The 144,179-nt window shown below is 41.7% G+C and overlaps 4 long non-coding RNA genes and 1 other non-coding gene across 7 annotated transcripts in view; 2 read left to right on the forward strand and 3 right to left on the reverse strand.

The window, feature by feature from the left end:
- Positions 1-20,035: 20,035 nt before the first annotated feature.
- Positions 20,036-21,671, reverse strand: LOC129525881 (uncharacterized). Its single transcript, XR_008670417.2, has 3 exons — positions 21,485-21,671; positions 20,612-20,776; positions 20,036-20,303 (listed from the first exon to the last, which is right to left on the reverse strand). It is a non-coding gene; the product is annotated as an uncharacterized lncRNA (long non-coding RNA).
- An 8,279-nt stretch (positions 21,672-29,950) lies between these two features.
- On the reverse strand, positions 29,951-80,724 carry LOC109029099 (uncharacterized). Of its 3 annotated transcripts, none has more exons than XR_010129273.1 (4): positions 80,604-80,724; positions 80,189-80,259; positions 65,805-65,979; positions 29,951-30,145 (listed from the first exon to the last, which is right to left on the reverse strand). It is a non-coding gene; the product is annotated as an uncharacterized lncRNA (long non-coding RNA). The 3 variants fall into 3 exon arrangements; XR_002008112.3 differs by having other exon boundaries at positions 80,178-80,259; XR_010129274.1 differs by lacking the exon at positions 29,951-30,145 and adding an exon at positions 35,774-36,087 and having other exon boundaries at positions 80,178-80,259.
- A 170-nt stretch (positions 80,725-80,894) lies between these two features.
- Positions 80,895-85,204, forward strand: LOC129525882 (uncharacterized). The gene is made up of 4 exons (XR_008670418.2): positions 80,895-81,127; positions 81,844-81,941; positions 84,711-84,818; positions 85,027-85,204. It is a non-coding gene; the product is annotated as an uncharacterized lncRNA (long non-coding RNA).
- Positions 85,205-118,957: 33,753 nt separating this feature from the next.
- LOC129525883 (uncharacterized) overlaps positions 118,958-144,179 on the forward strand; it is a 31,524-nt gene continuing 6,302 nt past the window's right edge. Inside the window, exons 1-2 of the long non-coding RNA XR_008670419.2 lie at positions 118,958-119,003; positions 122,952-123,085. This is a non-coding gene — a long non-coding RNA (uncharacterized lncRNA). The remainder of the gene's footprint in view (positions 119,004-122,951; positions 123,086-144,179) is intronic.
- Positions 136,972-137,102, reverse strand: LOC115930334 (small nucleolar RNA SNORA38). Its single transcript, XR_004066973.1, has one exon. It is a non-coding gene; the product is annotated as a small nucleolar RNA SNORA38 (small nucleolar RNA).

The following is a 144,179-nucleotide window of genomic DNA, read 5'->3' on the forward strand; positions in this document are numbered from 1 at the left end:
CCCCTTGTCTACTAAAAATACAAAAATTAGCCGGGTGTGGTGGTGCGCACCTGTAGTCCCAGCTACTCGGGAGGCTGAGGCAGGGGAATCGCTTGAACCCGGGAGGTAGAGGTTTCAGTGAGCCGAGATCATGCTGCTGCACTCCAGCAGAGTGAGACTCCGTCTCAAAAATAAATAAATAAATATAAACAAATATAAATAAATAAATAAATAAATAAATAAAATGAAATTTGTGGGAATGATTGGGGCAGAGAGTGGTAAGTGAAACTCCTACTCCCCCCACCACCCCCCAGAAAAGCCCTATTGTTTGTCAGTTTTAATTATCACATGTAAGGATGGATTTATAATCCACTCGTCATAGTGGATTCTGTTCTGTTTTGATTCTCCAATAATGTGCCATAAAACCTGATGCTATTCCCTATTTCTGGGATTACTTTTTTGGGACATGTGTTGAGAAGGTCTTAGTTACTTAGTGAAGGTTTTGGGAATGGTCAAACTGATTTACTGGCCTCTTCCCTTGCAGGGTGAGGGATTATAGTGAGATGGGGCCTGGAGCCTGGAAGATTTCGCAGAGGGAGTGAAAGGACCTGACTATGGAGATGGGTAGCTTTGGGTTGACGGCAGATGGCAGTGGGTAGAGGGTGAATAGAAGTAGAAGAACCTAACCTTTCGGTCAGAAGGGCTTGTATTCGAATATTTCCCTGCTAATTCCCAACTGGGTGACCTTGGATAAGTTGCTCACCCTCTCTGTGCCTCAAGGATCTACAAAATGTTGTAGAGATAAAATGAGATGCTATATTTAGAGCTCTTTGCATAGTGGTTGGCACACACTATCCCAAGATAAGGATTTGGGTGCAAGTAGTGCATTTGGAAGGTGATGCAAGAAGTACCCATGGAGGTGAGTGAAGTTACAAAGGAAAGGGAAAAAAGTCGATACTGGGTTATTATTGGATAAACTAACACTACGGGCAACTGAAGCTCAATCCCATTGCAGACTTCTGGGAAATGTTGTAGAACATCTCTCAGAGTTACCTCACTTATGAGGTACAGAAGCTGGGCTATTTATCCTCCAACTCCCACCTACTATGGGGTAAGTAAGTGCTGCCACTAAGGCATGAACTCCCAGAACTTCCAGCATGTCCTGAGTGAGCAGGGAGGAAGCCCTCAGGTAGAGACCTGCAGCGCAACTCTTCACTCTTGGAACAGTGAGCACCAAGGATATATGGATAGACTGATCTGAGTTCAAAGTCATGTTCTACCACTTACCACTAGCTATGTCTTCTTGAGCAAATCATCTAATCTCCTGTCTACTACAAGTGTAGTACATGGAGGCATGGGTGTTGCCAGGCAGCTGTTAGAAATGCAGGTTTTGGGGCCCCATTCCAGATGTATTAGTTATCTATGGCTGCAAAACAAGTTATCGCAAACCTTAGCAGCTTAATCAACACACAGTTACTATCTTGGCCACAGTGTGTTCCTTTCATTGACATGCAGCGGGGCTGCTGCTTTGTGGTTAAGAACAAGGGAGATTTAAGGCCAGAGGCCTTGGGGAAGAAGGAGAGAGAAATAAAGTTAGCTGAGTGTCTGTCTGTCTTTTTACCAACTCTCCACACCTAGCCTAATGGCCTAATTCTGAGGTCCAATAAAGTCAGCAGCTGTGATGAAAAGTCAAAGCTGTCTGGTTCAAGAAATATGTCAGACGCCAGACCCAAGCAAGGCTTCTTGGGGATAAAGTGAGAGCTTGACTTAAGGAAAATTTCATCTCATCATCTCTGCTTGAGGCCTCAGTGCTGAAGGTTCATGCTGGCCTTTAGAGGATACGGCTGGGGATGGGGGGCGAAAGTCAAAGAGAGAGCACTGAGCGACTGTAAGACCCAGCTTTCTGCTCTCTACCCTCCTCCAGCCAGTGGCTCAGGACCTGTGCCAGCACATGGGGGTGTCATGGAGTAACTGCTCACTACGCTTATGGTGCTATTTTAAACTCCTTAGGTGTATTAAGTAATTTAATTTTTACAACAACCCCATGAAGTAGATATCTGTTATTATCCACATAATACATATGAGGAAACCAAAGTTCAGAATTTTTAAGTAACTTGCCTTGCCCAAGGTCACACAGCTAGGAAGTCACACAGCCAGGAAGTTAATATGACCTCAGTCAGGTATACTCACAGGATGCCAGTTCTGACACATCAGGTTGCACACCTTTAGGCCATCAAGAAGTTGATGATTGCACTTCAGGGAATATCTTAGGTTGGTTTTCATGTCTTTTCCACATGTCTTAGTCGGTTTGTGTTGCTATAAAGAAATACCTGAGGCTGGGTAATTTATGAAGAAAATAGGTTTATTTGGCTCACAGTTCTGCGAGTCTACAAGAAGCATGGCACCAGCATCTGCTTCTGGTGAGGGCTTCAGGCTGCTTCCATTCATGGCGGAAGGGAGCCAGCATGTGCAGATCACATGATGAGGGAGGAAGCAAGAGAGAAAGGGAAGGTGCCAGGCTGTTTGTAACAACCAGCTTTTGGAGAAACTCTTAAGGGAATTAGCAGAGTGAGAACTCATTACTGGGAGGACAGCGCTAAGCTATTCATGAGGATCTGCCCCATAACTCAAGCACCTCCCATCAGGCCAACTTCTAACATTGAGGACCAAATTTTAATATGAGGTTTGGGCGGTCAAATATCCAAACTATGGCACCACAGTTACCTTTGCTTCTTCCAACCATCTTTAGTAAAACACATTTTTATATTCCTACTGATTCATTCACTTATTCAACAAATGTTTATTGAGTGCTTACTATGTGTTGGTCCCATTCAAGGGGCTGGAGATGCACCAGGGAATGTAACAGACAAAATCTCCGTGTTTGGGGCACTCATATGCTTGAGGATGGTGGGAGACAGATAATAGACAGACAAATTAGCTACTATATTAGAAAATGACAAACGTTACAGAAAAAAATGATCAGGGTAAGGGCGATTGGCAGTGTGTGTTGCAATTTTAAATAAGGTTGTCAGGAGGTGAGGGAATGAGCCATATGGCTACCTGGGAAAGAGCAATCCAGTCAGAGGGAACAGCCAGTGCAAAGCAGATGGCCAAAGCATGCTGGGTATGTCCAAGGAGCAGCAAGGAAATTAGTGTGATCAGAACAGAGTAAGCAAGCAGAGGGTGGTGAGAGAGATTATCACAGAGGTAGCTGGGGCTAAACAGGTAGGGCTGTTGCAAAAAACTTTTGCTATTCCTCTGAGTGATATGCAGAATCACTGGAGGGTTTCAAGAAGAGGTGTGACTTAACTTGGGTTATATTTCAAAAGGAACACATAATAAAACAACATTGTTGTATTGAGAATAGGCTATAGAAGGGCAAGGATGGAATCAGGAATACCAGTGGGGAGGCTACTGCAAGAACCCAGGTAAGAGATGATGGGGGGTTAGACCATATGGAATTAGTGAAAAGTGACCAGATTCCAAATACAGAGATGAAGAGTTTCCAACAAGCATGAGTTTGAGATTTGTCTTCTCCACTTTTCACAGCTGTCCAGGCCATGGGGGCTTGTGTAACTGAGATCCTTTGGCACCAAAGGCAGCTACTAAGACCCTTGGCTCCTTCACTGGGCTGCACATATCAAACATGTTGCACCCAGGAGTTATTGCTGGCAACATCTTTAGTCTCTCTGGCAGTGAGATCAGTGGAAGCTTTTATCTTAATTAAGTTACATGGGGCACCGTCATCCATCCGTCTTCTCCAATTAACTTGGGGGAGAATATGAGAATGATGGTGGTAGAGAAGACAGCCCCAAGCTGATAAACATGGATCAAAACAGCCTGACTGGAGTCTCTGAGGAATCATCAGAAAGGAGGATAGGGGAAAAGAGGATTTGTCAAAGATGTTTTGGTGGAGAAAAGAGTTCAGAAGGCTGTCTTCTGGTGGAGGATTGATTTAGGAATCACTCCAGTGGACTGAGCTGTGCTTCCTAAGCTTGCCTTAATGAGAAAACACCATCTGCACTCCCCAGACTTGTGGTCAGAATGCCAGGACCCTGGAATCTACTGATGTCTGCAGCTGGGGTGGCTGCACTGGTTGGTGTGATGTGCAGGTGATGGATGTGGAGGTGATGTGATGGTGTATCATTCTGGATATACATTAAACTCATCAGTAGAGAGCTAGAAGGATGAAGGAAGAAAGGGGAGAAGGAAGAAGGGAGGAAAGGAGGGATGGAAAAAAGGTGGGAGGGAGGAAAGGCAGGAAAGAGGGAAGGAGGGATGGGGTAGGGAGGGAAGGAAAGAAGGAAGGAGAAAGTGAGGGAGAAAGGAGGGAAGGAAGGAAAGAAGAAGGGAAACAGGGGTTGGGCGCAGTGGCTCATGTTTGTAATCTCAGCACTTTGGGGGGCCGAGGTGGGTGGATCACTTGAGCTCAGGAGCTCAAGACCAGCCTGGCCAACATGGCAAAACCCTGTCTCTGCTAAAAATACAAAAATTAGCCAGGTGTGGTGGTGCACACCTGTAATCCCAGCAACTCGGGAGGCTGAGGCGGGAAGATCGCTTGAACCCAGGATTTTGAGGCTGTAGTGAGCCGAGACTGTATGTCTCAAGAAACAAAACAAAAAAAAGAAGAAAGGAAGGAGGGAAGGAAGGAAGAAATTCAGAGTCCTATATGAGATTGCAATCTGTTGGGCAGCCAGGGATAAAACTCCCTGGAAGCAGGGCAGTGGGTTTCTGTCCAAGGTGCTGACTTTTTGGCTCTCTCTCTCTCTCTCTCTCTCTCTCTCTCTCTCTCTCTCTCTCTCTCTCTCCCTCTCTCTCTCTCTCTCTCTCCTCTCTCTCTCTCTCTCTCCTCTCTCTCTCTCTCCTCTCTCTCTCTCTCTCTCTTCCTTGGATGCCCCTTCTTGCTTCCTACATTATTTTTGGGGGGTGGGGGGTGGGAGCAAAGTCTCACTCTGTCACCCAGGCTGGAATGCAGTGGTACCATCTCAGCTCACTGCAACATCTGCCTCCCAGGTTCAAGCAATCCTCCCACCTCAGCCTTCTTAGTTGCTGGGACTACAGGCATGTGCCACCACACCCTGCTAATTTTTGTGTTGTTTGTACAGGCATGGTTTTGTCATGTTGCCTAGGCTGGTCTCGAACTCCTGACCTCAACTGATCTGCCCGCCTTGGCCTCCCAAAGGGATTACAGGCATTAGCCACCATGCCTGGCTCTACGTTCAAATTTTGATAGATATTTATTGAGCACCTATCACCCCTCAACACACTCCAGGTCCTGTGATACACCCTGGCAATTCAACAATGAGTAAAGCTGACAAAAATTCCTGCTTTCTTAAAGCTTATGTTCTAGTGGGTGGAGATATTTAAGAATTGGGGGGCAGGGGATGGGCAGGGAAGGTACATTGTCTATTAGAGGTGAAAAGTTCTTTGGAGAAAAAATAGAGCAGAAAAGAGGAACAAGGAGGGCAAATTTTGATGCATCTGTAAATGGGATTGTCAGCTTAGGCATCACTGAGATGGTGGCTTCTGAACAAACATTTGAGAGGACATGAGCTATTCGGGTTTGCCTATATTTTCGCACCAACCAGTGATATCGTTCACACTTCCCACCAAATCCCTATTCTTTCCCATACCAGTGCTTTTGCTTATGATATATCCTCTTCCTGGTTGCTCTTCTCCCCAGTTGCGATCACTACTGTGTTCAAAGCTGACCCCTTCTTTTAAAAAAACCTTGTATATTAACAAATATCACCTCCCTTAGATTGTCCTTTGACAGGAAGCGATATTAACCCTCACAGCACAATATAGGCATCACTCCCTAGCTCTTTGTATTTTTGACTGTGTTTCTGCATTGTTTAGGTCCTGAGGTTGTCTCCTCTATTTGGAAATTCCTAAAAGGTAGAAACTCTGCCTCGATGGTTAAGATCACGGTGTCTGGAGTCAGACAGACCTGCATCCAAATCCCAGTTTCTCTGCTTGATAGCTGTGAGGTCTTGGACAAGTCACTTTTCTTCTGTGAACTTCGGTTTTCTTATCTGTAATGAAGAGGTCATAATATCACCTGCCTTATGGGGTTGTGGTGATAATTAAACATTAATGAATGCAAGACATTTAGCAAGGTTCCTAGGACATGGTTAGCATTCAGAAAGTTACAGCTGGCATCATAATTACCTTTCTTCCTATCTGCTATGCCTATCCCAGGTCCTGACATACGGTTCTTACCCTATAAAATATGTGAATGAACACATTTCTTTGTAATTCTTTCTCAAAGAGTGGTCTATCAACCATAGGTACAAGAGCCAAGCAAGGGAACTTATTAAAATGCATATCCCTGAGCTCTCTAGCCCATCCCTCCTGAATTTAGAGGGCAGGAGCTCAAGAATCTGAATTTTAAACAGTGTCAGGGTAATTCTTATATGCACTACATTTTTAGAATCACTCAGAGTAAATATAGCGCAGAGATAAAGGACATTGACTCTGTAACTCGACTTTCTGGGCTTTAATTCTGGCTCCACCACAATGAAGCTGTGTAACCTTTGGCAAGGTATTTAACTTAACTCTGCCCCAGCTTTCCCCTCTGAAACATGGGGATGATAATAATAGTAGCCATGATGTAGAGTTTTTTTGATATGTATATATGTGTGTATATATATATTATAATCTACAGTAGATATCTGTATTTTATATATAGTAGATATATATATATTTAGTAAGTATACACATATACACATGATAGCTGATAGCTGTTCTAAGTTATATATCTGGCATACACAATTAGTCTTAGTTATTATATTCTGTTTGTAAGCAACCTCTGTGAATAGTCAGTTCACATGAATTTGACCAGGGGGCTTTTGAGATTGCTTCAGAGGTCTCCTTGCTTGACAGCCTTACTCCACTCTGTGTGCACAGCTGTTCTGAAGACATGAACCTTAGTCAGAGAGAGAATCAACCCAAAATGAGCCTCAAGCACTTGCCCTGCTGCTGCTACTGCTGGTAGGAAAATAGCATCCTCTCTGCTCTTTAAAGAGCTCCTCTGGCAGATGTGCGCACAGCTGTTCCACCTCCTTCCTGCAGGCAGAGAGCAGGCAGATGCTGACAAGAGTTTGAGAAACATTGCCATCACCAACTCACACAAGTATTGCCTGCAATGGCTTCCCTCCCCTTCTCTTTCTGTGTTTCTTCTCAAAGAGGTCATGGGGTGAGAGACATCTCTTAGTTTGAACTACCTCTAGAGGGAGAACTTGAGGTGGGAAATCAAGAGGGGAGAATTTCTAGGAATGATGAAGGAGGTAAAGAGGAGACAATGTGGAAGGGTGGGGGTGGCTAGGATACACAAGGTATGTCGGTTGAGTCTAATTCTGGTAACGATGTCTTGCTGTGTGACCTTGGGAAAGTCACATTACCTCTCAGATTCTTATTTCAAGATGACAAGCACAGGGTAGTAGAGTGAGCAAAAGATTTGGAGCACAATCTATGTAGGCTGGAATCCTGGCTTTACCTATACCAGCTATGTGACCTTGGACAAGGTCTTTTTGCTTCTTTGTACCCTTCATTTTCTCTAGAGAAAGACGGGGTGTGGAAATATTTGTCCTATGTCCTCAACAGGTTTACTGCAAGGATGAAGTGAACCAATGGATGTTCAAACACATCCAAAAGTATGAAATGCTACAGATGAGTGAGGTTTCATCCATTCCGTCTATGGAAACTTGACTCTCATCCCCCCTGAGCCTCTGGCAGTATTGTGTGGGAGCAAAGAATTGAAGACAAGCTGCCAGGAGAGGGGTTGCCTTGTTATGGGTGCTGCCTGCAGAATAATTAGGTTTCAACATGCAGCTCACTCCATTTGCAAACATAGCTCCAGGCATTGGCAGAGGAGAAGGACATGGCTTTCATCCATCACGACAATGCTTTCTTTTAGAAGGAGGTTTGGTGCAATGGTTGAGCACAGGAGGCATAAGATGGACTTATTTCAAATCCCAAGTCTATCACTTATATCTTTGTGACTTTGGGAAAATCACTTCACCTCTCTGAGCCTCAGCTTCCTTTTCATTAAAATGGGATAATTATAACTACCTCACATCATTATTGAGGATTAAAAGGGATAAAGTGTATATAAAGTATTTTGCCCAATGTGTTGTAATTAATAGATTTTCAATGAACAAATGCTAGTTTTTATTCATTTATTTATTTTTTGAGTTTGAGGGAAGGACAGCCTTCTTAGGGTTGACTAGTGATCCTGCAGCCACTGAAGCAGATATTTCATCAGCTAGAAATCTGAAGTGTGTTCAAAAGAGCCCCAGACTTGGGATCACCATGGCTGGAAGTTGAGACCCGTTGGTGCTATGTGATTTTTAGATGTGTCCCTTCCCTTCTCTAATTTTTAATTTTTAATTTTCACAGCTGTAAAATGGGAGTAAGCAGCCTTAATCTGTCTCAGAGGATTGTTATGAGGCTCAGATGTACAAATTCATGAGAAAATGCCTTGTAAATTTGAAAGTGCCATATAACCGAAAAGAGGGTGCTATTGTGTGTGACAGCTACATACCATCTTGCCACCATAGACTTTCTATTCTTTACCATTCTACAGCTTACCATGAGCCAGGCAGACTAGGCCAGATGGAATTTGGCCTCTGAAATCCTGAAGCCTGAAATTCCTCTGTTTCTGGAGCCTGGATCTCTGGAAGTGGAGGACTGCCCTAGCCACAAAGCTCCACCCTCCTCTGATGACATCACACAGAGTAGAACCAATCACTGCAATTTTTTTAAAGTTCCTCCCACTGGCAAATTTATTAATACCCAAATAGCTGAGCCAAGACAGTCCAACTCCTTGAGGACATATTACAAACTGCCACCCACTCTCTGTCCCACCTCCTCATACTCAGGGCCCTATGAGGAAACAGAAAAATGGGAGTTTAGAGAAAATTTAATGAAGGTACTACTCACAGAGGAGCAGGCAAGGTTGGGAGAACCAATGAGAGATGTTGAGGCACCAAGAGACTAGCAATAGTTGGGAAATGTTACCACCCCTAGGCTTAAATATGCAGAGAGGAGTGGGCCTTCAAGAACTTGGTGATAGGTAGAACCAGGGAGGGAACCAGCAGGAGCTGTAGTCGAGAAGGACTTAGCCACAGCTGGCTGGGAGCAGTGGCTCATGCCTGTAATCCCAGCACTTTGGGAGCTGAGACAGGCGGATCACTTGAGGTCAGGAGTTTGAGACCAGCCTGGCCAACACGGTGAAACCCCGTCTCTACTAAAAATACAAAAATTAGGTGGGCATGGTGATCCACACCTGTAGCCCCAGCTACTTGGGAGGCTGAGGCAGGAGAATCTCGAACTTGGGAGGAAGAGGTTGCGGTGAGCCAAGATCACACCACTGCACTCCAGCCTGGGTGACAGAGCGAGACTCTGCTAAAAAAAAAAAAAAAAGAAGGACTTCACCACAGGTGGAGTTGCAGCACTGAGGCTGGGGGAGTGGTGGTAGGGTTGGAGGGAGAAATACTTAGAACTTCCTTCTAGCTTTTTAATCTTTTCTGGTGACATCCTGTTGGTCAAATCCACTGAGAAGCCACAGGAAAAGTGAGCCTGTTGATACCATCTATACAGGCCAGCATGCTAGGACCTGGGGCAGTGCAGAGCATGGCAGAGAGTGGATCTGGTTGGGGGAGTGTCACAAACAGAGAATAACCAGTCCAATCCCAAATGCTCCTCTTCACTTGCTCTGTTGGGCCCCCAGACCCTGCGTGAAAGGTATGTTCTCCACTTTTCTGGAGCCGTTTTCAGAGCAGCATTGTCTTCCTCAGGGACTCTTGAGAGAGCTGACACAAGAAAATTAAAGTTTTGAGAGAGGCCAGGATGTTAAAAGCAAAATGCAGGGAGAGTTGGAGTCTGAATACTTCAGTCATAGGCTGGGCAGTGAGCTCCAGGAAGGCAAGGAGGTCAATAAACACAGTGCCCCACTCTTTCCAGGACTGCTCTTGCTTTCTTCTTTCCTTGCTGCTTGAGGGGCGTTTAATATTCTTGGCTACAGCATAGTGATTAAGAGCACGGCTTTGGAGTCAGACAGACCTGGCTCTTCCACGCCTGACTGTGTAAACTTGGACATGTTTGTTAACCTCTCTGAACATTGGGTCTCTCATCCATAAAATAGGAATAAAGCTACTTCTATTCATAGAGTTGTTGCCAGGGTTGAAGGAGATGCTTAAAACAAAGGATCTGGCCACCTAGTAGACTGTCGGGAAGTGATAGTTGAACTATTACACAGTTACTAGTGCATGACCTTCCCTGGTGGACTTACATGGCTGGGGTGCAGCCCCCTCTCAGCCCCCACCTCAGCATCCTTGCCTCTATCAGATGCATGCTGCTGGCCCTGTGCCCCCAAGAAAGGCTGCTTGTCTGGCTCAGTCTGCAGAGCTCTGGGCAGGGAGGCTGGGAGAATGCAAATGTGCTCTTATCTGAGCAGCTGCAGCTGCTCCCTTCCTAGAGTCCATCCCCAGGAACAAGGGCAGGCTCTGAGCCCCCCAGGATGCCTCAGGCTTCTTCTGGCCCTGCTGAATCTATAATATCAACAATAATATCCAGTAATACCTCAGGCTTTTCCATTTGCAAAGTGCTGTGATTTTCATCCTCCTGTTGTACCCTCCCACTGGTCTTGAATTTTTATCACCTACCATATTCTACAGAAGAGGAAAACCAAGGTCAGAATGGTCAAGAGACTTGCCCAGGGTCACATGGCTAATTGTTGATGGAATGAGGATTAGAACCCATGCAGTCTAACACCAGAATTAAAGTTCATTGTATTAGAGAGGGGGCTTCTGGCTGCAAGTAATAGAAAACCATGATTCAATATATTTAAGAAAGAGTTTCATAAAGTTCATAACAGGTAGTCTGGAGGTCATTTGGTTCTGTGGTTAGTCAACATTTCAATGATGTCATCTGACTTGGATTCCTTCCATCTCTGAGTTCATGGGAATTACCCTCAGGTCAGCTCCTCTCAAGGTTACAAAGTGGCTGCTGTGGTTCCAGCTGTCATATGCAGATACAACATCCAGGGAAGATGAGAAGCCTGCTCTTAATTATGTTGCTTTAAGTGCAAGGAAACACTTCCCAGAAGTCACTGGTCAGAAGCTAGGTCCCATGTCTTTTTCCCAGACCAGTCTCTGGCAAAGGAGTGGAACTTCCTTAGACTATTAGACTTTACATCTGAGACGAGAGAGAGGGGGAAATGAGCCTGATGGGCAATGAATTGTCCTCTGCCTCCATGTTTATAACTACTATACTGTTAATTCTGGGCCTGTGACTCATCCTCTATTTGTGTCTATTATTAGTTGCAAAGTAGACTTCATGATATATAAGATAAATCTGGAGTCAGAATGCTGGAACTGTGGTCTTAGATGTCATTGCTTGGAGTATAACTGGGACAAGAAATTTTCCTTCTGTAGAGGGTGTGAAATGTAGTGGGTATGCACTCTACCTCTGGAGTCAGAAAGTGCTGGTTCCCAATTCCAGCTGTGTGGCCATGAGCAAGTCTTCTCAACGTTCATTCTTCTTCAGTAAAGGGGGCCTAATAATGGCCCACGTCTCTAGACTAGTGAGGATTACAAAGAAAACAATGCAGAAGCACCTAGCATAGTGCCTAGTGCTTAGTAGGTGCGTAATAAAGACTGGCCAGTATTACTCTAGGCGATAAGTTTCCTTATTTTAAGAATTAGGGACTTCATAAAATATCCCTTTGAGTCCACATGGTCTATGAATCCTGTTTGGTCTCAGGGATCCTGGCTTTGCATTCAGCCCTGTGGTCAGCTCACTGCTCCTCTGGAAGAGACGGAACTGTTGATATCCCTTTGTCTCCAGGGAGAACCTTCCCAGGCAGCCATGATGTTCAGCTCCATCTCTCTGTTAAGCTATCCCACAGTCAACGTGCCATGCAAAAAGTCCACCTGACATTTCCTTCCAGGTGGTCAGTGCTATCCAGTGTGGAGGGGCCTAGAGACCATAGCCTTCCTCAGAGATCACCAGGTGTCTGGTGGCATTTTCTTTCCCCTAAAGGGCTGGGGACAGCGAGTGACACCTGGGCATCCACTGAGCCTCCCTGGTAAGTGGCTCATGCAGCTGTTGTCCTGGAGCTGTCACAACAGTGGAAGACTGGGAAGAGTCTGTCATCAGGAGAAGCTTCCAGCATCATGGATCCAGGCTGGAAGTGCCCATGGCATGTCAGCTCAGATGTGATGGACCATGCAGTCAGGAGGCAGAGGTCCAGGCCATAGCCCAACTCTGCCCTTTGGCCTGGGTGATCCTAGGTAAAGCACTTTGTCTCGCAGAACCTCAGTTTCCTCACCTGGAACAGTAGTCAAAAATGTAGATTTTAGATACTGTCTGGGTTGAAATCCCAGCCTCATCACTGGTGTGTGACAATTGGCCTTAGAGTTAACCAATCTGGGCCACATTGTTAAAACACGGGTCCAAATCCAGGATAGTCTCCCCACCTCCCAGTCCTTAATCACATCTACAAAGTCCTTTTGCCAGACAAGGTGACATGTTCAGAGATTCTGGGGATTGGGATGTGGACATCTTTGAGGGGTCATTATTCTGTCTATCGCAATTCTATATGATCCCATTTATATAAAGTTCACGACAGGCTAAATCAATCTAATCAGGAGAGTTATTAGGCCTTGGGGGGAATGTGTGGGGACCCCTGATGTGGGTACTGGTTATACAGGTATGTTTGCCTTGCGAAAAGTCACCAACCTGTAAATTTATGACGTGCACTTTTCTGAGTAACATGTTATAGTTCAATAAAATAATTAAACAGAATCAAGCTGGGACCCAAATGGTACCTACTTGGTCAGGAGGTGATGGGAGTTAAATGTGGTGTGACATGGTAAACTCATTACTATAATAAGGAAAAGAGGGTTATGTCGACTGCATAGCTTGTTCCTTCAGCAAACACTTTTCTGGTGAAAAATATTCCACAAAAAATTAAATAGAATTCATCTTCATCATTTACATGCATTTCATCACCAGAAAATTTTTTTGAGAAAAAAATTCTCTTTTCATTAAAATTGTTTTATTTTATGTGAATGTGTTTATTTGGGAACAGAACGAAGCTGATGAGAAACAGCTGAATGAACATGTGGTTTTTAAAATGTTACATAACGAAAGAGAAGGAAACAGGAACAAAAATTAAATAGGATAATGCATGTGACAGAGAAGTCTAGGTCCCCCAGATACTTAACAACAAAAACATCTATAAATGTTGACACTCATGTAGGGAGGAATTAGGGCCACTTATCAAGTACTTGCTATGTGACAAACATAATGACATATTTCATTTTTAAAATCTTCAACATAATCCTACAAGGGAAGTATTTAATTATGCTGCTTTTATGAGGAAGTACTGGAGGTTTGAAGAAGTGAAATGACTTACCCAAAGTGTTTCAGCTAAAACCTCGTAGTGCTGGTATTTGAACCTAGGTCTGGGTGACCCCACAACCCCTTATCTGCCCTGCTGGTCTGGTCTCCAGTATTCCAACTCTGTGTATGCTACACCAGGCCTCCAACCTGGCTTCCGTTGCAAAGTAGAAACATGGTCATTGGCGTGGGAGGTGATCAAGACCCTAAATTCCTCCCTCCCTCCCCAGCCCAGGCAGAGGTACCGGCTGCTGCTCTGATTTATCAAAGCTCAGGGCATTCCTGCTTGTCCAGCTTGCGAATTCTCAGGGTCTTTCGAGAGCCTTTTGTGAGGATCATCCATATTCTTATCTGGATTCAGCTGGCTGCTCTCCATCCATGAAAAATTTGATATTTGGCTTCCTGTTTGTGCTTGAAAAACAGGGCTGACTCTGGAGCTATATTTTATTTAAGCCAATAAATAAAATTTTAGAGGAGTGAGTTTTGGAGGGGTGGAGGTAGGGTGCTGGAAAAGCCTGCAGGGAAGAAACCTCTTCTGCTTCTACAGCTTTTGGAAAGGAGACAAGAGAGTATGTCCTGTGGTAATCAAGGAAGATAACAATGAGTATGTATTGAGTCTTTCCCGAGTGCCAGCTACGGTTATCTGGAGTGTGGTTTGAGCATCAGGATTTTTTAAAGCAATGAGGAGAAGCCAAGAAGCATACAGAGCCAGCTAAAGGTGTTCAGAGGAAGAAAACCTGAGGATCGAGGGTTGTTGGAGCAGAAGGTAAAAATAGTCTGTGAACAGGCAGTCTCTCTGACCCCTCAAAAAAAAAAAATCCACCCGCCTCGGCCTCCCAAAGTGCTGTGATTACAGGCGTGAGCCACCATGCCCGGCCTCAGGCCAAGTAATTTTTATGGAATAAAGTAGGCTTATCGGATTGCTCAAGCTTCGTTACACAGATGGGCAGAAGAACTGAAGTGGAACCGAAAAGGTTGCACCTGTCCCCATGTGTTCCTTTGTGCGTGGGAGTATGTAGGCATGAGTGAAGGCAGGTAGCATGAACACATGAGTGGCATGTGGATGAACATGTGAGTGGTTGTAGGGACATTGCATGTGTGACTTTATGTGGGAATATCTTAGGTATATGTTTATGTATGTTTGTGTGTGTTGATTCATGTGTATACAGACCATGAAAGTATATCTCCAAGGGCTGGGCGCCGTGGCTCACGTCTGTAATCCCAGCACTTTGGGTGGCCGAGGCGGGCAGATTACGGGGTCAGGAGATCGAGACCATCTTGGCCAACATGGTGGAACCCTGTCTCTGCTAAAACACAAAAAATTAGCTGGGCATGGTGGTGCATGCCTGTAGTCCCAGCTACTTGGGAGGCTGAGGCAGGAGAATTGCTTGAACCCAGGAGGCGGAGGTTTCAGTGAGCTGAGATTGCACCACTGCACTCCAGCCTGGCAATAGAGCAAGACTCCATCTTAAAAAAAAAAAAAAGTAGTGTATCTCTATGTGTCTGTTGAGGATATCTATGGGTGAGTTTATGAGATGAAACTTGTGCACCTATAGGTACATGGAAACAAAAACATATGCATGTGAGAAAGTGTCTGAAGTGTTTGTATTTGTACATATGAATTAGCCACTGCCACAATCATGCTGTGTAACAAACCACCCCAATAATGTCTTACAACAACTAGCACCAATCCTGGGGTTGGAAAACTTTTTCCAAGCCTGGGCAACTTTTTCCATAAAGGGTCAGATGACATAATTTTAGGTTTTGTTGACCATGCGGTGTCTATTGCAACTATTCAACTCTACCCTTGTAAAATGGAAGCAGCCGTAGACAATATATAAATGATGGGCATGGCTGTGCTCTATTAAACCATTATTTACAAAAATAGGAATAGTTTGGATTTGGCCCATAGGCTATAGTTTTCTGATCCCTGGTCTAGTCTCACCACTCCGGGTTTGTATTTTGTGGTTAATCTAGATTGGGCTCATCTGGGTGGCTCTACCTTGGGCTGTGAGTCCAGCTGGGCTGTTGTACACACTGCACATGAAGTTTAGACCTGCTCTGTGTCCATCCTGGGGTCCTGGCTGAAGAGGCATGCTCTATTCCTGGCAGACTATTGGAGACCAAGAGAACAACCCAAAGCTTACAAACATATTTAAACCCTCCTTAGATAACCATTTGCTAATGTTTCATTGGCCAAAGCAACTTATGTGATCAAGTCCACCATCAGTAGGTGGGGAAGTAAAGTAGGGCCATAGTGAGAGGCAATTTTGAATTTTGTGATGACGGGCATGGACATATGATTTTAATGCAAAGAGGGTGTGAAGAATATCTTTCTTTTTTCTTTTTTCTTTTTTTTTATGATGGAGTTTCGCTCTTGTTGCCCAGGCTAGAGTGCGATGGTGCAAGCTCGGCTAACTGCAACCTCCACCTCACGGGTTCAAGTGATTCTCCTGCCTCAGCCTCCCAAGTAGCTGGGATTACAGGTGCCTGTCACCACGCCCAGCTAATTTTGTATTTTTAGTAGAGACAGAGTTTCACCATGTTGGTCAGGCTGGTCTTGAACTCCTGACCTCAGTTGATCCACCTGCCTCGGCCTCCCAAAGTGCTGGGATTATAGCTGTGAGCCACTGCGGCCAGCCAGGAATTTCAAACAATGATTCAAAATACTGCAACATGTATAAAGGCATGTGTGAGACTGTGTGTGGTGGGTTGTATGTTAGAGAATGTTTTGTATGTGTGCGGTTTTTAGGGGATGCATTTGTGGCCACATGTATAAGAGCATATCTGAGGAGGATATTTAGAAGATGCCATGTACCTGGGAGGCTATGTATGTGTGTGCCTCTGGGTGTATATGCATGACTATAAAGATGTCTCTGAATACGTGTGTGTGATATACATGCTGGCATGTGTGTGTGTGTGTGTTGGGGTGCATGTGGGTATATACGCATGGCTATAAAGATGTCCTTGGATGTATATATATGCAGGGTAATGAGTATGCATGTGGGGTATATTTGTTGGGGGGCGTGTGTCAGTGGTGCATATGGGAGCATCGGTACACTTCTCAGGAGTGTGTGTGCATATATTGGTTGGGGGGAGAATGAGGGCAGAGAGTAGGGGTGAGAGACGAGAGATGGCACACACTCCCCTTCCCCTGGCACAGCCTCAAAAATCACTCCAATCTCACAACGTGAGTTCTTTGTAGCTAAGATTAATTTTCTTATTTAGCATTTCTGTGGCACTTTGGATCTGCAAAGTGCTTTACAATCAGTTTTATTAGCTGTGCTTGTGTGTTATATATAGCAGCAACCTCAGCTGCACCCAGACACTGTCTCCAGAGATGTGAACCAAACCAGGCAAACTTTATCCTCTTCCTCAAGCTTAGCCCATTTCCCGAGATAGTGTCAGCTTTTTTGTGTGGGGACAAGAATTAAAGTGGATTGGTGATGGTGGTGATGCTTGGAAGTGCTAATGTGAACCTGCCTTCTAAGTCTTTCCCTTATCCAGTGAGAAATCAGTGATTGTAATGACTGGATTACCTGCTTGCTCAGATCAGGGTTGGTGAATGAGGGGCTATTTGCAAAGCTAGTTTAAAACAACTCCCATTCTTGTGTTAATGCACCTGTTTCTTGTATTTGTCCTGATTTAAACTCTTGCAGTGTGGCTACTGACCTGCCTTAGTGTGAGTTTCCCCCAAAGCAGACTATGCAACAAAGACTTACGCACAAAGAATTCATTAGGGAGGTGATTCTAGGAAGCATAAGCCAATCAAAGGTGTGGTGTTGAGCAGTTGCTGCTGTGGGCAACTGGAGCTTAATTCTGCTGAGAAACCATGCTTCAGAAACATTTCCTTAGAGAACTGAGAAACTGGGGTACTTATCTACCCATTCCCACACCAGACTGGTTAGGGGTTGTCCCCCAGGATGTTAACTCCCCTACACATCTGAGTTGAGACTACTGGAGGCCAAGCAAGCTTCTCTGGAGTTGGAGAAAGTCCTCAGGTGAAGAGGATAGCTGGACACAGTTGTTCAAGGTGGGACGTTTCTGCATGGGGGAATAATCTGCTGCAGCTGCTGGTAAATTCACATGGCCCAAAGGCAGGGGTAGGGATCAACAGTGTCTGCTCTGCCCTCCTGCACCCTAGTGAAATCTTTTCTCAAGGTTGTAAATTCCATGAGTAGGTCCTTGCCTCAATGTCCTCACCCTTTGCAGCAATTGACTGTCCTGGGATTCTGTGCCATCCTGCTTTCTCTGTCTCTCTCTCCAGCTGCTCCTTCTCTATTTCTTTTTTTTTCTTTTCCCCAGATGTGGATATTTCCCAAATATCTCTTTGTTTTTTCCTTGCCCATACTCATGCTCACCAACATCCTATATGATGTGCCATATTGAAAGCTGTAATCATCGCCCCTCTCGCCAGTGCCTAGTCCTGTGTTAGCACTGTCTCATTGAAATATTCATCAGATAATCACTCGAGCAACTCAAGCTCAGCATTTCCAAATCCAACTCACCATCCTTGACCTCCTGCTCAAATCAGCTGCAACCTTGCTTCTCAAGTGTGTTTCAGGGCCAGCCTCATTAGCATCACCTGGGAGCTTGTGGATGCAGAATCACCGGCCCACCACAGACCAAGTGAATCAGGATGTGTGTTTTTAACAAGTCCCTGGATGACTCGTGTGCATATTAATGTTTGATAAGCATTGGTCTACACTATCGATTCTCTTGATTTCTATTAATGGCACCAGGGTTTTTCCAGTTGCTCAGTCTTTCAAACTTTGCAATCCCTTGAATCCTAGGAGTAAGTATCCACTAGCTTTCTCTAACTCAGGATTTTTGTGGGACCTGGGTCTCAGACAACAAGTCATAATAATAATGTAACTGGTATTGATACGTTTCAGTTGAATAAGTCCATGTCAATACCATCACACATACAATTTCACTTCCATAAATATTTATAGAGCTCTTTCTCTGTGGTTGGTTCCATGCTAAGCTGTGATGGTGTAATGTTGAACAAAACTCAGTCTTTACCCTCAAGGAGTTCACAGTTCAGAGGAAGCAGATACAAATAGACACAGAGAGAAAAAGTAAAGAATGCCATGGAAACCAGAGGAACCCTAACGTAGCCCTGCAGGGTCAGAGGAGAGTCTGAAAGGAACGAGAAGGATGGGCAGACCTAACTAGTGAAGGTGAGAAAAAGAAAGGGCTTTGGGCAGAGGAATGGTTTGTGCACACACTGGGCTGGAATTGGGGCAGGGTACATTGGAGGACTCTGCCCTGTTTGTGATGTAGGGGGATATCACCTTACCTCTCCTGCCTCATTTGTCTCAACTTTTAACATGCAAACAGTAGGGTCATTGTGAAAATTCAGTAAAAATCAGGGTCATTGTGAAAATTCAGTAAAAATCAGGACATTTCAGAACTGCAACTACCTGGTCCTCATAAATATTGATTGAATATAAATTGTCAGCAACCACAGCTCGTACCTTAATTATGGAAATAATAATCATGGTAGTGGATTGAATGGTGGCTTCCCCCCTCCCCCAAAAGATGTCCCCATGTCAAATCATCTGAACCAGTGAATGTAATTTTATTTGGAAAAGGGGTCTTTGCAGGTGTAAAGATTTCAAGATGAGACCATCCGGAATTATCTGAGTAGGCACTATATTCAATGTCAAGTGTCCTGATAAGAAAAGGAGAGGACACAGGACAGGAGACAGGCCATGTGAAGATGGAGGCAGAGATTGGAGTGATTCAGCCAAAAGCCAACAAATGCCTGGAGCCACCAGAAGATGAAAGAGCCAAGAAAGGATCCTCCCCTAGAGCCTTTGGAGGGAGTGTGGTCCTGTTGACATGTTGATTTTGGATTTCTCCAGAACTGTGAGAGAGTACATTGGAGTGGTTTGAACCATGAAATTTGTGGTAATTTGTACAGCAGTGGCAAGAAACTGATACACATGGTTATTGATTTTTTCAAATTCTCTACCTGTCAGGTGTGGATTCCTCCTCAATGATGTTTTGAAGTAATGCTATTATGCCCATTTTATGGATAAGGACTATAAGGCTCATGGAGGAGAAGCAACTCTTGCTTGCTCATTCATTCACTGAATATTGACTGGCCTTTTAGCTGACCAGACACTGGGGGACAGAGTCAGGGGTAAAGGTTTGCAGAGGTCTCAGGGCTTGTAAGTTTAGAGGAGGGAGAATGAATAACCATTACTGGGTTATATGAATAACCCATACTGGGTTGAATAGTGCTTCCTCTCCCCAAACTTATTTCTACCTTGGACCTTGGAATGTGACCTTTTCTGTGAAATGGGAGAGTTCCCTGATTCCCCTAGCAGGATGTGCGACAGAGGTGCGGCTTGCCTATTCAGTCACCCCGCAGCTCAGACACCTAGGGGGAGCATGCAGATGGGCAGGTGGAGAGGCTGGGCAAGTGCTTTGGGCTCTTGGCCCCACAGTAGTGTCTACGGGTGGGTGCTTGCAACCCCAGTGTTACAAAGCTCTTTCAGCTTTGCCATCTGCAGATGGCTTGAGTGTTAATCAGCTCAGTGGACCCTCTGCCTTATCAGAAGGGCAGAGGGCCAATGTGACAGCTTTCTGTATCCTGAGCTCTTGCCCAGTGTCTCAGAAGAATCACATCACACAAGGGTTTGAAGGATGAGTGCAAGGTTTTATTGAGTGGTAGAGATGGCTCTTAGTGAGATGGATGGGGAGCATGAAGGGGGATGGAGTGGGAAGGTGATCTTCCCCTGGAGTCGGGCTGCCCAGCCGCTGGACTCTTCTCTGACCGGCCCCAGCCAGACTCCTCTTGGCGTCCAGACATCTCTCCTCTTCTCTCTCTGCCACTTTGTTCTGCCATCCATCTGCTTGCCTCCTTGTCTCCTCGCCTGCTGGTCTGTATTCTGGAGCTTGGGGTTCTGGGTTTATATGGGGGCAGGATAATTGGCGTGGCAGGCCAAAAGGCAACTTTGGGGGCTTGAAAACAGGAATTCCCATTCTCATTTAGGGCCTCAGGTATCCAGGCTTGAGGGTGGGGCCTTTGCTGGGGAACCACCCTCTTCTACCCAGTGTCACCCTGTCTCCTGTCTGTATCATTTGGAAATAACATTACAGATATAATCAAGTTAAGACAGGTCATTCTGGATTAGGGTGAACCCAAATCCAATGACCGGTATCCTTATAAAATGAGGGAAATTAGGACAGAGAGACACGGAGAGAAACCCACATGATCATGGGCAGAGATGAGAGTGATGTGTCCACAGGCCAAGGAATGCCAAGGATGCTGGCAGCCACCAGAAGCTGGAGGAGGCAAGCAAAGATCCTCCCCTGGAGTCTTCAGAGGGAGCGTGGCCTTACACACATCCTGACTGCCAACTTCTAGCCTCTAGAGCTGGGAAACAATGCATACGTGTTGTTTTAAGCCATCCAGTTTGTGGTCGTCTGTTACAGGAGCCCCTGGAAACTTATACGGCATTTAAGAAATTATATGATTGTAGACGTGGAAAGCACAGCTTAGGGGGCTGTGGGAACCTGGGAAAGGGAATGGAGGGGTGGGCAGGGAAGCTACTTCCAGGAAGGCACGCTGGAGCTGAGACTGAGGGTCGGGTAGGAGTTAAGTGTGCAAAGAGGAATGGGAAATCTGAGCCAGAGGGAAGAACAGGTGTGAAGCCTCTGGTTTGAGAAGGACCTCGGTACTGGAGGAGTGGAAGGTCAGCGCGCAGAGGGGAGTAAGGCAGGCAGCGGTGGGGCCACGGCCTGTGCTCCAATCATGACACATTCCCGTGCCCTGCGCTTCTGGTCCCTGGCTTCTCTTCTGGGGGCTGCTGGGTCAGTATGTCTGTGTGTTCTTCACTGGCTAGGTCTGCTCACCCTTTGGGTTCCTTCCAGACTCTCCTCTGACCCCCCACACTGCCTACCACGCGGGGCGTTTGAACACGAATTTGGAGGTCCTTGTTTGTCCTTGAACGCGGCGGGGAGTGGAGGAAGGCGCCGGGAGGAGGCACAAAATCGCTTTGTGCGACAGCGCCCGACAGCTTCTCCGCCCGGAGCCGGCTCCGCCGTGAATGGGCCGCGGACAAAGGCGTCCCCTCCCAAGTACCTGTAATTGGAGCGTCCATGTGCGCGGGCGCTGCTGAAATGCAATGGACAAAAGGGAGAGGAATGGCCGCATCTCCCGGCTGCCCGTTGCTATGGTTTCCGCGGAGCTGGTGAAGGGGAGGGCTGTTACCAGGCAACGGGAGAGGGACCAAGACAAAGGGAGCTCAGGAGAGGGAAAGGTCTGGGGCAGGTGTGAGTACGTGTGCCGTGAGGTGGGGCGGAGACAGAGGAGGATGCGAGAGAGACACCGAGGACAGAGGGAGACAGAGGGGAGAGATAAGAGAGAGACAAAGCAGGGAGAGGCAGAGAGGGGGCGGGGACAGAGAGAAAGAGAGAGAGAGGAGAGAGAGAGAGAGCGAGAGCGAGAGGGCCACATTAAAAAACAGCTAACAGAGGCTCATAGAGACAGACAGGGACACGGAGACATTCATTCACTTACTGTGTGCCAAGCGTGTGTGCCTCTGGAGACAGGGCTATTAGCAAGAGAGACACCATCCCTGACCTAAGAACTCAGAGACCCAGAGAGAAAGAATGATGCTAGAGATACAGCCAGAGGTAGATGCTTCCCTGCCTCCCCTGGGGTGACTGGGGCTCTCTCTTCAGGCCATTGTCTCCTGGAAGCTGGTGACTTCCGGGTAGAGCGTGCTCAAAGCCATCGTACCCTTCTTCCTGACTCAGGGCAGTGTCCACAGGCAGCTCCACTCCCAGGAGGCTGTTGTACAAAGTGACTTCTGGTTGAACAGTGCCCACCCAATCTCTCCCTAGCAGCTCTTATGGCTTGCCAACTATGATGCTTGAATTTCCCGCCATTATAGTGATCGTGGATAAGTTAACTCACTTAGTAATTATATAGCAACAAAATGCAGTTAAGCATGTTGCTCAATTGCTCCTGTATGCTAGGTATTGTCAGCATTCTCACTTTACAAGAGTGGAAACTGAGGTTCTGAGAGATGAAATATTTTACCTGATGTCACACAGTTACTCAGTGGCAAAGCCACTAAGGTCTTCTGATCTCTAGCCTGATGTTCTTCCTTCTGCTTATGTCCCTGTCTGGGCCACGGCTTATTTGTTTACAAGGAACAGAAGCCTACACAAATTAACTCTAGTGAAATGAGGGCTTTATCAGAAAGACACTAAAGAGATTCCTGAGATCCAAGGGCAGGAATCAGAGCTGGTTTTCACAAGAAACTCCACTGGGTACTACAGAGAGCTCAGAAGTCATGGAGACTATTCTTTCTCTCTCTTTCTGAGACCTCCTGGTGGCTCCTCTCCACTTCTGTCTGCACACTGCTCAGTGCCAAAAATGCCCAAATGACCTTCAGGGAAGTCTTTCTTTTCCAGTTTACATTTTCAAGAGACAGCCTGATGGGCTCACTTAGATCAAGTGTACAGTTCTGATCCAATCAATTCTGGCCAAGGGTCAGGCCCCTAGCATACAACATGAGTGGCCAATTGACTTGTGGCCAGTTCTTCAGCAGGGGCTGCCAAAACAGGTGCTGTGGATGGGACAGACATCATGAGTTATCTATGTAAACTCACTCACTTCTATCCTGGGGATACCAAGAGTAACCTTGCCTGCCTTCCAGGGCTGTTGTAAGGAGCTCATACTTATCGAAGGAGTTTGTAAAGTGTTAAGTGCCACAGAAGAGCAAGTAATTACCTAGGTTGAATGGTAGTATCTGGATGACAAAACCATATTGTCCTTCTTCATCTCCTTTGCCAAGATCATGGCCCGAGGCCAATGGGGCAGCATGCAAGAAAGTTGTTATTGACAAGGGAGTGAAGAAAGGAAGAGATCAGAGGATACTTGAGCTAAAGTGTGTACCATGATGAAATGAAAATGACGAGGAGGATGTTATTCCTCCATTCTCTCACTCACCCATTTAATAAGCCCCGTGAGCCTACAATGTGCGAGAAACTATACAAGATAATAAAGATACAGTGGTGAAAAAGACATGGCCTTGTTCTCCAGGGACTCAAAGGGGGTGTGGCACCAGGCACATAACCTGCCAGATACTGTGTATTTTAAGATGTGGTATGAGAGAGATGTAATGGGATCAGAGGAGGTGACTTAACTCAGACAGCAGCACCAAGGAAGGTGTTGTACCAAACACCTGTCAACTTCAACTGAAATGGCACTGTGCCCTGGAGACAGTGAATGAGACCTAGGGTTTACTGGAGGAACTTAAATACAGGGACATTTGATGCTCAAATGATCTCATCTTTGGCTAGTGGGAGACTATTAAAGTTGGTCCTTGAGTTCTCTAGAAATAACCCTAATATATAAACAGCTTTCTCATACTTTGGTATGATAATCCTTTCAGACTTATCTTATACATTTTCTACTCAAAGCCAGAGTCAGCCATTTCTCCAAGGAGCTCTGACCTCTTTGAGTGGGAAAATGGTATTTGAGACCATCATCTGGGTGGTGGGAGTGCTCACTGCTCCTGGGTTAATTATTGGCTCTAGGTCTTTTAAGAGGACAGTTAGAAAATGCATATTTTTTAGGAGAAAACACATCATGAATTTATACTGATATTTCTCATTCAAAATCAGGATACAGTGTTTTTCCTTTGATCATATATCTCTTTTCAACTGAAAACCTTGATTTTTAATGACATGAAATTAGGTACTCATTGCTTTATTTTACAATACAAATATATTTTGGAATTGCAATAACAATATTATTACTAAAAATATCATTGAAAAAAGATTATCAGCTAGGATTTATTCAGTTTCTGGCTTTGTGCCAGGCATGATACATATATCATTTTGCTTAATCCAAAAACAAACCGGGAGGGTGATGAGATTATCATCTCTATTTTACTCCTGAGAAATTTGAGGTTTAAGAGGTCACAAAGTCACAAGTCAGTATGTGATGAAGGCAGCATTTTAATCCCCAACTATCTGACTCCATTACTTTCTACTACTTTGGGTTTTAGTTTTTTTCCTCTCGTCTTTTGGCATTAATGAGGTACCTGCTCTCTAATTGCATGGGCTACCTGGTTATTTAATACTCCAAGGATGACTTGACATTGATTATTTGAAAATGCGTAGCTGAGAAAGAGAGAGAGAAAAAGAGGGAGAGAGAAAAGGAAGCAGTTTACTGGTTCAATGTTATTGCAGGGAATAGAATACTTCTTGAGAAACATGTTGGCTCATACTTTCAAAGTGACAGATTATTGCTTTCAGTTATATTAGCAGATGGATTCTGTTTAAAGGTGTTGAGTATTTCTCCTCTGCTGCCAGATTGTTTTAAGTAGGGGAAGCAAATGGGAGGAGTCCCAAGGGCCTTGGGAAAACATATTATCAGGCACAAGCTTGAACCTACTGGGGAAGTTTTACAGGGGTCACTGGCTCCCCACCTTTGGGTGTTTGCTCAAGCCGTTTTCCCAAAACGAGATATCTTTTCTTTTTTACTCTGCCTGTGCAAATAATATTCAACCTCAGAGACCTAGTTTCTCTTTGAACCTTTCCTTGATCTTCCCAGCCTCTAATACTGCTCCCCTCTCTAAACTGGTTGTACTGGGTTGAATAGTATTCCCCCAAATTCACATCCTCCTGGAAACCTAAGAATGTGACCTTATTTGAAATAGGGTCTTTGGAGATGTAACTGGTTAACATGAAGTCATACTGGATAAGGGTGGGTCCTAAATTCAATTATTGGTCTCCTAATAAGGAGGTGCAAAGACACACAGAAAGAAGACCGCCATTTGAAGACAGAGGTGGAGACTGGAATGATGTAGCCACAAGCCCAGGAATGATAGGATTTGTCAGCAGCCATGAGAAGCTAGAAAGGAGCAAGCCAAGATTCTTCCCTAGAGCCTCTGAGGGAACATGGTCCTGCTGATGTCCTGAGTTCAGACTTCTAGGCCCCAGAACTGAGAAATAATAAATTTCTGTTGTTTCAAGGCAGCAGTTTGTGGTAATGTGTTACAGCAGTCCTCGGAGACTAATACAGCACCTAATTCAGCACTGGAGGAGGAGGACAAGAATAGAAAGTCTGGGGTGAATTTTAAAGGATGATTAGGGTCCTCCTGGACCCTAGTGGCCAATGAAAGGGAATAGGGAAAGGGCTTTCCAGGAAGCAGGGGCTAAGTCCAGGAGCAGAGAAACTGAACATAGTCCACGAGAAGAGAAACAGATCGGGGTAGGCAGGCACCTGCATACAGGGGCAGCATTTCTAGAATGATGCAGGACAGATGTGAGATGAAGCTGGGAAGGTAGGCAGAGGCCAGATTCCTCAGGGTCCCAAAGTCTACATGAGGAACTTCAAGGCTTCATGCAGACACCAGGGAGCCCTTTGAGGCATGTAAGCCAGAAAGAGACACAGCAGTCATCCTGAACATGTCTGGAGGTTGCAGAGGGTGAGCTCAGTGCAGGACTGATTTCTTCTCCACATTGACATTCAGTTTGGTGCCCACAGAAGACATGAAATTTCCTCCTTGGGTGGGGGCCCTGCCTCTGGGTCACCTCCAAGGCAGGCCTCCCATGGAGGTGGTGTTCATGGAGCTGAGTGTTCCTCCAGCTGCTGTCTTGACTGTATCAGACACTGCCTGGAAGACCATCCAGCCGGCAGCCACCGACCTGTATTTAGTCATTTCAGAAGGTTCTGTTTTAAACTTTCTAGCCCGGAAAGCTGAGGAGAGGCCTCCCCTCACTTCTGCCAGTCCCGAGCCTAGGTCCCAGCTGCTCTCTCTGGAGCACAGGGAGATCCACCCTGCCTCCAAGGAAACCAAGGGATTCTTTTTTTTTTTTAAACTCCCCACCCTGCTTTAATTGGCAGTTCCATGACCTCCAGGATGCACCTGGCAAGGTCCTAGGATTCCTTCTGGGGGTTTAGAGGAGGGAGGCAAAGGGGACGGAGGGCTGGCCCAGACTGCTGGCCCCTGGTTTAGCTTTCTGTCCATCAGGTTTAGCCCTAACTTTGCCCCTTCCCCCAATATTTCTTTCTCTAATTCTTGAGTACCTCTCCCCCTACCCATCCCCTCGTCAGCACACCTGCTTAGATATTGGTCAAAGGGAATGAGAGAACCTGGGATTCTCATGGCAGGTGGAGGATGTCTGTTGAATAGACCATATAGCTTCACAGAATACATCCCAGTGGTTAGTGAAGAGGCTCTGGAGTCATTCCCCAGATTGCCACTTTCTAGTTGTGTGACCTTGGCCAAGTAAAACCTCTATGTGCCTCAGTTTTCAACTCTGTCAAATGAAGATAAATACCCACTGCCTGGGGCTGTGGAGATAATTATAGAAGAGAATGCTTGTAGAAGGCTTAACCTAGTGTCTTGCATATCTTAAATGAAATAAATGTGAATTAGCCTTAATAAGTGTGGCTGCATAAAAAAGGATGAGTTCATGTCCTTTGTAAGGACATGGATGAAGCTGGAAACCGTCATTCTGAACAAACTATCACAAGGACAGAAAACCAAACACTGCATGTTCTCACTCGTAGGTGGGAATTGAACAATGAGAACACATGGACACAGGAAGGGGAACATCACACACTGGGGCCTGTCGTGGGGTGGGGGGAGGGGCGAGGGATAGCATTAGGAGATATACCTAATGTAAATGACAAGTTAATTGGTGCAGCACACCAACATGTCACATGTATACATATGTAACAAACCTGCGCATTGTGCACACATACCCTAGAACTTAAAGCATAATAATAAAAAAAACCAAAAATGTGTTTCTCGAAAAGACAGTGTATATAGAAGCACCTTAAAAAACTACAAATCGTCATTTGAATTTGTTTCTATTTTTATTTTCCAAGTTTTATATGATCACAACCTATAAAATAAACATTTCTATTATAATTTTAAAAAAAGTAAGTGTGACTGCTTTTATTTCTGGGAAATATTTGTGGGAACGAAAGGTGGTTGAATGAAACCTGCGCTAAGAGACAACAGACCTAGGCTTGCATTCCCACTTTGCTGCTTACTTGCTTGGTATCCTGGGCTTAGCTAATTTAACTCTGTGAGCCTCCATCTCTTCATCTTTAAAACGGAAACAATTATCCCTAACTCTCAAAGTTGTTTGGCGGAGATGAGATAATATTTATAAACTGCTTTGCACTTAGCAGGGGCTCTGTAACTGCTTGACTCTACCACTTACTTTGTGCAAATGACATTCCCTCTGCTGACTTAGTTTCCCCATCTGGAAAATGGGGACAATAATAGTACTGCCTCATAAGCTTGCTGTGATGATTAAAAAATGTACTTTAAGCAAAGCTCTTAAAATGTGCTGGCATTATTAGATATAATAATTATTGTAGTACTAAAAGTTGATAACCAATATTTATTAAGTATTTAATTTATTAACTACTTACTATATTCCAGGCACTGTGCATTGCAGCCCTATGACTTAGGAGCTCTTATCAGCTCCACTTTACAAAGGCTAAGTTGAGGCTAAGAGAGTAAGATCTCTTGCACAAGGTCACCCTGCCTATAAGTGGCAGAGTTACTGTCGTTATCAATGACTACAGTGGTGCGGATATGTGGGAACAGTGGCCAGAACCCAACACAATTGCCATCTTTGTGGTTCCACGTTCCAAAGGCCCCTAGGGAAAACTGGACTTCGGGTGCAGCCTAGCCAGGGTGATGGATGAACAGTGACAGCTCCTGCCGAAGAGTAAACACATAGAAATATAGGTCAGTTCCGACAGCCAAGCCCCCATCCGCTTGTTTTACCCCAGAGCCAATCTTGTCAACTTGATCTTCTGCCCTGAACTTCAGCTGTCCTCCGGATGTTCTTGTGTTTCATGAATTATGCAGACTTGACAAAATGTGTGCTGCAAAGATTAAAATCTCTGTTCTTTTTATTGGAAGATCTTTCTTTCCTCCACTGAATTTTTTTTCTTCCTCTTGCTCTCATAACATACTTTTAACCATCCTGCAGAGCACCTTCTCTCTTCTTTCTCTTAACGACTCCATTTGTGATTCCATTGCATGGTGCTAGTCTCACTGCAGATTCTTTCTCATTAATGAAATATACTTTACGGAATCCCAAAAGGTGTCCTCGATGAGCTTCTGGGAATTTCCATGAACAAATTTAGCGGATTAGGACTCCCACAGAAAAGCCCTGAATTGTATGTAGCATGTGCTCATATCCATGGTATAAATACCACCATGGTCAATTTCAAGCTACCATATGAAGTCGCTAAATATGAACTTGAGAAGAGATACCCACAGTCAGCTCTCATGAGCTCGTAGGATCTGGCTTCAGACATGACTGGGTTCAATTCTTAAATGCGATGGAGGCAATTATTATTATTGGTCTGAGTATAGGTCCTGACAATGCCACTTACCAGCTGTGGGAATCTGGGCAATTTACTTAACCTCTTGGAGCCCCAGTTTCACCATCTGTATATCAGTCAGGATAGGCTGGGTGTTGCTATAGAAACAGATAACCCTGAATCTCAGTCTTAACATAACAAAACCTTATTTCTCATTCATGTAGTGTGACAAAGGCATATTGGTTTTTTTGGGGGGTGGGGGGGTCTTTGCTCAAAGCTTTTCAGGAAAGTAGGCAAATCGAGGCTTCATGTTGATCTGTTTTCACAATCATTTCCATAGCAGGGAAAAGGTGATATGCTGAATTGCATGCTCTCTTTTAAAGCTTTCACCTGAAAGTGGCATATATCACTTGTACTTACATTTTATTAGCTGAAATGAGCAAATGGCAATACATAAATTCAAGAGGGTGAAGCAGAGTAATCCTAACATGTGCCTGGAAAGAGAACCAGAATTTCTTGGGAAACAGCCTTGATGATTACCCTAAGCTCTTAGATATCATTTTCTCTAGTGGCTTTTAATTTTTTCCATTAAGCAGCTATGGCTGAAAGAGAGCAGAAAATATGGGTGGGCATTACACCTCTAGTCAATCCCCGTTTTTCCACAGAGGCCCTGGAGACAGCCATTTAGAATGCTAGGATCTCAAAGAACATGATTGAAAACCTACAAATCTTGTTCCAACTCTCATTTTTTAGATAAGAACATTGAGAAGGTTATGGGACCTAGCTCAAGTCACACAGTAGATGAAGGTCAGAAATAGGACCAAGACCTAACTCCCAGTCCAGTGCACCTTCCCCTTAGTGACAGTCCACCACCCCAAACATCATCCTTGTTCATGAGGTTCACTGGTACAGCAGGTGGAGCTGGAAAGGTACATACTAGTTATGTAACAATGAAGGGGTTTAAGCCAGAGGAAGGTGCTGGTCATATGTGGGTAGGACATGTACCCAAGAGTCTTTGAAAGGGGAGTCCCCACCAAGCACAAGCTGGAGGCATCAAGAGGAGGGAAGCACTGGGGGGAGTAGAGTGGCTCTGGGGCCACAGCAGGGGGTAAGGAATCATTCAGAGCTGGATTTTGGAGGTGGATGGTGCATCAGTCAGGACTTTATGTTGCAAGTGACATAAAAGTCAATTCACACTTACTTAAACAATCAGGAGAATTTATTGCCTAGGGTAATTGAAAAGTCCAGAGGTGCATCAAGATGCAGTCTGGCTTTATTGTAGCAGCACAATGGATGTCACCAAGAATTCAGGTACTTTGTTTCTTCCCCGGCTCCAGGATCTCCTTTGTGCAGCCATAGGATGGTTGTCAGAGTTCTTCCCACCGTGTTGTCTGAGGGATGAGGGACAGTTCTTTCTAATAGTGCCTGTGGAAAAGAGAGAAAGCTTTTCTTTCCTAAGAACCTCTGCAAACATGTTCCAATAACTCATGGATCTTAAGGCTGGCTACATGTATTTATCCCTAAACCAATCGTGTGCCAGGAGGTGGGCTATACTACTGGGCTGAAGCCAGTCTACCCAAATAATATGGCTGAGAAGAGGGGAGTGCTGGCTTCAGAAAGGATATTTAGGCTACTGTTTGGAAAGGAAACATGGATTTGGGAGACCCCAAACATAAGACTATCCATCACTGCTGAGTGGACAGAGGGGAGAGAAGATGGGGTTTGAGGTGGGAGGAAAGCAGCTTACTCAATAAGAGTGAGTCTGTCCATCAGAACTTCCACTAGGCCTGGTGAGTCCTGGACCCTAGTCTCTATATTATGCCACTGCTTCCCTGTCTGAAATATTGTATGGCCCCTGGCTGCCTTCCAACAGATCTAGATTTTCCATTCGGAGTGCAAGAGCCTTGGAAAAGTAATCTTGGAGTGTGTTAACCATGCCTTTTATTTTCTGTATTTTGATGCTTTGACTTCTGAGGCCTTGCTGACCCTTAGGGACTGCCCTTCCCAGGGTTAGCCAATTATTACAGGTGGTAAACAACTAGGCTACTGAGCATGCTTTTCATCTGCAAACCAACCACCAGAGCCCACACTCCAACCACCTCCTGTATCAGGCTCTCATACTCTGGGATCACTGCTATAATTACCCAAGGCCAGGTACCACACAACCAGGGACAGCCCCTATACGGCAGAGACTGCTGAAATTATTCAAACTAGCCAAAAATAAGCATGCTTACCCTGCTTTGCTTGTTCCTGCCTGTGATACCACAACAAAGTCTTTGGCCCACAGCTTCCCCTCTCTCCCTTGCCTCCTGACCAAGGTTAATGCTTCTCCATGTGCCCCCCACTGCCCAGTGGCACACATCCTCCTCTTGGGAACTGTGAGTAGCAAACTATCTTTTCAATGGCAGTCATCACTTGAGCTATTAGCTTCACACACCTCAAATTTTCTATTCACACACTGTATTTTTTAAGTGAGGATATGAAGATGGCTGGTTTTAACCCCCTACATCTCTTACCTTTGGCTCTTTGTCTCTGGAATCTTCCCTAAATGATACACGGTCTCTGCTCTAGATATACCTTCTCCAACACCTGCAGCAATTGTTTCTGCAGAATGAGGTTGAAGAAAGCAGCAGTTGCCTCCACCTGAGTGGAGGACTAATCTTCACAGACAGGTGAGCCAAATTTCTCTTCCCACTCAGCTCCACTCTCTCTTTCAATATCACCACATTCAGCAGCTAGAATGCATCTCTCCTGAAGCATTTACCTTATTCACCTTCTAATGCATCCTCTCTATAGGCCCCAGTGCTTTGGCAAAACTTCTTAACACTTAGTTGATGTGGCTGCTACATTCTGGAATTTGGGAGCATATTCCTGCGGTTGTTGCCAAGTAAGAGAACGAAGAGGCCGGTTGGAACGAGAAAGGGGATCTGTATTCATCAGGGTCCCAGAAGGAAACAGATGGTACATTCAAAAAAGACAAGAAAAGTTTATGGATCTATTTACAGGGGCAGGGACAGGGGCAGGCTCAAGGAGACAACCAAGGAATGGTAAAGCACCGAGGGGTTGGCATCAGAGGGGAGCTACTAATACACCAGATCTAAAGGGGCCAGGGAAGGAGTGGTGTTTCTGGAACCCTCCACATTACCTGTGATTGTGCAAGGGAGCTCGCCTGACAGGAGCCATGGCCATAGGTAGGCAAACAACCATTGCCAATACTATAACCTGGCAGGGAGGGAGCAGAGGGAAGAAATATCTTCCTCCTCCTTCCCCACCTATTCTCTTGCTGCTGCCTCTCATTGCTCTAACCCAACTGAAAGCTAGAGGACAAGGCTGGACTTTCATGTGGTTTATAGAGATCAGCCTCCTAGGGACAGGGCAGGGCAGAGAAGAGCAGATGGTAGTTCTGAAAGGGCAGATAACCAGTGTAAGGTCTGTGTTCTATGTTGGTTACCCAGAGCACAGCTGAAGAAAGCTTTGGCCAGAGAAGTCAAGGAAGCAAGGAAGTATAGGTGGAGACATATATGAAATCCTCTACTTAGCCAACTGCTTCTTTTTTGGCCACTTTAGGATGGTTAACAAAAGAAAACATGGTGGTATATTACAAGGGGAGTCATGACGGGCATCAAGTAAAGAGTATAGGACTTGGAGTCACAGGACATAATTCATACTAAAGTGTCAATGACTGACAATGCCATTGCTCCACTAAGGAGACACACTAAACCTAGATTAGTGAGACATACTATCCAGAAGGAAATAGGCCAGGTTGATGAAGGATGAAGACAGGGTCTACTGAAAGATAGTAAGGATGAGAGACTGAGAGGAAAAAGGATTCAGAGACAATCTCTTTCCATTTTTCAGTTTGTTCAGAATGCATTTCCACTAGAATTTGCCTCATCAATCCAAAGATGTCACACCTTCATTACCCTGCTTTTAGAGCCATTTTAATGTTTCCATATGGGGAACAAGAGTAGAGATGAGAAGTTACCATGGCCAAGCCAGGAGGAGACTGACTTGGATCCCAAGATATATCACCAGAAATTGTATGTTTGGGTTAAACAAAAAGAATTTTTTTGCAGTAAATTGATAGCCCTTATCTCCCTTGCATAAGCTTGTGCTGGTCTTAAAGGGATGAACTGGGAAGAAGTGAGGTATTCTGTCTTTATCACAATTAGATATTAGAAGTGCAATTCAGAGAACTTCAACTTCAAGACTCAAATCTAAGAGATGAATGGTGGCCTCCAAGATGGCCTCCTGTAATCCTTAATGCATGGCATTTATGACTTTTTGTAGTTTCCTCCTCATTTGAATGAGGGCTACACCACTGGACCATTAGAACTTGTATGACTTCCAAGGATAGGTCATAAGAAAGACTGCAGCCTCTTTCATGGTCTACGGAATTGCTTGCTTTGAAGGAAGCCAGCAGCTATGCTGTGATGATGCTCAAGCACGCCTGTGGAGAGATCCACATAAAGAGGAACTGAGGCCTCCTGCCAGCAGTCAGCACCAGTTTGCCAGTCATATGGATGGACAACCTTGAGAGCAGATCCTCCAGTTCTTGTCAAGCTTCAGATGACTGCAGCCCTGGCTAACATCAACCACATGAGAGATCCCAAAGCAGAACCAAGTTTTTGACCCACAGGAAGAGTGAGTAATAGATGATTATCGTTGCTTTAAACCACCAAGTTTGGGGTGGTGCAGTAAATCACTAATACAAGTGGTAATAATTTTCATGAAAATATATGCTTCCACAGTTTATAATTTTTTTCCCATCCATTTACTTACTTACTCAACATTGAATCACTTGATAAATATTTGCTGAACACCTGCTATGTGCCCAGGAAAGGAAATATAGCTGTGAACTAAACAGGCTACAATTTCTGTTCTTGTTGAGCATACAGTCTCATGTCTCTTGATTAAAGGAACCATAGTGTCATAATTAGGTGCATGAGCTCTGGGGACAGCCTGCCATCAAGTCTTTCCTTGGCCATCAAGTCTTCCTAGCCATATAGCCCTGGACAAGTTGCTTCATCTCAGTTAACCTCATTTTCCTTATCCATAAAATGAGCTTAAGAATAGTAACTACTCCATAGGAGCCTTGTAAGAAATAAATGAGATGATAAAAGCTTTTTCTAGTGCTGGGCACCTAGTAAGTGCTCTGTAAATTGTACCTGCTGTTATGAGTAACCTTACAGCATCTCAGGAAAGTATGTGAGTGTTCTTGGTCCCATTTTACAGATGATGACTCAGCCTCAGAGAGGCCAAGTGACTTTGCTCAAGGTCACAAAGATGAAGGACTTGCATTCCCATCTTCAGACTCTATGACCGAGTGCTCATCTGAAGTTCCACAAGAGACAGTTCCTCTGGGAGAGACCATGATTTGGGCCCCACTTCAGATGTAGGCTGTATCCTTAGCTGACAGTGTATTGCCTTCTCTTGGTACAAAATTATTCCCCTTTATCCTTGAAAAGTTATTTTTAGTAGAACTTTTTTTTCTTAGAATAGTTTTATATTTACAGGAAAATTATGAAGGTATTCCAGAGAGTTCCCATATCTCCCATACTCAGTTTCTCTCATTATTAATAGCTTATATTACTATAGCACATTTCTCACAAATAATGAACCAATACTGATACATTATTATTAACCAAAGTCCACGGGTTATTTAGATTTCTATAGTTTTTGCCTAATGTCTTTTCCTTTCTGGGATACCATTGGATACCACATGGCACTTACTCACCATGTCTCTTTAGTCTCTTCTTGGCTGTGACAATTTCTTAGACTCATCTTGTTTTTGATGGCTTTGAAGGTTTTGAGGAGTACTGGTCAAGAATTTGTAGGATGTCCCTTTGTTGGAATTTGTCTGATATTTTTCTCATGGTTAGGTTTGGGTAATGGGTTTTTGGGAGGAAGAGCACAGAGATAAGGTGCCATTTTATCGTGTCACATCAAGGGTACATACCATCAAAATGGTTTATCGCTGTTGATACTGAACTTGATCACCTGACTGAGGTACTATTTGTCAGGCTTCTCAACTGTAAAGTTACTCTTCCCCCACCCTTTCCATCCTGTATTTTTTTTGGAAGGAAGACACCATGTGTAGCCTACACTTAAAGAGTGGAGATTTGTGCTCGCCCTTCTGTGACAGCAAAGAGTACATAAATTATCAGTTTTAACCTGATTTTCAGGTGGTGGAATTTCCCCATTTCCCCATTATTTTTGAAGCTAAGAAGGGGGATCTGAAGCAGCTAGACCCATACAGTGGAGGACAGGATCTAGTACCAGAGGCTTCGAGCTCTGAGTAGCCCCAATTGGTCTGGAAAATGTGTCCTAGAGGTGGGGGATTCAAAATATCTCATTCAGGAGGGATCAGAATTAATTACTGAGTCAACTGGGCTGATTCATGTTCACAATTAATTATGTCAGAAGTTGACAATTACTCCTGGCAACAGGGTATTGGGGAGGCCTAGGAGACTAAGCAAAGCTCTGAGAAGACATCTTATCTGTTGGGGGAGAACACCTCCCCTAACCTCAAAAGCAAACCCTACAGTGGAGTGATGGGCAAAGCCTTAGACTTGTAGTTTACAAAATAAGAAGTATGAATGGCCTACACTTATATGAAATGCAAATAAAACACATATCCATTTTTGCTTCCCAAAATGGCAAAGGCCAAAAACTATATAATACCTAGTACTGATACAGGTGTAAGAAAATGGATATTCTTATATACTACTGACAAGAGGGCAATTTATAATATAGAAGAGTTAAAAAATATTCACACTCTGAATTAGATACTCAGCTGCTATGAATTTATCCTAGCTTATCATAAATATTGGCAGAGATTAAGCTATAAGGATATTTTCATTATTCTATTATTTATAATGTTGAAAAATCAGAATTAACCTGAATGTTTAGTGACAAGTGATTGGCTAAATACATTTTGTTTTGTCTATGTGATAGAGTTTCATGAAGTTGCAAAAATAGTCCTATAGAAGAGGGTTTCTCAAACTGTGCTGGAGGAGATGTACATGGTCAGTGCCTCACCTATTTCCCCTCCCTCACGATTTCAGCGTATGCTAGCAGGATTCCAACTGCCAGTGCCTGACTTCTTTGCCTGAAGGCTTTCTCTGGCCATTGAACTTTTGTTTGCCTTCCCTGATGAAATGACATCCCTTTCTCCAATATCATTCAACCAATGACTGGCAGGAGCTGATCTGTAACAGTGGTTCTCAACTGAAGGTGAAAGTTTGCCAATGCCTGAAGACATTTTTTGTTGTCATGACTGTAGAGAGGTGGGGATGCTACTGGCATCTAGCAAGTAGAGGTCAGGGATGCTGCTAAACATCTTGTAATGCACCGGACAGCCAGCCCTATAACAAAGAATAACATAGCCCTAAACATCAATAATGCCGAGGTTGAGAAACTCTTGTCTATAAATATTCCAGTTCAGATCCTTTCAAATGGGATAATCCTGAGGTGTGCATTTTACCCTAATTCCCACTGGAATTAATCTCTAGTTGCCCACAGTGATGGCTGGCTTGACAATGCACCTTCCCTCCCCTCACTTCCCTCCGTCATCCACTGCTGTTTCCTGTACCTCTCAAATAAACTACTTGATCTTACATCCTTGCCTCTGGATCTATTTTTGGGATAACCCAAACTTAGCCAGTGGAACCATATACTTGCCAGAGGATTCGATGATACCTTCCTTGGTCAACAAAGTGTCAACAAAGGGAAATACTACATACTCTAGCACCTTTATCTTTTCTTTCTTTTTTTTTTTTAATTCACAATGCACAATTGCACGTTCCTAGGACTCCCAAAGCAGAAGTAATCAAACCTCTTTTTTCCTTTCTCTTCCTTTCTTTTCTTTTTTTCCTCTCTCTTTCTTTTTTTTCTTTCTTGGAAACTTTTGAGGGAATATATCAACATTTTAGCTCTTGAGACCTCATGGAATTAGTGGTAAATTCACCTGAACATATCTTAGAAATTGCTGGTATAAAGGAGTATTTAATAACATAAAAATTTGTTTATACCTTTTCCTCCATTCTTATCTAGTTCTCTGAGATATTTTCATCTTGGTGTCTGCACACCTAGCAGAGCCCTGTTCAGAGCTGGACTGACATGTAGTTAGTGAATGAATGAATGAGCGATGGGCTGCAGTCCTTCTGCTTTCCTCCTCTATCTAGGCCCTCTCAGCTCCACATCTCAGCTCTCCCCAGAAGCCAGGGCACCCTTACCCCTGGGTTTTAGGGCCCCCAGTACAGTTGGGAGAGAGGAATGAATGGAGACCCCACTGCTGAGCTATAAACAAATATGTGTATTGAGCACCTACTGCATGCCAGCCCTGTGCTGAGGACTCAATATGCATCACTTCATTTACTCCTCATGCCAATCCTGTGAAGCAAGTGCTATCAGTTTCATCCCTATTTGGGGGGATGTGAGGCCCAGAGAGGAGAGAGCACCTGCTCAAGGTCACACAGCCATCAGTTACTAGCTACAATTCCAGCACCAACTTGGCTGACTACATAGTCCTTATCCTTAACCACTATTCTATGTTAGCAAGGGGTTGAGGGTAGGGTGAGGGTCTTGGAGAGTGAGACACAGCTTGCTTAATGGAATGAGAGGCAGCATAGTAAAGTAGTTAGATATTTAGACTCCAGAGCCAGGCCGCCTGAACATGCATCCTAACTCTGCTTTCAGCTGAGTGACCCTGTGAAAGTTACCTAACCTATGTCTCAATTTTCTCATCTATAAAATGAAGACAGCAATGACTTTTACCTCCTAAGGTTGTTATGAGGTTTAAATGAAATAATATCTGTAGATGTGTTTAATAAGCACTTTTAAAGCACTGCTTAATAAGCACTGTGTAAGTGTTAAATAAATAATTTATGCATCTCTGTGCGCCAGGCTTTGTCACCAACATTATCTCATTGAAGTAAACAGAATATGGAATATGCAAGGGTGAGCTCTGATATCAAACTGCCTTGGTTTGAATCCTAGCTCTCATAACATACCAGCTATGTGACCTTAGGCAAATTACTGAACCTATTTGGCCTCAGTTTTCCCATCTGTAAAATGGGGGATAATAGGTTCTTCACCTCTCAGGGTAGTAGTGAGAATTAACTGGATTAATAGGCATAGTCAAGTGCTGTGTTAGTTATAAGCATTTATTTTTATTTAACCCATAACAATATATGACGTAGGTACTATTATCACCCCCATTTGCAGAATAGGAAACTGAGGCACAAAGGAATGATGTCACTTGTCCAGGTCACACAATTGGGAGGTGGCAGCATCAGGATTGGAGTTTATACCTGTCTGACTCCAGTAAAACTCCACTTTTGAGGGGTCTGTTCTTTTTTGAGAGGGAGCCACCAGCCCCTCCCCTACAGGCATATGTGGACTCAGAGGGATATCGTTGGCTGAATCTAGGGGATTCTTCTGCAGACCAAGGTCTATGATAACTCAACAAAAGCAAAAAGACAAACAGTCATTGCAATGGAATTGCTGCCTTGCTTAAAGTAAACATCTCAATTAACACAGAAGACGTTTTTGGTTCTGTAGCTGCAGGCAAGTTCATCTTTTGGATCAAATTGTTGACAGCCTGTATAGGAGGCTACACACAAATCAACAGCCATGGTGCCTTTTGGTGCAGATGTGTGCATGTGGTGTGTGCTCCAATGGGGCTGTGCAAGGGGGGAATGGACTAGAGTCAGCTTCAAATATTTCGATGTGACCCTCAGTAAGAAATACATTTTACATCACAACCAATACATCTCCTCAATTTCTCTCTCTCTCTCTCACACACACACATACACACACACAGAGGCATACATATATAATTGCTTGCATTGGGTTATTTTTTCATTTTTTAAAATGCTGGTTCAACCCACTAAATTAGTTTCATGACCTTGTGGCACCATGTTGCAGCCCACAGTTTGGAAAACCTTAGATTAGATTGTGGTTGCCCAAACCATATGTTGGGACACTCAGATATTGCAGGGAAGATGGGAAGATGCCCTTGAAGTGTTGCCATAGGATTAAGGGCAAGTCTATCAACTGGAGTGAGATAGACCCTCGCACTAGATGTTCGTAAAGTTCCACTGCCTTTCAGAAGCCCCTGCCTTCTTGTCTGACCACCTCTCCCACCATCCTCCTTCTCGCTAATTTCATCCAGCTACATTGACCCCTTTGCTTGTTCTTCCTATAACACATCAAACATGTCCACATCTCAAAGCCTTTGCATCCAGCTGCTCCTAATGCTTTGAACCCTTTGCCTCCCAGGTCTTGCTTCCTTGAGGTCTGTCTCTGCAAAGATACCAGCTTATCAGCAAAACTTTCCTGCACTTCTCCTGCAAAATGGCAGCTCTCCATCATTTTTATATATGTGTCTTGCTTTATTGTTCTTCTTAAGTTATCACCACTTAATATATATTTACTCATTGTCTAGCTCTCCCCACTCGAAAGTAAGTTGCATAAAGGCAAAAAATGTGTTTCTTTTCTTGCTGTATCCCAGGGTTTAGAGTAGTGCCTGGTGCATAGCAAGCACTTAGTAAGCTTTTGTCAGATGGCACAGTGCCCACCACACCATAAACACTTTGTAAATATTAGTGGTTATTTTATCTTCTAGGGTCATTTTTATGGCATATATCTCCTAGGAAATCTTTAAAAAAATAACAACTCCATTGAGAAATAATTCATATGCCATACAATTCACCCAAAGTATACAGTTCAATGTTTTTAAATATATTCAGAGATGTGTGAAAACATCACCATAGTCAATTTTAGAGCATTTTTATAACTGCAAAAAGAAACCTTGTACTCTAAAAAGTTTTCAAATCAACAATTAAAAATTGTATATGTTTATCATGTATAACATGTTGTTTCGAAATACATATTTATTGTAGAATGGCTAAATCAAGCTAATTAACATATGTATTACCTCACATATCTATTTTCGTGGTGAAGACATTTACAATCTAATCTCTTAGCAATTTTCAAGAAATTTGAATTTTCAAGAAATCTGTATTTCAGTCAATACATTGTTATTAACTGTAGTCACCATGTTGTACAATAGATCTCTTGAACTTATTCTTCCTAACTGAAATTGTGTACCCACTGGCCAGCATCTGCCCAACCCTCAGCCCAAGCCCAGTCCCTGGGAACCACCATTTTACTGTCTGTTGTGAGTTCAACTTTTTTGGATTCCACATATCTATGAGACTATGTATTTCTATTTGTCTAGTTCTATGCCTGGCTTATTTCACTTGACGTAATGGCCTCCAGTTTTATCAATGCTGTCGCAAATGAGAGAGTTTTTTAAAATGACCAAATAGTATTCCAATGTGTATACATAATGTTTGTACCACATTTTCCTTTTTTTATTATCTTATTTTACTTTAAGTTCTGGGATACAAGTGCAGAACGTGCAGGTTTGTTACATAGGTATACATGTGCCATGGTGGTTTGCTGCACCTATCAACCCATCATCTAGGTTTTAAGCCCCACATGCATTAGGTATTTGTCCTAATGCTCTCCCTCCCCTTGCCCCCCAACCCCCGATAGGCTCCCGTGTGTGATATTCCGTTCCCTATGTCCATGTGTTCTCATTGTTTAACTCTCACTTATGAGTGAGAACATGTGGTGTTTGGTTTTCTGTTCTTGTGTTAGTTTGCTGAGAATGATGGCTTCCAGCTTCATCCATGTCCCTGTAAAAGATATGAACTCATTCTTTTATGGCCGCATAGTATTCCGTGGTGTATATGTGCCACCTTTTCTTTATCCAGTCTATCATTGATGGGCATTTGGGCTGATTCCAAGTCTTTGCTGTTGTAAATAGTGCTGCAATAAACATATATGTGCATGTGTCTTTACAGTAGAATGATTTGTAATCCTTTGGGTATATACCCAGTAACGGGATTGCTAGGTCAAATGGTATTTCTGGTTCTAGATCCTTGAGGAATTGCCACACTGTCTTCCACAATGGTTGAACTAACTTATACTCCTATCAACAGTGTAAAAGCATTACTTCTCCACATCCTCACCAGCATTTGTTGTTTCCTGACTTTTTAATGATTGCCATTCTAACTGGCGTGAGATATGGTTTTGATTTGCATTTCTCGGATGACCAGCGATGATGAGCTTTTATTCATATATTTGTTGGCTGAATAAATGTCTTCTTTTGAGAAGTGTTTGCTCATATCCTTTGCCCACTTTTTGATGAGGTTGTTTGTTTTTTCTTGTAAATTTGTTTAAGTTGTTTGTAGATTCTGGATATTAGCCCTTTGTCAGATGGATAGATTGCAAAACATTTCTCCCATTCTGTAGGTTGCCTGTTCACTCTGATGATAGTTTCTTTTGCTGTGCAGAAGCTCTTTAGTTTAATTAGATCCCGTTTGTCAGTTTTGGCTTTTGTTGCCATTGCTTTTGGTGTTTTAGTCATGAAGTCTTTGCCCTTGCCTATGTCCTCAATGGTATTGTCTAGGTTTTCTTCTAGGGTTTTTATGGTTTTAAGGTTTTTACATTTAAGTCTTTAATCCATCTTGAGTTAATTTTTATATAAGGTGTAAGGAAGGGGTACAGTTTCTGTTTTCTGCATATGGCTAGGCAGTTTTCCCAGCACCATTTATTAAATAAGGAATCCTTTCCCCATTGCTTGTTTTTGTCAGGTTTGTCAAAAATCAAATCAGATGGTTGTAGATGTGTGGTGTTATTTCTGAGGCCTCTGTTCTGTTCCATTGGTCTATATATCTGTTTTGGTACCAGTACCATGCTATTTTGGTTACTGTAGCCTTGCATTATATTTTGAAGTCAGGTAGCATGATGCTTCCAGCTTTGTTCTTTTTGCTTAGGATTGCCTTGGATGTATGGGCTCTTTTTTTGATTCCATATGAAATTTGAAGTAGTTATTTCTAATTCTGTGAAGAAAGTCAGTGGTAGCTTGATGGAAATAGCATTGAATCTATGAATTGTTTTGGGCAGTATGGCCATTTTCATGATGTTGATTCTTCCTATCCATGAGAATGGAATTTTTTTTCCAGTTGTTTGTGTCCTCTGTTATTTTCTTGAGGAGCAGTTTGTAGTTGTCCTTGAAGAGGTCCTTCACATCCCTTGTAAGTTGTATTCCTAGGTATTTTATTCTCTTTGTAGCAATTGTGAGTGGGAGTTCACTCATGATTTGGCTCTCTGCTTGTCTATTATCGGTGTATAGAAATGCTTGTGATTTTTGCAGCTTGATTTTGTATCCTGAGACTTTGCTGAAGTTGCTTATCAGCTTAAGGAGTTTTGGGGCTGTGACAATGGGGCTTTCTAAATATACAGTCATGTCATCTGCAATCAGAGACAATTTGACTTCCTCTCTTCCTATTTGAATATGCTTTATTTCTTTATCTTGCCTGATTGCCCTGGCCAGAACTTCCAATACTATGTGGAATAGGAGTGGGGAGAGAGGGCATCCTTGTCTTGTGCTGGTTTTCAAAGGGAATGCTTCCAGCTTTTGCCCATTCAGTATGATACTAGCTATGGGTTTGTCATAAATAGCTCTTGTTATTTTGAGATATGTTCCATCAATACACCTAGTTTTCTGACCGTTTTTAGCATGAAAGTGTGTTGAATATTATCAAAGGCCTTTTCTGCATCTATTGAGATAATCATGTGGTTTTTGTCATTGGTTTTCTTTATGTGATGAATTACATTTATTGATTTGCTTATGTTGAATCAACCTTGCATCCTAGGGATGAAGCCATCTTGATTGTGGTGGATAAGCTTTTTGATGTGCTGCTGGATTCAGTTTGCCATTATTTTATTGAGGATTTTTGCATTGATGTTCACCAGGGATATTGGCCTGAAATTTTTTGTTGTTGTTGTATCTCTGCCAGGTTTTGGTATCAGGATGATGCTGGCCTCAAAAAATGAGTTAGGGAGGGGTCCCTCTTTTGCTATCATTTTGAATAGTTTCAGAAGGAGTGGTACCATCTCCTCTTTGTACCTCTGGTAGAATTTGGCTATGAATCTGTCTGGTCCTGGGCTTTTTTTAGTTGGTAGGCTATTAATTATTTAATTTCAGAACTTGTTATTGGTCTTAATTTCAGAACTTTTTATTGGTCTATTCAGGGATTTGACTTCTTCCTGGTTTAGTCTTGGGAGGGTGTATGTGTCCAGGTATTTATCCATTTCTTCTAGATTTTCTAGTTTATTTCTGTAAAGGTGTTTATAGTATTCTCTGGTGGTAGTTTGTATTTCTGTGGGATCAGTGGTGATGTCCCCTTTATCATTTTTTATTGTGTTTATTTGATTCTTCTCTTTTTTCTTTATTAGTCTGGCTAGTGGTCTATCTATTTTGTTCATCTTTTCAAAAAACCAGCTCCTAAATTCATTGATTTTTTTGAAGGGTTTTTTGCATCTCTATCTCCTTCTGTTCTGCTCTGATCTTACTTATTTCTTGTATTCTGCTAGGTTTTGAATTTGTTTGCTCTTGCTTCTCTAGTTCCTTTAATTGTGATGTTTGGTTGTCAATTTCAGATCTTTCCCACTTTCTGATGCGGGCATTTAGTGCATAAATTTCCCTCTTAACACTGCGTTAGCTGTGTCCCAGAGATTCTGGTACATTGTCTCTTTTTTCTCATTGGTTTCAAAGAACTTCATTATTTCTGCTTTAATTTCATTATTTACCCAGTAGTCATTCAGGAGAAGGCTGTTTAGTTTTCATGTAGCTGTGCAGTTTCAGTGAGTTTCTTAATCCTGAGTTCTAATTTGATTGCACTGTGGTCTGAGAGACTGTTATGTTTTCCATTCTTTTCCATTTGCTGAGGAGTGTTCTACTTCCAATTATGTGGTCAGTTTTAGAATAAGTGCTATGTGGTGCTGAGAAGAATGTATATTCTGTTGATTAGGGGTGGAGAGTTCTGTAGATGTCTAGCAGGTCCACTTGGTCCAGAGCTGAGTTCAAGTCCTGAATATTCTTGTTAATTTTCTGTCTCATTGATCTGTCTAATAGTGACAGTGGGGTGTTAAAATCTCCCACTATTATTGTGTGGGAGTCTAAGTCTGTTTGTAGGTCTCTAAGAGCTTGTTTTATGAATCTGGATGCTCCTGTATTGGGTGCATATATATTTAGGATAGTTAGCTCTTCTTGTTGCATTGATCCCTTTACCACTGTGTAATGCCCTTCTTTGTCTTTTTTTATCTTTGTTGATTTAAATTCTGTTTTATCAGAGACTAAGATTGCAACCCCTGCTTTTTTTTGCTTTCCATTTGCTTGGTAAATATTTTTCCATCCCTTTATTTTCAGCATATGTGTGTCTTCGCACATGAGATGGGTCTCTTGAATACAGCACACTGAAGGGCCTTGACTCTTTATCCAATTTGCCAGTCTGTGTCTTTTAATTGGGGCATTTAGCCCATTTACATTTAAGATTAATATTGTTATGTGTGAATTTGATCCTGTCATCATGATGCTAGCTGGTTATTTTGCACATTAGTTGATGCAGTTTCTTCACAATGTCATTGGTCTTTATAGTTTGGTGTGTTTTTGCAGTGGCTGGTGCTGGTTTTTCCTTTCCATGTTTAGTGCTTCCTCCAGGAGCTCTTATAAGGCAGGCCTGGTGGTAACAAAACCCCTCAGCATTTGCTTGTCTGTAAAGGATTTTATTTCTCCTTCACTTATAAAGCTTAGTTTGGCTGGACATAAAATTCTGGGTTGAAGATTCTTTTCTTTAAGAATGTTGACTATTGGCCCCCACTCTCTTCTGGCATGTATGGTTTCTGCAGAGAGATCTGCTCTTAGTCTGATGGGCTTCCATTTGTAGGTAACCTGACCTTTCTTTCTGGCTTCCCTTAACATTTTTTCCTTCATTTCAACCTTGGAGAATGTGACGATTATGTATCTTGGGGTTGCCCTTCTTGAGGATTATCTTAGTGGTGTTCTCTGTATTTCCTGAATTTGAATGTTGGGCTGTCTTGCTAGGTTAAGGAAGTTCTCCTGGATAATACCCTGAAGTGTGTTTTCCAATTTGGTCCCCTTCTCACTGTCACTTTCAGGTACACCAATCAATCGGAGGTTTGATCTTTTCACATAGTCCCATATTTCTTGGAGGCTTTGTTCATTCCTTTTCATCTTTTATCTCTAATCTTCAGTCTCTGATATCCTTTCTTCTGCTTGATTGATTCAGCTATGGATACTTGTGTATGCCTCATGAAGTTCTCGTGCTGTGTTTTTAGCTCCATCAGGTCATTTATTCTCTACTCTAAACTGGTTATTCTAGTTAGCAGTTCCTGTAACCTTTTATCAGGGTTCTCAGCTTCCTTGCATTGTGTTAGAACATGCTCCTTTAGCTCAGAGGAGTTTGTTATTACCCACCTTCTGAAGCCTACTTCTGTCAATTCACCAAACTCCTTCTCTGTCCAGTTTTGTGCCCTTGCTGGAGAGGAGTTGCAATCATTTGGAGGAGTAGAGGCATTCTGGTATTTTGAATTTTCAGTATTTTTGTGCTGATTTTCCCTCATCTTCATGGATTTATCTACCTTTGATCTTTGAGGCTGATGACCTTTGGATGGGGTTTTTGTGCGGAGGTCTTTTTTGTTGATGTTGTTGCTGTTGCTTTCTGTTTGTTAGTTTTTCTTCTAACAGTCAGGTCCCTCTTCTGCAGGTCTGCTGCAGTTTGCTAGAGGTCCACTCCAGACCCTGTTTGCCTGGGTATCACCAGCAGAGGCTGCAGAACAGCAAAGATTGCTGCCTGCTCCTTCTCTGGAAGCTTTGTCTCAGAGGGGCATCAGCCTGATGCAAGCTGGAGCTCTCCTGTATGAGGCATCTGTTGACCCCTGCTGGAAGGTGTCTCCCAGTCAGGAGGCACAGGGGTTAGGGACCCACTTGAGGAGGCACTCTGTCCCTTAGCAGAGCTTGAGCGCTGTGCTGGGAGAATCCTGCTTATCTCCAGCACTCTTCAGAGCTGGAAGGCAGGAAAGTTCAAGTCCATTGAAGCTGTGCCCACAGCCGCCTCTTCCCCCAGGTGCTCTGTCCCAGGGAGCTGGGAGTTTTATCTATAAGCCCCTGGCTGGGGCTGCTGCTTTTCTTTCAGAGATGCCCTGCCAAGTGAGGAGGAATCTAGAGAGGCAGTCTGGCCACAGCTGCTTTACTGTGCTGTGGTGAATTCCACCCAGTCCAAACTTCCTGTCCTCCTTAGCACTGTCAGGGGATAACCACCTACTCAAGTCTCAGTAATGGCAGATGCCCCTCCCCCCACCAAGCTTGATCATCCCAGGTCAAATTCAGACCTCTGTGCTGGCAGTGAGAATTTCAAGCAAGTGGTTCTTAGCTTGCTGGTGTCCGTGGGAATGGGACCCACTGAGCAAGACAACTTGACTCCCTGGCTTCAGCCCCCTTTCCAGGGGAGTGAATGATTCTGTCTCGCTGGGGTTCCAGGCACCACTGGGATATGAAAACAACAACAAAAACAACAACAAACTCCCACAGCACACCGAGGTGCCTGCCCAAACAGCTGCCCAGTTTTGTGCTTGAAATCCAGGGCCCTGGTGGTGTAGGCACACGAGGGAATCTCCTGGTCTACAGATTGCAAAAACCACAGGGAAAGTGCAGTATCAGGGCCGGATAGCACAGTCCCTCACGGCTTCCCTTGGCTGGGGGAGAGAGGTCCGCAGCTCCTTGCACTTCCCAGGTGAGGAAATGTCCCACCCTGCTTCTGCTCACCCTCTGTGGGTTGCACCCGCTGTCTAACCAGTGCCAATGAGATGAGCTGGGTACCTCAGTCAGAAATGCGGAAATCTCCCACCTTCTGCCTTTGTCTCACTGGGAGCTGCAGACCAGAGCTCTTCCTATTCGACCATCTTGCCAGGTCTGTACCACGTTTTCTTTATCCATTCATCCATCAGTGGGCACTTAAGTTGGTTCTATTTCTTGGCTATGTGAATAATGCTGCAATGAACATGAAAATGCAGATATCTCTTTGATATACTGATTTCATTTCCCTTGGAAATAGACCCTGTAATAGGACTACTGGATCATATGGTAGTTCTATTTTTAATTTTTTTGAGGAACCTCCATACTGTTTTCCATAATGGCTATGCTAATTTACGTTCCAGGGTTCCCATTTCTCCAAATTCTCTTCTACACTTATCTTCTGTCTTTTTGATATAGCCATTCTAACAGTTGTGAAGTAATACCTGATTCTAGTCTTAATTTGCATTTTGCTGATAATTAGTAATTCTGAGCATTTTTCATCACCCTTTGGCCATTTGTATGTCTTCTTTTGAGAAATGTCTCTTCAGATCCTTTGAATTTCTAATTGGGTTATTTGTTTTGTTACTATTGTGTTGTTTGAGTTCCTTATATATTTTGGATATTACCCTCTTATCAGATGTATAATTTGCAAATATTTTCTCTCATTCCACAGGTTAACTCTTCATTCTGTTGATTGTTTCCTTGGTTGTGCAGAAGCTTTTTAGTTTGATATACTCCCGTTCTTCTAGTTTTTGCTTTTGTTGCCTGTGCTTTTGCGTTCATATACAAAAAATTATTCCCCAGACCAATGTCATGGAACTTTCACCCTGTTTTCTTCTAGTAGTTTTAGAGAGAAATTTCATACTCTTCAGTTATCACCTTCCCAAACCTCCACCTCCCCATCAATAAGCAACTGCAAATCTACTTTTTGTCTCTATAGATTTGACTATTCTGATAGTTTTAAATGGAATCATATAATATGTGTTTTTTTGTGTCTGACTTCTTTCACTTAGCACAATCTTTTCAAGGTTTACCCATGTTATAGCATGTATCAGAACTGTATTTCTTTTTACAATCAAATAATATTCCATTGTATGGATATATAATACTATATTTTGTTTATTTATCCATCAGTTGATGAGTATTTGAGTTGTTTCCACTTTCTGGCTATTATGAATAATGCTTTCATAAAGATTCCTGTACAGATTTTTGCGTGAACATATGTTTTTGTTTCTCCTGGGTAGATCTGTAGGGTGGAATTGCTGGATCATATGATATCTCTATGTTTAACAATTTGAAGAATTACCCGACTGTTTTCTAAAGTGGCTGTGCCATTTTACATTCCATCAGCAGGGTTTGGGGGATTCAATTTCTTCACATCTTTGTCAATATTGTTATCTCCACCTTTTTTTATTCCAGCCAATCCTAGTAGGTGTAAAGTGGGTACTTCACTGTGGTTTTCATTTACATTTCCCTGATGACTAATGATGCTGAGCGTATTTTTATGTGCTTATTTGTATACCTTCTTTAGATAAATGTCTATTTTCCCTTGCCCAATCTCTAATTGGGTTATTTGTTTTTTATGAGTTGTAAGAGTTCCTTACACTCTTTAGATAAAAGTCCTTTATTGGATATATGATTTGCAAATATTTTCTCACATTTTGTGCTTTGCTTTTTCACTTCCTGGAATCACCCTTTGAAGCATAAAAGTTTACAATTTGAAGTCTAATTTATAGTTTTCTTTTGTTACTTGTGCTTTTAGTGTCATATCTAAGAATCCATGCCAAATCCAAGGTCGTGAAGATTTATTTCTCTGTTTGCTTCTAAGAGTTTTACAGTTTTAACTCTTACGTTTAGGTCTTTGATCTACGTTGAGTTAATTTTTGTGTATGGTTGAGGTAGCTCACATTTCATTATTTTGCATGTGGCTACCCAGTTGTTCAAACACTATTTGTTCAAAAGACTATTCTTTCCTCATTCAATGGCCTTGGCCCTTTTCTTGAAAATCAGTTTACTATAGACACATGGTTTATTACTGAACTCTCCATTCTAATCTATCTTTTTCTATGTGTTCATCCTTATGCCAGGACCGCATTGTCTTGATAGTTGTTCCTTTGTGGTAAAATTTAAAATCAGGAAGTATAAATTCTCCAACTCTGTTCTTCTTTATCAAAATTATTTTGGCTATCATGGGTCCTTTGCAATTCCATATGAGTTTTAGAATCAGTTTGCCAATTTCCACAGAAAACGTCAGTTGGGATTCTGACAGGGATGCATTAAATCTATAGTTCAATTTTCAGAGTATTACCATCTTAACAATACTAAGTCATCTGGTCAATGAACATGCGATGTTTTTCTATTTATTTACATCTTCTTTAATTTTTTTCAACAATATTTTGTAGCCTCCAGAGAATGTTTTATACTTTTGTTAAATATGTTCCTATATATTTTATTCTTTTGGTGTCTATTGTAAATGAAATTTTCTGAATTTTATGGTCAGATTGTTCATTGAAAGTGCAGGGAAATACAATTGATTTCTATATATTAATCTTGTATCCTTGAATAAACTGAACTTGCTTATTTTTTCTAATAGCTTTTAGTGGATTTCTTAGGATTTTCTATATGCAAGACCATGCAAATTGCAAAAAGACAGTTTACTTCTTGTTTTCCAATCTGGATATATTTTATTTCTTTTTCTTGCCTAATTGCTTTGGTTGGAAATTTAGTATGATGTTGAAGAGAAGAAGTGAGAGCAGACATCCTTTTTGTATTCCTGATCTTAAAGGAAAACATTTAGTCTTTCACCATTAAGTATTATGTTGGCTGTGAGGTATTTTATAGGTGTCTTTTATCAGGTTGAGGAAGTTTCTTTCTAGTCTTTGTTTGTTGTGTGTTTTTATAATGGAGAGTTTTGGATTTTATCCAATGCTTTACCTGCATCTATTAAGATGATTATGTGGTTTTTGTTGTTTATTCTACTGATACGGTGTATTACATTAATTGATTTTCAGATGTTAGATTAACCTTTCCCTTGTACTCCTAAGATAAATAATATCCCAATTGGGTATGGTGTATAACTTCCTTATATGTTGCTAGATTTGATTTGCTAATTTTTTTGGAGGATTTTTGCGTCCATATTCATAAGGGATATTGGTCTTTAGTTTTCTTTTCTTTGTCTAGTTTTGGTATCAAAGAATGGGTTGCGAAGTGTTCCTTCCCCTTCTATATTCTTTAAGTGTTTGACAAAATTGACCCACAAAGCCATTTGAGCTTTGGATTTTCTTTCAGAGTAGTTTCTTGATCACTAATTCAATCTCATGACTTGTTATAGGTCTATTCAGATTGCTTGTTTCTTCTTGAGTCTGTTTAGGTAGTTCGTGGCTTTACAGGCATGTGTCTATTTCATCTCATTATCTAATTTATTGGCATAAAATGGTTCACGATGTTCCTTTATAATTCCTTTTTATTTTTGTAAGGTCAGTAGTAATTTCTCCTCTTCATTTCTGATTTTAGTAATTTGAGGCTCCTCTCTTTTTGTCTTTTGCAAATTAGCTAAAGGTGTGTCAGTTTTGTTGATCTGCACAAAGAATCAGCTTTCGGTTTCATTGATTTTGTGTATTCTTTTCCTATTCTCTGTTTCATCAATTTTCCTTTAAACTTTATTATTTTGTTCTTCTCTTTGCTTTTGGTTTAGTTTGTTCTTCTTTCCAGTGCCTTAAGGCAGAAATTTATGTTATTCGTGATATCTTTCTTCTTTTTAATATAGACATTTATAGCTGTAAATTTCCTTCCAAGCACTGCTTTAGCAGCATTACATAAATTTTGGTATATTGTTTTGACAGTTTGATTCATCTCAAAGTATTTTCTATTTTTCCTTTTGATATCTTTTTTGACCCATTGGTTATTTAGGAATAGGTTATTTAATTTCAATATATGCTTAAATTTTCCACATTTTTTATTCATTCCTAATTTTATTTCATTGTAGCTAGATAATATACTTTGTATTATTTCTATCCTTTTAAATTTGTTGAGGTTTGTTTTATGGCACAGCATATGGTCTATCATGGAGAATGTTCCATATGCACTTGAGACAAATGTATATTCTGAGTTTAGGGGTGGAGTGTTCAATAGTGCCTGTTTTAATATGTTTATAATGTTGCTCAAGTCTTCTGTTTGTTGGTATTCTGCCTAGTTTTTTTATCCATTATTAAAAGCAACTTATTAAAGTCTATAACCGTTTTTGTTGATTTGTCTGTTTCTTTCCTCATTTCTGTCAGTTTTGTTTCACATATTTTGGTGTTCTGTTGTTTGATACATATATAGTTGTTATATCTTCTTGATGGATCAACCCTTTTATCATTATAAAAATTCTCCTTTATCTCCAGTGACATGTTTTGTTTTAAAGTCTGTTTTGTTTGATGTTAGTATAGACACTCTAGTTTTCTTGTGATTTTTATTTGCATGATACATCTTTCCCATTTTTTTACTTTCAATTAATTTGTATCTTTGATTCTAAAGTATGTCTCCTAAAGATAACATATAGTTGGATCTTGTTTTCCATCTAGTTTCATAGTCTCTGTCTATTGATTGGACTTCTTAATCTATTTACATTTAATGTTATTGTTGATATAATTGAATTTATGTCTGTCATTTTACTGTTTGTATTCTAAATATTTCATGTCTTTTGTTTCTCCCCTCTTTTACTGCTTTCTTTTGCATCAAGTGAATATTTTCTAATGTAGCATTTTAATTTATTTAACGATTTTTTTTCTTTCCAACTTTTATTTTAAGTTCAGGGGTTACATATGTAGGTTTGTTACATGGGTAAATTATATGTTGTGGGGGTTAGGTGTACAGATTATTTCATCACTCAGGTACAATAAGCACACTATCCAATAGGTAGTTTTTTGGTCTGCACCCTTTTCCCATCCTCCACCCTCAAGTAGGCCCCAGTATCCATTCTTCCCTTTTTTGTGTTCATGTGTACTCGATGATTAGCTCCAATTTATACATGAAAACATGTGGTGTCTAGTTTTCTGTCCCTGTGTGAATTTACCTAAGATAATGGTCTACAGCTCCATCCATGTTGCTGCAAAGGACATGATTTCATTCTTTTTCATGGCTGCATGATATTCCATGGTGTATATGTACCACATTTTCTTTATGCAGTCCACTGTTGATGGACATTTAGGTTGATTCCAGGTCTTTACTATTGTGAACAGTGCTGTGGGCTGGGTGTGGTGGCTCACGCCTATAATCCCAGCACTTTGGGAGGCCAAGGAGGGTGAATCACCTGAGGTCAGGAGTTTGAGACCAACCTGGCCAACATGGCGAAACCCCGTCTTTACTAAAAAAATAAAAATTGGCTGGGCATGGTGGTGCATGCCTGTAATCTCAGCTACTTGGGAGGCTGAGGCAGAAGAATTGCTTGAACCCAGGAGGTGGAGTTTGGAGTGAGCTGAGATTGTGCCACTGTACTCCAGCCTGGGTGTCAGAGGGAGACTCCACCTCAAAAAAAAAAATAGTGCTGTGATTAATATATATGTGCGTGTGTTTTTATGGTAGAATAATTTATATTCTTTTGGGTATGTATCCAGAATGGGATTGCTGGATAAAATGGTAGTTCCATTTTTAAGTTCTTTGAGAAATCTACAAACTGCTTTCCACATGGCTGAATTAATTTACATTCCCACCAGCAGTGTGGAAGCATTTTCTTCTCTCCACAACCTTACCAGCATCTGTTATTTTTTGACTTTTTAGTAATAGCCATTCTGACTGGTGTAAGATGGTATCTCGTAGTGGTTTTGATTTGCATTTCTCTAATGATTAGGATGTTGAGCATTTTTTCATATGTTTGTTGGCCACATGTATGTCTTTTTTTGAGGAGCATATATTCATGTTTTTGCCTATTTTTAAATGGATTTGTTTGTTTTTTGCTTGTTAATTTGTTTAAGTTTCTTTGAGATTCTGCATATTAGACCTATGTCAGATGCACAGATTGCAAATATTTTCTTTCATCCTGTAGGTTGTCTGTTTACTCTGTTTATAGTTTATTTTGCTGTGCAGAAGTTCTTTAGTGTAGTTAGGTCCCACTTGTCAATTTTTTTTTCAATTGCTTTTGGAGTCTTTATCATGAAATCTTTGCCAGGGTCTATGTCCAGAATGATATTTACTAGGTTTTCTTCTAGGGTTTTTATAGTTTTAGGTTTCACATTTAAGTATTTAATCTACCTTGAGTTGATTTTTGTATATAGTGAAAGGAAGGGGTCCAGTTTAAATCTTCTGCATATGGCTAGCCAGGTAACCCACACCATTTATTGAATAAGAAATCCTTTCCCCATTGCTTGTTACTGTTGACTTTGCTGAAGATCAGATGGTTATAGGTGTGTGGCTTTATTTCTGGGTTCTTTATTCTGTTCCATTGGTCTATGTGTCAGTTTCTGTAGCAGTACCATGCTGTTTTGGTTATTGTAGCATTATAGTATAGTTTGAAGTCAGGTATTGTGATGCCTCTGGTTTTGTTCTTTTTGCCTAGGATTGCTTTGGCTATTCAAGCTCTTTTTTGGTGTCATATGAATTTTATAATAGTTTTTCCTAATTCTGTGAAAAATGTCATTGGTAGTTTGATAGGAATAACATTGAAGCTGTAATTGCTTTGGAAAGTATAGCCATTTTAACAATATTGATTCTTCCTATCCATGAGCATGGAATGTTTTCCCATTTGTTTGTGTCATCTCTGATTTCTTTCAGCAGTGTTTTGTAATTCTCATTGTAGAGATGATTCACCTCCATGATTAGCTGTACTACACTTAGGTATTGTGTGTGTGTGTGTGTGTGTGTGCTTGTGTGTGTTGCAACTGTGAATGAGATTACAATCTTGATTTGCTCTCAGCTTGGAAGTTGTTGGTGTGTAGGAATACTACTAATTTTTATACATTGCTTTTGTTTTTTTTCATCCCCTTAAGCATTTATCCTTTCTGTTAGAAACCATCCAATTAAACTCTTTAAGTTATTTTAAATGGTAAAATTAAGTTATTATTGGCTATAGTCACCCTGTTGTGCTATCAAATAGTAGGTCTTATTCATTCTATTTTTTTTGAATCCATTAATCATCCCTACATCTCCACCTCCCTGAGCCCCACTACCCTTCCCAGCCTGTGGTAATCATCCTTCTACTCTCTATGTCTATGAGTTCAGTTGGTTTGATTTTTAGGTCCCACAAATAAATGTGAACATGCAATTTGTCCTTCTGTGTCTGGCTTATTTCACTTAACATAACAATCTCCAGTTCCACCCATGTTGTTGCAAATGACTGGATCTCACTCTTTTTTTATGCCTCAATAATACCCCATTGTGTATATATACCACATTGTCTTTATCCATTTATCTGTTGTTGAACACTTAGATTGCTTCCAAATCGTAGCTACTGTAAACAGCACTTCAACAAACATGGGAGTGCAGATATCTTTTCGATATATGGATTTCCTCTCTTTTGGGTATATACCTAGCAGTGATATTGCTGGATCATATGGTAGCACAATTTTTAGTTTTTTGAGGAACTTTTAAACTGTTCCCCATAGTTGTACTAATTTACATTCCCATCAAAAGTGTAAAAGGGTTCCCTTCTCTCCATATTCTTGCTGGCATTTGTTATTGCCTGTTTTTTGGATATGAGTCATTTTAACTGGGGTGAGATGGTATCTCATTGTAGTTTTGATTTGCATTTCTCTGATGATCAATGATGTTGAGCACCTTTTCATATGCCTGTTTGCCATTTGTATGTCTTGTTTAAAAAATGTCTATTCAAATATTGTGCCCGTGTTTTGATCAGAGTATTATATTTTTTCTTATAAAGTTGTTTGAGCTCCTTATATAGTCTGATTATGAATCCCTTGTCAGATGTGTAGTTTGCAAATATTTTCTCCCATTCTGTGGGTTGTCTCTTCACTTTGTTTATTGTATTCTTTGCTTGCAGAAGCTTTTTAACTTGATGTGATGCCATTTTTCCATTTTTGCTTTGGTTGTCTGTGCTTGTGGGGTATTGCTCATGAAATTTTTACCCAACCCAATGTCCTGGAGATTTTCCCCAATGTTTTCTTCTAGTAGTTTCATAGTTTGAGGTCTTGGATTTAAGTCTTTAATTCCTTTTTATTTGATTTTTATGTGGCAAGAGATAGGGGTCTAGTTTCATTCTTCTGCATGTGGATATCCAGTTTTCCCAGCACCATTTATTGGAAAGACTGTCTTTTCCCCAGTGTATGTTCTTGGCACCTTTGTTGAAAGTGAGCTTGCTTGTGAATTTGTTTCTGGTTTCTCTATTCTGTTCCATCAGTCTATGTGTCTGTTTTTATGCCAATATCGTGCTGTTTTGTTTACTATAGCTCTGTAGTATAATTTGAAGTTAGGTAATGTGATTCCTTCAGTTTTGTTATTTTTGTTTAGGATAGCTTTTACTATTCTGGTGCCATATAAATTTTAGGATTGTTTTCTCTATTTCTGTGAAGTACTTCTTCCTCCTCTATTTTTTGGAATAGTTTGAGTAGGTTTGGCATTAATTGTTCTTGAAATGTTTGGTAGAATTCAGCAGTGAAGCCATCAGGTCCCAGGCTTTTCTTTTGTGGGAGATTTTTATTATGGCTTCAATCTCATTACTTGTTATTGGTGTGTTCTGGTTTTGGATTTCTTCCTGGTTCAATCTTGAGAGGTTGTATGTGTCTAGGAGTTTGTCCTTCTAGATTTTTCAATTTATTGGCATATAGTTTCTCATAGTAGCTACTAGTGATCCTTTGAATTTCTGCAGTATCAATTGTAATGCCTCCTTTTTATTTATGATTTTATTTATTTGCATCTTCTCTCTTTTTTCTTAGTCTGGCTAAAGGTTTGTCAATTTTGTTTAACTTTTCAAAAAACCAAGTGTACATTGATTTTGTATCCTGAAACCTTGGCAAAGTTGTTTATCAGATCTAGGAGCTTTTGGACAGAGGCTATAGGGTTTTCTAGGTATAAAATCATATAGTCTTTGAAGAGAGATAGTTTGCCTTCCTCTCTTTCTATTTGGATGCCTTTTGTTTCTTTCTTTTGCCTGATTGCTCTGGCTAGGACTTCCAATATTATGTTGAATAGGAGTGGCAAGAATAAGTATCTTTGTCTTGTTCCAGTTCTTAAGGGGAATGCTTCCAGCATTGGCCTGTTCAATATGATGTTTGCTGTGGGTTTTTCATAGATGGCTTCATTTTTTGAAGTACGTTCCCTCACTGCCTCATTTGTTGAGAGTTTTTAACATGAAGGGATATTGAATTTCATCAAAAGCCTTTTCTGTCCAGGTGTAGTGCCTTATGCCTATAATCTCAGCACTTTTGGAGACCGAGGCTAGCATATTGCTTGAGCCCAGGAGTCCCAAACCAGCCTGGGCAACATGGCAAAGCACCATCTCTACCAAAAAAGCAAAAAAAAAAAAAAAAACTACAAACAACAAACAAAAATTAACTGGATGTGGTGGCACATACCTGTAGTCTGAGCTACTCGGGAGGCTGACATGGGAAGATGGTTTGAGCCTGGGAGGCAGAGGTTGCAGTGAGCTGAGATCATGCCACTACACTCCAGGCTGGGCAACAGAGAGAGGCCCTGTCTCAGAAAAATAAATATTAATAAGTAAAAGGATTTTCTGTTTCTATTGAGAAGATCATGTGAGTTTTTTCTTGTTGTTCTGTTTGTGTGATGAATCATATTTATTGATTTGTGTATGTTGAGCCAACCTTGCATCCCAGGAATAAAACCTACTTGATCATGGTGGATTAGCGTGTTCATGTGCTGCTGGAGATTCAGTTTGCTAGTATTTTGTTGGGAGTTTTTGCAGCTATGTTCGACAGGGATATTGGCATGAAGATTTTTTGTTTTGTCTCTGCCAGGTTTTGGTATTAGAAGGATGCTGGCCTCATAGAATGAGTTAGGGAGGAGTCCTTCCTTCTCAATTTTTGAGATAGTTTTGGTAGGACTGGTATCAGTCCTTCTTTGTATGTCTGTGAATTTGTCTGGTCCAAGGCTTTTATTCACTGGTAGGCTTTTTAGTACTCATTCAGTTTTTTGAACTCATTTTTGGTGTGTTCAGGGATTCAATTTCTTCCTCTTTCAATCTTGGGATGTTGGATATTTCCAGGAACGTATTCACTTCTGGGTTTTCTAGTTTGTGTGCATAGAGGTGTTCATAATAGTTTCTGAGGGGTGTTCGTATTTCTGAGGGGCCAGTGGTAATGTCCACTTTGTTATTTCTGATTGTGTTTATTTGGATCTTCTCTCTTTTTTTCTTCATTAGTATAGCTAGAGTCTATCAATCTTATTTGTGTCCTTTTACTTTTCAAAGGAAGTTCCAATTTTACTATTCTGCCGTCTTTATGGAGAGAACTTACTGCCATGGCTTTGTATGTGTTTTCTTTCACATTTGTATACATAGTGAGTCCTTTTACAGGTGGACTCCAGTGACGTCCCATTTCCTTTAATAAGGGTGGCGAGTCCTTCTCATTTGGGAAACCACTATTACCTTTGTGAACTGGTTGGGGTTCTGAGTCCTGCATGTTTTCTGACCAAGACACAGGTGTTATTGTCATCAATTCTCAGCTACCTGGTGGATAACCACTTTCACAGAAAGGGATTGAAATTGTGACTGAAATGACATTTCAGTATTTTGGTATTTATTTTATATGGCAGTGAAGTACTTGCATTTTATTTTTTTAAATGTGAGGTAGAGTTGCCATTATCTTTACTATTTTATTTTCTTAACTTTTATTTTAAGTTCAGGGATACAAAAGCAGGTTTGTTACATAGGTAAACTTGTATCATGAGGGTTTGTTGTAAAGATTATTTTATTACCCAGGTATTAAGCCTAGTACCCATTAGTTATTTCTCCTGATCGTCTTCCTCCTCCCACTCTTCACCCTCCAAAAGACCCCATTGTGTGTTATTCCCCTCTATGTGATGAAGGATAACATAATTGAAGTGTGCAAGTCTTAAACCTACAATCACCTCCCAGATGAAGTTATAGAACATTTGCAGTATCCTAAGAGACCCCTTCATACTTCTTCCCAGCTAATGTTCCACCTCCAGAGGTGATCAGTTCTTCTGACTTCTAACACTATAGATTCATTTTGCCTGTTTTTGAACTTCACACAAAATCCTGAAGCAACAGTTCATCTCTTTTTATCGCTGTATAGTTTTTTATTGTATGGATGTTCCACAGTTTATTTATGCATTCTTCCATTGGTGGACACCTGGGTTGTTTCCAGTTTTTTGCTATTATAAACAAAGCATGCACACAAGTCTTTGTGTGAACATATGTTTTCATTTCTCTTGGGTAATGTATCAGTCCATTTGCACACTACTAATAGAGACATTCTGAGAATGGGTAATTTATAAAGGAAAGAGGTTTAATTGACTCACAGTTCCACATGGCTGGGAGGCCTCACAATCATGGCAGAAGGCAAATGAGGAGCAAAGTCATGTCTTACATGGCGGCAGGCAAGAGAGCTTGTGTGGGTGAACTCCCATTTATAAAACCATCAGATCTCAACAGACTTCTCACTACCCTGAGAACAATGTGGGGGAAACCGCCCCCATGATTCAATGATCTCCATCTATTGGGAGGCTGAGACAGGTGGATCACCTGAGGTCAGGGGTTCGAGACCAGCCTGGCCAACATGGTGAAACCCTGTCTCTACTAAAAATACAAAAAAAAAAAAAATAGCCCAGCATGGTGGCAGGTGCCTGTAATCCCAGCTACTTGAGAGGCTGAGGCAGGAGAATTGCTTGAACCTGGGAGGCAGAGGTTGCAGTGAGCTGAGATGGCATCATTGTACTCCAGCCTGGGCAACAAGAGCGAAACTCTATCTCAAAAAACAAACAAACAAACAAACAAACAAACAAACAAACAATTATCTCCACTTAGCCCTGCCTTTGACATGTGGGGATTACTATAATTCAAGATGAGATTTGGATGGGGACACAGCCAAATCATATCAGAAAACCTAGGAATGAGTTTCTTTGGGTTATAGGGTCGATATATGTTCAATTTTATAAGATACTTCCAGACTTTTTTTCTCAAAATGGTTGTACACTTTATATCCCCATTTGGAATGACTGAGTACTTGGCTGCTTCACATCCTAGCCAATATTATGTTGTCTGGTTTTTAGTATGCCATTTTGATGGACACATAGTGCTTTCTCATTGTGATTTTAATTTGTATTTCCCTGATGACTAATGTCATTGGGTACATTTCCATGTGCTAACTGATTATTTGTATATCTTTTTTTGCGGGGTGTCTGTTCAAGATTTTTGACCATTTTAATTGGATTATTTTTTATTATTGAGTTATAGGACTTTCTTTTATATTCTGGATACAAGTACTTTATTTTAGACACATTTATGGTGACTATTTTCTCTCAATTAGTGGCTTCCCTACTGATTTTCTTAATGGTATCTTTTTAATGAGCTGCAGCTTTAAATTTTTATGACATCCAATTTATGAATTAAAAAAAATATGGTTAATGCTGTGAGACAATAAATTTTTGTTGTTTTTATTGCCCAGTATGTGGTACTTCGTTATAACTACCCTTGAAAACGCATACATTGGTCATTTGCTCTTTTGTAAAATTTTAAAATCAGCTTGTCAATCTCTTCTGTCTGGGATATTGATTTGAATTCCATTCAATCTGAGGAGGATGGGCATCTTAAAAATATTGGGTCTTCTGATTCATGAACATGGTATATTATTCCATTTATTCAAGTCTTCTTTAATTTCTCTCAGCATCCTTTTTTAGTTTTCAGTATACAGGTCTTGCACATTGTAAATTAAATTTATTTCTAATTATTATATCAGCAAAGATATATCAGCAAAGATATTTTTCTGCAAAGATAGATATAATTAGAAATAAATTTAATTTAAAATGTGCAAGACCTGTATATTTATATGCTTTAATAAATTCTATTGTTTTCTTTGTTTTCCAGTTGTTTGTTGCTTATAGAAATAAAATTTATGTTTATTATATATTGGCATGGATCTTGTGACCTTGATAAATTCATTTATTATAGTAGATTTTTTTGGATTAATTCATTAGGATTTTCTACACATAAAAGCGTGTTGTCTGTCATGGTTGACATTTGTTTAAAATAATTTGCAGTAGGATATAGCAGACTCCCTCTATGACCTTGGTCAGACATCTAATCTCACTGAACTTTGGGGGACCTCACTTACAAAGGGAAGTTATTATATAGACTCGTCTTTGAGGTTCCTTTTTAGATCTAAAATGTAGGGACCGGGCTCTACCATTTGCTTATACTGTACCCCTGGGCAAAATACTATACCTTTCTGAGCCTCAGCTTTCTCATTTGTAAAGTGGGCATAATCATAGTAGAATATCTGTGTCATAAAGTAGTTATGAGTCTTATGCTTCCACACATAAAGACAGCTTGGGCTAGGGAAGTTTTGTAAAGGCCAGTGCAGGCACGTGGGGACATGGGGACACCATCATCAAGTGTACCCTGAGATGTGTGTATGTGTGTGCATATGAGTGTTTATGTGGCTTCCCTAAATCCCCCAGCTTCAAACAATGGTTCTCAAAATGAAGTATTCCTTGGAATCCCCAAAGGAGCTTGTAAAAATATAGTTTCTTGGGCTCCACACCCATAGGTCTGACTCATAGCCCTAGAAGGACCCAAGAACCTTCATCTTTAACACTCTCAAGTCATTTTAATACACTGAGTTCCATGTGACTTACAGTTCCACATGGCTGGGGAGGCCTCAGAATCATAGCAGGAGGCAAAAAGCACTTCTTACATGGCGGCAGCAAGAGAAAATGAAGATGCAAAAGTGGAAACCCCTGATCAAACCATCAGATCTGGAGAGATTTATTCACTATCACAAGAACAGTATGGGAGAAACTGCCCCCATGATTCAAATTTTCTCCCACCAGGTCCCTCACACAACATGTGGGAATTATGGGAGTACAATTGAAGATGAGATTTGGGTGGAGACACAGAGCCAAACCATATCATCAGGTAAATATGTAAGCCTCCACTCCTTATGTTTTTCTCTCTCATTCTGTATATCTCTTGTTTTGTGTCTTTGTGTTTCTGTCACTCTCTGTGTTGGTCCCTTTTTTTGTCTGTCTTTCATGTGCACACGTATTCTCTGTCTCTCTCGTCTGTCTCTGTATACTTGTGTCATCTCTCTGGTTGATGTCTCTGAAATGCTGCCTCTCTACCTCTCTCTCATTTCTTCTTTTTCTCAAGTTGTTCTTGTGTGCTGCGGTCTCTGCCCTGTCTCTCTTGGCCTGACTCTGGCATCTCTTGCCTTTCTCTGGTCTTGCCCTGCTGTGCATCTCTCTGTGCATCTGAGCCTGTGTGTTTGTGATGCACAAGTCTCTGTTATTCTCTACCTTCAGTCCTTTTCTTTTTCTCTCTTGTAAATCCCCACCCCTCTTCCACCCAGCCCTGCAGCTCTGCAGTTTTTCTTGTGAAATACAAGAAGAGTCTCCTGTGGAGAAGCCTGAAATACCAGGTCAGACCCCCAGACTCCTGTAGACCTCAGAATGTTTAGCTCTAATCAAGAGCCCCCATTGGAGTCTGACCCACTCTCCTTTAGGGCTTATCTGGGGCCCTCAGCGTCCTGTGCTGCCAGAGATAAGGTGCCTTTGGTGGCAGAGATGACTTGGGCATGACCCTCAGCAGACTAGATAAAAAGCACAGGCTCCGAGATCCTGGAGAGACCCCATCCCCCAGGTGGAAAACTGACCTTTCTATCATTGACCCTAAGCATCTCAGAGTGCACTCTGGGGGTTTATGACCCATTTAAATAGTCCTTAGAAAGATTAGACTAATTTCTTTCTTTGAGCTAACATTGTTAATTCATATTAATTAAATACTTGATTTACTCAATATTTATTGAACACACTATGAACCAGATTCTGTTCTGAGAATGTAGCAGTGAAGATTTTAAAATGCAATATTATAAATCTCAACACTCATACTATTGTGCCATGCATTGAGCACCTACTGTGTTCTAGGAGCTTAATGTATAGAAGAAGCTTTATACCAGAATTCCTTGTGGGGAGAGAACTGCCCCTTTACTGTAAAATACTTTAATTATCTGCATGTAATCATTTTAGTGATTAATTAATTACAGCTATTAATACAGTGGACAGTTAACTCCTAATATTCAGGGGTGATATTTAAATGTTTAATAAATGGTAACCTACTGCCATTGACCAATGAAAGCATTTGCTCCACTTCTCAGTTCTATTCCAATTATTTGAATAAACATCAAATTTGTCATTCATTTATTCACTCATGAAATCATTCAGTTATTCTTTCTTCCAGCATATTGTTAAGGGACTCCTGGGTAACCGCACTGTGTTAGGAACCGGGGATGTAATTAAAAGGACATCATAAGGAACTCAGAGGAGGGAGATAGAGAAAGATACTGACTGAGTTCATGGAACATGACAAAGGAAAGGTTCAGGAGTGCATACCTGGGTGTTTAACTTAGAAGAATCAGGGAAGGCTTTCTGGAGGAAGGGACATTAATGCTGAGACCTAAGAGATGAACAGGGGATAATTCGATGAGGCCTGTATCTTGCCAGTTTTGAATATTCCATAGGATAGAGCCTGAACATAGTAGGGATTCACTAAATCAATAAATGAATAAAACATGATGATTCTGAAAGCAATTCTCTGGTTGAATGGTAATTGACTAGGGAAGCTATAATGGAGATGTATTATCTTTTTCAGAAACAGTACTATTAGCATGTCCTTTGTCAATGCCTGCACCCAGCACCTGACCAAGAATCAAATGCCTTTTTCTCCACTCAAAATTCACGGTGATGTCAAAGCTTTCAGCAAATTATTCTCCTACTTACTAGCCCCAGACCAAGGGGACAAATAAGAGCCCAGGAAAATAGGCCTAGGAGGCAAAAATAGGTGAGAGAGAACATTAAGTCCTACGTTTTCAAACTCATGCTTGTTGGAGGCCATGCTGATTTGTGTTCCTAGAACTTCTGTTCTTTTAGAAAAACACAAGTCTGAATTTTCATGTGAAATTTTCTAATTTTTATGTTGGAATCTAATTTTTTTTAAAAAATATTACACATAGCAAACCAGGTATCTATGGCTGTATTTGGCTGTTATTCCAGATTTAGAAGTTATTTCCTACAAATGAGGAATGAAAGGGACTTTTACATTTACTATGCAGCCATGTTGTTTTGAACATTGTACTACATGTTCTATGCATCTTCATCATAAATATTCATTACGTGAAAATTCCTGTTATCTTATTTAATTATTGCAACAACCACATGGGACAGTTATCATAATGTCTGTTGAGGAAGATTACCAAGTTAAGTCTGCAGGGACTCAATATTAACCATAAGGAACTTAGTATTCAAACAGAATTAGAAGTAAAATAAGAAGAGGAGAATGGTTTTGAATTAGAGACCTGGTATTATAAGACTCTCAGTGGAAAGAGCCTTGAATAACCAGATAATTGTCTAGAAACCATCCTTTTGTTGGTTGGGCATCTTTTTAATTGCTTTAAATACCACTGCTCTTTTCTGCAACTTTCTTGCCTAGAGAGTTTTAACATCCTGGGATAGGAACTTGTCTCCCCTGTTATGTAAAATGAATGTAACTCATAAAGTGATTCACTATTAATTAATGTCGTGTCTGTGGTATTTCAGATCCACCTGGCTGAGCAACACTACTGTACTGTCAGTTTCTGTTCTCCTGATGTTTCTGAAGTAGTTAAATCATTTGATTTAATTGTCTATAGGAGTTGCGTTTTAGAAAAGACAGTCAAAAAACAGTTTCCTTAACCGTGGACTTCTGTCATTTTTGCCACTGAAGTGAGCATCCTATAACACTAGCATATCAAGAATTCCTGTATCAGTGAGGATTTCACCAGATGGGCTCTGAGGCCCCTCGGAGTGTCTCCAAGTGGAATTTAGCTAAGTTGTGGATCTGCAGATCATCACTGTGGAGATGTTGTCTGTTCTAAGATCCGAACCCCATGAACAATCTGATAAAAGGGTTTAACTATTAATATCTCAGAGATATTGGACAGTCAGAAACTGACCTCCCTCGTTGCTTAGCAGAATGAATCTCAAATGCCGGTGTGCATTAAACCATCAGGTTGCTTTTTAGATTGCAGATTCCTGATCCTGGTACCTAGAGTCTGATTCACTGGGAGTGTTTGTTACAGTAAAAAGCTAAGCAAGAGGCCCAATAATAACATGGCTTAGAAAACAAAGAAGTTATTTCTTCTGCAAGCACAGCAATCCAAAGTGAGGTTTCCTTATTGGTGGAATCTGTTTCATGTGATGTGGCAGAATAAGGAGGGCCACATATTATTTGACAATCCTCTCATTGAGAAATGAGGTTGCTGTCTGCTCCCCTTGAATCTGGGCAGGCTCTGTGACTGCTTTAACCAAGAGAATGTTGTAGAAGTGACACTGTGCCAGTTCCTGGGCCCAGGATTTAAGAAACGGTAGGCTTCCACTTCTTTGATCATGTAATATTCACTCTTAGAACTCAGCAGCCATGCTGTGTGGAAGCCCAACACCCTGTGCAGAGGCACATGTGGAGAAGAGGTGGAGTTCCTAGCTGTCAGCCCTAGATGAGCTCAGTTTGCCAACTACGTGCAAGGGCTTAATTACCTCAGAGGCATTGGGCAGCCAGAAACTGACCTCCTTGTTACTTACCAGAGTTACCTTGGAAGTGGATCCTCCTGCCCCAGTTAAGCCTTCCCTCCTGGTGCCATCCTCATCAATCTCTGCCCAAATTGTACATTCACAGGTCCAATAAATGACTGTTATTTAAAGTGACTGAGATGTAGGGTGGTTTGTTAGGCAGCTGTTGATAACTAAACCACATAGGCATTCAAAGACCCAGGTTTCTTTCCTCTTGAGGCACCACCCCCATTGTCAACAAACATTTCTTAGTCAAGGTTAGTTATCATTTACTTAGTCAAGGTTAGGTTACAACCATATTCAGATTCTAGGCAATGGGAGAGCGTAGAGAGGCCATGCATATTTCTTATCCAGCTTGCTGAGGCCTGCCACGCATTACTTCTATTCACATTTCATTAGTGAGAACTTGTCACATGGCTGCATTCAATCACAAAGAGGACAGGGAAATGCAATCTCTAGATATGCAGCCATTTTCCAGCCACAAAGAGAGAAGGGGAGAATGGGTGCTGCTGGAAGTCTAGCTGTCACCATCATACTGAGTCTGGAGCAAAGAACAGAGATCTGCCTTTGGCAACCCCCCCAGGAGATTTTGATATAGGTGATCCTAGCATAGCTGTGAAAAGTATGAGTTTTGAAGTCAATCAGATCTGAGCTTAAAACTAAATTCTATTATTTACCAGCTGGGTGGCACCTGAGAGTTTTAAGTTTCTTTGTATATATAAAAATGCAGAAAATAGTAATTCCTACCTCAGGAGGTAGTTGTGCTGATTTGATAATGGCCTGCATGAAAAGTGCTAGCATAGACTTGGCACAAAACAAGATATAAAAATAAGAAATAAAAATAAAAACGAGAAAAAGAAAAAAGAAAGGTTGTATTGTCAACTGAATAAAGCGTTCCATTCTATCTTTTAAAACCACCAATGTATTCAGTCATTATACTTAAAATATTCCTCTTCACCCTCGTATCAACTCTAGTCTTATTCCCAATTTACAGATGAGAAAACTGAGATTCAGAGAAGTTAAGGAAGTAGACCAAAAACGTCATTGGTAAGTGCTGGTGTCAAAATGTGAGCCAAGATCATTTCTGGTGGTGTTTGATTACAGATGCTGTATTAAAAATAAGTGAAGAGAAGTAAAAGGATGTTTTGGGGGCAAAGAAATCACATATCCGGACTTTGCTGTACACAGGGGAATCTGGGAGTGTTGCCATGAGATGTGTGGAATGGGGAAAAACTGAAGGCAGAAGTAGCAGCTTAGGAATAGGGTGAGGAGGTTCTGAACATGGATAATTAAAGTAAAGGCTAAGTGAATATCTGTCTTCCTGCTGCAGTTATTTACCTACACAGAGGCAAACCTAGAAATAGCAGTTCCATTCCTCACTCAAGAAGGCCCTGCCAAACTGACCACCCAGTGCTTTCACTCATGGGGGATATGACTGAAAATGTTTTTAGCATTGGTTCCAGAAACTAGAGACAGTTTTTGTGTGCCTCAGTTTCCCTATTTGGAAAACGGAAATTCAATGCCAGTGATGGCTATTTCACAGAGATTCAGTAAGAAAATGCATGGAAATAGACTTTTTAAAGTTACAGTCGTCAACCCAATGTTAAGGTTTTACTGTACCTTGAGCAACATGCAACAGCAGAAAGCACTCGTGTAAACTTCAACTTCATGATTGATTCTTTGTATCTTAATTTTGTAAATTTAAAATTTCAGATATTAAAGAATGAGGTAGTGGAGGGAGATTTTCTTGTGTTGTTGTTTCCATGGTGACCAACTTGCAGGCAATAACTGCTAGCTGAAATAAAGATAAGAAAAAGATGGCAAAGTGACTGGATATGGTGGCTCATGCCTGTAATCCCAGCACTTTGGGAGGCCAAGGTGGAAGGAGTTTGTAAACAGGAATTCAAGACCAGCTGGGGCAACATAGGGAGACCCTGTCTCAATAAAACATAAAAAATTAGCCCTGTGTGATGGTGCATGCCCGTGGTCCCAGCTCCTTGGGAGGCTGAGGTGGGAGGATCACTTCACCTCAGGAGGTTGAGACTGCAGTGAGCTGGGATCATGCCACTGCACTCCAATCAGAGTGACAGAACAAGACCCTGTCTCTAAAATAAAAAATGGCAAAGTGCTTTGCACAGTGCCCAGATCATAGTAAACAATCACCACCTCTATTAAAGCAGCATAGACATAGAGGCTTGTCATGAAGAGTATCATGAGAAATTCTCTTCTGCTCTGGAATGTTTCAGCCTGAATATTTTGAGATTTAAAACGTTTCTAAAGCAGGGAAACTTTACGGGATAAGACTTGGACAAGGAGTCTGATTTGTGGATTTCCCCTTATTCTGAGCCAACTGCACCATGCAGCTTCACCTATCCCAGTTTCTCTGTGTCTTGTTTAAGAAACCTTTGCCTACCTCAAGCTCAAGATATTCTTCTATATTGCCTCTAGAAGTTTTATCATGTTTCCATTCACATGGAGATCTACAATCCACCTGGCATTGATTTTTGTGTATAATATGAAGTAGAGACCAAGATTCAAATTTGTCCATGTGGATGGCCAATTGACCCAGAACCTTTCATTGAGAAAGCTATTGTTTCTCCATCACTCTCCAATGGCACCTTTCTTATAAATCAAGTGTCCCTGGGCTGGGCACAGTGGCTCATGCCTGTAATCCCAGCACCTTGGGAGGCCAAGGTAGGAGGATTATTTGAGGCCAGGGGTTCGAGACCAGTCTAGGCAACATAGGGAGACCCCCGTCTCTACAGAAAATTAAAGAATTAGCTGGGCTTGGTGGTGTCTACCTGTAGTCCCAGCTACTTGGGAGGCTGAGGCAGGAGCATCACTTGAGGCTGGGAGGTCAAGGCTACAGTGAGCCATGATCACACCACTGCACTCTAGCCTGGGCAACAGAGCAAGACCCTGCCTCAAAATAAAATAAAATAAAATAAAGTGTCTCTATGTGTGAGGGGTATGATTCTGAGCTCTTTATGCTGTTCCACTGGTCTATTTTTTTTTCCTGTATCAAAGCATGCTCCTTTAATTCCTCTGGCTTTATTATAACTCCTGATATCCAGTCATGAAAATCATCTGACTTTGTTCTTCTTTGTGATAATCTTGGCTTTTGATTTTCCACACATATTTCAGAATCACCTTGTAAATTTCCACCAAAACAAAAACTTGCTGGGGTTTTCATTCTGATTACAGTGTCTATATCAGTTTGGGGAGGATTGATGTCCTCACAGTATTGATTTTTTTTCACAGTAACCCTGTGCAGTAGGTTCTGTTGTTATCCCACTTGACAAATATGTTCCTCCTGTGTAGCTGGGGCACAGGAATGTGAATGAATCCTGTGATCTACCAAGGAAGAAGAGTGGGCATGGTTTGCCCCTCCTGGAAGATATATTTTATCATTGACTTTGTTTAGAATTACTGGCTCATGACAGTAATATAAAGCACACTGATTGTAGTCAGTATGATTATATTGCTTTTAAATAATTTTCTTTTTCTTTTCTTTCTTTTTTTTTTTTTTGAGACAAGGTCCCATTCTGTCACTCAGGCTGAAGTGCAGTGGCACGATCATGGCTCACTGCTGCCTTGACCTCCTAGGCTCAGGTGATCCTACTGCCTCAGCCTCCTGAGTAGCTGGGAACCACAGCTGTGCACCACCATGCCTGGCTAATTTTTTAAGCATGTGTAGGGATGGAGTCTCCTTATGTTGCCCAAGCTGGTCTTGAACTCCTGGGCTCAAGCAATCGTCCCACCTCAGCCTCCCCAAACTCTGGGATTACAGGCGTGAGCCACTGTGGCCAGCCCTTTTAAATTTTCTACTAATCATGCACCTGTCACTCTGTGCAGCTGGGGCAGGCCAGTCCCACTGCCCTTAATGTGCCCCCAACCTAATCTCACCAATTTGATTAACCAATGAAAGACATCAATCTGGAAGTGAGAAACACAGGTAGGTAAATATAAGTGATGTCTTTTTTTCGGATGAACATGGTGGAAGACACACTCAGCTTTTCACGGGGAGCAATGGCAGGGGAGTTGTGATATAAATGAGCCATAAATGGCCTCTGTATATTAACCCTAAGTTGGCCTCTGTATATTGGCCCTTGGTTGTTTATTTTTTCACTGTAGGCTGAGACCTATTAGGTAAAAAGCCCAAGAAACGAAATTCAAATTTTTGCACATCCAATTGTTTTAAAAATAGCCCGAACAGATTTCCCGTCATTTAGAGCCTATGCTGGAAAACCTCAGCTCTTAGCCATTGATAAGAAAGGGCCTTGTAATTATGAGGCCCCAGGCCACTGCTGCCCTTTGGAGCTCTCTGACTCAGAGACCACTGTGCTGATGAGCCCCAGCATCTAGACAAATAACCTACTGTCTGATCCCCTTTCTTTGAGGAGTCCCCTTGCCCTCCTCTCCTCTGCATGGTCTCCTGCTGTAAGGACTTCACCTGTCATGCAGCCACTTTCAAGCACTGCTCAGTAATGCTTGTGGTGTATTAGTGCCTCTGCTGGTCATATCCTTTTCCTTGATCAGCTTTGAAATGGAAACCCCTAACAGAGGTGGTGTTTAAAACAGTTAAACTGAGGTGTCTGTAGCATAGCGGTAGCAGTTGTCCTTGCTGAAGTGTCGCAGGTTAGATTTATTCCTGACAATACAGCAGTCCCTCTTAATCCTCAAGGGATATGTTCCAAGACCCCCAGTGGATTCCTGAAACCACAGATAGTACTGTACCTGATTGCCATCCACTGGAAGACCTTTCTGTTCATGTCTTCCACCTACAAATGTAATGCATTTTCCTTCTTAACTAAGCACTTATCACGCACTGTAGCCATGACTTTTGCAGTCTAAGATACAATAGCAAAACTCGCATGAATTTCTTTTTCCTTTTTCACAATTTCACGGATAGAAGATTCGTTCTTACTGTAGATCTTAGCAACTTCAGCATATGATTTTTTTTCTTCTGTCATTAAGTCGAGAACTTTCACCTTTTTTACATTAAGGAAGCATTTTGGCATATCCAAATTGCTAGCATCACCGCTCTTGTGCTTTGGGGCCATTATTAAGTAAAATAAAGGTTACTTGAACACAAGCACTGCAATACTGTGACAGTCGATCTGATGACCTAGATGGCTACTAAGTGACTGACAGGTGGGGATGCTGGACAAAGGGAGGATTCCTGTGCAGGGTGGGACAGAATGAGATGGCTGGAGATTTCATCACACTATTCCATGCCTCCCCAATCCAGTTCATTTGTTGCCATCTTTCTCTACTGCATGCCAACCCAGACTTCCAACATACCAAATTTTGCCCAGCTCACACACGTCAGACACTTCCTTGTCCAGAGCCAAGGATTAGAGAAATAGCAATTAGGATTCTGTCATTGAGCTGGAGTATAATGAATGGTGTCTCCCTTTGTAGTGGCCCCCCTTTAGGAATGACTCCACGTGTCCAGGAGCCCTTGAGCTCCCCCGTCCATTTGGCCAGTGTTCAATGACATCATGCAGAAGGAACCAGCATGCTGCTGGCTAAAGGACCCCAGTAAGTCATGCTGTGGATGTGAGAAATCAGCTAGGCCTTCCCGGAAAGGCATCCTCATCCAAGTTACCATTAGTAATGCTGCTATTTGCAATCATAATAAAAATAAAAGTAATAGGAAAATCGCATAGAGGCAATTCTGCTGCCTACTGGATTTTTAATTTTCTTGAGGATGCCAGAGGCAATCTTGGGCCCATTATGTCTAAATGAGGCACATTATAAAAGGCTTGCAAAGTCCAAACTGCTTTTACAGTCATTAATTAGCCAGACTTGTAAATAGGCGCATAAGATTAAGCTTGGGTATGGTCTCTGGTCTCTAGAATGGGGCTGTAGTATGCAGGGAAGTCAAATATCAGTTTTTCAGTCATTATCTGCCCTTCTTTCTTATCTCAGTTCTAATCAGATGTTGCCTTTTTGGGGGGTTGAAAGAGGGAGATGCTACATAACCAAACACCTGATGAGAATGCTCTGAACTTCCCTGCAAGGCTGTGGGCAGTGTGAGCACAGGGACTGATGGTGTCATCTTAGTTCCTATACACACAGCATCTTATACTCAGCAGGTGTATCAGCCAGCATTTCTGGCAAGTGAAAGGAATTTCACTCTGGCTTTCTTCACCTAAAAGAAAACATACAAGAAGGATTTGGGGGTGCATGAAATGAATGAATGAGATACTGAAGAATCAGGCTTGCAAGAGAATAAGCACCAGGAATTCCAGCAAATGTCCAGCAGCAGGAATGGTGTGGTTCATGACTTTAACCATCTTCAGGCACTTGCTCAAGATTCTGAGCCTATATATATACATATATATATGTATGTATACATACATATATATGTATGTATACATACATATATATGTATATATACATACATATATATGTATATATACATACATATATACATATATGTGTATATATATGTGTATATATATACGTATATATGTATATATGTATATATGTATATATGTGTGTGTATATATATGTGTGTATATATGTATATATGTATACATATGTATATATATGTGTATATATACATATATATGTGTATATATACATATATATGTGTGTATATATGTATATATGTATACATATATATGTGTATATATGTGTATATATACATATATATGTGTATATATGTGTATATATACATATATATGTGTATATATGTGTATATATACATATATATGTGTATATATGTGTATATATACATATATATGTGTATATATGTGTATATATACATATATATGTGTATATATGTGTATATATACATATATATGTGTATATATGTGTATACGTATACATATGTGTATATATGTGTATACGTATACATATGTGTATATATGTGTATACGTATACATATGTGTATATATGTGTATACGTATACATATGTGTATATATGTGTATACGTATACATATGTGTATATATGTGTATACGTATACATATGTGTATATATGTGTATACGTATACATATGTGTATATATGTGTATACGTATACATATGTGTATATATGTGTATACGTATACATGTGTATATATGTGTATACGTATACATGTATATATGTGTATACGTATACATGTATATATGTGTATATATATACATATGTATATATATATGTGTATATATATACATATATGTGTATATATATATATAGGCTCAGAATCTTGAATGTATATATATGTGTGTATATGTGTGTGTATATATATATATATATATATATATATATATATATATCTCCTAACCACCAAGACCTCAGAATGTGACCTTCTTTGAAAATAGGAGTTTTGCAGTAGTAATTAGTTGTGGTGAAGTCATATGTATGGCAGGTGTCCTCATAAGAAGACAGCCATGGGGAGGCACAGAGATACAGGGTGAATGCCAACTGAAGAGAGAGGCAGAGACTAGAGTGATGCATTTGCAAGCTAAGGATTGCTGGAAGCTACCAAAATCTAGGAGAGACGCATGGAACAGATTCTCCCTTAGAAACTTTGGGAGTAACCAGTCCTGCCATTCCCTTGATCTCAGACGGCTTGACTCCAGAACAGGGAGACAATTTCCGTTGTTTGAAGAAACCCAGTTTGTGGTACTTTGTTATAGGAGCCCTAGGAAAGTAGTAGAGATGATCTGAAGGCTTGAACCTGAGCAACTACAAGGTTATGGTTGCCATTGATTAAGGTAAGGAACACTAGATAAGGTTCTCCATAGAGAGGGCACATGGCAATTGTATGCATATGTGATTCTGGGTTTACCAGACAGATTAAGTTTATTCCTATAGAACAGGGTTTCTCAGTCATGGTACTAACTATATTTGAAGCCAGATAATTATTTGTTATGCAGGTCTGTCCTATGCATTGTAGGATGTGTTTGCAGCATCCCTGGCTTCTGCTATACAGATACTACTAACACCAGCCACCCTACCCAAGTCATTACAATAAAAAAAGTCTTCAGTCATTGATATGCTTTAGGAGGTGTTTTAGTCCACTTGGGCTGCCGTAACAAAATAACCTTAGATTAGGTAATTTATAAACAGCAGAAATTTATTGCTCACAGTTTGGGAGGCTGGGAAGTCCAAGATCAAGGCACCAGCAGATTTAGTGTCTGGTGCGCATGCTCTCTCTCTCTCTCTCTCTCTCTTTGAGACAGGGTCCTGCTCTATTGCCCAGGCTGATGTGCAGTAGCATGATCATGGTTCACTGCAGCCTTGACCTCCCAGGCTCAAGCAATCCTCCCACCTCAGCTTCCTGAACAGCTGGGACTACAGGTGTGTGACACCATGCCTGGCTAATTTTTAAATCTTTGTGCAGAGACAGGGTCTTCCTCTCTTGCCTAGGCTGGTCCTGAACTCCTGGGCTCAAGCGATCCTCCAGCCTCTGCCTCCCAAACTGCTGGCATTACAGGTGGGCTTTCTCTCTCCTTCAAAGATGGCATTTCCCTCTGGTAGAAGAAGCAAGCAAGCTCCCTCAAACTTCTTTTATAAGGACACAAATTACATTTATAAGGGCAGAGCCCTCATAGCCTAATCACATCCCAAAGACCCCACCTCTTAATACCACCACATTGGGGATTAGGTTCAACATATGAATTTGAGGGGAGGGTGCACAAACATTCATATCATAGCAGGGGACAAAATTGTCCTTGGTTAAGAACCATTGTATAGAAAAACTCCTGGAGCTAGGCTGGGCTTGGTGGCTCATGCCTGTAATCCTAGCATTTTGGGAGGCCAAGGTGGGCAGACTGCCAGAGCTCAGGAGTTCGAGAACAACCTGTGCAACATGGTGAAACCCCGTCTCTACTAAAAATACAAAAAGTTAGTTGGGCTTGGTGGCACTCACCAGTAGTCCCAGCTTGGGGGGCTGAGGTAGGAGAATCGCTTGAGCCCAGGAGGCGGAGGTTGCAGTGAGCCAAGACACGCCACTGCACTCCAGTTTGGGTGACAGAGCGAGACTCTGACTCCAAAAAAAAAAAAAAGGAAAGAAAGAAGAAGGAAGGAAGGAAACAGAGAGAGAGAAAGAAAGAAACAAAAAGAAAGAAAGAAAGAAAAGAAAGAGAAGGAAGAGAAAGAAAGAAAGAGAAAGAAAGAAAGAAAGAAAGAAAGAAAGAAAGAAAGAAAGAAAGAAACTCCCAGAGCCTAAATATGCTAAAACTTGAATCTTTATTCGTCTATGGATTCCTCAACTTATTTATTGCTTCACTGAAAGTTCTCATGAGAGCCTCCTTTCGGTTTGAGCCAATTAATACCATCTGGTCATATTCATTTAATTGTTTATCATGTATTTCCATTCTAGAATATAACTCCACGAGGGCAAGGATTTTGCTTGTCTTGTTCCCAAATGTATCTGTCTCAAAAAAAAAAAAAAAAAAAGAGATTGACTAGAACAATATTGGTGGAAAAGGTTCTGAACTGTAGAATGCTGCACATATGGAAGCCACTAGACATTTCCTGCCTGGCCCATTTAGGTGTCTCTGCAAGTAATTCAGAAAGGCTCTTTTGAACCAATTTTTAAAAATCATTTTTGAGTTACACATGGCTATATTCTTCTTTTTTTAAAAAAAATTAAAACATTATAAATAAAGATAAGAACTCTTTTAACCACCCCCTTAATCTTTATTCCTTTTCCATCTCTTTCCTCTGGAATGTATCCTTCCACACCTTTCTCTGTGTTGCAAAAAGTGTCCATAGAAAATATGTAGGGCTGGGTACAGTGGCTCACACCTATAATCCCAGAACTTTGGGAGGCCAAGGGGAAGAATCACTTGAGGCCTGGAGTTTGAGAGCAGGCTGGGCAACATAGTGAGACCCCATCTCTACTTTTAAAAATCACAAATCATAAATAAAGAAAGAAAATATATAGCATTATTTCACCTGTGTTTTTGTATATACAAACATAAATCATATCACACTGTATGTATCATATTGCAACTTGCTTTTTTTAATTCAAAGGGGAAAAGTATGTTGTTAAAATCCTTGAAAAGTAGTATGGCTTTTGGAGCTAGATGGCCTGGTTTTGAATGTCCTGTGTACTCATGTGACCTTGGGCACATTATTTAACATCTTGGTGCCTCAATTGTTCTGTGAGCATAATTTGGGAACCTCCTCAATAACTGTTGTAAGGATTAAGCTGTTTATTGTGGGTAGGCATTTAGGAGAGTTTCTGGAACATCCCTGCCCCTGGACAAGTGTGCATGGATATTATTATCTATCTGACAGAGGACGTGGTCCCTTTGCTGCTACAAAGTATTTCACAGTGTGGTTATTTCCCCATAGATGGATATTAGATCATTTCCCGTGTTTTGGCTATTACAAGCAACTCAGTGTTGAAAATCTTTGTATAGCTCTCATCGTGCACATCCATCTGCATTTTTCTCTAGGATAGATGCCAGGGAAAGAAATCTCTGGATCCTAGGGCACATGCATTTTTTAGTTTTAATAAATATTGCCAAACAGTCCCCCAAAGGGGTTGAACCAAGGTACACCCCTATCTGTAGAGTGTGAGGATCAAATTCTTACCAGGTTGAATCTGTGTTTTTGGATAAACCTAACCCCTCTCATGTTCATTAAGCCACATCTATTTTCAGAGCTCAGTCGACATCTCTGGCTGCTCCCTCTTCATTTTTCCAGCTTTGTGTCCTCAAGCAGCTCCTTGCTATTGTTTTCCTTCCTGACTCTTGTTTAATGCGGCCAAGTGCTTTTGGAATCCTGGGTAATAATGGCAGACAACGTGCAGTGGGTATGGGAAATTGGAGGTGCTGAATATAGCGTTTGTAAGGAGACTTTGGCATGATTTCAGCCTGAAATGGAGCACTTTGCACTCAACCTAAATTGCCTCAATTGCACCTGGCATGCTGGGTGGAGGTGGCACAACTCATACAGTCTGAATATTTCTCCGGAACAGGATGGGCTGTCTTCCCCAGCCTTCGAAGCAGGACACCAACTTACCACGGAGATAGGACTTAAACCTAGCTTTGGACTTGAAACAGCACTTTCCTTTTAAACCCTACAGATGTCAGCAAAAGACCTTTTGTTGGTAACCTCGGGGGGTGGTAATTCCTTAATATAAAGGAAAGAAAAATTTGGTAATTTAGGGCCTCAACTGACTATCCTAAAATCCACTTCATTTATTCATTATTGTTTTGGGAGAAGTGTAAGATTTGCAAAACAGAACAGAAAAGATTCTCCAAAAAATTCCAAATAAGCACCTTAGCAGCTCCCTGGGAGAAGATGAATTTAAAGCGATCATATATTTTTATTTTTTCACCCAAAGTTTACCCCACAGCAACCTTTCGTCATGATGATTGTGTTTAGTCAACTATCAGCTGAGGTGACTGTTTTGTTCTATTTGCTCTCCCTGCCTGGAAAAAAAAAGGGCTTTGAAATAAATTTCTGGAATAGTGCTTGGCATTCAAATGCTAATGAGATAGTGAGGCAAAGCGTTGGACGCTAAATATTTACATTAAAATGGAAATATGCAATCGATTTTTCCAATAGGGTCTTCTATTCACTGTTAAAATATACTTTATGAGACTAAAAACAAAACAACCACAAAAAAATCACCCTCTGTAAGTAATACCGGCTGAGGCAGCAACTTCTTGGTGAGCTGCAGCCCCGACCAGGTATAGAGATAATTGTTTCCAATACTGCATCAGTACACACCATTGTCCTTGTTATAATAAAAAGAAAAGGAGATTCATTTCTTAGCTAGGCATGGGATTATTATCACTGTAGGTACCTTCTTTCTTTCTTTCTTTGAGACGGAATCTCACTCTGTCACTGAAGCTGGAGTGCAGTGGCGCAATCTGGGCTCACTGCAACCTCTGTCTCTAGGGTTCAAGCAATTCTCCTGCCTCAGCCTCCATAGTAGCTGAGAGTACAGGCATATGCCACCACGCCTGGCTAATTTTTGTATTTTTAGTAGAGACAGGGTTTCACCATATTGGCGAGGCTGGTCTCAAACTTCTGACCTCATGATCTACTCACCTTGGCCAAAGTGCTGGGATTACAGGTATGAGCCACCGCACCAGCCATTGTAGGTACTTTTTTAATGGTGGTGATTACTGAGTAAAATAATATCTTCTTTTTAGATGCCTCTCTCCAACCCCCCACCCCCAAAAAGTTGATCTTTCGAAATGATAATGTTGAAATTCTTTTAGTCTATTTGTTTGACCATTCTAGATGGTTCGAGAAAAAGTGGATTAAAGACTAGTGTTTTGGAGTTTGAGAGATGTAAATTGGAACTGAAGCTCTGCCATTTCCTGGCTGTGAAGCTTAGGGTTTCTTTGAGCCTTGGTCGTCACATCTGAAAAATGCTGCTCAGGCTGAAAGAAGAGCTGGGTTACCAGAAAATATGGAAAAGAAAGCCCACTTTAGATAAAAATTCAAAATATCTTCCTATTATGGGCACAAGATATCAATAATAAAATGAACTAATGTTTATCTTGTGTTCATTATATGCCAGTCAGTGTTTAAAAGCTATTTGCATTAACAAATGTAATTCTTCTAATAACTTTATTAAGTAGATACTATTATTAGGTAGGTACTTATATCAGTTTTAAATATAGCGGTTAACTTATTCAAACAAACATTTACTGAATGTGTTTGCATTTCTCAGCAAAATAGGATTAGTTGATTTATTCATTAAAATATATATTAAGTACCTACTGTGTACCAGGCACATATAATTCTGGGGATATATTGGTGAGCAAAATTAAGAGTCTTTGCTCTTAGAGAAATTAGCATCTTGCCTACAACCATACCACCCTGAACGTGCCCGATCTCATCTAATCTTGGAAGCTAAGCAGGGTCGGGCCTGGTTAATACTTGGATGGGAGAAATTAGGGTCTGGGTAAAAAGGTAGATTGTATTCAGCTTCTCTAAAAAATGATGAATTGTTATAAAGTGAACAATATGTGAAGGATACAGGGACTTGCTCCTGTAAGAGAAGCTAACAAAGACATCTGTTGTAGACTGGGAAAGTGACTTGGGTGCTGAGATCTAAAGGAGATGCCAGAATTGATTAAGTGAGGAACAGAGCATGGGTGGGTGTGTTCCAGGCAGTGGGAGCAGTCCTTGCATAGGCCCCAGAGTGGGAGGAACATGGCTTGTGAGAGAGAGCCCCCCTTTAACCCATTTCCATCTCTCTTTCCCATCCTGGAAAGTGAAGAGGATCGGGGCATTTTTCCAGCACTTTAATTAAGAGGGCTACTGCGCTGTTGAGTGGTAAAGAGGAAAAGGTGTGTTATAAGATGTGGAATCATGACCATAACTCAGTTTTGTTCGAAAACGTTTTTCCAGGGCTCTTGCCAATGTCTCCTTGCTTCCCTAGAAGCTGAGAGACCCAAGTCAAGGTAAAGAGAGGAAGGAACCTCTGTGAATGAAGCCTAAAGAACCAATATGGCAGCTCAATATGCCACGAGCTACAGGGAAAGCCTTGAGGGGAGCTGTTGTCTCAGCATCATGGAACAGGTGCGTAACACAGTACATGAATGATGGAGACAGCACCATGTAATTGCCTGACAGATGTGCTGGGATCTTATTACACCATGTTAGACTTGGGCAGGAGCATCTCAAAATTGCAATTCCTCCCATGGGTGGGGAGTGTGTGTGCACACACCAGCGACTGAAAGTATGCCAAGTGTTCTAAGCCTCCTGAAACAAACTGGAATAGAAGTGTGAAATTTTGTAACTGTGATGGTTAATGATACTCTGCTTCTCAGCAGAGCCAGAAATATTCTTGTTAAAATGCCCTGTGTTCTACCAACAAAAGCGGCAATGTGTGTTGAATGTTTCCAGCCTCAAGGGCCTTCCTCAGCTCTGTGTGTATGTGTGTGTGTGCATGCACGTGTGCCCACACATGCATGCATGAGGGTAAACACTAGACATAGAGATGGGGAAATGTATCTAATTTGGAAAATATCTCAGAAATTGCCACTGTAGCCTGTAAAATTGAGAAATAAACATGAAATTCTTGTATTTTCCCCAATAATTACTACAAGGACAGTCTCTGTTATACTTCCCACCCTCATCTGGCCTTCTTGCTCCCTGGTAAGTCAATTAGATCCCATAACTTTTCAATCTCCATGGGCTATTAAAATAGCCTAGTTACTGGGCCATGTTTTTCTATTTTTTATTATATTAAAATATAACAAAATTTATCATCTTAACTATTTTTAAGTGTATAGTTCTGTGGGATTAAGCACCTATTGTTGTCCAACCATCACTACCATCCGTCTCAAGAACCCTATTCATCATGCAAAACTGACTCTGTGCTCATTAAATAACTCCCTACTCCCTTTCTCCCTAAATCCCTGGTAACCGTCGTTCTACTTTCTGTCTTTGTGAATTTGACTACTCTCGGCACTTCATAAGTATGTGAAATCATGAAGTATTTGTCTTTTTGTGACTGGCTTATTTCACTCAGCATAATGTCCTCAAGGCTCATCCATATTGTGGCATGTGTCAGAATTTCTTTCTTTTCTTTTTTCTTTTTCTTTTTTTGAGACAGAAGTCTTGCTCTTTTGCCCATGCTCAAGTGCAATGGTGTGATCACAACTCACTGCAGTCTCAACCTCCTGAGCTCAAGTGATCCTCCTGCCACAGCTTCCCAAGTAGGTGGGACCATAGACACACGCCACCATGCCTGGCTATTTTTAAAATTTTTTTGCAGACATGGGGTCTCGCCATATTACCTACGTTGGTTTTGAATTCCTGGCTCCAGCAATCCCCCTGCCTCAGCCTCCCAAAGTGCTGGGATTATAGGCATGAGCCACGACACCTGATTCCTTCTTTGTTTAAGGCTAAATAATAGTCAAACATATATATATACACATATATATATACACACATATATATATATATATATATTTCACATTATGCTTATCCATTCATCCATTGATGGACTCTTGGGTTGCTTCCACATATTAGCTGTTGTGAATAATGCTGCTGTGAATATGGGTGTACAAACATCTTGAGATCCTTCTTTCAGTTCTTTTGGGAATATGCCCAGAAGTGGGATTGTGGATTATATGATAACTCTTTATTTTTTAGGAACTACCATACTGTTTTCCACAGTGGCTGCACCATTTTATATTCCCACCAACCACGCACAAGGGTCCCAATTTTACAATCCAGTCGATTTTTAAACTTCGATTTTATACTCACTTCCAAGTTCCCCCTTTCAGTTCTCCAGCATTGGCTGGGCTGGCGAGGTTGGTCTGGCCTGCCCTCTTCCTGCCTCCCACACACTTTCCTGCTTCTTTTCCGCTATGTTAAAGTGGGAAGGAGGAAGGGGAGAAGAGGGCGTTTCCTCATGACATTGTCGTTGGTGAACTGATCATTTTCCTGTCTGTTGTCTCCACACGGGAGCATCTCCATGCTAGGAGTTAGGGCTGCTTCTTTCTGTTGGTCATTTCCACAGATCTGGCTTCATTGTCCATAAACTCAGTGTGGTAGGTGGAGACCCCAACAGACTTTCCTGGTAATGAATTCAATCTTTACAAAATGTTATTGCTTTTCTTCCTACTGGGCCTCAAGAGCTATATATTTATGTTAATTTCTTGTCTAAGGATTTCTATATCATGTGGGGAGTATAAAAATCAGACCCACACGCCATGATATGTGCATGCTTGGGGTTCCAGTTTCTTATAGGAGACTTTTTTCTGCATTGTAGTAATGCCCTAAGCTGTATTCCTTTGAGACTTTTTTTTTTTTTAAGAGACAAGGTCTCGCTCTGTTGCCCAGGCTGGAGTACAGTGGTGCAATCATAGCTCACTGTATCTTCAAACTCCTGGGCTCAAGTGATCCTCCCATCTAAGCCCCCTGAGTAACTAGGACAACAGGCATGCACCACCATGCCCAGCTAATTTTATTTTCTGTAGAGATGGGGTCTCACTATGTTGCCCAGGCTGGGAGTTTTTTTTTTTTTTAAGCTGCAATGTTTCCCAGCGTGTGTCTGACAGCTTACCTTCAGCCTACCTTAAGTGCTTGCTTCTCCTTCTCTGTGTAGGAGCTCTCTTGGGTTTCATAGGAGCTTTTCTGGCTGACTTCTGTACAGTGTGGAAACACAAGGGAAGTTAATACCCTCAGAGCAACCCTCGACATTTGGGGGATGAGAGTTGATGGATAAATGTGCCATCCCCCATCTGAGGTGGAATGATTCCTAAGTGAGTTCTACACAGTCTCCCAGAGGTCCCCAGCAGGACTGAACCTCAATTGCCCACGACAGTGACTTGCTTATTATGAACCCATTACTGATTTTTTTTTCTCTTTTCCTCTCTTTCTTCACCCATTTCCTCACTATGCTTCCTGAGATCACCTCCTGAATAAACTAACTGAATCGAAATCTTTGTTTCAGAGTCTGCTTTGGGGGAACCCATACTAAAAGACCCACCGAGAGCCCAGACTCATCTGTGCTAGTGGGAAACCTTTCTGCTTCTGTTCCCTTTGAGAGACCTCACTTTATTCAACAGTCTCACATTCAGCTCCCCTCTTTGCAGAGCCCCAAATCCATGTCCCTTGTTGCCATAGTGACATTAGAACTCCAGCCCTCAGCCGCTCGGAGCTTGTGTTCTGTGTCTGAACTCCCCCAGGTTGCCCTGGTCTCAGCTGGAGTTCACTTTTAGTTCTTTTTGTTTTACTTTTGACCCTTTGGGGTGTTCTTTTGTTTGAGCCTGGCTCTCCATTACTTAATTATTTCTAATTAGCATTTTTGTGGCATTGAGGTTGCCTATGCCCGTCAATGGGTCATGTTCCCAGGAGTCTATGTCTTTCAATCAGCAGCGTGGTTGGATGATTCTACTCACTGGAGTTACATCGGTGAAAGACCAGAAGGCCTTGCCCTCAGGGGGCTTACATTCTAGTATGAGGAGATGCAGTATAAACAATAAATAGATACACATGGAATATATAAGTCAGGTGATGATCTGTGTCATGGAGAAAAATAAAAGAATAAAGGAGGATGGAGGAGGAAGGGGAGGAGGGGCTAGAGGACTGATACTTTACATAGGGCAGCTGGGGAGTCCTCACTTATAAAGTGGGATTTGAGCAGAGACCTGATAGAAAAAGAAGAAGGAATGCTGTTGCTCTCTGGAGGAAGAGCATTCCAGGCAGAGGCAGTCGCAGGTACGGAGGCTCTAAGGCAGGAATATGCTTGGCATGTTCCAGGGGCAACAGGGAGGTGGAAGTGGCTGGATTGGAATGAGGGAAGGGGAGTATGGAGGAGAAAGACAGAAGGTAGCTGGGTCAGAAGGTGGCAAGGACAGAAGGTAGCTGGGTCAGAAGGTGTCAAGGACAGAAGGTAGCTGGGTCAGATCATGCAGGGACATGTTGGCCATAGGAGGGATTTGGTTTATATCATGAATAAGATTGAGGGGGTCATGAGTAGAGAAGTGATGGGATCTGACTTCAACCCAGCAATTTTGCTACTGGGTATTTATCCAAAGGAAAAGAAATCATTACATAAACAAGACACTTGCACTCATATGTTTATCACAGCAGTATTCACAATAGCAAAGTCACAGAATCAACCTAAGTGTCTATCAATGGATGCTTGGATAAACAAAATGTGGTACATATACACAATGGAGATACTATGTAACCATAAAAAAATAATGAAATCATATCTTTTGCAGCAACACGGATGGAGCTGGAGGCCATTATTCTAAGAGCAATAACTCAGAAACAGAAAATCAAGTACCGCATGTTCTCACTTATAAGTGGAACCTAAACAGTGAGTACACACAGATATATAGATTGAAAGAATAGACACCGGGGACTCCAAAATGGGGAAGGATGGTGAGGATTTAAAACACTACCTATTGCATATAGTGTTCACTGTTTGAATGATGAGTACACTAAAAACCCAAACCTCACCATTAAACAATATATTTATGTAACAAACCATCACAAGTGCCCCCTAAATCTAAAATAAAAATAAAATATTGAGCCCAGGGGCTCAAGACCACCCTGGGAAACCAACATAGAAAGACTCCCCCATCTCTAAAAAAAAATTAAAAAATTAGTCAGGTGTGGTGGCAGGTGTCTGTAGTCCTAACTTCTCAGGAGGCTGAAGTGGGAGGATTGCTTGAGCCCAGGAGTTTGAGGCTGCAGTGAGCTATGGTTATGCCATTGCACTTTCGGCTGGACAACAGAGTGAGACCCAAAATAAATAAAATAAAAGTCAAAGGGGGAAAATAAATAGAATGTAGGGAAGCAAGGGTAGACCAGGAGACTGCTTAGAAGCCTGTTGCTTTAACCTGAGTGAGGGGGCACAGTGGCTTCGATCTGGGTAGCAACACCAGATTCTGGGAATATTTTGAAATGTGAGTTGCTGATGGATAAGATGTGGGAGATAATGAAAAGAGAGGCATTGAGGATAACTCCAGGGTTTTTGGCCTGAGCAATTGATTGGATAGAGTTGCCATTTGCTGAGATAAGAAAGACTAGGGAGGGATGGGTTTGGTAAGAGTATCAGGAGTTCAGTATTGGATATGTTAAGTCCATCATGTTACAGGACATACAGATGAAGACGTTGAGTAAGCAATGGATTATGAGACTATGGGGCTCAAGGCAGAGGCCATGTAGCTCACGGTCTAGTGGGAAATACTGGTAAATAAATGGGCAAATTGTTCCAAAACAATGTGTAAGTGTGACTATAGTGTGAGTGTAATGGGCTATGGAAACACACAGAAGGGACATGGACTTGTGCTGTTGGGAAATGCCATTGGAACAAGTGATATTTAAGCTGCAACCTTGAAGCCAAATTAGAATAAGGGGAGAACATATTTTAGTCCAAGAAAGCAGTCTGTGCAAAGGCCCTGGGTTAAGGGGAAACATGTTGCCATTTTGGAACTAAAGACAGTTGAGTTTCACTCAAAGACAGTGGTCAGGGAAGGATGGAGAAAGAAGCATCACATGGTCACGTCTTGGAGGCCACAGTAAGGAGTTTAGATGATTTCATGAGCACACAAGGATATCACTGAAAAGTTTTAAGCAGGGCGCTGATGTGGTCAGATTTAACAGATGCTTCTCCTCTAGAGAGCCTTCCCCAGGAGTGTTTTGAGCCAAGTCCTGTGAGCTTACCTCCCTTGGGCCATCCCAGGCCTGCCTTCTTGTCCATCTCCATTAGCTCCACTCCCAACCTCATCAGGCTTGTCACATCTAAGTAGGTCAGGTTAGGCAGAGATGGTTCCTGGGGACTTTATCTTCCAGTGGTCAGGCCCAGACGCAGGGGATAGTAATCTGCATGGACAGCCTGGCTGCCTACACTGAACTGGGGGCACCACAGGGAAAGGCAGCCTTGACTGCTTTCCAGGGCAACTCAAACAGAATAGATTTCTCTTCCTTGTGATCCATGAGTTTCCTAAAGAAGCCTCAGCCTTTGGCAGGTAAGACTGCTAAAATCTAAGGCTCGAGTTTGTTGGTTTTGCCCTGGACAGCTCTTTCTCTCTATCACTAGATCATGCTAAACACTGCAGCATGGGGCATTTGAAATGCATGTGTATGTTATTCCTGCAAAGATCCTCAGAAAATCCCCCTGTGGTTTTTGGAAGTAGGATAAATCTGGATGAGGCAGATTAGGAGAAATGAACTCAGCCCATAAAGACCTGAGTTCTGTTGATCTGTCATTTACTGTGTGGTCTGGGGCATAGTAATTGTCATATCTAAGCTTTAGTTTCTTCACCTTTTAAAGGAATGGGTTAAATTTGACAACTCAGGTGAAATGTACAAATCCCTCAAAATATACAACTTAAAATTAACAGAAAAAGAAATAGAAAATCTACATAGCCCTGCATTTAAGATATTGGATTATCCTATTAAAACCTCTCCCTGCCTTTCCTCCCCTACAACTACAGGCACATTTCATCAAATATTTAAGAACAAAATAATGCCAATATCACATAAACTCCTTTATAAAATAAAGGAGAGAATTGTTTTCAACTCATTTCATTAGGCCAACATAACTCCAATAAGAAGCCTAATGAGGATATTAATTTTTTTTTTTTTTTTTTTGAGATGGAGTCTCTGTCACCCAGGCTGGAGTGCAGTGGCGCGATCTCAGCTCATTGTAAGCTCCGCCTCCCGGGTTCACGCCATTCTCCTACCTCAGCCTCCAGAGTAGCTGGGACTACAGGTGCCCGCCACCACACCCAGCTAATTTTTTGTGTTTTTAGTAAAGACAGAGTTTCACCATGTTAGCCAGGATGGTCTTGATCTCCTGACCTCATGATTCACCTACCTTAGCCTCCCAAAGTGCTGGGATTACAGGCATGAGCCACTGTGCCCTGCCAAGGATATTAATTTTTTTAAAAAAAGAAACTAATAGACCAAGATCTCTCACAAACACACAAAAAATTTCTTAACAAAATATTATCAAATAGAATTTAGCAATATATAAAAATGATCAATGAGATTAGAGCAGTAGGTAATTGCCTTTCACTCTCCCATATCAAACCCTTGACAGACATCACTAATCAATTGCTTTGGTTTTTTATTCCAGCTGAATCATTCTCCGCCTAACTCTCCAGGCAGCTACTACCAATCAATTAAAGTTGGCATGTGAGAGGATATCTGTTCAACATCATTGAACCAAGTAGACCCTACCAATGTAAGGCTGAGACACTATAATTCTATTATCCTATTATGATTTTGAGTTTATTTTACAGGCAAGCATTTCCTTCGGTGTGGGATGATTTACTCCAGACCAGACGTGGAAAGACCAAGAATCAGTTGTTTTGCACAATTTATATGAAGGAAGAAGCCATAAAATATTAAATGCCTATCAGGACCATAACCTTGTCTGTTCTCATTTACAGTTGTATCACCAGCCCCCAAGGATAAAGTCTGACACACAGACATCCAAGACTGTGGAATAAATGAGTGAATTCTGAGGGAAGCAGACAAGTGGTTCTATCTTCATAGAGTTGTTACGGTTACTGGCATTGAGTCAAGGAAAACCAGCCACAAATGATGAAACCAGGGATTAGGGTCCAACTCAAAGGCTTCCATGTGAGGTTTGGGCATCTATATCCTGATTATTCTTATATTAATAACTTCAGCCTTGTCTCTCCTCTGAATTGCAGACACATATATCCAGCTGCCTTCTTGATATTTTCACCAGGCTGCCTCAATCACTTCTTAAGCTGGTATTTTATTATAGATTACATTGCCTTCCTACTCCCGTGCCCCTAAACCCGGTCCTTTTCCATTATTTTCTGTCTCACTGAAACTCACAACCATCCATCCATTTATACATCCATTATCCATCAGACTATCTTCTAAATTTCTGAATTTATCCATTCAGAACGTAATTAGTTCTCAGATATATTCACTTTTCTCTGTCTTCCCTAGGAGCGCACTCCTCTGAGCTCCCATCCTCCCTTCTCTGAAAGACTGAAAGTCTGCTGATAGACCTCCCTGCATCTGTTCTATCCTACTCCACACCATTTTCCACACTGCAGCTTAAGTGATCTGTTTGAAATACAAAGTACGTCATTTCCTCAGTGCTGAAAACCTGTTGGTGGCTTCTCATTGCTCATAAGAGAAACACAAAACTCTCCAGACTGGTCTACAAAGCCCTGGGTGATCTGGTCCCTGCTGTCTTCTTAAGCTGCATCACATACTACTTACCCTTTACTTTCTGTGTGTTTATCCCACGGGACTTTTCAGACCATCTGACACAGCATACTCCTTCCCACTTCTCTGCCCAGAACTCTCTTCCCCTTCCTCTTTATCTAGTTAATTCCTACATACGCTTCAGAATTCTTATCACTTCCTTGAGAAAGACTTTCCTAACCTTCCACCTTCCCCCTTTTCCCCACAGGCTATTATAAAATCTGTTCCATTCTCCCATTTATTTTAATTTATAATGAAACACTCAGTTATGTAATTACTTGATTAATTGATTAATGTCTGTCTCTCCAAGTAGAATATAAACTCCATTTGAACCGGAATCGTGTTTATTTTAGCTCCTATTGTATCCCCAGGGCCTAGCACAGTGTCTGGCATTCAACAGACATTCAATAAATCATTGATTAATAATGAGAAAAATGAATGAATGAATGAATGGAGGAACCCAGTTACTTCTTATGGTAGGTTAGGGTTTCTCAATCTCGCACTGTTGACTTTTGGGGTGAGATAATTCTTTGTTGTGGGGGACTTTCCTGTGCATCGTACAATGTTTAGCAGCATTCTTTGACTCTACCAGAGATGCGTCACCCCGATGCAACAGCAAATAATGCCTCTAGACATTCTCAAATATTTCCTGGGGGACAAAATTGAGAATTGCTGTGATAAGTTACATTCAAGATATTTGCTTGACATGTTGGGCTCTATATTTTTTTGTTGTCCTGTGCATTATAGAATGTTTAGCAGCATCTCTGACCTCTACCTACTAGATGCCAGAGCCCTTCTCTAGTTGATAGACTCATCTGTCAATGATAGATTCATCTATCAACTAGTGCTACTTCCTGGTGTCCCTCCCTGGGTAATAAATATACTTCCTGCCCTGCTGATGTCATTACTTGGTAACACAAGTTGCTTTGGCCAATGGAGTTTCCATAGATATTAATTTCATGCCTAGAGAAGGAATTTTAAGAGCTAACAGTGATTCTACTACTGCTCCTCTTCTTCTGACTCATGACTGAGAATGGGACTGTCCTTCATTCAGTTCTGGAATAATGAAGATATGGATATAAGACAGAGCTGAACTCCGACTCCAGGAAAACTTGCAGATGACATGTACACAGGCAACAAATAAATATCTGTGGTTGTAACCCATGGACATTTTGGAGTTGTTTGTGACCACAGCATAACTTAGTGAAAGTGGTCAACAAAGACTCATTATTGGATGGTAATTGATCCAGTTGTATTCTGTTTTTTAAGGACATATGAATGGCAAAAGAATGAGGGGAAAAAGGACCAACTAGGTTCAGACTTCGAGATATTTATTCAAGTTCTTCCTGGGGCTTTTGGAGCTTTGGACCCACCATAATTGTGGAGATAATTTGATCTCATTTCTCACATTTATATGTATCTTTTCAATAATCCCTATTATCAAACCTGAGAGTGCTCCCTTTTTTTGCAACCCCAAAGAGCACATTAAAGCAAGAATGTGAACACTATATGGGTAGAGAGAGAATCTGATTTATCCACTGAGGTATCACCAGCATTAGCACACTGTCAACCAGAATAGGTAGTCACTAAATGTTTATTGAGTAATTGAATCCTCATGGAGAGATTCCCATGTGCTCTTTCTCCCTTGTAGTTAGGCTATGGCCAGTGACCCACTAGCATAAGCAACACTTCTGGTCTGAGAAAGTCAAGAGAGGGGGTGAGTTCTCCATTCTCTATCTCTTCCACATGCATGGCAGGAAGTGAAGAACTTTGAGATAGCAGAGTGTAGATGGAAGCATCTAGGATCCCTGTGAACCATTACAGGAGAACTGTCAAGGATAGCTGATGGCGCCTATTTGCATTCTCATGAGTGAGAAATAAACTTTTGTTGTCCTAACCTAGTGGTTCTCAACTGGGAATGATTTTGCCCCCCTTCCCCACCAGGGTACATTTGGCAATGTCTGAAGACATTTTGGTTGTCATGACTAGGGAGATGCTATTGACATCTAGTGGGTAGAGGCAGAAATGCTGCTAAAAATCCTACAATGCACAGGATAACACAGGGCTGTCTAGCCCCAAAATATCAATAACACTGAAGTTGAGAAACCCTCTGCTAAAGCACAGAAATTAGGGGGATTTACTGTTACTGCAGCATAGCAGACCCTTTCCTCACTAAAATAATGAATAATTGAAATATATTACACACCTTAACTTCTCTGACTAGCAGGATATCTGTATTTTCTCCATAGAGCTGGAACCTTCACAAAGGCAATAAAGAAATTATAAATGAATTGAATAAACCAGATGACTCCATGAGGAGCCAATGCATTTTCTAAGTGAAAACAGGTAAGTACAAGAAACTGTAAAGCCCAAATGGTGAGAATTAATGCCATATAACTGTTAAGAGTAGAGGTTGTCATATTATGGCTCATAGGCCAAATCAGGTCCTGCCCCCCAACATCTGTTTGTATAAATGAAGTTTTATTGGAACACAGCCCTGCACATAGTCTGTGGCTGCTCTTGCACTAAAAGAACAGAGGTGAGTAGTTTCAAAAGAGACAATATGGCCTGCAAAGCCTGAAATACTTATTGTCTCACCCTTTACGGAAAGTTTGCCAACTCCTGTTAAGAGCATAGGTTTGAGTCCCGCCTCCAACACTGACTAGTTTTGTAACCATGAGAAAGTCATGTCACCTCTCTGAGCTTTAATTTTCTCATCAGTCAAATGAAGAGAGTAATAGGACCTCCCTCATATGATTGTTTAAGGACTTCATAAGTTCAAATGCTTTGCCTGGCACATAAAATATGCTTAATAAATGATAGATACTATTAATAAGTTAGTACAATAAATGACATATAATAATAATAATAAAACAAAGCCACCATGTTTGCCTCAGGTGGAAGTAGATACTTCCCAGAGGCCTGGCAGTATGTTTTCTTCCTCCATCACAGACACTCCAGCAGCCTGTAAGGAAACGTGTTTATCTTGAATGCACCTGGCAGAGACGACATGGATGGGGCTGAGCTGGTGGAAAGACCCCATTTCTCAAACCCAGCTTTCTACGTGAAATTATTCAAAAGGAAACCTTATCAAGCAGCCTTCCAGCCCAGTGTCATCCATCTTCCAGAGGTAATTCAATAGCCCTTGGTAGCAGATGATTTATGGGGTGGGTGGCCGCAGGGAGGTTACTCTTTGTATTACAGGCTGTTTTTTTAATCAATGGCCAGCAACCCACTGGCTGGGGCCAGAAGCAACAGGCTCTTTGTTTAATCCTGTTAACCTAGGCCTTGGCTGCAGCCAGCCCCAGGCCAGCAGAGGGATGCTGGCCAGTTGGACAGAGAAAAGACTTTGATCATTCTGAGTTGAGTCTAGCTGTTAAAATAGGACTGCTTTATCTTAATGGTAGTAGAGTTCTGTCTCTTATATAAAGCTGCTTTAAGCCCTCAAACCTCCTTTGATCAGTGCTACAGTCCTGTGAGGAAGAGATTGTCTTCTTCACTTTACAGATGAGAAGCTAATGCTGAAAGGTTGTTACTTGTCTCATGCCTATATTAAGAACACCAAGTGTCAATGTCCTTTATGAGGAAGCCTAGAGTGTGAGCTGTCTCTAATGTACTGGTCTTAGCTTTTGTCTCATTACTGAACATACCAAGGCAACCTCCACGAGGCAGGATCTTGCTCTCTCATTTATAGCTTTATTTGCAACATCTAGCATTGAGTCTGGCACATAGTAGGTGCTTAATAAATATGTTTAAAGAATAAATGGTGCCCAGATCTTTGCATATGTTGCTTTTGATTCCTGAAACACTCTTCCCATCCTGTTACTTAACTAACTACCAGTTATTTCACAGCTTAGATACCATCTTGGGTCAGTCAGTGTCTAATCTGGAAAATAGGAATTATGCCAGTTAATTTAACTGAGAGCATTTAATATAGGGAATTGGTTAAATGCCTATTGGAAGATGGAAAGATAAAGAGGGAACACTAAGACAATCAATAGTAATTGTGGTGGATTTGTTATCCACTTCTGCATAACAAATCACCCCAAAACTAGCAGTTTAAAACAACAAACATTCATTATCTCATATTTTCTGTTGGTCAGGAATCTGGGCATGGCTTCAGTGGATCCTCTGCCTCAGAATATCCCACAAGACAACAATTGAGGGATCAGCGGGGGCTGTCGTCTCATCTGAAGTCTCAACTAGGGAAGAAGCTGCTTCCAAGCTCATTCAAGTGATCGATGGCAGAATTTGGTTCCTCATGGGCTGTTGGACTGAAGACTTTAGTTTATCACAGTATGCTGGCTGCAGTCCCCACTCAGTTCCTTGCCATAAGGGCCTCTCCATAGAGCAGCTTGGCAACAGAGCAGCTGGCTTCATCAGAGTGAGTAAGCAAAAGAGAAAATCTGTGATGGAGGCCACAGTTTTATTATTTAATCTCAGAAGTAACATCCCATTACTTGTGCTATGAGAAGTGAGTCAGTAAGTCCATCCTCCTTTCCAGGGGATGGGATTGATGGCAGTGGCAGCCTGTTTGGAGCAGCCACGGCTGAGACACCAGCTGCAGCGGGGGAGATGTGGCTGGGGCTGTGTGCTTCATGGAGCTGGCAGGAGCCAGGAACCAGCAGGAGCTCCATCCCCTTCCGAGTTGGCAGGGTGAGAGCCCCGTGCTCCTGGACGCAGCTGCAGTCTCCCAGCCATGGCTGCAGACCCGGGCATCCCTGTGCTCTCTGGGACTCAGGAAGCCCCTCTGCCCCTGTAGGCTCAGAAATGCCTGCTTCTGCTCCCTGGCCTCTCCCAGCTCCTGATGCCCACTCTGGGGTGGAGCAAAGTAGTGGCCAAGCCTGGGTGCTGTCACAACCCAGCCAGGTGTGCACATGCCTGGGGTGGTGCTGACACATCAGCCCCCTGCTGCCTCAGGCCCTTCCAGACTTTGGGTGCCGAGGAGTGCAGGAGGGAGATAGTGAGGTAGGTGGGGGGTGTTGAGGACTGCAGGCACCCCTCAGCATGGACAGCCTGGGTGCTGTGGATAGCAAGTTGATGGTGGCAGGAGGCAGACAGGCTCCTGGGTGGGAAGGGGCAGATTCCTAGTGAAAGCCTCCCTTCAAGCCAGGGACGGCCTGAAACCTGGGGGCGGGGCTGCCAGTTCCGGGTGGAGTCCACGGCTGCGAGTGAAATCTTATGGTGATTCTTCTGGGTTGCCCATGGCCGCCCATGGACCAATCAACACGCACTTCCTCCCTTCTGAGCCCATAAAACAACCCCCTCCCCCAGCCAGGTTCACACAGATGTCGGGACTTACCAGCTGTGGGAAGGAGCTGCCCACTTTGGATCTCCTCACTGCTGGACACTCATCGGGGAAGACCTGCCTGCAGAAAGGAGCTACCCACTTAAAGTCTCCTGAGAGCTATTTTGTCACTCAGTGAAGTTCCCCTCTACCTTGCTTACCCTCCAGTTGTCCTTGTACTTCATTCTTCCTGGATGTGGAACAAGAACTCCAGACCCACCAAATGGTGGGATTGAAAGAGCTGTAACACAAACAGGGCTGAAACACGCCCCCTGCTCACCCCATTGTGGGCGGTGAGAAGGAGAGAAAAGCTGGGGCCCTTTGGGGAGCCCAGACCTAGAGGCTCTGTGAGCCAGGGCTGTGACACTGTCTTTGGGACTCTGCAGATTCTGGCATCTCCAAGCTTCTGGACACCACCACACCCCCCAGTGCCCACAGTGGAAGCCATACGTGGTATGCCTTGTCCAGCCACAGCCTCACACAGAGCTGTCTCCTGTGCCAATGCCTGGAGCTACACCAATGCCTGGAGCTACCTGCCCTGCCACAGCTGGCATGCCTGGGTGTACGCAGTGGCCAGACCCTGTGTTCACTCACCCCTCGCAGTTCCACATCTGGTTCACCCTTGGCAGGCATGGGATCCAGGCTGGTAGTGTGAGCTGAGCTCAGCCTGCTGGGCCGAGTGGGCAGGACAAGCCCAGCAGGCCTGAGCAAAACTCGGGCAAAGATGCCACCAGCCACAAAGGTTTTTGGCTGGAAAAGTGACACTGCAAGGATCCTGTGACAGTATTACCCAATGGCATGAATATCAGGGGACACGTGTCACTGAGGACCATCTCAGAGGATGCCCCTCACAGGCAGAAAGAAACTAATAAATCCCACAGGGCTGGAAGAACAAAGAGGAAAGATTGTGGTTTTAGAAACTAGATGTTCGGAGAAGGGTTCCCATGGGGCTGAGACTGACTCTGAGGAGGTGGCCCTGGCCAGCTAATACTGGTAAATCTGACAGGGTACAATGAGGTTGTTTCCCGGAGTATAAGGAAAAAACACCTGAAAACAGGGCATGATGGCTGTTTCTGCAGCCATCTGGCACTGATAGGAACAGGATGCAGACTTCTGCTTCCATTATGGGTTGAATTGCATCCCTCCAAATTCAAATGGTGAAGCCCTAACCCACAGTATCTAAGAATGAGATATCATTGGAAATAGGGCCATTGCAGATGTAATTAGTTAAGATAAAGTGGATTCAGGTGGATTCTAGTCCAATACAACTAATGTCCTTATAAAAAAGTGGAGATTGGGACACAAACACGCAGACAGAGAGAAGTTAGTGGGAATAGGAAGGCCAGAAGGTGTTTCTACAAGCCAAGGAATACCAAAGATTGACAGCAAACCACCAGGAGCTAGGGGAGAGGCATGGAACAGATTCTCTCTCACAGACGTAGGAAGGAGCCAACCCTGCTGACACCTTCATCTTGGACTTCAAGCCTCCAGAACTCTAAGATGGTAAATTTCTGTTGTTTAATCCACCCAGTTTGTGATACTTTGTTATGGCAGCCCTAGCAAACTAATACAGCCTCCTCCGTCCTTGAAGTCATCTCTGGAGCCATTCGTCTTAGAGAATCTACCAGGGAGGCAGGCAAGGCAGGATGTCGTTGCAGCCCAGCATCACCACACAGATCAGAGGGTGGGTGGAATCTGAGTGTTGGTAGCGATAGCTGACACTCACCTCTTTTGGGGAAGCCTTTAGTGACCTCCTGCTTCATTCAGTCTCCAACATGTACCCTTGGTCCCCAGCACCACCTTCTGTAAGGGCACTTGCTACTTTCTTGTACTAACTGATTGTATCTTTCCCTGGACTATAAACTTCATGAGGACAGGCACTCTGTTCTTTTTTCCGCACTGTATCTCTCGCATCAAGCATGGTTTCTGGAACACAGTGGGTGGTTAGTAAATATTTGCTGAATGAATGAAGGATGGTAGAAGTAGAGAAAAGGATGCCTGAAGCAGGAAGTTTGGGTGAAATAGATTGGGACACTATCATTTTATATACATAACCTCATTTAATGCTCATAATAATTCTGCAATGCAAGTACTTTTATTCCTATTTTGCTTATGAGGAAATTAGAGATCAAAGAGATAAAATAACTTGCCCAAGACTACATAATAGCTGGCAAGAGGCAGAGCTAGGGCTTGAACCTCCTTTCTATTATCCAGCTCTCCTCCTAAATTTTAAAGCCATCATGTATTGAGGATTTATGATATGCCAGGAACTGGGTGAGATGCTGTCTGCATATCCCTATCTATGTCCATATTTGTATTGGCTACATTATCATTTAATCCTCATTTCATACAGTAAGCAATGCTGATTAAGAGCTAGAAACTAAAAAGAATATTCCAGTTAAGTCCAATTCCACCGTGCAGCCATTCAGCTCAAAATCAACCAATGTCCCTCCACTAAGAGTGGATTAATAGATTGTTGATACATCTAATGATTTGTTTAATTGATGGCTTCTGCCATTATTAGGGGAGAGTTTAAAGGGGTTTTTATGAGTTTAAGACCCACATCAATTAGCCTTGGAAACAAGAGTGTAAACACAAATGTTATTTGTCCTGTTGCCAAGGAAAATAAGCACCTATACTTGTAGCCAAAGCTTTAAGAATTTAGTCAGCAAATATTTGAGCATGTATTATGTGTTTGGCGCTGCTCTCACAGCTGTGTGGGATATAAAAGTATAAGATGCACTTCCTGTCCCCAGGGACCTTGCAATGTAGTTAAGGATGAGAGATATGCACACATGGAATGTTAATTAACAAAGCAAGGCCATCTAGGGTAAATAGCAAATTAATGGAATGAACAATAGGAAAATGGTGCTTAGGGAATTCAGAGGAGGGAGTGTTGATGGTGATAGTAATAAAGAAATTTAGTATCATTTTATTGAGCATTTATTGTATCCCAGACACATGGCATTAAGTGCTCTATGTGTATTACCATTTTACAGCTGAGGAAACTGAGGCTTAGGGAAGTTGAATGACATGCACAAGGTCACACAGCCAGTGGGTGATGACAGGAGAGTGATCTTGGGGTATCTCACACAAGAAGGAGCTCTTAATTTCTTGACATTCTTTATATTTAAAAAATTATTTTTAATTTTTGTGGGTACATAGTAGGTGTATATATTTATGGGGTACATGAGATGCTTTGATACAGGCATACAATGTGTAATAATCACATCATGGAAAATGGGGTGTCCATCCCTTCAAGCATTTATCCTTTGTGTTACAAACAATCCAAGTATACTCTTTTATTTATTTATTTATTTTTTTTTTTGAGACGAAGTCTCGCTCTGTGGCCCAGGCGGGAGTGCAGTGGCGCGATCTCGGCTCACTGCAAGCTCCGCCTCCCGGGTTCACGCCATTCTCCTGCCTCAGCCTCCCGAGTAGCTGGGACTACAGGCGCCCGCCATCACGCCCGGCTAATTTTTTTGTATTTTTAGTAGAGACGGGGTTTCACCGTGTTAGCCAGGATGGTCTCGATCTCCTGACCTCGTGATCCGCCCGCCTCGGCCTCCCAAAGTGCTGGGATTACAAGCGTGAGCCACTACTCTTTTATTTTTAAATGTACAATTAAGTTATTGTTGACTATAGTCACTCTGTTGTGCTATCAAATAGTAGATCTTATTCATTCTTTCTAACTATTTTTTTTTTTTTTTGAGATGGAGTTTTTCTCTTGTTGCCCAGGCTGGAGTGCAGTGGCACAAGCTTGACTCACTGCAACCTCTGCCTCCCAGGTTCAAGTGATTCTCCTGCCTCAGCCTCCTGAGTAGCTGGGATTACAGGCATGTACCACCACACCTGGCTAATTTTTTATTTTTAGTAGAGGTGGGGTTTCACCGTGTTGGTCAGGCTGGTCTTGAACTCCTGACCTCGTGATCCACCCACCTCGGCCTCCCAACATGCTGGGGTTACAGGCGTGAGCCACCACACCCGACCCTCTATTTTTTTGTACCCATTAACCATTCATTCTATTAATACATTTTGAGAATGGGTTGTATTCTGTATGTCCACAGGCAGCAGTGACTGTGTAGGGAGGCTGGGGAAGCTCATGTAAATCTTCTTAGAGTTGATGAAATTTAAACTGGGTTTTGAAGCATGAATAAGAGTACAATAGTTGGAGAAGGAGAGAAGCCATTCCATGCAGAAGGAACAGTGTATGTAAAGCATGTAGGCTTCTTCCTTATATTTTTTCCTTCTTCCTTTAGCTATATCCACCACACCCCTGTCCTTTCTTTCTTTTCTTTTTTTTTTTAAGTCATCCTCACTCTCTTATGTCCCTTCCTCCAGGAAGGGTTTGGATATTTACCTTTTTACTTTGCTGGCACTAGCCTTTTTGAGGGGGAGAGAGAACCCTCTGTGATTTCCAGAGTAGACCCTGATCTCATCAATTATTTTAAGCACTTGGAAGAGAAGTATGTATGATCCCTCCTCCCACAACACATACCTATTAAAAATGCTAGGAACATGTTGTTGAGTGAACAATCCTTGGGAGAACTAAAGTGCTTATTGCCAATTTTAAAAAAAGGCATTCTGAGAGAAAACTAAAGCAGATGGAAATAAATTGAATTTTCTGCCCTAGGAGATCTTGAGCTGTGAAACCCACATAATTGACCACTGGTTTTCAGAGGGGGTGGGTGGATATGAGAAGTAAGAAGGCAGGGGGAAAGAAGAGGAGCTCACAGGAGCTCAGAAGAGCATTTGCAAGGGAGGAAAGAATCGTTTTGCAGAATGAAGAGTGCAATCCCATAGGACATCCAGGTTCTTTCCCAGAGGCCACAGGAAACTTGTTAGGCATACCAGACATGATAACCGCTTAGAGCTTCTGTTTTTTTTCATCTTTGTAATGGGGTAATAGCACTGAACCCGTGAGAAAATACAAGATGAGTTGTATAAAGAGTTGTTTGGCACATAGTTGAAGTTCAAAAATATTATCTATTATTAACAATAACATTGGGTTAGAGAGTAGAGTGCAAGGTTGAGATTTTAGGTTAGGTTCTGTAGAATAAGAATATGAGATTGAGATTCTCATGAATGTAATATGTTGAGGTAAGACCCTTAGAAGAAAAGGAGAAGGGGAGGAAAAGAAGCAGGAGTGATCAGGGGAAGGAGCCAAGCAAGGGTATGGCCTCAGTTGGAAACTATGGCCTGGTCCCACAGGGAGCTCTGGAGCATGAATTGTGCAGAATTGATCCCATGGTAAAGCAAGGGGATGAGCCTTTTAAAACTCCAGGTCGGTCAGTTATTGGATGCAGGATGTCTTGAGGGAAGTTGTGTACCTAAAATGAGCTTTCTGGGTGAGACAGTTCCTGTTTGGCTGACAGCAACTTTCCTCTAGGGCAGATGTCAGCCTTGCAGCCAATACTCGCAACATCTAGGGTATGGACGTCTTGGGCTAGTAAAGTGGATCAGAGTTGGGTACGCCAAAAATTGTCAGGGTGAAGAATGATGAATGGGAACTCAACAAAGTGAGCATATCACTTCTGTTCTTATGTAGTGTGAGGATGAACATCTTGATGCAGAGATTAAGGGAACACTCATGCTGATATCACCCAGGAGATTTCCAGCTAAGTCCTCATAAGGATCTCAAGAACTTCCAGCTTCCCATCAGGACCTATCTTATAGTATGCTGCTGTTTAAAGATGAACACTGTTAAAGATGAACACTTCTGATCTGTGACTTTTGAAATTCAATTGACTCCTCAGGGGCAGAAATGATGTCTTATCTTTCTTTGCATCACACATGTTGCCAAGCATGGTGACTTTTATGGACAGTTGGTGCTCAGCAAGTGTTGGCTGATTGAAGATCATCTTCCCCAGGTATTCTCAGGAATCCCAAGCTGTTGATTTTCTGGAGTAAATAGAGAAAACACTTTCAGTTATGAATGTCTAGGCTTCTTGGTTTGGCATTTGAGGTCCTCCCCTTTCACTTCACCCTCATGGTCTGGCCTCCAGGGTTATTTCCGATGACCCTCTCGCCCACCTTTACAAGCCTTATGTTAATGTTCGATGCTTTCAACCTTTTTATCATACTGTAGTATCATCATTTACTGTATTCCATACATATGGTATTCAGTGCTTTATGTGCATTACCATTTTACAGATGAGGAAACTGAGGCTTAGAGAAGTTAAGTGACTTGCACAAGGTCACACGGCCAGTGAGTGATGAAGGGAGAATTTGATCTTGGGTAATTTCACACAAGAAGGAGCTTTTAACTTCTTGCCATTCTCTATATTTTTTTAAAAAAATATTTTTAATTTTTGTGAGTACATAGTAGGTGTATACATCATACCTAGTTGTTCAGGCTAAAATCCTAGGAATGATTTTTGATTCCTGTCTTTCTCTGATTACGTCAAATACACTGGCAAGTCTGGTTTATTTTACTTTCAAGTATGCCCGAATCTGCCCACTTTCTGTCCTTTTCTTTGCTATCATCCCAGCCTGTCTTTCCCCTATCCCTCACCCAGATTACAAGAACCTCCTCAGTGGTGTCCCTGGTCCAAATCTTGCTCAGAAAAGCAGGTTGTGTTGAGTACAGTGCCTGGCATATAGTGGGTTCTCAATGAATTCTTGCTGAATGAATGGATAGGGAATGAGCATAAGGATCTCTTTTTGACATTAAAAAAAACATGGATTTTTAAAATAGCAGGTATCTGAATAAATTTTGTTCAAGGAGCCATTTGTTGACTAAATATATCTACGCATTCAGTAACGCTTTCAAAGGGATGGACATACAGACATTGACACTGGGGATGAGACATTAACAGATACCTTGCAATACCTCTACAGCCCTCTAGGAGGCGGTGGCTCACCGGTTAGATACCACTGCTCTGGTTAAACAAGGTCTTTGCTATTCCTGCAGCATGATTCATTCTGGGATTCTCTTGCCATCCTTGTGCCTTTGTTCTGGCTGTGTCCTCCACCTGGAATGCCCTTTCGAATTCACCTCAAACGCAATGTATACAAAGCTCATCCATCTTTAAAGTCTCAACCCAAATGTCAACTCTTTTGAAGCCTTTTCTGATTTCACCCAAGTGAGAAGACATATTGCCCTCCTTGCTAAGCCTCCATAGAGCTTTATCTATACTGCCTTTATTTATAGCTGTGGCTGTCTGACTTGGAAATTTCATGATTTTTTTTAAAGAAGATGTCTGACATTGATTCGGCAACTTTGGATTTTGCTAAAAAGCCTTTGAAACAAACAGATCTTGTCACCACCCTCATTTTATAAAAGAAATTTCATTCTTTATCTTTTATTTTATTTTTTAATATTTATTTTTTAAAGATTTTTTTTAAAAATAGAGATGGGGGTCTCACTGTATTGCCCAAGATGGTCTCAAACTCCTAGGCTCAAGTGATCCTTCCACCTCAGCCTTGCAGAGTGCTGGTATTACAGGCATGAGCAACTGCACCCAGCCAAGAAACTTATTTAAACATGAGAGAAAGGGAAGGAAGTGCATGATTTCAAAATAAAGAATTATTTTAACAAACGAATTTAGTTCTATGAAAAATTATTACAAGGGTGGTTCTTATTTTTCTCTTGTTTCTGAGTCCTAGTAAAGAATTCATCACAGCAAAGCCCTGGTCCAGAGAGGGAAATATGAAAAATTCGTCATCTAATTCTTCAGGTCCTTACTCCATTACCACTTCTAGCCTGAGCTTCTGAAGTGTCTGAATCACCACCATCTCCCCAACAAATCCTGTCTCATGGTGAATGGTGTAAGACTATTTGATAGAGGACAGTGCAGGGCAGAGACCCTGCTCTTTCTTTCGAATAGTTTTGGTCCCCCATCCTTTGGTCTCTGTACCATTGATGATTAAAGAAAGCCCTTAGAGTAGGCTTACCCTTTTCTGGAAGGTGAGGGCATTGTAGAGCCCCTTGCATTTTTGTGCCACTTACTTAGCACTAAAGGTAATCATTAAGCCTTCCAGGAAGACATTTTCTGTCCAATGTGGGGGAAAGAGGCTATGATATTCTTGATTTTTTATGTTGTAGTAGGCTCAGTAAATACTTTTCAAGTCTCTATGGCTCAACCTTGCACTCTGATGTTAGCTCTTCCTTTTGGTCCTGAGAGTTTTCTTTGCTGAACATGAGCCTTGCCATGGTTGGCATTATGTTGCAGAATACAGCTGTTCCTTTAAACAATGGCAAGATGCAGTGGAGACTAAAGGTGGCTGAGTTCTGGGTCCCTTCCAGCCATGGGAGAGTTCTTGTGGCTCATCCGGAGCTGCTTTTGATGACTGCTCTTTTTAGAGCCCCTGGGAGAACTTGACCAAAATAAACAGCATATTCTTGGGTCAAGGTGCTAATCACAGACACCCTAGGAATTTAGGGGACAGAGATGTCTCAGGAGGCTGAATGCCTAGTTCTCAGACCCTCTGTCTGAGGGATAATGAATTCTCATTTGATCATCTGCTGTGTAAATCACCAACGATGGGGAGTTAATCATGCATATGAAATGAATCCCTTCTCTGAGTTAATGAGCACAGAGCTCAGAGCAGCATCTGTTTACTCCCTCTACTTTCACATCTCTGGCAGTTTGAACAATTAATTGTACCCAATAATCTCCCTTTGTTTTCAAGCATTAGGGAAAAAACCCTGTTCTCCCGAAAACACATCTTTCTACTGAGCAATGGGTAGGGAAAGCTTCTGCTCAGTGTCTTTACACACTTAAAAGTGTTCTAAGAATCAGAGGCTGTGTGTTTGGCTTGTGTGTGTGTGTGAGGGAGAGAGAGAGAGAGAAGAGACAGAGGAGAGAGGAAAAGAAAATCAAGAAGAAAGAAAAATTTTCATGTTTATTTTTATGAGTATTGCATGATTCACACAATGTGCCAAGTTGCCAAGGGCTTCACTTGTGGGATCGTGTCTCATCACCACAGTTACAGATAGAGGTATTATTATTTACCTTTTATAGAGGAGAGTGCTGAGGTTCAGAGGGGTAAAGTCACTTGCTCAAGCCACTGGGCTAGGAAATGGGTGGGGAGGGATTGGAGCGCAGGCTGCTCCGACTCTAAGGCTTAGAGCCTTAGTTAGCCCTTATACTCTACTAACCCTTTCCTTGCAGTGTAGACCTCACTCACCTTCAAGTCCCTGTCCTAATGCCTCTTCTCTGATCCCTCTAGGACAGCCCACAGGCAGAGGCTCTGAGCTTGCCACTTAGCAGCATTGGGCAAGTCATTTCACTTCCCTGAGCTTCAATTTCCTCATTTTTCTACTGGGAACAACCCCAGTGCCTTTGTAGATGTGGTTGTGAGGATTAAATGAGATAGTACAGAGAGAGGGGTAGAGGAGGAGAGAGAGAGAGAGAGAGAGAGAGAGAACACAGAATCCTCTATTAGTAATACTCTTATTACTGTTCTTTATGAAGCACTTACTATATCCCAGGCACTGTGTTAAGTATTTTATATACAGTATGCATCTCTAAGTCTGACAACCTCCCTGGCAAGTAGATATTAATCAATCAATAACCAGTCAATCATTCAGCAAATATTTACTGAGTATCTTCTATTTTAGGGCATGTCTTGGTGCTAGGGCTAGAGTCTAGTTGGGATGGTAGACAATAAATAAAATGATATAATTAAATGCTGGTGAAAGTTAAACAGGGGAAGTACATGTGCTGTAAGAGCACCTAGTAAAGGGAGGGGGACCTGACCTATGTTGGGGGAAGGGTTATCAGAGATGTCTGTTTGGATAAAATGACGTTTCAGCTGAGCCTAGAGGATTGAGTAGAAGAAAGTCAAACCAAAGAAAAAGGTAGGGAAGAACATTCTGAGCAGAGACAAGGTATGTTATGCTTATTTAACCAGGATATTTCCTATTTTAATCCAAAGATGTAACCAAATGTGGGTGACATTAGGGTCTGTGGCACGCTGTTGGAGCTGAGGGAAGGGAATCGTTTGAGGCAAGAATATGTCCTATTCAGATCACCTGGACTATTTCCATGCACATGACTATGAGGTCATCAGTTGATTTTTTGCAGTGAATATTCTGCTCTCGGTAACCTTAGAAAATCAAAATTAGAAGGAAACTTGGATGTCATCTGGGGATCAGAGAGTGCACAGAGATTGCACCTAATGTGGCAGCTGTTGTCAACTGGTAGCATCTGTGATATGGTTTGGCTGTGTCCCCACCCAAATCTCATCTTGAAGTGTGGCTTCCATAATCCCCATGTGTCGTGGGAGCCACCCGGTGGCAGGTAATTGAATCATGAGGGTGGGGTTTTCCCATGCTGTTCACATGATAGTAAGACTCATGACATCTGATGGTTTTATAAAGGGGAGTCCCCTTGCACATGCCCTCTTGCCTGCTACCATGTAAGATGTAGCTTTGCTCCTCATTTGCCTTCCGCCATGATTGTGAGGCCTCCCCAGCCATGTTGAACTGTTAACCAAACTCTTTCCTTTATAAATTACCCAGTCTTGGGTATGTTTTTATTCGCAGCATGAGAACAGACTAATACAGTCTGGCTACACTTACCTGTTGGGAAGAGGCCCTATTGGTAGCAAAGAGTGGTGAGATTGATTAGTGACGACTGTTTTGGGCATGAAATCAGAGATTGGTGGCAGGTATCAGAAAAAGCTCTTTGGCATCCAGAGGTCCTTTTAGAGAGAAAACCATCTTTGTCTTGGATATATTTTTACAGGTTGTTTTAGGTGTTAAAGACAGGGCCTGATGGACATAAGCTATAACAAAATAGCAAAACAAAATAAGAGGTCAATTGTTCTGCCAAATGAACAAGAATTCAAGATCATGGATGAGCAGGAGAGGCAGAAAAGAGAAAGGAAGTGTAGGAGAAAAGAGGCTGAGCTACATGCTGGGTAGTGGAGCTTCAAAGAGAATGGAAGAGAACACGGGAAATTCCTTATGGTAGAGCAGACAAAGATTTCAAAAGTCAGAATACCTCATTTCCAATTTGTTGATCAAAACTGACAATTCTAGTCTTTCATACTTGCTGACACTTGTGTTGGTGGCATTTGGGGAAATAAAGGAATGGGAGCAGTGTTCAGTATGAGATGACATAATAAGGGAAAAGAAGAGAGCATGTAAGGTGCTGAAGTGTTGATCCACAAAAGGAACCAACTCAGCAAAACAGAGAATCCAGGCTGGATGTGGTGGCTCATGCCTGTAATTCCAGCAATTTGGGAAGCTGAAGTGAGAGCTTCAGTGGAGCCCAGGAATTTAAGAACAGCCTGGGCAACATAGTGAGACCTGTCTCTTCGGAAAAAAAAAATGGCTATGCACAGTGGCACACACCTATGGTTCCAGCTAATTGGGAGGCTGAGGTGAGAGGATCGCTTGAACCTGAGAAGTCAAGGATCATGCCACTGTACCCCAGTGTGGGCAACAGAGACAGACCCTGTCTTAAAGAGAGAGAGGAGAGAGAGAGAGAGAGAGAGAAAATCTGGATATAAAGAAATACAAGCTCCACCTTCACCCTTAAGTTTCCCTGGACCAGTTTGGAAAAGAACCTGTCTTCTGCTGCATGTGGGATGAGGGTCTGGGCTAATTTCTTTTGAATTTTAAAAAATAGGATACTACAAGGTGATGTATGTAAGATAGATACCTACCTGCTTCCCTGTTCCCTGCTATCCTCCTAATTTTACAGATGGGGAAACTGAGGCCCATACATCAGGAAGGAACCTAATGGAGGTTTCATCTGGTGACTGCCCAATGAGCCTTTTTCTGTGAGACTGTGGTAGGAGATATTAGGCAAGGTTAATGAGCCAACCCTTCCTGTCTGCCGTCATCCTTGGTCTGCAGCACTCAGCTCCATTTGGGCGAAATATCACAGACTCTCAGATGCACTTTTATTTTTAAAGGGAGAATTGTCAAAACTTAAATGAAGGCTGTTTAGTCATATGCATGCTTCTGTGTGTTGGCATATTTGGGCAGGTTACAGGGTATAGTTGGGAATCTGGGTATGACTGGAAGGGAAAGGGAAAGGAAGGGGGTTTCATGGTCCAATTGCTTGCTTTTAGTTTTTGCTGTATCCTTCCTCCCCAGAGGGGTCATTTCAGTAGAATGCCCTGAAACATTAAGTCTTGCATGTAAACAGTGGGTGGTCACTTAGTAATGGGAATCTAGGGGAGCCCAAAGGGCAGCCTGATGAAAAACTGGTTCTTCCATTTTCCTCCCTACAGTGCCTAACATTTCCACCATGAGGTACCCCCTTGGGATGAAACATTGCTATGCAAATGTCTTTGCTAAGAAGGGAGCAAACTCTGTAATATCTACCAATGCTCTGTAAGGATTCATTATTGATAAGCCCTCAAAATGTACTGCTGTTTCTGTTTTCAAAATATTTGCATGTAGACATTGTTATTTGAGCCTCATCACATTTCTATGTCAAGAACAAAGAATGTCCCCATTTTTCAGAGGAATAAACTGAGTCTTGGTCCTAGAAGATAGTGGCGTGTCTGGGAGCAACCTAAAGAGCAGAGGTGAGAATCCAGGTCTCAGCATATAAACTGTCAGAGTATTAGATGATTAGTGTTTTTACCTTCAAACAGGATTACATTAAAATGTTTCGCAGTTAGATTTTGGTTGTGCGAGTGGTAAATTTTCGTTGTAGAAAAATTAGAAAATGAAGAAAAGCCAACAAAGAAACAAAACTTTAGCCATCATCCTACAAAGATTGTCTTATTTTCATTTTGGGGTATAACCTTCTTGTCTTCTTTTCCGTAGCATTATGACTTTTTTTTTTTACAAAAATGGAATAAGAATATATAGAATTCCATGATGTGAATGTATCGTTACTTACTTGACAAGCCATATGGTGGCAAGCATTTACTGAGCTTATTTGTTGAAAAGCAAAATGCCAGGACAGTGATGGATATATGAATGGATAAAGCATGGTTCTTATAATCCAGATTAACATGCTGCTGAGCTAGGCAGAGGCAGACAATTCTCATTTGTTCAAAACTAGATTGAATATCTGCTGTGTTCCAGGCACTGTCCAAGGCATCAGGGATGCGTCTGAGATCAGTATAGAAAAGGTCTTATGAGGCTCTTTTATTGTTGGATGGAGACGGATGATAAGGAAATAAATGCAAGAGTAGATGGGTGTGTGTTTATAAATATGATGAGTTGGTAATAGATTGTATGAAGGAAGATAAGATGGGTTCAGGAGTTCAGGAGAGAGAATGAGGAATGACAAGACATTATTTTATTTTGTTTTGCTTTTGTTATTTTTAATTGATGCATAACAATTGTACACATTTAAGAGGGAAAATGTGATATTTCCATACATGGATGCAATGTGTAATGATCAAATCAGGATAATTAGCATATCCATCACCTCAAACATTTATCATTTCTTTGTGTGGAAACCATTTAAAATCCACTCTTCTAGCTGTTTGAAAATATACAATAAATTGTGCTTCATGATAGTCACCTTGTAGTACTGTAGAACACTAGAACTTATTTCTCCTACTAGTTGTACTTTTGTTTCCCTTAACTAACCTTAGCTATCCCCCCTCCTCCCATCCTTCCCCACCTCTAATAAAGACTATTCTATTCTCTAATTCTGTGAGATCTGTTTTGCAGCTTCCACATATGAGTGAGAATATGAGGTATTTATTTTTCTGTGCTTGGCTTATTTCACTTAACATAATGTCCTTTGAGCTCATCCATGCTTCTGTGAATGATAGAATTGTGTTCGTTTTATGCCTAAATAGTATTCCACTGTGTATATAAACCACATTTTCTTCATCTGTTGATGGACACCTAGGTAGATTCTATTATCTTGACTATTGTGAATACTGCTGCAATAGATAGGGGAGTCCAGATATCCCTTTGACATACTGATTTCCTTTCCTTTGGGCATATACCCAGAAGTGGGACTGCTAGGTCATGTGGTAGTTCTATTTTTAGTTTTTTGAGGAATGTCCATACTGTTCTCCATAGTGCCTGTACTAATTTACATTCCTACCAACAGTATATGAGTTCCCCTTTCTCTGTATCCTTTGAGTGAAGAATGAACCAGCAGCAAGTTCAAAGGAGGTGGGAAGGAGGTTGGTGCTGGGGAGCACCATAGGAGGAGAAGAGTGGAGGAGAGTTAGGTTTGCTTGTAGATACGTTAGGAATACCCAAAAGCATTGTGAGCAGAAAGAATGTTAGTGTGGTTGAAGAGGTAGCCTGGGACAAGGTTGTTTAGGACCTTGAAGGCCACAGTAAAATGGCTAAATGGTGGAGGGATGGTGAGCTTTAAGAGAGGCTTAAGCAGATGAGTGATATGAGCTTATGTCAATTTTCAAAGGTTCATTTTGGCCTCTGTAGAGACAGTGAACATGGTGAAAGGCAGTAAGAAAAGCCAGAAGACCAATTTGGAGGGTGCTGAAATTATCCAGGAGGGAGACAATGGTGGCTTGGACCAGGGCAGTAATGAAGGGGATGATGTGGGTTCCAGTTCAGAATATATGGTGAAGGTTGAACTCTCAGGACTTCGCAAAGAATTAGCTCTGGGAGTGAAAGATGGAAAATGATCAAGGATGATTGAGACTGGGTGATTAGTGGTCCCACAACTAAGGTGGAGAGGACCATGGGAGGAGAAGAATGGATGAGAGTTAGAGGTTTGGTTGTAGATAGGTTAAAATCATTGTTAGACTGCCAAGGGGAGATCCTAATCACTCAGATATACAAGCCTGGAAGTAAGGGGACAAGTTGCAATTAAAAATGTAAATTTCAGGCCAGACATGGTGGTTCATGCTTGTAATCCCAGCGCTTTGGGAGGCTAAAGTGGGAAAATGGCTTGAGGTTAGGAGTTTGAGACCAGCCTGGCCAACATAGCAAGACCCTGTCTTTAAAAAAAAATTTAAAGTAGCTGGGCATGTTCCACACACCTGTAGTCCTAGCTACTTGGAAGCCTGAGGCGGGAGGATCTCTTGAGTCCAGGAATATGAGTCTGAAGTAAGCTATGATTACATCACTGCACTCCATCCTGGGCCATAGATTAAGACCCTATCTCTACAAAACAATAAAATAAAATATAAATCTCAGAGTCATCAGTGTATAGAGGCTCTTGAAAGCTATGGGACTGGATGGGAAAATGACTCTTTGGTGTGAGGTTGGGAGAAGGGAGGCTTGAGTTTCAATGGGGTTGGGGGATAGTAAGAATATGAAGACTACCTTCACTTAATTTGTGGTTGTGCTGAAGACGGGCTGGTTCTATATGCTTGATGATAATGGGATTGATCTTGAGGAGAAAGTGGTCCCAATTTTGCCTCTAGAGAAAGATAGAGGTGAGGAGCACTGAGCATTGAACAGAAGGTTATAAGACCCTGAGAACAAGACAGAGGGAAAGGCAGGAAATTAAGATAAAAAGGAGGCCAGGTCAGGAAGAAGAGAGGAAGAAGAAGGACTAGGTTATATTCAAGTTGGCAAAAATGAGCCCAGGGAGGCTTGTCTCTGCAAATAGGCTGTGGCTTTAGGTTAATCACTGACACCTAGGGAGCCAGTCATGCTGGTTGGCACAGATGCTGACACAGTCCTTTCACATCTTCCAACAGAGTCAGGCTTTCCATTCCCTCCCTCCTTTGTCCATTAGTTGGCATGGATTTTGGCGCATCCTGTGAATACAGTCATTGCATCTTGCATTATTCACCTGCTGAGGTACTACCCATTATTTTATATCTATGGATTTTAAAAAATGCTTCTGAGAACTTGATGCAAGTTTGTGTGTAAACAGCAAGCTCTAGGAGACCCCAAATTGATTCCTCCTCCCTCCCACCTTTGTTTGTTTCTCCCTCCCACCCTTCTTCCTCCATCCTTGTATACATACATGCATGCATCCATCCATCCACTATCCAGTTCTCAATCTTTTTAGCCAATCAATAACTCTTATTAAGCTCTTGTGTTTTGACAGGTTTTGGGCTAGGTGTCAAAGACATAAAGAAAATAAGATACAGCTACTCTAAAGAAAATAGGAAGGACAAGATTGCTGTGATCTGCTCTAGACGGGTAGTGATGTCTTACTTGTAATTCCCCAAAGCAAGTCAGTCCACATACTAGTTACATTGTAATTACTTGAAGACCTTTTAAAAATACATATTCCTGCACCCACCCCAGAATCAAAATCTTCCAGGGAGTTGATTTTGAAAAGGTCCCCAGGCCATTCTAATGCTTGGTCAGGTCTGGGAATTCAGCTGACTGAGGTTCAAGTGGGTTCTGAGTCTCAGTTGCCTCTGATGAAGAATGGGTATGATTTATAATTGTTCCACCACCTTGTGGCATTGTTAGAAGTAAATGAGGTTGCGTTAGAGAAAACTCTTAGCACAGGAATGCTTCCTAGTGGGTCTTCTGGACATATGTGTGGAGGCTAAGGCCTCCTCAAGACTCAAAGAACCAGCAGCATCAGCACCACCTGGTTAGAAATGCAGAATCCCGGCCCCACCCAGGAAGAACCAAATCAGAATCTCCCTGGTGATTCACATTTACGTCTGAGTTGGCTGGTAGAAAGGGTGAGCGGCTAGTCCAGCTTGTCACCGAGGCAGTCACACCTGGGAGCAGATCATCTCTATTAAGGAACACTAATGAAACATAAAAATGATTTCCTCGGTTGTAATTGTGGGATGGTGCTCTGGAGTTTAACTCTGGGCTGCTCTGTTTGTGGGTTATTGAAGTGCCCATTGCACAGCATGGTGTGTCATTCCTGGAAGGCAGAGGCAATAGACAGGCATGGGAGCTCTGGATAATTCCATCTCCCTGGCTGAAGTGGTCCTCTCCTCTCTATTTGAAGAGTCACACCCACCCCTCCCCACCAGGGCAGGCTGCTCCTCTGAAGACACTGTGAGTGTCACAGGGCACAGAGCAATGTCTTCTCCCCAGAATTGAAGCTAGATTCAGGGGAGTTCATGTCTCTTAACACTTCTTGAACTTGAATGTGCACATGAACCATCTGAATTATCTAGGGATCATCTGAAAACACAGATTGGGATTCTGCACGTTTGGGGCAGGACCTGAGACATGTGCGTTTCTAATACACTCCCAGGCGATGCTGACACTTCAGATCCATGGACCACACTTTCATGAGGAAGACACCAGCACTACTCAGTAGCCTTCAAAGAATGCCAACTTTTCCTCCCACCCACAATGAATTAAATCAGAATTTCTGGAGGTAGAACCTGCACATGAGTTGGCTTCAGAAGCTCCACAGGTGATTCAGATATGTAGTGAGGATTGAGAACTGCTGATTTAAGAAAACTCTTTTTCTTTTCTTTTCTTTTCTTTCCCTTCCCTTCCCTTCTCCTTCCTTCCTTTCTTCCTTCCTTCCTTTCTTTCTTTCCTTCTTTCTTTCTTCCTTTCTTTCTTCCTTCTTCCTTCCTTCCTACCCTCCCTCCATCCCTCCCTTCCTTTCTTCCTCCCTCCCTTCCTTCCTTCCTTCTTCCTTCTCTCCCTCCCTTTTTTCCTTTTTCCTTCCCTCTTTTTTTCTCTCTTTCCTCCTTTTCTTCCTTCACATTTTTTGGAAACATTGTGATCCAGAGCAGACAGGTGAATTGAGAAAGAGCTGTCTGCTCCAATTAAAGGAATGATCATGGAGAGACTATTGATAGGAATACTCTCCTTCAAGAGAATCTCTCGGTTAAGGAAGTCTTTCCAGGAGTCTAGTTTGAATCCTGCATGCTGCAACTCAATTATGTCATACTTTTATTTCTTCTCCCATTTATGGGAATTCGAATTCTCCTGTTGTTCATGTCTAAAGAGACACAGCCTGCGCACAAAGCCCTTGGCATTACCCACTTCTATCTCCTACATTCCCAAAGCTTGCTGGGATGACATGCAGTGAAAGTTTGAGGAGAAGGGAGAATGCATCTGCAAGACTTGGCACTCTGGGTCCCAAGACACAGAAGCCTAATTCAAAGATAATTAGGCCCCCAAAATGATTTATATTTGTTCATACAACTGAAACATTGGCCATTCCAGCTGGATCCCTTGGGTCAAATGACATCCTCTGTAGCCTCCTCTCTCTGTTCCTCTCTGTCTCCTCCCATCCTTTCCCCTTCCCCTGTCTCAGCTCTTAGTTACTGCATGTTGGTTTCATTCTCAGGTAGGCTCTCCCTTTGTGATAACAAGAAGATAACCAGCAGCTCCAGGCTCATATCCTATTCTTTTAGAAAACCTGCAGTGGCTCAGGCCTATAATCCCAGCACTTTGGGAGGCCAAGGCGGATGGATCACCTGAGGTCAGGAGTTCAGGACCAGCCTGGCCAACATGGCGAAACTCCATTTCTACTAAAAAATACAAAAATTAGGCAGGCGTGGTGGCGGAAGCCTATAATCCCAGCTACTCGAGAGGCTGAGGCAAGGAGAATTGTTTAAACCCGGGAGGCCAAGGTTGCAGTGAGCCAAGACCGCACCACTGCACTACAAGCTGGGCAACAGTGAGACTGTGTCTCAAAAAGAGAAAAGAAGGAAAGAAAACCCAAAGAACAAAATGGAGGTATTTCCCTTTCCTGGCATTTCCCGCAAATTCAAAGGATAGAGTCTTGTTTGTTGTGATTGGTTCATAATCCTATCATTCAGTCCATCAATAAGACCAGGGTGATGTGAACACCTGATTGGCCAGTTCGGGGCTATCCTATCTACAGATATGGAGCCAGCCCCACCCACCCAAACCAGAAGGAGTCCTGGATGCTGAGCAGACCCTGCAAGATGCCCTGTGCAGCCTCCTAAATGCTCATAACCCACAGTCCTGGGGCAATCAGGCCTTGCCCAGCCCAGCATGTCATTCCTCTAGGGCCCTTCATAAACTCTTCTTCAGTGTTTATTGTGTGAGGAGTTTTCTGATAACTTTGCTCTCTGGAGAACACAGCAGAGAGACTCATTTCCAGCAGGTATGGAATTGAAAAGATGGTAGGAAGGGGAGCAGAGCACACAAACATATGGAGAGGTTTTTCCTTCCTGTCCTCGTGACCCCACATTTAATTTCAAAATAGACTTCTATTCACCCTCTGGGAGAGTGGCCAAGGGCGCGGGATGGAGGCTGGAGAGCACAACTCCTGGCTAATTTTCCTCCCAGGATTCCAGAATGGAATCAGCTCTTCAGTTTTGAAAAGTGCAGTCTTATCCATGGACATGAGATGATTAAAGTACTATAGGGGTGGGAGGAGGCCCTCTGCTGTTTTTGAAAGGTTGTAAACTCAGATCACGTCAGTTCCCACTTCAAACCTTCCAGCAGCTTCTCACCTGTCTTAGGGTCAAATCTAAACTCCTGACACATGCGGACCTGGCCCTGCGTCCACTCCATTCTGAATTTGTGACACATTGATCAAAATGCTGATTTTGTGATACACTGGTCAAAATACTGCAGCCCCACCTGCCCGCCTTCTGTTCCTTGGTGCATCTCTGCCTCTTGTCTTAGGGGCTTCACATGTGCTATTCCCCTCCTTGGAGCTCTTTCTTCCCTTCTCACCTGGATTCTCACCGCAGCCTCGTTCTCTTCCTTGTTCACTTCTAAACTTTTAATTAAAATGCTGCATCTGGTGATAACCTCACCTGGTCACCCACCTTCAGTCTGAATTAGGCTGACCAGCATAACTCCCTGATTTTCCCTTTTCTAGCTCCCACGTAATTTGACCTTAAACATTTCTTGCACTGTCTATGACACTTCCATTGTTCTGTTTGACTCTAGGCTCCATGAGTATGGGAACCTTGTCTGGTTTTGTTCATCAGTATGTCTCTTGGTCTTAGTTTGACCCTGCCACATAGTAGGTGCTCTGCAAGTAGTTGCTGAATGAATGAATGAATGAATGAGTCTCATGATGTTCCCTGTGTCTCTCAAATTTGTCTACACATAAAATTCAATTGGGGGGTCTTGTTAAAAATACAGCTTTCCTGAGCTGCATGCAGCAGCTCACTCCTGTAATCGCAGCACTTTTGGAAGCTGAGGCAGGAGGATGGTTTCAGCCCACGAGTTCGAGATCAGCCTGGGCAACAAAGCGAGACCTTGTCTCTTTAAAAAAAATTGCAGACTTCCTAAACCCTTCTCTTGGATCTTCAGATGCAAAATATCAGTGGATCCTGGGAAAACCACTAGGTACTTTTAAAAAGGTTTGCCAGGGTTAGAAATAAACAGGGCGCCCAGAGAGGACCAGGGGCAAAGATAATTTTTTGTTTTAATTTAGTTTTCAATGAATCAGAGGAGTGAAAGAAAACATGAGCAAACAGTATTAAAAATTTAGCAATGGAAGGAGAGAGAGAAATGTTTGTTTGTAAGAATGCTAAGTCATGGTTGTCCTGAACATCATAAGCAGAACCCTAGCTAAGTAGATAGGGTTCAATTTGAGTTAGTTTGTGTGCTGCTTGCAGTGTGTGCTTGTTTCTATCTTGATGACAATTGGGTGATTTCTATACACAGAGAGCTAGGAAGTCCAATAATATTCTTTTGCTGGCTCTATCGCATTTCTGATAGAACCTCCCACTTCCATGCCCAGACACTGCACCCATAGTGTGATATACCTACCTTCCCTGCTGGTTAGAATATTTTCAGCTCCTTTCCCCACCCTCTGACAGAATGGATTCAAGGAATTCAAACACACTGTAGCTTCCTTTTGTTCTGTGAACACAGGTAATTAAAAGCCCACCAGCTTTCTATGCTGGCAGTAGCATGGATTAGCTTATTATTTCTTGACATGTTCTATTAGCAACTCACTCCTGAAAAAGAAACAAATAAACAAACAAATCACCCTTCATCTTAACTGATACACTTCTACCTTCTTGAGGTCAGGAAGTGTTTCTTCCATTTTTCAGATATCACCTTCATTAGAACTTTGCACACATTTACCATGGCTTGTCATTAATTAATACTAAGGATATGTGTTATTATTATTATGATACTTCATAGCATTTTTATGTCACTTTGCAGTTTGCCAACACATTTCTGTATTATTTTATGTAATTTTGCAAGAGACTCATAATTAGAAACCCTTTGGGTATACTTTAAACATACACATTCGTAAGACCTACTCCAGAAAGCCTATACGAATGGAATCTGAATGTTTAGCACTCTCCCGGGTGATTTTTAGGATTAGCCAGAAAGGGGCCCACCAGTGTGATGGCTAGGTATCTGGGCTTGGGAATCAGCCTGAGCTGGGATTGTATCCTGGCCTCTCTAGGACCGTATACACATTACTACAGCTCGCCAAGCCCTAGAGTTGGCCCATCTGTAAAATGGGGCTGATGAGACCAATATCAGGGGGATTAAATGAGAGCACATGGGTATGGAATGTGCTCAGTAAGCAGCGCCATCTGCAATAATGTATTTCTTTCTTCTAGTGGCATGAAATAGCAGCTAAGGACCTACATTTGGGGTTCAAACCCTGTCTCTTCCATTTATAACCTAAATTACTACTGAGTCTCAGTCTCCTCATCTGTAAAATGGGGATAATGGACATATTTACCTCAAAGAATTGTTTTGAGGATTAAACTAATTGATTACGAAAAGTGGCACTTTAGAACAAAATCTGGCACACCCTGAACTCTGTATCAGGGCTAGGTATGGCAATTTTTACATCCATTTTATGGAAGAGGATGCATATACCTGCTAGGAGGGGAAATAAGACTGCAAAGCCTGTCTTCTCTGCCCAAATGCTGGGCTCTTCCCAATTGACAAAGCTAACTGTTGATGCTAACCTTTCCTAAGACTCAAAAGCAGGACAATGAATGCTCATCTCTGTTTTTTCCCTTGTGTGGAGAGAAAGGATCAAGTCTTTACCACACTCCATTGCCAGCTCTCCTTCCCTCCTGCAGCCCTTCTTTGTTTTCCTATCCCAGAGCCAGGCCTCATCACCACTTTTCAGAAATGCCATCTTACCGGGGCACCACCCTCAGAGGCCCTAAAAGACAGAGTGATTTGGGATTCTCATCTCATCTCCATTTGTCTGCTAGAGTCTGGGCAGACACCAGAACACAGTCATCTAATTAGAAGTCTCGTCTCCTCTGGGGCTCGGGGCTACTGGTGCATGGCTCCCACATTTCCCAGGCAGGGATGGGATGCCTCATCAGCTAGGCTAGCAGTGGAGGCTTCCCCACAAAGGCCTGAGAGGCAAGAGTGTTTCCCAAACCCTGGATTAGGAAGTCAGGAGCCTGGGTATTGCAGACACAGGACCAGGGTTTACATGGATGTGGCTGCTGAGAAGGACATCACCCTGTCTCTCTGAGCCTCACTGTCTTTATCTGTATGGTAGAATTATCATTGTACCTACCTCCCAGGCTTGTTGGGCTTATGTATATAAAGTCATGACCTCAAGATCCCCTGACCTCTACCCCATTCCTTTAATGTCCCCCTGGCTTTTTCTCCTCCCTTTCTAAACTCTTTATTGGTATGGTTAGAGAGGAAGAATATAGCAGTGATTGAGAACATGCACATTGGAGTGACCTGCTTAACTATATATTTGGTCCCTGACTTTTTCAGTTATGATATCTTGAGCACATCACTTCACCTCATTGAAGCCCAATTTCCTCATCTATAAATTGGAGATGATCATCCTGGACCCTCCTTGTATGATTGTTGTGATTGTAAAGTGGGGCATATAGTAAGTGCTCAATAATTATCCTCTGTCATTATCATGAAGCAAATATGGGGATGCACTCTTACTTCTCATTTACTATGTGGATGATAGAGCAATGTTCTCTTCCAGGAACCTCATCATCTATGTGCTTTGACAACCTCAGGACTCAGCTTGCGGGGGCCCTCCTCTGCAAAGCTTTTCCTGAGAGTTGTCCTCCTCCTAACCTGTGTTCAGCTTTCCTTTCAGCCCTCTGAGCTTCCTCCATCATAGGGCTTTGCATATGGCATTCTTTATGTCTGTCTTCTGTGTTGGACTTGGATTTCTTTGGGACAGGGCTCATGCATTAATACCTGTGTTTTTGGTACTTTGGGCAGCACCTCGGACAGCACCTTGCATCTATTTGGAACTTTGTTGAAAGGATAAAGACACTAAGAGCTTAAAGCAGTGCTTCTCAAAGCAATTTGACCATGCAAAATACATTTTACACAGCAAAACTGGTGATGCGTGTGTGCACACACACACACACGGTGGGAGATAAATGCTTATATCGGTTTGATATTTGTTTCACATTTCATTACACCCAATGCACTCTGATAATTCCTCCCTTCTCCCCTCCCTTCCTCTTCTCATCTATTTCATTTTTAAATGTCTGGGATCTACTAAATTCATTTCAGAACTAACTGTTCTGAGTTGAGAAGCAGTGTCTTGTAATGCTAAGAGCATGAACCATTGGAAAAAGTTAGGCCAGGGTTCAGATTCCAAAACCATAGCTTACCAATTATGTATCCTAAGAACATCACTTTAACTCTATAAACCTCAATTTATTTATCTGTGAAATGGAGCTAATAATTGTACCTGCTTCCTAGGTTTCTTGTGAGAAGTTAATGAGATAATAGGAATAAAGCAGTAAGCATAGAGCTTGGTATGTATTGAGTCTTTAACAAATGGTTGTCGTTATCAGAATCATTCATGGAAGTCTTGTATGACTTTACTCTTTTCCCTCACGACCTTCCCAAGTCTCGGTATTCTCTTAATCTTTGTCCTCAGTCTCATTCACTTCCCCATAGGCCACTGACAATGATCTCACCACTCTCAGAAGCATAAGAATGAGCCATGGATTCACAGTGGTGTAGCCTGAGGAGGTGATTTGAGGGAAGACAGCAGAAATCTCATCACTGACCCATGGGGTGAAGGAAATACCCAGTGGTATGGAATCTGCCCTTTCCCTGATTCCTCCTGATGCTAGTGGGAAGTATTTAAAGATCTCAATTAACTGCCACATCTAATTTAATCCCTCCTCCAGTGACTCGATGGAGCCCAAAGACTTTTCTCCCCAGCTCTTCTCCCTCCCCCTCAGCAATTTCAAGGTCCAGGACCCTGGCCAGCATGAGAGGAGAGTGTGGAAACTAAGACATAAATCAAACTTACATCAGGAATACAGTCACCTATCACCAGGACCTCAGGATGCCTGGTCATCCCTCCAAGAACCATGAGCACTGTTAGAGAAAAGTCACAAAAACAATTCAACATTATTCCAATTCTTGCTTGCCATCCTGCATTTCTTGGCCTGGAGATTCCCTTACCCTCAAAGTCAATGCTTCTGGAGTAAGCAGAGCAGTACGAAATGGCTAAGGGCCCCTCTTGGAGGCTGGACCTATATCACAACAGTATATGCATGTGATACCTCCTAGTATGGTGCTTAGGAGTCAGGCAGATCTGGTTCTAACACAAACTCTGCCACCAACCAGCTGTGTGCCCTTGGTCCAGTAAGTTAACTTCTCTGTTTCTCCATTTCCCCTTTGGAATTTTAACAATATCAAAATACTACCTATTAGATTATACAACAAAATAAAATAATGCACTTTAAACATCTGGTATCTTTGATTCCTCAGTAAATTTCAGAGTCATCCTTATTATTGCTGTTACTGTTGTTGTTTTAATTAACAATAATTGCAAATAAGCACTTTAGCTTCTGAATTTAATGCTAGAATATTTTTTAACATGAAGAATTCTTGAGCTCCACTCTCATCATCTCCTTTTGACCCGGGAGAACCCAGTTGTTCCTGTGGACTTGCAATCTTGTTATTTCCTAGGCAAGGGCACTAGATGCACTGACATTTGCTTGAACTTAAGCCTGCAAGGAAGGAAGAAGCAGTTCTTTCCTTCTGAATACCAGATAGTTTCTAACTGCTGCTGAATAGGGGTAGAATATAAATAGCGGGTCAGAGAAAAAATACCCTCGTTTCTTTTTTTTCTTCTTCTTCTCTGGCCTCAAATCTTTCTCTCATCTCCCAGAAATGACTGATTTCACTGCTATCCTGCCACCTACCTTGCACTGTGAGTTCCTTAAGGCCAGATGTGATCACTTCTTACTCTATTTCAATGTCCAGATCAGTGTGTAGCACTTAACAGAAGCTACATATATTGGGGGCTGAATCTGTGACCCCTGCTTATCTGGCCTTTGCTTTCTCTCCTCCATCACTTCCCCCAACTCAGACACATTTTTATTTAACTAATTAGTTTAAAGAGCAGAAATTTAGCAAGCTGTATCAGCTATTTCTCCCCCTCGCTGATGCTGAATTTTAGTAAATTCAGAGATGTTTCCCTCATAACTTTGAAGGAAAGAATCTCATTCTCTGATCTTGGTTAGCAATGAAAGAACCAGAGGTCAGAAGACACAGCATAAAGAATCAGAGCAATTTGAGCACCCATGTAACTACCACTCTGGACAAAAAAGAAGACATTGCCAAGACCTCAGAAGCTCCCCATATTTCCCTCCTCCCTCCTTCCTTTTCCCTGGAGACAACTACTATCTTGCCTTTAACTGAAATCACTTTATTGTTTTCCCTTAGAGTCTAACTACCTGTGTTTGCATCATTAAAAATAGTTTAATTTTCCTATTTTTGAACTTTATATGATAGAATTGTAATCTGTATATTATTGTTTTCTTCTTTCACTTGTTATGTTTGAAAGATTCACCCATGTTGTTGCATATAGTTCTAGTCTATTCATGTTTATTGCTGTGTAAGTCATTGTATGAATATACACAATGCATTTATCTATTCTGTTGATGGGCAGTGTCATAATTTCTTTACATGTTGTGGTACTGTGAAATATATATTTGGTCTTTGTTCTGGTTTCCCTTTCTTGGCATACAACTCCTAAAATCATTGCAATCTTCAAAGAGATGAGTGCCTTTTTGTTATGCTAATAGATTGACTGGTGGGGATGGGAGGTGCTCGCAGAGAAGACCAAGGCAGGATTAGAGGGTTAGGACTTTTCAGCCCCACTCCCTAACCTCTGGAAAGGGGAGAGGGGCTGATCGCCAATGGGCAGGGATTTAATCAATCGTGTCTACGTGAAGAAGCTTCCATAAAAAACCAAAAGGAGAGGACTTAGAGAGCTTCCAGAGAGATTAACAAAGGTTTCCAGAAGCTAGAATGCCTGGAGAGGGCATGGGAGTTCCATGCCCCTTCATACACACCTTGCTCCTATGCATCTCTTCTATCTGGCTGTTCATCTGTATCCTTTGTAATATCCTTTATAATAAACCAGTAAACATAAGTAAATGTTTTCCTTAGTTCTGTGAGCCGTCTTAGCAAATTAATTGAACCCAAGGGAGAGGGTCACGGAAACTCTGATTTACAGCTGATTGGTCAGAAGCATAGGTAGCAACCTAGTACTTGAAATTGGCATCTGAAGTTGGGGGCAGTCTTGTGGAACTGAGCCCTCAACCTATGGCATCAGATGCTATCTCCAGGTAGATAGTGTCAGAATTGAATTAGAAGACATCCAGCTGGTGTCCCTTGTAGAACTGATTACTTACTTGATGTGTAAGGATAAAAACCCACATATCTGGTATCAGAAGTATTATACTGATTATGTGGTGAGAGTACAGTAAGAGAAAACAGAGTTTGTGTTTTCTTACATTATAACATGTTAAGGTTGTTTGTGACATTTTCTATTATTGATAATGATGGCATGGATATCTTTACAGACATCCCTAACTATTCAAATAGGACAGACTTCTAGATGCAGAATTTTTGATCAAAGACTATGGCCACTTTTTAAACTTCCTCCAGAATGGTTGTACCAATTTGCACTTCCACCAGCAAAGTACATTTCTGTCTGTGTCCTCACACTATTGCCAATGTCAGTTTATTTGCATTTGTTTTAATTATGCCAATTTGACAGGAAAAGGATGTTGTCTCAAGATTGTAGAAATTTTCATTTGAGTGCTAGTGAGTCTGGGCACCTCCCTTCTTTACATTTATTGGCCATTTGTATTTGTTCATTTGTGTATTGCCTTTTTATATCTTTTTGCTGTTGACATACTTGATGTGTGTGCCTTTTAATAACAGTTCACCTTAGTGCCTGGCTATGGTGAAGCATCAGTTAGTGATGTTGGAGCGTTTGGGAAGTACAGGGTGGATGGAGGAGAAGGACGGGACTTCTCAGAGGCTCATAGATCTCAAGTGGATCTGCCAGGTGGATAGTGATTTGGAAGCTTATTGTTCAGAAACCAAAGAGGAGAGTTGTGCATTCAGCCCCATGCTGGGGCGAAAACAATGCTTCCTGGACCAGAGGCCATTTGAGAACAAGTGATCCTGCTCTGATTGAATCTGCCTTCTACCTCTTTTGTGCCCAAGAAGTCTCTTTATGATGATGACTGCCTGGGTTTCAGGAGTGTGAGGGGGATGTGGATAAAGGGAGAGAATACATGAAGCTTGGCCTGAAGCTTAGGATTTGAATTGCCAGCATCCAAAACTGAATGTATACCTCCTTTTGTTCTCTCTGCCCTTATTCTTTCTTTGACAGATATCAATAGAATGCTCACGGTGTGCCAGGCAATGTGCTGGATGTTCGAGGTGTTTCATTCTAGCTGGCTGTGTCCCCCACTTCAGTAATTGTCAACTCCATCTTCCCAGTTGTTAAACTAAGAAGTTGAGAGTTATCCATGACTCTGCTCTTTCTGCAATATGTTACGGCCTATGCACCAGCAAATTCTTTCAGCACTGCCTTCAAAATATATCAAGAATATGAAAAATAACCCAAATGTCCATCAAAAGGTAAATGGATAAACAAATGTATTACCTCCATACAATGGAACACTACTCGGGAATAAAAAGGAACAAATGATTGGTACATGAACAACATGAGTGAATCTCAAAATAATTGTGCTTAGGGAAAAAGCCAGACATGAAAGAGTATTGAATGATGCTATTTATAGAAAATTCTAGAACTTAATCTATAGTGACAGAAAGCACATCGTGGGTTGCCTGGCAATGGGCAGAGACAGGCAGGATTTCAAAGTGGCACAGGAGACGTTTGGGAGGTAGGTATGTTCATTACCTGGATTGTGGTAGTTTCTCAGGTATACACATATATCAAATCTTATCAAGTTGTATTCTCAAGTATGTACAGTTTATGAATATGCCAATTCTACCTAGGCAAAGCCATTAAGAAACTTACCCAGAATCTGACCTGTTCTCACCATCCCTGCTGCTGCTGCTTCATCCAAACTACCACCACCACTCACCTGGTTAACCCATGCTCTTCCAGCACTCTCCCTTGCTTCCCCATGCTGCCTTCTCCTCCTCCTCCTCCTCCTCTTCCTCCTCCTCCTCCTCTTTCCCCTCCTCCTCCTCCTTTTAGACAGAGTCTTACTCTGTCGCCCAGGCTGGAATGCAGTGGTGCAATCTTGGCTCACTGCAACTTCTGCCTTCTGGGTTCAAGCAATTCTCATGCCTCAGCCTCCCAAGTAGCTGGGACTACAAGCGTGCACCACCACGCCTGCTAATTTTTGTATTTTTAGTAGAGATGGGGTTTCACCATGTTGCCCAGGCTGATCTTGAGCTCCTGACCTCAAGTGACTTGCTCACCTCCGCCTCCCAAAGTGCTGGGATTACAGGTGTGAGCCACCGCGCCAGGTCCCCCATGCTGTCTTCTTAACAGAGTCCACAGTGATGCTTTCAAAAGCAAGGTGACGTCACATCATGCCTCTGTTCAGAACCATCCAATGGCCTCCATGTCTTCCCATCACACCAAGGGCACTTAACTGACACACTGTGAGTGTATTGCCTGTCCTGCCACCATGGTGACATAAGCTCCATGAAAGCAGGTCCATTTTTCTTTTCTTTTTCTTTCTTTCTTTCCTTCTTTCTTTCTTTCTTTTTTTCTTCCTTCCTTCTTTCTTTCTTTCTTTCTTTCTTTTTTTCTTTCTTTCTTTCTTTCTTTTCAATGGAGTCTTGCTCTGTCACAAGTCTGGAGTGCAGTGGCATGATCTTGGCTCACTGCAACCTCCACCTCCCGGGTTCAAGCGATTCTCCTGCCTCAGCCTCCCGAGTAACTAGGGCTACAGGTGTGCACCACCATGCCCAGCTAAGTTTTTTTTTTTTTGTATTTTTAGTAGGAACAGGGTTTCACTATGTTGGCCAGGATGGTCTCAATCTCTTGACCTTGTGATCTGCCCGCCTTGGCCTCCCAAAGTGCTGGGATTACAGGCGTGAGCCACCGCACCTGGCCAGATCCATTTTTCTTCAGTGAAATAGATAATGAGTACAATAGCAAATTTGAAGAGTTCCCAGACTATTGGCGGAGACATATGTAAATACAGTTTAAAAATAGGGCAATAATTTCTATAATAAAGAACTCCCAATGAAAGCACCTAAACCATCTTAGGGTGAAGTCAAGCATGGTTTCTCGGAGGAAGCAGCATCTAAGTGGAGGCCTGAGAGATACATAGGATGCCACGAGGAAGAAGACAGTTTTTGCCTTCATGGAATGGCATATATCACACCATGTGATAAATGCTTTAGTGGGGAAAGCAAGGGGGCTGAGGAGCAGAGAAGTGGGGGCTTGACCCAGCCTGGGGAGGGTCTGGTAACACTGACAAAGTTTCTTATAATGAATCACTTCCTTGCTGGGATGCGTCCACATCCTTTCACTCAGTCTCCACAATTCCACATTTGGGAGACTGTTGCCTGGATACAGACTGTGGCCTCAGGAACCAAGGAATTGAACCCAGATTTGGGAGATGCCCAGCCGTCACATTTCCCTGTTGCTTGCTTCCTTTTTATTTAAATTCTACTGTACTAATTTCTATCAAGTATAGTTGTTCTCCACCCTCATTTTGTATCAGAATTGCTGGGAACTTAAAAAAAAAAAACATAATTGTGTTCCACCTAGACTGATAGAATCTAAATCTCTAAAGGAGTAGCTTAAACATGAGTATCTTTTAAAAACTCACTGTTTTAAAAAATACCCATGTTTTTAAACTGTTAAAAACAGCTTTTTAAACTGTTTTTAAAACATACCCATGTTTAGGCTACTCCTGTAGCCTATCTACTTTAAAACAGCTAGCTACTAGCTAGCACTAGTAGCCTAAATGTAGGTTTAGGGTGGGTGGGTTTTTTTGTTTTGTTTTGTTTTGTTTTGTTTTGTTTGTTTGTTTCAACTCACTGTGCAGTGAGTTTAAAAAATTCACTGTGGGCTGGGTGCAGTGGTTTACAACTAATCCCAGCACTCTGGGAGGCTGAAACAGGAGGATTGCTTGAGCCCAGGAGTTCAAGACCATCCTAGACAACATAGTGAGACCCCATATCTACAAAAAATAAGAAAAAATTAGCCAGGACTGGTGATGCATGCCTGTAGTCCCAGATACTTGGGAGGCCAAGGTGAGAGGATTGCTTGAGCCCAGGAAATTGAGGCTGCAGTGAGCTGATTTTGCTACTGCAGTCTGGCCTGGGTGACAGTGCAAGATCTGTCTCAAAAAAATAAAATAATAATAATTGTGCACCTGAGAACCACAGATGTTATTCAAGGGTCAGGGGCAGTTGTCTTACTTGGAGTCCAGTCATTCACTTATTCCTTCATTTCATTCCTGCCTCCGGGCCTTTGCACTTAACCTTTCCCTCTACCTGGAATATTCTTCCTTTGGTTTTCTGCACATCTCTGTGCTTCTCATTCTTTGAGTCTCAGTTCAAATGCAGAGGCCCTCACTGACTATCTTCCTTCTCCATCTAAAACACTTTCTCTCTACTCTCCCCACCCTGGAGAATTTCTCCCTATCACGTCACTTGATTTATTTCCTTCACAGCACTTATCATAACTTGAAATGACCTTATTTACTGCTGTATCTCTAACACTAAAGAAATGAACCATTTCAGTAAAGAGTGAAGAGATCTGATACACATAAAGAAAGCACTTAGTGCAGTGCCCTTTACATGGTAAGGATTAGAAGATGGTTGCAATGTTTATGAATGAATTAATAAATGATTATTATGAATGAAGCAATATACAGGCCTATGATGAAAAAGATTAGCTCTCTGACATATAGAAAATGCTGTGAGATACTGAGCCACTACCTCATTTTTATTAATCAGTTAGATGCTAAACTCTCTGAAGGCAGGGACTGTGTCTTGTTCATTATGATACGACCAGAACTTAACAGAGTGCCCGGCATAACAAGATGTTCTGATTTAGAAACTGCTGGGTTACAAATAACAGAATCTCACTCAAGCTAGTACAAGCAGGAAAAAAAAACGTATTTATCAGAAGAATAAAAGAGTCTCAGGGAACCCAACAATAGGAAGGGGAAGTGGGCCAATTATGGCACTTGAACCAAAAACCAAAAAGTGACCAGGAACCTAGCAGTTTTCTTGTGTCTCTCCAAAGCTGTGTGATCTTCGTTTCTTTCTGTTTGCAAACTGGTTTTCTCCCCTCCATGGGCACATGGTTGTTCCCAGCCCAGGCTTTACAAACCCCACCTGCTTCAAATGTCCTACAGAGATTGAATAGTTTGCGTTCCGAATTCTCAGGGAAGAGAAAATCTGATTGACTTTAGCTCCTGCCAATCATTCACTCCCAGGCCAATCAACTAGAGCCAGGGGGTGGGAAGAATGGATAGGATCATGTTGCCTGCTGCCTATCTAGCAGAGACTGGAAATATCTCTTTGAAAAAATGGAGTCTTAGTTCAGATTTTCCCCTGAAGGCAGAGCTTGAGAGAAGAGCTTGCATGCAGGTGTACTGGTTGGGAAGAGTTGCCAGGGAACAGGGGAAGGTGGCTTGGAAGATTGAAATAGGGAAAGCCAGTCTAAAGGTGTGTTACTGAGCTAAGATGTGGGCAACTAGGGCTGAAATTCAATAGGGCCCCTCTGAGAACTGTGTAAAATGCATCTCAATGGCCTCCTGAGAATGGGTGAGGGGCGAATTTATCCACCAGCTCCTGTCCTCCTTTGGTCAAGGGTTGCCCTAAGGGTGTTAACTCCATCACATTTCCAGTTTTGCATATGCACCAGCAAGGCTCTTGGATCAAGCCCTACAGCAGAAAGCAAGCAGTATGTGGTGCCGTGGAAGCAAGATGCTAAGAAAATACACCTGCGAACAGTGATGTAGCAATGGCTGGAGCGAGACAGGTGGGCCAAGAAGATATGAGGTAGAGCATATGAATTGTCTAGCACAGGAGGAATGAGCAGGTTGTCTATGAGAGCATAAGGGTGGGTGAAAATGATTCTTATCTCCAGTGTCTGCTCAATGAATGTTTTCTGAATAAGTGAATGAAAAAGATAGAAAGGTTCTTGGAGGAAGCAAGATTTTAAGACTCCCTTCAGTGTATGAAGACTGAAGGCCTGTACATGGAGGGCATGTAAATAATAATGATTTGTTCGCAAGTATTTTTGTACCAAGGACTATTAATTTTATTGATAAGTCTGTGATGTAGTTTGGACGGTAGATGATATTACCCCCCATTTGGGGATGAAGAACAGACCTAGCCAGGCTGAGCATTTATTCTAGGTGCCTGATGTCTGCATCGAAGCAAAGTTCAAGTTTTCGTCGGCTTTGCCCTCCTGTAAATTATGTGGCTGCAGCAAGACTACAAGCTTATCTGAAGTACTAACTTCACCTCCATTTTCATACTCCCTCCTCTGTTGTAATTCAGCACAGTGAATACAGAGGCTGTTAAGATCTAAAGTAGTTTCTAATTTTGTTTCATTATGACTATGAATGCAACTCTCAGGACCCATCCCTACGGTCTTAACTAAACTTAGTCTTTCAAGCTATGAAAAGGTGAGATAAAGATCTGAATGGAGACTCCAGTGGAGGTGGAGGGCTGGGCTGACTCAGCCCCGATAAACCTGCAGTCGAGAAATCAATAGAACCTTTTGGATGCTGCCATTATCCAACAAGGAAAAAAATTTCAAAAATAAATTGTGGCATGGAGTAAGATCAGATGAAGCAGATAGCAGGTTTTGCTGACTGTAGGGGCTGTGTTCGGGATGGCACAGGAAGGAGAGAATTAGCGATTTAATGAACTCAGTTCTCTCCCTGCTTTTGCTATGCAAGTGTTTTCTCACTGATTGAAAAAAAGACTGAGGCCAAAGGTGAGCCAACAAATCCCAGTTTCTGCTTGAACTTCACCCCAAAGCTGACCCTCCCCTGAAATCTAGGATCAGCTTAGACTTGCAGCCTAGACCAAGAGGACTTGCAGAGCGGTTAACCCCTGTAGCCTTGAAGTCATGGATTTGAGTCAGGCTTCACCACACTGTATGCCATTGAGCAAGTTATTTCACCTGTGTATGAGCCTCAGTTTCCTGATCTCGATCGGGCTGCACGCGGACTGGGGCTGGAGGAGAGCCATTGCACAAGCGAAATGTTAGGATGTTATGAGAAGAGGAGGAGATGAAGGCTGAGCAAGAACAAGCTGCAAGGGTATGCCAGGCACAGATTTGACTCTTCCTGTCTCGACTCCAGGATTTTGGGAACCCTCAAAAATGCCTCCACTGAGGTGGTCTGTGGTTAAAGTTCATATATTGATTGGTGCAGTTTTTCAATGGTAATAACTGCAGTTACTTTTGCACCAACCTAATGAGTTCATTTAAAACCTTCTTGAAGGTGCTGATTGCAGGGTGTTGCTGATTAGCAGGAGGCAGATTGGGTGCAGAGAACAACTGCAGGATAAGACAAGGATTCCCCTAAGGAGGACTCACCTGCCCCTCGGCTCCTCTGGGCTCTGCTCCCTGCCTAGTCTCAGGGCCAGGTGTTTCTTCTACTTGCCGCAGGTGACCTCTCTGGACTTTATTTCTTGCCTGCCTACACTATTGTTACCTGCGAGACCTATCTGTCTTTTTTTTTTTTTTTTTTTTTTGAGACAGAATCTCCCTCTGTCGACCAAGCTGGAGTGCAGTGGCGCAATCTTGACTCACTGCAACCTCCGCCTCCCGGGTTCAAGTGATTCTTCTGCCTCAGCCTCATGAGTAGCTGGGACTACAGGCGCGCACCCCAACGCCAGGCTAATGTTTTTGTATTTTTAGTAGAGATGGAGTTTCACCATATTGGCCAGGCTGGTCTCGCTCCTGACCTCATGATCTGCCCACCTTGGTCTCCCAAAGTGCTGGGATTACAGGTGTGAGCCACTGTGCCCGGCCTGCCTGATTTCTCTTAATCCTGGCCCCTCCCTTCTGGTTAGCTCAGTATTGCTAATAATGATACTTTAAGTGTTGATTAGGATATGACTACCCCCAAAGCAACACCAAAAGCCTCATACAAGCTGAGGATCCGGTCTAAGATGTGCTCCCTCTGATCTCCCCACAAAGCTCTTGTGGGTGGGTGTGGCTGGTTTTCAGGCACAGGATCCTGAATGGGATCAGCCTGTGAATACAGCTACTTCCTCTCCCTGTCCCATGACTTCACCCAGCATTCTTCTACCAATCAGTGGCCTCCAGACTTCAGTCCACTCCAGAAACCTTAAAAAACTTTAACCTCAAATTCCTCGAGGAGATGGATTTGAGATTTCAGTGACCCTTTAATTAAACCTCTTTCTATTCTGCAGCCTGGTGTCTTGTCTTGACTTGCTGGGCACGTCGGGCAATGAACCTATTACAGTTACAGGGGTGTTAACCCCCTGCACTTCCAGGGTTTCCCCTGCCTAAGGCTGAACAGGTTCTTGCAGCTTTAGAAAAAGCATTGAGGCAGAGAAGCAGAGAGGTTCTGGGCTCTGGAAAGATACTTTAGGTGGGATGATGTCAGCGTGCCACAGTCAGTGGAGAGCTGAGGGGATGTGACTTGGGCACCAGAAGCATCTGTTACCTCAGCAAAGCTGCTGTGTGCAAGATCAAGACTTGCAGATGTTACTGGGTCAGGAGGAAACAAATGAAATGGCATTACCTACAGGTATTTAAAAGTCAAAATAGGCCGGGCGTGGTGGCTCACGCCTGTAATCTCAGCACTTTGGGAAGCGGAGGTGGGTGGATCACTTGAGTTCAGGACCAGCCTGGCCAACATGGAGAAATCCCGTCTCTACTAAAAACACAAAAATTAGCCGAGCATGGTGGCACATGCCTATAGTCCCAGCTATTCAGGAGGCTGAGGCAGGAGAATTGCTTGAACCTGGGAGGCAGAGGTTGCAGTAAGCTGAGATTTCGCCACTGCACTCCAGCCTGGGCACAGAGCGAGACTCCTATCTCAAAAAAATAATAAATAAACAAATGTCAAAATGAATAAAAGTTCTAGAACTTTCTAATCTTAAAAACCTATTATGGTAACACACACGCATGCTCACACACAAGAGACTTCCCAGTTCTCTCTACTGCCTCTTCACCTCCCGAATTACTTTCTTCCACTGTTCGGAAAAGAAAACATTTCTGCAGCCCGTGCCCTGAGGAGGTGGGTGCTTCTCAGGATTTCCAAGCAGCCCTTACTGGCAACCCAAGTGTATTAGGCAATTCTTGCGTTGCTATAAAGCACTACCTGAGACTGCGTAATTTATAAAGAGAAGAGGTTTAGGCTGGGCATGGTGGCTCATGCCTATAATCCCAGCACCTTGGGAGGCCGAGACAGGCGGATCACCTGAGGTCAGGAGTTCGAGACCAGCCTGGCCAACATGGTGAAACCCCGTCTCTACCAAAATTCAAAAATTAGCTAGATGTGGTGGCGGGAGCCTATAATCCCAGCTACTTAGGCGGCTGTGGCAGGAGAATCGCTTGAACCCGGGAGGCAGAGGTTGCAGTGAGCCAAGATTGTGCCACTGCTGCACTCCAACCTGGGCGACAGGGCAAGACTCTGTCTCAATAAAAAAAGAAAGAAAGAAAAGAAAAGATGTTTAATTGGCTCATGGTTCTGTAGGCTTTACAAGGAGCATCATACGAGCATCTCCTGGTTTCCAGTGAAGCCTCAGGGAGCTTTCATCCATGACAGAAGGTGAAGGAAGAACAGACACATCACATGGCAAAAGCAGGAACGACAGAGAGAGAGAGTGGCAGGGGGAGAGGTGCCACATACTTTTAAATCACCAGATCTCGTGAGAACTCACGACCACGAAGACAGCACCAAGCCATGAAGAATTCGCCTCCATGACCCAGACACCTCCCACCAGGACCCACCTACAGCAATGGAGATGACAATTCAACATGAGGTTTGGGCAGGGACAAATATCCAAACTATATCACCAAGCGTTTAAAAAAAATTAAAAACTTGTGTACACATGTTAAAAACACAGAACCTCAGCATCTCAGGGGCAAGACCAATTAGCAAGGGGTTGTTGTATATCCATTCAAAGGGAAGTGTCAGAGGTCTGATAGTTTGGACCCTGCCTATTTAAGGCCTGTGTTGGGTTGTCATCCACTCAACCGCATTTTCTCATCCCCATTTCCTCACCCTGTGGCCTTCATGCTTTGTTTCCCACTCCAGGTTCTGTTCTGATCTTGGCTTGGAACCCTGATGCCTGTCTGTTCTGGCATTGTCCTGCATGCTAGGCATGTCAGAGACAAGAAAGATGGTGAGAGGGACAGCCTCTTAGGTGCACAGAGGTCCCATTTTCTAAACGGATATTCATTTGGATAGCGAAATGAAGCTCTGAGTTTGACTTGATACTCTGAGCTTCCCTCCTAGATAGGAGCATCAGTGATAACTCCCCATGTGATCAATGAAAACGCCGAGGCCCTGAGCGGGGAAAAAAGACTCAGCCCAAATCCCAGCAAAGCATTCATGGCCAGGCACATAGTAGGCACTCAGTAGTCACTTGATTATTGTGAGAGGCCGTTTATTATTATAGCTGAGAGCTCAGGGTTTGGGGTTGGATAGATTGGTGTCATGCCCTAACTCTGCCTTTTCAGTAGCTAAGTGCTATTGAGCAGATGACTTAGCTCTCTAAGACTTAGTATTCCTGACTATAAAATGAGAATAATAACAGCACTTGTGGGTTGTTGAGAAAATTCTGCAAGATTGTGAGCTCTGCAGAATGTTTGACAGATAGTAGAAGTTACGTGATGATGATGATGATGATGATGATGATGATGAAGAATTAACCAGTCCTGAGCACCTGGGTAGTTAGATCATTCCTCAGCCATCTGACCTCTGAGAGTTTAGCAACCTCCCCATCTACCTTGCAGGTGAGCAGAGGCAGAGGGCTCCCAATGCTGTTTTTCTGGCTTGCCGATAATTGTTTCTCATACAAGCCAGTGTTTTATTGATTCACTATTGATTTTTGCATGGGGCCAGGGAAATTCTTGGTTCATAAAGACAAAGGCAGCATTTTCCAGCCCAGGGGTCCCTGGTGGGTGTCAGGGGCAATCACTTCCTGACTTGAATGGCTGACGTCTGCCTTGCTTGGGACAAATTCTTAATCAGAATCAGCCCTTCCCAATGGCCCCCTGTCTCTCTTGTGTCCCTTTATTGCTTCCATCAACCCTTCCCCCACTATCCCCCTGCTGGCTCCTTTTGACCTTTAATAAGCACTGCTTTTGTGCAGAGCTGGTGGTGAGTTATTGCCATGTGAGCAGCTCCCCAGGGCAGGCCACCCCCCAGCCCCTGGCCTCACTGCAGCTTGTAAGGGAAAATTACATTTTGATCTACATTCCCCATTTCCATTCTCTGTCACCTGGCTTTGGAGACAAAAGGAAGAAAATAATGTTTTCTTGTCGCCTTTCTCTGTCTTCCTCCTGGGTGATGCCTGTGCACACTTTCCTCTCCTCCCCCAGCTCTTTCTTCTTTCTGTTCAGTTGGGGAGAGAAAATGACCTTGTCGGGGATCTTCACCTACATCATCCACCCCTGGAAACCTGGGTTATCAAAAAAGCCCCAGCAGTCGGGGCAAGATAACCCCTGAAAGTTGGAGATGGGCCTTGAGAAGAATAAAAAAAGCCATTTATCTTCAAGCCTTCCGTGACTTCTCGAGACCAGGCAAGGCTCTCCTATTAGATTGTTCTCACCACACCATGCACCTCTTCTTTCTCCTTCGCTTTTTTCTACATAATACAAAATTCACTTTTTAAACCATTTTAAAGTATACCATTCAGTGGTTTATTGTATATTCACAATGCTCTGCAACCATCACTGCTATCCAATTCCAGAACATTCTCATCACCCCAAAAAGAGATCCTGTACTCATTAAGCAGTCACTCCCCATTCGCTCTCCCCAGCCTCTGGCAAGCACTAATCTACTTTCTATCTCTATGGATTTGGTTATTTTGGACATTTCATATAAATGGAATTACATAATATGTGGCCTTTTGTGACTGGCATTTTTTACTTAGCAAAATATTTTCACAGTTAATCCATGTTGTGGCATGTGTCAGCACCTCATTCTTTTTTATGGCTGAATAATATTCCATTGTATGGAAATACCACATTTTGTTTATCCATTCATCCACTGATGAACATTTGGAGCATTTCCACTTTTTAGCTATTATAAATAATACGGCTATGAACATTTGTGTACAAACTTCTGTTTGAACATATGTTTCCAATTCTCTTAGGTATATAGCTTAGGAATGGAATTTCTGTGTCATATGGTAGTTCTTTGTTTGACTTCTTGAGTACCAGGGTTCTAATTTTTCCACATCTTCACCAACAGTTGATAATTTCCTCTTTTTTTGATTGTAGCCATCCTAGTGGGTGGGAAGTGATATCTCTGTGGTTTTCATTTGCATTTGCCTAATAACTAATGATGTTAAGCATCTTTCCATGTGCTTGGTGCCATTTATATATCTTCTTTGGAGAAATGTCTATTCAGTTCTTTCTCCCGCTTTAAAATTGGGTTGTTTGGTTTTCTGTTGTTGTTTCTGTTGAGTTATAGGACTTGTATATTCTAGATACTGTATTCTTATCAGATACGTGATTTGCAAATATTTTATGCAATTCTGTGGATTGCCTTTTCGTTTTTTTTTTTTTTTTTTTTTTTGAGACAGGGTCTCACTCTGTCACTCAGGCTGGAGTGCAGAGGCATGATCTTGGCTCACTGCAGCCTCCGCCTCGTGGGCTCAAGCAATCCTCCTGCCTCAGCCTCCCAAAGTGCTGGGACTACAGGTGTGAACTACTGTGCCCAGCCACCCATTTTCACTTTTTTAATACCATCCTTTGATGCATGAAAGTGTTTAATTTTGATGAAGTTCAGTTTACTTATTTTCTCTCTTGTTGCTTGTGTTTTTGTTTTCATACATATGAAAGTGTTGCCTAATCCAAGGTTATGAAGATTTACACTTATGGTTCCTTGTAAGAGTTTTATGAGTTAACTTTTACATTTAGGTCTCTGATCATTTTTGAGTTGATTTTTGTATTCGTCTTAGGTAGGGTTCTAACTTCATTCTTTTGCATGTGGCATACGGTTGTCTTAGCACCGTATGCTGAAAAGATTGTTCTTTCTTCCATAGAATGGTATTAGTACCCTTGTTGAAAATCAGTTGATGATAAACACGTGGGTTTATTTCTGGGCTTCCAATTCTGCTCCTTTGATCTATGTGTCGATCATTTCCAGTGTCACACTGCTTATTGTAGCTTTGCAGTCAATTTTGAAATTGGGAAATGAACATCCTCCAACTTTGTTTTTCTTTTGTAAGTTTGTTTTGGGGTACCTTGCAATTTCATATGAATTTTATGGCCAACTTGTCCATGTCTGCAATAAAGGCAGGCAGCTGGAATTTTGGTAGCAACTGCATTGAATCTGTAGATTAGGTTGGTGAGTACTGCCATCTTAACAATATGAAGTGTTCCAATCTATGAAAATGGGATATGTTTCCATTTCTTTAGGTCTTCTTTAATTTTTTATAACAATGTTTTGTAGTTTTCAATGTACAAGAATGCTTTCTTTAAAAAAATTATAGTCATTACTAAAAGATTTGTTGTATGATTAGAGCTCAAAGTCTGTCTTCCCAGGCTACAGGTTTCCACAGGGAAGCAAGCATTTCATTTTTGTGTACCATTGTGGCAGATATGGAGATGCACTGCTCAGATCTTCCTTCAAGAAAGGACTCATTGCCCAGTTTCAACGAGTGAGGCTAACTGACAACCTCCAGCTGTTTGCTTAATCAGTATTTGCCTCAATTTTTAAACCAAGGTTATACTATTCTCAGGAGAACCCCTGGCCAATGATTGAGCAAGATGATGAGAGCTGAGGGCATGCTATTCTCAAGACAGCCCCTAATCTATAGCTCAGAAAGGTGGTGGATGGTACAAGACCTGGTCATTTCTGCTCAGTGGGTCACTCCTCTAAAGGGCAGTGCTTATTCCAGAGCCCCCAGTTTGGCTAGTAGAGACTTTGTCAGGTCCGCAGTTGGGTCTGATGTCTCCTCCTGCTCAGTTCAGCTTCCTCCCTTTCCTTTTTGCATGTATAACTCCCCAGTCACCCCTTTGAATTCCTAAGTCTCTGCTGACTTCTGATTCCTGGGGAAGCCAACTTGCATGAAATCATGTTATTCTCAGTATCTGGCTCATTGCTTGGCATATAATTCAATTTCTAGAAACACTTCCAAATAGAAATAAAAGCACTCCTGATGTGGAGCCTTGTGCATATAAGAAAACTCTGATTTTTTTTTTGTTGCCATCGATGTATAATTTTTCACTTGGTAGGGAGTCCAAGAATAAAAATTAATGAAGATGCATCACCTTTTTAGAAGTTTTGGCAAAATGAAGCCTGTTGATAGTGGGGTCAATTAGGATGATAAAGGGTCTAGAATTGCGTGGTCTGAAGAAAGAGAAGGTTATTATGGGAGAAGATGAGTCCTCAGTGTGGACCACTGTGGTCAGAGTAGAGTGACAGCATAGGACAGTGCTAGGAAAGGAGGCTAGAGAGCTAACTTCAAATTTGAAAGGTGGAACATTTTTCTGTGTTGCTCCTCAAGGAAAAACTTGAATGCTAACTTCTTATCTTCCAGGTCTCAGATTAAATGTCACTTCCTCCAGGAAGCCTTCCCTGAACTTCCTCCCCTCTACCCCCAAGACTACATGAGGTCATCATGCATTCCTGTTGTAACTCTGCACTTCTTTGAAACATTTTGTGAAGGCAGATCTAGGTCTGATTCATTTCCTGGTGGTATTTCTTCAGCAACAAGAACAGTTTCAGGCCCACAATAGATGCCTTATACACATTGGATGAATTAACAAAACAAAACAAACAAACAAACAAACAAAAAATGAGCTAGTGGTGAAAGCTGAAAAAGGAACAGATGTGGTTTTCATTAAAACAGTTCATAACACCAAGCCATGTCTGATAGTAGAAGGGGTCGCTTCCAAGAGCTGGCTGAAAAGAGTAAGGACACAAACTCAAGGCTTTTGCCTTCTGGTCCTGTGAATTTTTGTGGCACCAAAGCTTCCTTGAACCTACAGCTTGTAGCCTCCTGCATTCTTCTTGCTTCTGTCTGCATCTTTCTCCATCCACTAGGAGAGACTCAAATTGTTCTCTAAAAAGGAACAATGTGGAGTAAAATAGATTTTCCATCAGCTAGGAAAACTAATGCAAGTTGGAATATTTAAGAGCTACCCAGAAGAATAAATTTTTGGCTTCTCTCAAGCTCTAATACATTTCCCCAGTATGAGAATTTACCATTTACCATTTACTGAGCACTTACTAGGCAGAAGACACTGTGTAATCAATGTGACATACAAACTATGAATCTTCAAATTCCTCTGCTTGATGGGAATTGTTACCTCCCAAATATGAAAATTTCGTGGTTTTCTTCAACTACCTTGGAATTCAGTGCTAATATCCCACTGTTTAAGGGAGCCAGTCTAGGCATACGACCAGCTTGGTAGTGGCGTTCTACTATAGGATCAGTAGACTGACTCCAGACAGTGGGCCGAGTGTCTTCTTGCACCATTCAATGTGACTCAGATGATTTTGATAAACAGCCCAAGAAGCTAGATGTGACATTTATGTTTGGACTTAGTCCCACAACCATGTAACACCCAGAAGGCTCTAACAAGCAAACGTAAAACTTTAATTTTATTATACAGATTTTTTTTACAGTCTTGAATAAAGGGGAGTGACATTCAGAAGTACCTCCTAAATCATCAGACAGAGAGATTCAATTATGTTTGCTGTCATTTGCATTATCTGTACTTTGAAGAATGCTAATTTTCTAAAAATTGGTTACCTGAGTATGGTAAAAAAAGAAAAAGAAAAAGAAAAAAAAAAGTATCTCCCTAATCAAACAAGCTTTAGTTCCCTGAAAAGCTTAGTGGTGGGAAAATTCAAGCCCTTTTCTTTTCTGGGAAATTGGGTTATGTTGTATAAGGTCGCCAGTGCAAGTGTGAGAGTCCTGATAAATTTTCTTTTGCATTTATAAAAGGAAGCAAAAGTGACATCTGAATAAGGAAGCCATCCAGGAGAGTTTGTGCATATAAAATTATTCATAATGGATTATGTATAATTAATCTTCATGCCTCATTCTCAGCTCCCCAGAAAATGTGCGTCTACCTTTGCAAACTTGCAGGCAATTGGTCAGAATGGTGAGAGTGAGTGTTAATCTTGAGGAAACCCAGTCCCAGCCAAGTGTAGATGCTTTAGTCAGGCTTCTTTTGATTGGAGTCAATAGACACCACCTCCACTTAGCTCCAGCACAATGGAGGCTTTGCTGTAAGATGCAGAAAGATCTCTTGGGAGTCCAGAGAAAGCAGAACTGTAGTCCTCAGGAAGGGCAAGGTGCATACCAGGAACCAAGAGGGTGGTGGTAAGAAAAATAGGCTCTTCCAATCGCTTGCTGTGTGACCCCAGGTAAGTTACTTTGCTTCTCTGTGCCTTAATCTCAACAGGGGAGATGATAGTGTATATACTGCCATTGTCAATATAAAATGAATTAATAATTGTGCTACGCTTAGCACATACTATATGCTCAATAAATATTAGCTGTTATTATTATAAACTTTTAAAAATTACATTTGTGCAGCTGTTTCATCTTCCTTTTGGTTGCTCATGACTTCAGCCTTTACAGTGGCTCCTGAGTCCACCTGAGCTTTTAAGTTCTAGTGCCTGTAACTCCCCAGAAATGATGCCTCCTCTCAGTTGAAGTTGCTAAGAGGAATAATCTGATTGACTCATCCCACCCAAATCACAGGCCCTTGCCAGCTCATGGCTGGGATCTCTCTGGGACAGAGATCTCCCTGGTCCTGTCAGGGGATGGGGTCCCATCAGCAGGGTTGTAGGTGAGGAGTTTCCCATTAGGGGGCATGGGTGAGCAACAGGCAGCTGAAGCACATCTAGGAGCACAGGTGTGGTCACTTCTGGCTGGGAGGTAAAGGAAGACCTTTCGTGGGCTTCAGGAACAGGATTATGTGTGGGGCTGTAGTTATCAGTGTAAATTGGAAGCAGTAGTTAGGGATGAACCATCATGGTAGTTTCAACTTACTTATAAATGGAATAACAAATATATATGTATATACAGTATGTGTCATTTAACGATGGGGATATGACTGAGCCTGTGTAGCTCTTAGGCTATAAACCTGTACACCATGTTACCGTGCTGAATACTGCGGGCAATTGTAACACAATGGTAAGTATTTGTGCATCTAAATATAGAAAAGATACGGTAAACATACAGTATGAAAAACAAAGGGTACGCCTGTATAGGGCACTTGCCATGAATGAAGCTTGCAGGACTGAAAGCTGCTCTGGGTGAGCCAGTGAGTGAGTAGTGAGTTAGCATGAAGGCCTAGGTCATTACTATACACTACCGTAGACTCTGTAAACACCATACACACAGGTTACACTCAATTTATTTAGTTTTTAATTTTCTTTCTTTAATAATAGATTAACCTTAGTTTGTGCAACTTTTTTATTTCGTAAATGTTTTTAGTTTTTTTAAAACTTTTTGCCTTTTTTGTAATAACACTTAGCTTAAAACACAAACACGGCCAGGCGCGTGGCTCACGCCTATAATCCCAGCACTTTGGGAGGCCCAGGCGGGTGGATCACGAGGTCAGGAGATCGAGACCATCCTGGCTAACACAGTGAAACCCCGTCTCTACTAAAACTACAAAAAAATTAGCCGGGTATGGTGGTGGGCGCCTGTAGTCCCAGCTACTCGGGAGGCTGAGGCAGGATAATGGCATGAACCCGGGAGGCAGACCTTGCAGTGAGCCGAGATCATGCCACTGCACTCCAGCCTGTGTGACAGAGCGAGACTCCATCTCAAAAAATATATATATATAAAATATATATATTATACAGGAAATATAGTATATATAATATGTATTATTATATTATATATTATATTGTATATTATATTATATATTAAATATATAATATATAATATATATAATGTATATATATTATATATATTATATATAATATATATCATATATAATGTATATATTATATATAATATATTATATATAATATATAATATATATAATATGATATATATTATATATGATATATATTATATATGATATATATTATATATTATATATATTATATATAACATATTATATATAATGATATATCATATATAATATGTATTATTATATTATATATAATATATCATTATATATTATATTATATATTATATTATATTACATTATATATAATATATAATATATTATATAATATGTATTATTATATTATATATAATATATTATATATTATGTAATATTATATTATATATAATATATTATATATTATGTAATATTATATTATATATAATATATTATATATAATGTAATATTATATTATATATTATATATTATGTAATATTATATTATATATAATACATTATATATAATATAATATTATATTATATTATATATAATACATTATATATAATGTAATATTATATTATATTATATAATACATTATATATAATGTAATATTATATTACATTATATATAATACATTATATATAATGTAATATTATATTATATATAATACATTATATATAATATGTAATATTATATATATGTATATATGTATTATATATAATATAATATGTAATATTATATTATATATAATATATATTATATGTATTATTATATTATATATAATATATTATATATAATATGTAATATCATATTATATATAATATATTATATATAATATGTAATATCATATTATATATAATATATTATATATAATATGTAATATCATATTATATATAATATATTATATATAATATGTAATATAATATATAATATATTATATAGATTATATATTATATATATTATACATATTACATATTATATATATTATATATAATAATATATATAATATAATAATATTATAATAATATAATATATAATATATTATATATAATATAATATAATAATGCATGTAATATTATATATAATATATTATATATAATATGTAATGTTATATTATATATAATATATTATATATATGAAATAGGATCTCACTCTGATGCCCAGGTTGGAATGCAGTAGCACAATCATAGCTCAATGCAGCCTCACACTCCTGGACTCAAGCAATCCTCCCATGTCAGCCTCCCAAGTAGCTAGTACTACAGATGCACGCCACCATGCCAGGCTATTTTTGTTTTTCATAGTGACAGGGTCTCGTATGTTGCCCAGTCTGGTCTTGAATTCCTGGCCTCAAGTGATCCTCCTGCCTTGGCCTTCCAACATGCTAGGATTACTGGCATGAGCCACTGCATCCAGCCACTTTCTTTCTTTATATCCTTATTCTATGAATTTTTAAAATTTTTTAAAACTTTTTTTTGTTGAAAACAAAAACACAAATATATACATTATCTTAGGCCTACACAGGGTCAGGATTCTCAACATCATTGTTTTCCACCCCCATATCTTGTCCTACTGGAAGGTCTTCAGGGGGAATAACATGCATGGAATTGTCATCTCCTATGATAACAATGCTTTCTTCTGGAATACCTCCTGAAGGAGCTGCCTGAGGCTATTTTATGGTTAACTTTTAAAAACTATAAGTAGAAGGAGTACACTAAAAAAATAATGACAGGAAGTATGGTATAATATATAAACCAGTTACAGTCATTCATTATCAAGTATGTACTGTACATAATTGTATATGCTATGCTTTTGTAAAATATTTTTTCATTTTTTTTCTTCTATGTGGCATGGTTGATGTTGAGCCTGTGATGAGAAAGCTGGCCCCAGATTTCTCCAAGTCCACATTTCTGTGCCTCCAATTCTTACATGTCCAAAGACAAGGAACTATAGACATGCCTTTGTAGGAGGGCGTGTGTGCTATCCTTTCATATGACTGGAAGTGCAGTAGGTTTGTTTACATCAGCATCACCACAAAAACTTGAGTGATGTATTGCAGTACAGCATTACAATGGTTAAGACATCACTGGGCAATAGAAAGTTTTTAGCTCCATTATAATCTTACGGAACCACCATCATGTATGTGTTCCATTGACTGAAATGTCATTATGCAACACATGACTGTGTGTGTGTGTGTGTGTGTGTGTGTGTGTGTGTGTGTGTGTGTGTGTGTGTGTGTTTTCCTTCTGAGAGAGGGAGGGCCACAGAGAATTTGATGAATCTAGTTGAAGGGTATATGTGTTCAGTAAACTATCCTTTTAACTTTACTGTAGGTTTTGATTTTTTCAAAATTTAAAGAATGAGAAAAATCACAGTTTAACAAGTAAAGCAAATATTCTCATAATAGATACAAATAAGTATGTAAATGCACAAAGTGGGTAGTAAGCAAATGAGCTCAGGACTCAGCAAAGCCCAGATCTGCTTATCTCTTCTCTAAGTGATATTTTTCTCTCTGAGCTTCCGCCTCTGCATCTGTTAAATGGGCTCACATTACTGCCTCCTAGCCTGCTGAGGAGTTTCATTTATTGACAGATATGCCATGCTGGACTGATGTTCAGCTGGTAGGCATTGGTATAGCTGTGCTGGTTATTTGCAGCTAGCATCCACTCTGACTGGTTGGGTTGTCCTGGTTGTGAAAAATATGTTTGAATACTGTTCTTGATACGTGGCATGTAGTAAGAGTCAAATTCGTGGACACTGTCTTTAGTGCCATCATTATTATTGTGATCATTTGCAGCATCATTGCTGAGTGCCTTTGGTCTCCCCACCCTAGGGATTTGTAAAGAAAGAGGCTTTGGGAATAAATGCTGGATTGGGTGGGGGAGGTGGCCTCGGCAATGAGTGTTTTAGGCACCTCAGGGAACAATGTTCTAACACGAAGTAGATAAAGAGATTTCAGCAGCACCTCAGGCTGGGGTGAAGTGTGCCCTCCTGGCCCAGAAGAGATATACTCTATTTGCAAACTAAATGCAGGTACAGGCTGAAAGAGCAAAGGATTCCTTGGGTCTGCAGGGAGATGGAGGGATGGAGGCTGAGACCTTGGGCCTGCGTCTGTGGGCTAGAAGGAGAAAATGTTGCAGATAGGAGGCCAGTTGTGCATTCCTGAGTGGGCCCCAGGTACAACTGGGTGGGATACAGAAGGGTGTATATTTCTGCTCTTTCTGACTGTTGCCTTGAGATCCTTTACAATAATATTAATATCTGGCATGTAGTAGGAGTCAAATTCATGTACACTGTCTTTTTTTTTTTTTTTTTTTTTTTTTGAGATGGAGTCTCACACTGTCTCCCGGGCTGGAGTGCAGTGGCGTGATCTTGGCTCACTGGAACCTCCAACTCCCGGGTTCAAGAGATTCTGCTGCCTCAGCTTCCCGAGTATCTGCGATTACAGGCACCCACCACCACACCCAGCTATTTTTTTTTATTTTCAGTAGAGACAGAGTTTTACCATGTTGGTCAGGATGGTCTCAAACTCCGGACCTCATTATTCACCTGCCTCAGCCTCCCAAAGTGCTGGGATTACAGGCGTGAGCTACCACGCCCAGCCCCATGTACACTGTCTTTAGTGCCGTATCATCACTATGATTATCTTCAGCATCATCCCTGAGTGCCTTTGGTCTCCCCACCCTACGGACTTGTAAAGAAGAAGGCTTTGGGAATAACTGCTGAATTGGGTGGGCACAGCTATGCCAATGCCTACCAGCTGAACACCAGTCCTGCATGGCACTCATTCTTGAGTGGGCCCTGGGTACAAGTGGGCTGGATACAGAAAGGTGTTTAAATCTGATGCTGTCTAAACCCATATTTCTACTCTTTCTGACTGTAGCCTTGAGATCCTTTAAAATAAGCTTGATAAATGTCTGTTTAAACCACAAATAGATGAATAGACAGATGTATGAGGGTGGATGGATTTAATACATAGAAGCAAGAATGAGAAAATCATTGAAAAATGGACAAATAAGTGAGTGGATATTTGAATCAATAAATGACTGAAACAATGAGCAGAGAAGGATTTAATAATTAATTTATGAATAATAAAAAAACTTTTATTGAGGTCTTTCTAAGTCCCAGATACTCTGCTAAGCAATGTACATGCATTATCTCATTTAATCCTTACAAGAACCCTATAAAATAGACACCATTGTCATTCCTATTTTATAAAGGGAAACTGAGGCAGAGAGAAGTAAAATAATTTACCCAAGATCACACATCTGGGAGTAATGGTGCCAGCATCCCAATGAATGCTTTTGTTTCTGTCCTTAACCACTGTGGTACCCTGTTGTCTTAGTCTGTTTGGCTGTTGTAAGAAAATACCATCAACTGCATAGCTTATCAAGGACAGAAGTTAATTTCTCACAGTTATAAAAGCTGAAAAGTCCAAGTTGAGGGTGCCAGCATGGTTGAGTTCTTGTGAGGGTCCTTTTCTGGGTTGCAGACTTCTTACTTCTTACCGTCTAGAAGCAAGACCATTACCCTCACGTGGTGAAAGGGGTAATTTCCCTTGGGCCTATTTTGTAAGGGCACAAATCCCATTCATGATGACTCTATCCTCATCATCTAATCACATCCCAAAGGCCCCACCTCTTAACACCACCGCACTGGGGATTAGGTTTCAATGTATGAGTACTGGGGGGACAGAGATATTCAGACCATAGCAACTGTGGACCAGAAATATGTGGACTTATTTTACTCCTTGGATAGCTGTTGGTCCCAGCACCTCAAGCCAGCTTACAGATTCATTCATGCATTCCACAGATATATATTGAGCACTTACTATATTCCAAGTCCTCTTCTAAGCACCAGGGATACATCAGCGAACAAGCAGACATGGCTCCTCCATACATAGCTTATGCTTCCATAGGGAAGACTGAAAATGAACAAATACGTAGAAGTAAATGCCATGCAGAAAAACAAATCATGCAAAGAATTATAGGAAAGAGGTGTAGAGGGAAGCTATTTTAGATACAGTGGTCAGGAAACATCTTGCAGAGGAGGTACAAAGACCTGAATTATGCAAAGATCTGAGGTGAGGGCATTCCAGGCAAAGGGCACAGAAAGTGCAAAGGTGCTGAGGTAGAAATGAGCATAGAAGGTCTGAAGACTAGGAAGGAGGATGGCATGGTTGGACTGGTATAAGCAAAAGGGGGTGTGATAGGACATACAGAGAGGGAGACAGGTGCTAGACCTTTATCCTGGATTTTATAGGTCAAGATTTAAAAAATGGACTTTGTTTTAAAGGAGATACACTGTCTGAATTACATTGTAAAATATCACTGTGGCTGCTGTGGGTTGTTCCATTACTTTTGTCCTCAACCCAGAAAAACAATGGTATAAGAATAAAGAGCACTAGTTTGTCCTACTCTAAATGATTCCCCTCCTCTCCCTTCCTTCTTGGAACCCCATCTGCCATTGACACTACTACCAGTTGGTACCAGCACATTTACTGCAAGCCATCCTCTTCTTGTGCTCTGTCTTCTCCTGGAGATCCTGGGCCTTGCTACTCATCCCAAAGACCCAGTCACCAGAAAAGTAAAACGGCAGCAATGTATATATCCAACAATAGGAGATTGGTTATGCGAATCTATTTACTATAACACTTTTGACCGTCAAAAATGATGTTGGGACAATGACAGGATCAAATCTGGCCATACCAATATTAACCTTGAATGTATATGGGCCAAACACTCCACTTAAAAGGTACAGAGTGGCAAGTTGGATAAAGAAGCAAGAACCAACTGTATGCTGTCTTCAAGAGACTTTTGTCACATGCAGTGACACCCATAGGCTTAAAGTAAAGGGATGGAGAAAAATCCACCAAGCAAATAGAAAATAAAAAAGGAATAGGAGTTGCTATTCTAATTTTAGACAAAACAGACTAAACCAACAACAACAACAACAAAAAGAAGGGCATTACATAATGATAAAAGGTTCAATTCAACAAGAAGACTTAACTATCCTAAATATATATGCACCCAACACTAGAGCATCCAGATTCATAAACAAGTTCTTAGAAATCTACGAAGAGGCTTAGATAGCCACACAATAATAATGGCAAAGTTCAACACCCTACTGACAGTATTAGACAGATCATCAAGGCAGAAAACTAACAAAGATATTCAGGACTTTTAATACTTGAGACCAAATGGACCTAACAGACATTGATAGAACACTTCACCCAATAACAACAGAATATACTTTCTTCTTATCTGCACATGGCACATACTCTAAAACCGACCACACAATGGGACAAAAGACAATTCTCAACAAATTAAAAAAAAAGTCATATTAATCACACTCTGGGATCATAGTACAATAAAAATAGAAATCAATACTAAGAAGATCTCTCAAAACCATGCAATTACATGGAAATTAAGCAATCTGTTTCTGAATGCCTTTTGAGTAAACAATGAAATTAAGACAGAAATCAAAAAATTATTTGAAAGCAATGAAAACAAAGATAAAACATATTAGAATCTCTGGGACACAGTTAAAGCAGTGTTAAGAGGAAAGTTCATAGCACTACACACTCACATCAAAAAGTTAGAAAGATCTCAAATTAACAACCTAAAGTCACACTTAGAGGAACTAGAAAAACAAGAGCAAACCAACCCCAAAGCCAGAAGAAGAAAATAAATAACCAAAATCAGAGCTGAACTGACTGAAATTGAGATATGAAAAACCATAAAAAAGATCAATGAAACCAATAGTTTGTTTTTTGAAAGAATAAATAAGATTGATAGACTATTAGCTAGACTAATAAAGAAAAAAAGAGCAATCCAAATCAACACAATCAGAAATGACAAATGAGACATTACTACCAATACCTCAGAAATACAAAAAAAATCCTCAGAGACTATTATGAACACCTCTATGCAACTTACATAGAAAACCTGGAAGAAATAGATAAATTCCTGGAAAAATAACCTCCCAAGGTTGAACTAGAAAGAAATTGAAACTCTAAACAGACCAATAAGAAGTTCTGAAAGTGAATTCATAATAAAAAGCCTACCAAGCAGAAAAAGCTCTGGAGCAGATGAATTCACAGCTGAATTCTACCAGATGTATAAAGAAGACCTGGTACCAATCCTACTGAAACTATTCCAAAAAAGTGAGAAAGAGGGACTCCTCCCTAACTCATTATATGAGGCCAGCATCATTCTGATATTAAAACCCAGCAGATTCTGGATATTAGACCTTTGTCAGAGGAACTTAAACAAATTTACAAGAGAAAAAACATTAAAAAGTGGGCAAAGGACATGAACAGACACTTCTCAAAAGACATTCGTGTGGACAGCAAACCTATGAAAAAAAGCTCAACACCACAGATTATTAGAGAAATGCAAATCAAAACCACAGTAAGATACCATCTCAAACCAGTCAGAATGACAATTTTTAAAAAGTCAAGAAACAATAGATACAGGCAAGGTTGTAGAGAAATAGAAATGCTTTCACACTGTTGGTGGGAATGTGTATTAGTTCAACCATTGCAGAAGATGGTGTGATGATTCCTCAAAGATCTAGAACCAGAAAAACCACTTGACCGAGATATCCAATTACTGGGTATATACCCAAAAGAATATAAATCATTCTATTATAAAGATACATGCACATGAATGTTCAGTGCAGCACTATTCACAATAGCAAAGACATGGAATCAACTCAAATGCCCTTCAATGATAGACAGTGGTACAAATATGCCATGGAATACTATGCAGTCATAAAAAGGAAAGAGACCATGTCCTTTACAGGGACATGGAAGGAGCTGGAAGCCATTAATCTCAGCAAACTAATGCAGGAACAGAAAATCAAACACTGCATGTTCTCACTTGTAAGTGGGAGCTGAACAATGAGAACACACAGACACAGGGAAAGGAACAACACACACTGGGACCTTTTGGGGGATGGAGTGGGGGAAGAGAGAACATTAGGAAAAATAGCTAAAGCGTTCTGGGCTTGATACCTAAGTGATGGGTTTATAGGTGCAGCAAACCACCATGGCACAAGTTTACCTATGTAAAAAACCTACACATCCTGCACATGTACCCCAGAACTTAAAAAAAAAAACCTGGCAGAGACACAATAAAAAAAAGAAAACTTCAGGCCAACATCCCTGATGAACATAGATGCAAAAATCCTCAACAAAACACTAGCAAACTGAATATGGCAGCACTTCAAAAAGCTAATCCATTACGATTAAGTAGGCTTTATTCCTGGGATGCAAGGTTGGTTCAATATATGCAAATCAGTAAATGTGAATCATCATATAAACAGAACTAACAAGGAAAACCACATGATCATTTCAATAGATGCAGAAAAGGCTTTTGATAAAATTCAACATTCCTTCATGTTAAAAACCCTCAACAAACTAGGCATTGAAGGAACATACCTCAAAATAGTAAGAGCCATCTAAGACAAGGCCATAGCCAGCATCAAACTGAATGGCAAAAGGTGGAAGCATTCCCCTTGAGAACTATAATAAGACAACAATGCTTATTCTCATCACTCCTTTTCAACGTAGAACTGAAAGTCCTAGTCAGAGTAATCAGGCAAGAGAAAGAAATAAAAGGCATCCAAATAGCAAGGGAAGAAGGCAAACTATCTCTCTTCATAGACGATATGATTTGATACCTAGAAAATCCCATCGTTTTTGCCCAAACTTGTAGATCTGATAAACAACTTCAGCAAAGTTTCAGCATACAAAATCAATGTACAAAAATCAGTAGCATTCCTATACACTAACAATTTCCAAGCTGAGAGCCAATCAAAAATGCAATCCCATTCACAATAGATGCACACACACACACACACACACACACACACACAACCTAGGAATAGAGCTAACCAGGAAGGTGAAAGATCTCTGCAACAAGAATTACAAAACACTGCTAAAGAACTCAGAGGTGACACAAATGGAAAAACATTCCATGCTCATGGATAGGAAGAATCAATATTGTTAAAACAACCATACTGGCCAAAGCAATTTACAAATCCA

The sequence above is a fragment of the Gorilla gorilla genome, chromosome 10 (assembly GCF_029281585.2).
Source record: "Gorilla gorilla gorilla isolate KB3781 chromosome 10, NHGRI_mGorGor1-v2.1_pri, whole genome shotgun sequence".
Classification (NCBI taxonomy): domain Eukaryota; kingdom Metazoa; phylum Chordata; class Mammalia; order Primates; family Hominidae; genus Gorilla; species Gorilla gorilla.